General features: G+C 37.0%; 1 protein-coding gene across 4 annotated transcripts; it reads right to left on the reverse strand.

Moving 5' to 3' along the window:
• Nucleotides 1-421: 421 nt before the first annotated feature.
• On the reverse strand, nt 422-76,484 carry LOC131076946 (uncharacterized). Of its 4 annotated transcripts, none has more exons than XM_058014309.2 (21): nt 76,004-76,484; nt 54,914-55,046; nt 54,203-54,339; nt 53,775-53,820; nt 5,935-6,147; nt 5,292-5,798; nt 5,063-5,197; nt 4,692-4,907; nt 4,519-4,608; nt 4,135-4,382; nt 3,954-4,042; nt 3,105-3,151; nt 2,882-2,912; nt 2,638-2,760; nt 2,310-2,530; nt 2,118-2,210; nt 1,889-2,001; nt 1,656-1,791; nt 1,437-1,541; nt 851-1,325; nt 422-761 (listed from the first exon to the last, which is right to left on the reverse strand). In XM_058014309.2, exons 1-20 carry the CDS (start codon nt 76,276-76,278, stop codon nt 1,125-1,127), a joined length of 3,159 nt encoding a protein of 1,052 aa, XP_057870292.2. In that variant the 5' UTR covers nt 76,279-76,484; the 3' UTR covers nt 422-761; nt 851-1,124. The 4 variants fall into 4 exon arrangements, with proteins under 4 accessions (XP_057870292.2, XP_057870299.2, XP_057870286.2 ...); XM_058014316.2 differs by having other exon boundaries at nt 2,118-2,213; nt 3,111-3,151; nt 76,004-76,483; XM_058014303.2 differs by having other exon boundaries at nt 2,118-2,213; nt 76,004-76,483.
• Between the last annotated feature and the right edge of the window lie 67,695 nt (nt 76,485-144,179).

Below are 144,179 nucleotides of genomic sequence, written 5' to 3' on the forward strand. Positions count from 1 at the left end.
GATAATCAAACTTTTTATCTTGTTCCGTACAGCTAAGGTAACAGTATTTTAAAGTAGTTAATGTGTTTGCATCCTATAGCCCGTACCAAACCCTACAACTTGTGCTTGTATGCTTTGTAGATACCACATTGTTTGTGTTAAAATGTATGCTTGTGTGTGCTTTATGCACGGATCGCATTATCTATGTTTTTAATATTCTATCCAATTATCAAGTCACTGCTTTGTGGCACTTCTTGGAGCTAACTACAAATCAAAAAACTCGCAAGGGTACAATTATTTTTTTAATAAACAAATATGACTATTGCAAGCACCTTTAATAACTAAGAAGCATGTCAATAAGAATGAGCAGATCCATAAACCTATACATAGCTGCCTGTTGATAATGGAACTGATCTACAATTGATGATTCTTCGGGATAGAATTCGATATAAATGGATAAATTAATATAAATCACTTGTATATACATGACCACAGCTTGGAGCAGCCAAAACATCACTACAATGGCTCCCAAACAATAAGGTTGATAAAAGAAATATATCCTCGTCAAATTTACAAACATTTCAATCAAAATGATTTTGAATAAAGAATGACATCTCAACTCAATAAAATCAAAGCACGAAGGTCAATCAAAGAAAAAGTATTGTCAAAACTTGTAGAAATATCAAACTGGACAAATGAATTTGAATAAAGAATAACTTCTCAACTCAATAAAATTGGTAACCTTCCTAGCGGCGACTTAAAAACCGCAAGATTCAAATAACCTGCATATGTGAAAATCTATACATCAGTAGGGAAAATTCAACTTTAGGGAATATCAATTGAAGACAGTGGAAGGCATAGAATGTCATACCTTAGCAGTGCTGCCATGCTGAAGCATGCTTCTTGATTCTAACAGCTAGAATGGATCGATAACAGGTGAACCAAAGACAGATAATTGAAACCTCGAGGTAACACACACACTTTACATAGAAAATGTCGATAAATCCCTCAAAGAATGCAAATATAATCTCTCTAATAAACAACAAAACCTTCCAGCATTTTCAGACAAAATTGCGCATTCACCTCACCTTACAATTTATAAGGTTGAAAAGAAGATACTACCGAAAATAGTCCATTCACAAAAATTAGCTTCGAGCTATCAATGAAGCTAGTGCATTAGAATGCTGAGGAGAAAGACTGTTTAAGATAGGTTGCATTTGATCCCCATATTGCGACAGCAGATGGGAAAAGCCCATGCTAATCCCTGCTTTCACTTCTGAACTTTCAACAGGAGATGCAACTACTTGAGCAAAGATTTGCACCACCTGAGGTATCAGAGAAAGAATCTGCATAAAATGAATAGAATAATGTCAAAAGCGCATATATATATGTTTATGTATATATGAACACTTCAGAGAGAAACATATTTTATGAACACTAGCTTGTGAAGGCTTTACCTCAGGCTTGGAAGACATTATTAAGTTGCATAGGCAACTATAAACAGCTAATGATTCTTCCAGATCGTCTTTCAATGGCAGTGCTTTCAGAAAAACTGGTAATACCTGCGAGGAAATAAGTATAAACTTTTCAAGATAAAAAGTTTCTCAATATCAAATTTAGTTTTCATAACCGACTCAAATTTTAGAAGTAATGCTTTACATATAACATATCAAAACCTGGTTTAAGGGAACTGCATGTGGCTGCGCCATTATCATTCGTGCAACTGCACCAGCTGCATTGTCTCTAACAGCATCATCAGTTTCTAAATCTCCAAACAAAGGATGCAGAGCGCAAAGAACATCGTTGTAGTATCTGAAGTCAATTAAGAAAAACCTTACATAAGTAAAATTTCTATTTGACTTTGGAAAGAACAAGAATACTCCATTATTTAACTCCAAGGACTAAATACTTTAGGGCTGCCTCTCCACCATTTTTACACAGTTCACCAGCACAAAAGGCTGCATTTCGCCGATTTGCAGCTTCAGTTGATGCTATTTCTTTAATCACCAATGGCATCACATTCTGAGTAATAAAACATTTCCCATCAAAATTAGTCAAGCCAATGAAGAAATGAACTAGCACTGACACAATAACCACTGCAAAAAGCATCATTGAAACTTGCATCTCTAAAATCTCACATCCATATAATGGGCAATTGGAGAACCCATCTCTTGGGCTACTTCTGCAAGGCAAGCAACAACCATGGTCCTATCTTCAGGTGGCCGAGATGCCTTCTGTATATCCAGGCAACTGTCAATAAGAATTGTTTCCTTTCTGAAGATATTACAATTCAGGAGGCACAACTTCTAAAAAAGCAAAATAATACCCACCGCAAACTTCATCAGAGGTTCAAAAAAACTACCAAAAATGGCCTCAAATCGAGAACCCATGCACTTTGCAAATGCTGGGAGAAGATCTGTAACTGCATCCATCAAAACTTCATCATGCTCACAGTCATCATCATCCAGGTCACTATCTGTCTCATCAGTTTGCTGGCAACAAGCTTCTTGACGCAGTAATTCCAAGGTTGATTGAGATAATGATACCATATCTGACATCAAATGGAGAATTCAAGAAAATTAACGGAGAAAATTTAAGGTACTGACATTATATAAACAATTGAAATATGACAAATATGGATGTACATAGTTAACTTACAGGGTTCAATTGCATTGTAACCAAAAGACTTCATGATCTCTGCTGTGCACATACATGCTTGGGAAACTACCTCCTTATCATCATCCTCCTGCATAGCCCTAACATAGAGATTCATCACTGTATCTGCAAACAACATCAAAATTGACTAATAAGAACAGGAATGGCACACATCCTTGTATGGATACTCGTAGGATGATGTTTAACTAAACTCTACATTTAGAGGCAAGACAGGACTTTAGCATACCAAGAACGTGCTTTGTTTCGGGGGACAATTGCTGCAACCATCCACAAAAACAAGAATTAACTTGACTTTATCATTTTGAAAACAAGAACTAGTTTCCAAAGTAGAATGAAAAAACTATATGAAATAATAGAAATAAGGGTTTAACAATTTTTGAAAGGAACAACTCAAAATGTTTCTAAACGAATGATCAAACTTTAAACTAGATAAAAGGTTATAAGCTTACTCTTACATTTGAACTTGGAAAAGTTTCCTGGGTGGCTGTTAATAAATCTGCATTATAGTTCAAAGAAAAACACAAAATACCCACTTTGTAAGTTAATTTCTGATTGATGCATCATAATCTTTTAGACCCTCTATTCAAACTTCGATGTAATAGATACACAAAGATTTCTTTGAAAATTACATATGCATGAAATTGAACTAGAAATTATCAGAACCACAATCTGATATACTGGATCTAATCATTAAAATTTCAAAGTGCAAGATGTTACAAGCGAGCTAAAATAAATAAAAAATACTCTCTTGTGGAGATCAGCAAGCCATATTTTTATCTCCTGGTTTTGGCAATACAATGTATGTAATATGTGAGCATATCAGTGTTCCGCCAAGGTTCCTGACGTGGGGACGAGGGGATGGGGGGACCAGGGGCCTAAGTTTCGGGACGGTGGGTGAGCAGAAGGATGGTGGCGCAAACACCAGTGTCCTACAATTAGATGCTTTTTTTGTGGCTCGAGTGACTGGCCCATGTTATACTTAACAAAAATAAATGTTAAATATCACACCAATAATATGACCAATCGGCAATCAATCAATCTTAGCACCATGATAGCAAAAGTGATACAAGAAAAATACTTTATGGACTAAGCAAGCCCTGCAAAGTGTATGTAGTTTGAATTAGGTTTAGCTTTATGTTAGATATTTTGTGCCTATATGTATAAATATTTGCTTGCTCTTATATTGCTCACATTCATGTTTCCTTTCACATATGAGTTATGCTTGGTGGCACAACAATGCCAAAAAATTGGCTCAAATACTATCCCAGTCATAAAACATTAAAATAATCAATACTCACGCTGGAGGCCAATAATAGCCTGAAGACGAACATCTTCATGGAAATACCCAACATGCTTTGTTAAAATCTCAAGTGCCTCCTCAAAGTAGCTTGAAGACCATCAAGGAACAGCATAACAATAAAATTCTTGCAAAGAATGTCAATCAAATAGTGAAAAATCAATTAATTAATGCAAGGATACGGTGTAAAAGCACTCTTTGTGTGAAGTGCAAACAAACCAATAGCTTGAGTGGCAGCTGCTTTCTCATCCAATACTCCCGTTCTAACACTGATGTTGCGGACTCTCCTATCATCTTGGGCTTCTTCATCAGAAGATACACCACCAAATACTTTTGCAGCTCCATCATCATCAGAATCATCAATATCCACTGCCGATCCATCATCAAGGTTGCATGAAGCAAATGCCAAGGGAACCACTTGATGGAGGTACTGTGAGGTGATTATCCAAAATTCTACTTCAGATGGTTTAACAAAGACCAATCTAAGAAACTTGTGTAAATATACTCCAAGAGTTCTTCTAAACATAGACACCTAACCTATACTTTTAAAATGACATACCAACTACCTGTATAAATCCGTCATCCAGGACCTCTGCAATATTACTGAAGAAACCATGAGTGTACTCCCGAAGCTCACTGAAATCCAGAGCAAAACCCTGAGAGAACATCATAAATAAAAGTAATGAGCCATGTGTTAAAAAATTGCATAGAATTCCAGATTATGAGTTGTGAAACTTACAGCAATAGCAGCTTCGATAAAAGGAGCTAAGATTGGCTCCATTCTTGGCCGCCCAACAGCCATTGCAATTATTCCTACAAGTTCAGTAGCTCTTGCACGTGCACGGAGATCTTCATCTTTAGTAAATACCATGAAAATCTTCATCAATTCCAGAACACTCTCAGCATACGGAATGAAGGCTAATTCTGCAGCAGCAGCAGCTGAACCAATTGCAGACTGCAAAAAAAAACACATCACTCAATATTATTTACATATTGATTTCAAGAGCATACTTGTTTGTTTACCTCCAATAAAATGCAGTTACCAATTTAAAACCACCAAAATATTTAATTAAAACATAAGGTTCATAAAACACAAAAATCACTGCATACCATGCATGTCTCTTGCAAATCACGGCGATTGCTATGCAACCCTTCAAGCAACTTTCCCATGAGAGGATCAAGATAGGGAAGAATCTCTGATCCCATGTTTTCACAAAATGCAGCAAGTGCATAGTATGCTTTTTCCTGTAAAAGGTGGGACAGTTTTATAACATATATCATAACATAAAAAATTATTTCCTTTGTAGGAGACAAAGGAGCATGATGTCCCAATCATTACCTGCACATCGGGTGATATATCCCCTAGAGCATTCAGAATGCAAGGAAGAACAATCTCATAGTGTCCAACAATTTCAGGTTGCAAATGCTCTGCAAACTGTCCCAGTGTAAAGGATGCTGATCCACGCACTATCTGCTCTGGGTCCTTTAGGGCTTGTAAGACAATAGTTAAAATATTTTCCAACTTGTTCTTCATAACCTCAAAACAGCCTTCTGATATGACACCCAAGGACATCACTGAAGCTTCACGGTATCTTGGATCCATATTTTGAGAATTCGATGCAGCAAAGTCAAGAACAGGTGGGAAAATGTGCTTTCTTGGCAGGCTCATGGCCATCGTATCTAGAACTTCTGCAGCAGCTCGATCGGCGGAAAGGTCATCATCATCATCTCTCTTATTACCTTCAGCAAGTAAAGGACACATGGCTGCTAGAATAGGATTAACCAATTTGTGTTTAATAAGCGATTTAGGCTTGTACTTAGCTAGCCATGAGATGATTTGTATTGCCTGATAACAGAAAAAATGTTCCACTAAGCAACCAAATTTTCAAAAGAATACAGACTAAAGATAGGCAGAGACAGGCAATCTGCAGGTTTAATTATTAATATTAAAAGTAATCATTGCTAAGGCTACAAAAGTAAACCTGATGACGAGTATTTGCTTCTAGATCTTTCCTTGAGCACACTTCAAGAGCAAACTGAACAATGGGCAGTATAGATGACCCAAGTACAGGTGCCGGAGATTCTACCAAATCATCAAATATTTCGAAGGCGATAGTAGCTACCTCTTCATCTCCATTAGCTAGACATTGTCGCGATACATTCAATATGTGTGGTACAAGTTCCCGGAACATTAGCTGCATCAAGCATGTAAGCCCTCACATTATCAATTTCAATAAATGCATGCCATAAGATTACAATTACATCAAGAAGATAGCCCCAGTATAAGATTAAATGACAATTTATGCAAATCTAAAACAAGATGTGGCATTTGGAACCACAAAACATATGACAGTGAACCACATCAGCATATATAATAGAAATTTTAAATACAAAACATGAAGCAGTCTTACATTTTACAAATCTAAAACATTAAATAGAAAACAGAAAACAAAGAAATACCATGCAATCAAAGAGGAAGGAAAGAAACTCAATTAATTTTAATGCCCACAGGACCACAAGTGACCAAACAGGTCATGGAACTCATAAAGACAATACACAGAATATTAAATTACTGGGGTTAAAAAACACCCTCTGAGAACAAAAAATGATATGAAACTAGGCACATATAAAACTTTATGTATTACCATAATAGAACCCTAGGTGCTAAGGAAAGAAAAACTATTGTAAAAGGAATTGGTATTAAACTTTATGTATTACCATGATAGAACCCTAGGTGCTGAGGAAAGAAAAACTATTGTAAAAGGAATTGGTATTATATAATCATAAATATTAGTAAAATTTGACAAATCTCATAGCAGTTTAAACTAAGCCCAGGGAAAGAAAATCAGTTAACTGTCAAAACCAAAACCAACAACATAGATCTATGAGCACATAGATGGTATGCTTAGCCAAATGAAGACCACCACTCATGGGAGAGACCGCACTCTAGTGTTCTACCACAAGTACACTGTTGTCCTCATTTTTGTTTTCAAAAATGAAGGACCATTACATGAAATTTTACTCTATGGCACGCTTCCCAAGGCAGAATTTTGCCTAATCCTTGGACTGTCTTAATCCTCAGTCCATCCTCGAACCACGTTTCAAATTTCGTCACATTCTAGGTTCATTTGCTATGTCTTTCCTTCAAATTCGGGTTTTTCTCCCTGACTACAGGGGGGAAATTTTCCTTGAATTGCAAGTTTTAATGATTTCCTTTGTTTTAGTCTTTGTAGGGAAATTTCTGGCTAAATACAAGTGCACTTTATTGAAATAAGAAACTTGTAATTTGCTTTTTATTTCCCCCTTGATGCTTTTTGGCTTTTTAGTCTTTGTAGGGATTTTTTGGACAAGTTACAAGTTAAATTTAAATTACATATTTAAAGGTCACTTGTAATTCTTTTCTAAAACCCCTAATTTAATGTCTTTTGCTTGTAATAGGGATTTTAAACCCCTATTACATGTGTGCAAGTTATTAAAACTTGTTGTAGGGATTTTATTTTCCCTTTACAAGTAATTTGTAACTTGCACATCTCTCTCCAAAACCCGATTTTGCCTAGGAATGAAATAAAGTGACATTTTAAACTTGTTATTTTGCCCAAAAAACCCGATTTTCTCCATAAAGTGCAAATTGAAGGATTTTAAACTTATAATTGCATTTTTAAAACCTGATTTTGCCTTGTTGATGAAAAAGTGCAATTGTAAACTTGCTATTTCATTCAAGAAACCCGATTTTCACAAATGCATGCAATTTTGAGCTTGCTATTCCATCCAAAAAACCCAACCAGCCAAGAGAAATGTTTTTGTTGAAGATTTCAAGCAAATTTTGTGGAGAAATTCAACGAGGCGATTTTGTAGCAAGGAGATTTATGTGAGTTGAAGAACACGTTGTTGTTTATGTGATGATTTACCCTTGTTTCTGCAAAAAAGGTTTACCACGTGATTCCTTGAATCCACATTTTGGGGGATTTTAATTCCATAAACTTGCAATCTCCTAAGGCGTTTTTGCCTTTCATACCTAGGCGTTGAAGTTGGAAGGAGATTTGGTCACTTCTTGTGCCATTTAAGATGCATTTGATGCCACGTTTTCCCATGTGATCCTTCAAAGGCTGCATTTTGGAGGGTTTTGATGCCATGTTTTCATCTCTCCCTTAGGCGTTTTGCTTTGGGACTCTTAGGTGTGATTCCTCTTTGGCATTTTGGCTCTTCAAACTTGCATTTGATGCCACGTTTTGCTGCTTATGGCGTTTTAATAAAAACGTGGCTAGGGTTTCGGATTGCGGTTTATCTCTATTTAAGAGCTATTCTTCTTTCTTCCAAAGATTGATCATCTTTTGGAGAGGCATTTTCAGATTGAAACAAGATATGATTTCTTTTCTTTTCTTGTTTTCTTGTTTTCTTATTTTTCCTTTCTAGTTGAAGATTTGTATATATGTTGTTCTTGCCCCAAAAATCAGTTTTGTGAAAGAGATTTTCCCCTTTGAAAAACAATTTTTGAATTGCATTGATCTTCCCCATTTTCCCTCTTTATTTGTATTCGGGATTTTAAATCCCAATTACAAGTTGGATGAAAATCATTGTTCTTCCCTTACGGTTAAAATTTTTAACCATCTTTTGTTGAAATTTCAAGTTGCAAAGATGAAAAATACCCATCCTTCCAAAATCGGGTTTTTAAAACCGGATTGCATGTTCAAATTTCTTCCCATTTTCATGAAAATGGCATTCCCAAAATCTTCCCATTTTTATCCATCCATAACGCCTATATCCGTACTTTCCGTTCACGTCATTTCCTGCAAAGTCTAATTCTCATTTTTCACTCATTTCTCCATTTACCGTTTTACAAGTATACTTGCATTCGGGTTTTAAAAATCCGATTGCATGTGTGTTTTTCCAAACTTGTATATTTGTAAAATTTTCCCCAAGATCCAATTGCATGTGTGCTTTTCCAAACTTGTATACTAGTAAAATTTTCCCCAAGATCTGAAATTGGTCAAAGTCAAAATTCCTGGCATTTCCCATTTATTTCCCCTCTTTCTCTCACAAAATCGTGAAGTGCAAGGGTTGGAGTTCTTCCCATTTGAAGAAAGAAAAATGTTAGTTGCAGCTGATTATAATGTTTCCTTAACACTTTTAAGTCTTCATCGCAGTATACCAGGTTGTCCTTCAATGTCAGATTTGTCGTCATCTCCAATTCCAAAGAAGATGAAGTATAAATATGATAAATACCAAAATGAGGTTTCACCTTCTCAAGTGTCTTCTCCTTTGGATCGCATAAAAGATACAGAGATAGGGCATGTGGACATGTCTGAATTTGTCAAGAGGGTAGAGGATCCGCAGGATAGCAATATGTAGCGGCTGTTGGACAGCCATATCCATCACGCATCTTCTTTTCCAGTGGCTGCCCTAGAACCTGAATTTGTTCTCGCTTGCGCCCATCACTTTCACAAGGAGACAAGAACCATTAAAAATGATGATGGTGAAGCAATAATCCGCCTTGACGCAGACACAATTGAGAAAGTCTTTAGAATACCACCGGCACCTGTTTATATGGAAATCTCCAAAGATAGTGTAGCTGAGTACTATGTAAAAAGGGAAAAGGAGTGCAAACGTCATATTAACATGTGGATTCATGAGCCACGAGCCGCCTTCTCAAGGTGGGCTAAGTTGTACCGCCGTGATTTTAAATGGGAGATTGGAGACATCATAACTCTCCTCAGCAGGATGATGGGCCTTGAACATTCGAATGTTTTTGAGCCCTGGATGTACCAGTTCGTCATGTTCATAAGGCAGTCCCATCATATATCATGGGGAGAAGTCATCAGTGATACCTTGTGCAATCAACTTGCAGCAGTCCCTTCCACCATGACTTTTTATATGAATTCATACTTAGTGTATTTGGCAGCGTCACTCAGACATTTCCCTGGTCTTTCTACCAAGGGTGACCGCTCGCTTATACTGGTATGGGAATACTATGATCAGCTGCCTTTGAGACCCGGCAGATTGCATTTCAGAAGAGTTCAAAATGCATTCTTTGGTTACTTTATGTGTCAGTTTGACAGAACTCTGAAGAACAGAAGGGTATCAGACGAGGCATGGAAAAGAGTGAATGAGTATGGGTGCTTGTTTCTTCAATTCCCGACCTTTACCTATAGTGGGCAGTCATATATGCTCCCTAGATACCCGACTGATAAGATTATACTTATGGAGTTGGGAAGACAGATCATGGTTGTGCACGCCCATCAGTCTGTCAGACATAAGGTTGGAATGGGGATTTCTACAACAAACCCATTGAAAATTGGCCGGTATTCTCTTGTCACATCCGTCAAAGTCAAGGCTATGGAGACTGAGATGCAGGAAATTAAGCTCAAAAGGTTTAAGTCCAGAGCTGATTTTGATTACCAAGGTATGAAGCAAAAGATCAAAAAATACTTCGTGCACGTGCATCGTATTGCGGATATCTGGGTAGATCTTCGTACAGAAGTGGAAATTTTGAAGATGGATTATTGCAGACTTACTGTTGAGCAAGTTGTTGATTTGAACTTGGTGGATATTCCACAAGGGATGATTGATGATGGGCATGTGCTTGATCAAGAATATATTACACGAAGGATTGAGGAAGCTCCACTTCCTTTAATCCAATGGTCACACAAGGAGTGCATATCCATTCTTGAGAGATTTCAACCTATCTTGGCTAACACCAACGCTTGGTTGAAAAGTAATGGTGTTAGACTCAGCAAAATCAAGGTTGGAAAAGAAGATGATTCTACGGGGCCTCTTGGACGTAAGTCTGAGATTCAAGTTGACAATAAAGAAGGCGCATCAGCTTCTGGCACCAAGTTCAAATTTCGAGTTAGTCGGGCAGTACTGCTTCCTCCTGAGGAGGCGACAGTTCGTGGAAAGGAAAAGTCACAGTTTCATGTTCACGTGATCAATCTTGATAATCCAGAAGAAGGGCAGCAATCTGATGATGCTCCTAAGTCTCCAACTTCGGACTCACCTCATGAGATCCCTTCCTCAGTTTCCATTGAGACGCCCCTTTCTCCTCTTGACTTAATGGTGGAAGAGTCTCCTCAGAATGTCATTCCTATTTTAGCATATGAGCCGCCCCCTGATCATCAACAAGAGAGTGTGCTGGAAGTTCTTGAAGATACTCCTGCATGTATCCAACTGTCAGAGATTGATACCTCCACTTCTGGCTTTGAAGAATTTATGAGGCAATCTTCGTGCCCATTAGTTACTGAGCAAACCGTGATCGCCATCCAAACAGATACTCCTCCTAGGATGACCACAGTCGTTCAAACAGAAACTGCTTCTTCTTTGCTTGCAGCTGTTACTGAAGGAGAATTAATGGCTTTACCTTTGTGGCTTAGTTCTTTTACCCCAAAAAGGAAGAAGCAAGAAATCTCACCTGATGCCTTTGATTATCAGCAACTGAAACAGTCTAGGCCCAAGGAAAGGCTAAGACTATCTTCAGAGTAACTGTTGACAGCAACAAGATGAAGGTAGCTGAAATTGTTGAACCTCTTGCAGATAAGCCATTTGAAGAGATGTCAGCTACTGATTACAAAGTTACAAGGATAGAATTGGGTAAGCAAACGCAGGAGGTGATTAAACATGATGCCTAGTTTCTGTAGCTTCACTAGTACAGCGGTGCGATGAACTTCTAGCTAAGAAAGACAAGCTAGAAGAGGACAACCGACAACTTGTTGCAGTTGTTCGTAAAATCACAAAACATACTGTGAAGTGAGTAATCCTTCAAGTTCTACCGAGGCACGAGAATCAATTCATGGAGTTGAAAGAGCTGCTCAGAAAGTACAAGCATTGAATTCCTTGGTTGATCAGCTTCATGATCTATGTGAACAAGTGTTGAAAGACATTTTTCAGATGATGTCTAAGTTAGAGACTATTGAAGAGAAATTGAGTCATACCTCCGACGCTTTTAAAAAGAATCTAGAAAGTGTTGAAGGTAGTTTGACAATTTGGCGCACCATGCCCCAACAACAGTTGAGTGTTCTACAGGAGCATGCCATTATCCCTTCCAGGGTCATGTACTTGGAATTTGAAGAGCTTATGGAAAATAAGGCCGTTGTTCTTAAATCCCTCATTGAGGAGATTGATGATGCAATGAGATTAGGGGGTGAAGTTTTCCAAGATATTGTGAAAAGGCCTCTTGCAACATAATAAGTCAGGATGGAGAGCTGATACCAGAAGAACAAGTTCTTGCAAATTTACAGATAAGTATTCGTAATGAATGGAGGAGCGAATAATTTTCAACTGCTTCAATTCAAATTTTGATGAAACACCAAATCTTTTTGCATAAAATTCAATTCATCTTGGAGAAGAACAATTTTATGCTCCTTCGATGCCATGATACCATTGTGAAGACCATGGTTGTTGCCAAGAACACCCATGAACCGGATCTTGATGAACTACGAATGATCATCCAAAAGTTTGAAGGATTCATATCTTCACGTGTTGCAACTTAAGTGTTTTGTATTTTTCCAGATTTGTAATCTTTTAGTTGTAGTTTTTCTTTTGACAAGTTTCATGTAAAAGCCTTTTTATAAAATGCAAGATAAGTCATTACTTGCACTTTTGTAATTACATGTAAGGCAATTACAGTTTGAGTTCAGTTAGGACTGTAGTTGGAATAAGTCATAGTTGGTTATTGAATAAGTATTGGTGGTTGAAAGAATTTCTCAAGTTAGTTGGGATCCTCCCACCTTTTTTTCAAGACTCCTCTTCTATAAATACTTGAGGGGTCTATTGTAATTTTTATCTTTTGGAAAGCAAGCAAAAACTCTGTCAAATTTGCAGCAAAGAAGTCTTTGAGCTTTTATGTGTAAATTGAAGAATTGAAAAGAATAGAAGAAAATTGCTCAAGCTTTGAGTCTTTGTGCTACATTCTTGAGTTTGTGTTCCATATTTCCTTTCTTGCAAGTGTTTCTTTGAGAACTTAATCGAATCTAATTTGCAATCTTTGAGCTGCAAGTATTGAAGATTAATTTAGTTAAAGTAGAAGTTCTATTGGGAAAAACTGTAAGACTTTGTTTTTACACTTGTTCGTAACAGAATTTAGAAGTAGATTTTGTGAGAAATAGCTATGAGTCTTTGAGCTTATGCTACTTCCTATTGTTTATGTAGAAAGGATGACATATTTCAATATTTGTGCTGTTATAATTTGTTCTTAATCAAATTAGTATAGAAAAGGGTAGATAGGACTTCACATAATCAAGTCTTTGAACTTAATATTGTTATCCCATCCCGAAGGAAGTGACAGAAGTCTTTGAACTTTCAGGAAACTTCATTTCCTTTCTCTCATTTCATTTTGAAAGTTGTTACTACTGTTTTATATCGAAATCGCTATCACTTTTCTGTGAAGAGAAAAGGATATTGTCTTTCTTGAAAGAAGAAGAAAGATTGTTGTCCCATCCTATTTTATTTTCAAAGTTGTAGTTAGATAGTGGGAGCCTTCCCTTTATGAGGAGAGTTTTACTCACACACTGTAGTTGAAACCACATTTTTGTATATTTCCCCAAGTGTACAAAATTTTCAACCAACACACACTCAACCATCATTATGCATAGGTGGGAGAAGCTCAACACCACTCAATACATGGCTGCATACGCAATTATTCCAGAATGGTATAAAGAGAGGCCTACTAGAGTTGTTTCCATTGATGGTTAGATCAAGAAGGGCTTCATGATGGCCTGAACAAAATATATAGTGCAGAGAAAGTTTCATTGATCAGAACCAATCGAACCAGATTTACTGAATTTGATAGCTAAATGCGTTCAGCAAAGATAGGCAAACACACTTTGGCACATGGCAAGCCAATTAATTATGGAATTGCAACACAACGAATATTTGAGGATTCAATGTCAATTGTCAATGCATAAATGTTAAAGATAAATCAAAATAGTTTATATTTATTGTAGCATTACTTAGAAATAAACTTGGGAAAATACTATGATTAGCCCACAACAATTTTTATATTTTGCTTTTTAAAATCAACATGGGGATTTGGCCGAGTCGTTGCCGAGTCATAGCCGAGTCACTAGTCGAATCGGCCTTAACGAGTCCAAATCTGGGAACTTTGATTTCATGAGCATGAAAATGATACCTGGGATGCCTTGTAAGGCCTGAAAATCAATGAATCCCCATAAATTGCTAGCAATGCAGATTGACATGTTGACAGCTACACTGCATGACCTCTTCAAGTTGAATTTTTTATGTTAATCCATAAGGATTTCTTGTATTGCTTCATCCCTTCTTTGAAGACCTATAGCATTTTGACAAATGAATTCCAGCGATTCAATTTGTTTTACGAGAAACCTTGCATTTGATTTGATTGGATTTTGGCTCTTCTATGTATGAAATATATACCAAACCAAATATTGAAGGAAACAATTCTTGTAGTTCTCAACCTCTATGGAAGCCAGCAAATATTAGAAGTCGTTATTGATATTGGTAGTACTACATGATGAGGAGTCCTTGTTTTATGAGGAGAACACACTTGTTGATATGAGGGCAATGCAATGTTTGGATGATTAGTGTTTGTATCTCAATCTTCTCCTGATGAATTGACCAAAGTTGGGGACACATTTTCATTAAAAAGGAGAAGAGACATAGCTGGAGGAGAGAAGAATGATAATTGGGTTTTATGGACACATATAAGGCAGGTACTACATGGCTACTAGCCCTATAGTTCCCACCCACCCGGGTCGGTTTGCTAGTCATATGACCCAGACTTTTGAGAAATGGAGAGATGTTTTATTAAGGAAATATCGTTTGGTCGCTGAACCAGTCATATGTAGCAATCAAAATGAATAATAGTAGGCCCCAGGTTGATTAATGAAACTATTGCTTCCCACCCTGCATTTCTAGTCGATTCCAGATTCTATACGTAACATGCGTCACTCTAGCAGGCTGCTCGCATGGCAGGCGATAAAAAATCGTAGGGGTGGGTGGAATAATAGAATAGTAGGGCAAATAGTAGGGTCGTGGGCGTGTTACGTATAGAATCGAGTGCGTCACTTTAGCAGGGGGTGGGAGGAGAGATTCTAGTGGAGGTAGATGAATTGTAGGGGCGTAGGTTCAGTCGGTTCAATGCCTACTGTATCGAAATGCATCGGATGGATGCCCGGGCATTGGGAGGGAAGGACGCTTCCAAAGGCGAAAGGCCATGGGGAGATACCGTCTGTGATCCATGGATCTCCGATCGGGAAATTGTGTCCCACTCCCTACCTCTATAGTGGGGGGTGGGGGAGAAGCGACTTAGCGAACTGAAACATCTAAGTAGCTAGAGGAAAGGAAATCAACCGAGACCCCGTTAGTAGCGGTGAGCGAAAGCGGATTGGGCAAATATCCATCAGCGGAGCCCTGCCCCCCAACAATCAATAGGGCGCCATCCCTTTGGTTCATAGGGAATAGATGGCCCTGCAGGGTGGGGGAGAATTATAGCTATGAGGGAACTAATCTTTTTACTTGGTTGGACCATGGAGAAGTGTTGTCACTAGACATAGGTCAAGAGCAAGAGCCAACTCAAAGTATTCTCCAGCTAAATGGGAATAATCTGACCTTGCTATGCCATTTGATTGAAAGGAGCAGTCCTTATAATACTCTTGTAATTTTGTGAAGATATGTGGTTCATGTGTAGACACTTACACTTGCAATAATATAGTTTCCATTTTACAAATATTTTTAGCAATTTCGAGCTCTTCCTTGTCACAGTCTTCACAGTCAAGTAAACTACACAGTGAGGTGACATTGTGAAAATCAGATTCACTAGTAAAATATCTTGTTCATATTAACTGAGAACAAATTACAATATATAGGCATATAAAATACTGCAGATATTTAATATGTCAACTAACCCACCTAACTACCTACACACTACAAAAGGCAATTAAGATATCACCTAGCTAAATACATTATTGACCATTAACAGAGTAAATAAATATTATTCTAACACCCACCCTTAATGGTCAATCTGTCAAAAACACCAAGTTGCCCCCTGAATTTTACAAATTTATCCGGGCTCGGAGACTTGGTGAGAATATCCGTAGTCTGATTCACTATCGGAACATACTGCAACTGAATTGATCTGTCTTCTACCAACTTACGGATGTAGTGACAAAGAAGTTTGACATGCTTGGTACGTTCATGGAAGACTGGATTTTTGGCCATGTGTCCCATGGCCCCACAAGTGAAACAAGCACCACGTGTCTGAAACTGAACACCCTTCATGTGGCCCAGAGTATGCCTGTCCTCCTGTCTTGCTCGATCCACTATATTAATTTACCCCAAGTAATTCTTCAATTAATTATCACGAGATATTAATCATCCCAAATAGTATTTAATTGTTTTTGGTCGAATTAAAATAATGTTACCACATATTTTAGTGAATTCAAATTAACTAATTGAGCAATAGTAATAATGTTTTTAAATTCATCTATAAAATTAACTAAATCCAATACAATAAAAACCTAGTAAATAACCTCATTTTAATGTCGAATTAAATTTCCTAAACATTAAATATTAAATATTAAATATTTAATATTCGACAATAAACTATCTCCTTAACTTATATTTAATCATTATACTATTTTAAAATTTCCATTAGAAAACATCTTTAATAAATTTACCCATCATGAGTATAATATTACTATATAAATAAATAATTATTCACAACTCCAACTAAATCCCTTAATAGTCAACTAACCTAAATAATAACATAAAACAAATGGGGTATCCCCATTTCAAATTTAAAAAGAACTTTCTTTCCCCCCCCCTTTATAATTTTATCTCTTTTATTATTTTTTTATTTTTTTTTTCAACCCTAACTAGGGTTTATTTGAAAACCTAATACTCTCTTCTTTTCTTTTCTTTTTCATTTTATTTTACCCTAACCTGAAATTGGGTTAGGGTTTTATTGGCCATTACTTAACATTATTTTTTGTTATGTGTGTGTGTGTGCAGGTGAGCATGGCGGCGGAGGAGACCATGCCATGGCGAAGGAGGCATAGAGGGCCGAAGTGCGAGAGAGGGGTTGTGGCGGTGTTTGGTTGGGCGGCACATGACGGTTTGCGGGGGGGGGTGGTCCGTCGTGGCAGCCACCACCCACAGTAATAGAATGCGATATAGAATGTCTTGGATATTGTTATCAATCTGCAATATAGAATGCCTTGAATATTATCAATCTGCAATATCAAATGAATATATAATGTCGAATTATATCTTGTGAATGTATGAGTAGCTGGGATTATCTCTGCTAAAGAATACAAGTCATTTATCAATTTCGATGATTGCATAGTTCCATCGAATGAGGCTATATATGAATTGTAGAACCGATCCATGATCGGTTGTATCTCTTCAATATCAAACGGTATGTCTTAATGGTTACTAACCCACCCGAATCATATGAATCTAATTAGTTAGTAAGTACTAACTAACTATTAGTATGTTAACAATACAAACATGGATCGAACTATAATTCAATCGCATCTCCAGCACTTAACATTTGATATTGATTCATATATGTCTCAAATTCTGTCATGTCCCCCTAATATATGAATAATGAAAGTATAGAATATATTAATTAGTTTATATAAATTCCCCCATTCATTTATATAAATAATTAATATTTTCATGTATTTGCTTAGAACCGTAATTAACTCTAACTATTACGAGATTCTCAACTAATTGATGACAATAAAAGGAGGGGTGACACTCGAAGAGAAACATGGAGTTTTTTTCAAACAAATCGTGGAAGAATTTAGAGGAAGTCTGCGGGTGTTAATATACATTCCGGAATTATTTAAGCCTTTCGTCAGTCCCTTAGACTAGCCTATTGGTCTAACAGAAGCGAAGGAACCATAGGTAGTCCATCATAAAGTTCTTATGAAGCCTGTCGTGAACGAACCTTTGCAAATTCAAAACGCACAGTGCAGCGGAACGCATACGAGTGAAATCACAGAGAACGGTGCCTTTCATATTTTCACACGAAACTGCTGGAGCACAGGAACTCATCACATCATCGGTCTTCTCCATTCCAAACACAAGTCTCACGAAGCATAGCAGAAACTCATTGAATCAAGCATAGCCGATGCTAAGCATTTCCGCTCTTGTAAACAACCCGATATCGGGTGTACTTCTGTTGTCCCTTGCAAACGCGTCGGCAGACGTGTCATATCCAGTATATTGGTGTAGCAGAGGTAACCCACCAAGAAGCAACAAAACCGAGAGCATCGTAAACACAGAAGGAATTTTACGGAGTCTGTATAAGTAACACATAATTCAGGAGATCTGATTTTCGTTATGCTCATAGGGGATCCATACTGCGTTGGTCAACAACACAAGCATGGCATCAAAGTACAAAGCAGTTGACAGGTGCACTATGTATACATTTGTCTTTTTTATTAATGAATAGCCAGTTCTACCAATTACTGAAGCAATAGCAAGTATGAATGTCTAGCTCTGTCAATTATTGAAGTAATCTCTGCTTGAATACTATTCATTGTTCTACCATGTCTCACTGGCTATAATGGAAAAGACGTTGCTAATTAAAAGGATTAATATCTAAAAAAATAATTAAGGAATTTTACAAATTCATCTTAGATGTGAAGATATTAATCCAAGTCTTACATCGGTATGGTTTGTGCTTCAGTTTGTATATATATATATATGTGTGTGTGTGTGTGTGTGAATATATGCAAGGCATATGTTCACATATATATATACAAATAGATCTCAGTAATCTAGCCATAGCTACAATATCTTCAACACTCCTTAGCTAGGGAAGATTAACTAAGTATGAACAAGTTTAGATATCACACTACTCGTGATATCAAGGAGTATATTAAATATCAAGTCAACATGATATTTAAATATCCAAGTTATGGTATGTGTACTGACATCATGATGTCTACCATAACTCATCATGGCATATCCATGGATATTAAGTCTGCATAATATCCACCATGATTCATCCATTAGGAATATTGATACATACTCGATATCAAGTCAACATGATATCTATCAATAATTCCAAAGGATGATAATTATCAAGACATTTCCATAAATATCAAGTCAGCATGATATTCGTCGTGATAGTAAGCATTGTGAAGTCATCACCTTACAATACTAAATACAAGTGTTCATTATTAGAAAGATCATCGCCTTCCCATAATGTACACAGGAGGGCAGGCCCATTAAAGTCATAGAGTCAACACATATGACAACAAAGAGTTTACACATTAAACAACTATATATATAAGTACAAATAAAACAATTTTGAGACTGTCTCAATTACATTTCAACCATACCAAGTTTCTTCCTAAAGTGCTCCACTTTAGCTCTTGAAAGAGGCTTGGTGAGAATGAATGTTGTTTGATCGCTTGTACTAACATATTCCAATTGAATAGCATGTCTCTCCACCATGTCTCTTACATAGTGATAGGGGATATCAATATGCTTGGATTGATCATGGAATACTAGATTTTCAGAAAGCTTTATACAACTTTGATAGTCACACAGAAGAGTGGTAGGATTTAGAGGCTTTCCAAATAGTCCCACAATCAACTTCCTAAGCCACACCGCTTCTCAGGCTCCCATAGAGGCTGCTATATATTCTGCTTCGGTAGAGCTTTGAGCTACAGAAGACTGTTTCTTGCTTGTCCAAGAGATCATGGCAGATCCTAGACTGAAATAGTATTCAGAAGTACTCTTACGGTCACCCACACTTCCAGCCCAATCTAAATCTGTGTATCCATGTAAATCGAAATCACCTTTCTCATATTTAAGGCCATATCCAATAGTGCCTTGTAGATATCTCATGATATGTCTTGCTGCCACAAGATGTATTTCTCAAGGTTCACACATAAACTGACTGAAAGCATTAACTGCATAGCATATGTCAGCTCTAGTGTTAACCAAATACATAAGTGATCCAATGATCTGTCTATAATGAGTAGGTTCCACACATTTGGACTTTGTTGTAGCTTCCTTCAACTTGTGCAAGTTTGTTTCCATGTGTAGACATCGGTCTACAATTCATCATTCCAAATCTCCTCAATATATCAATGGTGTATTTTCCTTGATTCAAGAAAATACCATCAAGTTTCTGCCATACCTCCAAACCTAGGAAGCAGTGTAAGAGTCCCAAATCCTTCATATCGAATTCTGCAGCTAGATCCCTTTTACACTGGATAATGAGATGGTCCTTACCTGTGATTAGGAGATCATCTACATAAAGTATTAAGATCAACAAGTCACCATTAATAACCTTAAAATAGAGATTTGGATCTGCAACATTCTTTGAAAATTCTAAGTTCATGAGATAGTTGTCAATTCTTTCATACCAGGCTCGAGGTGCCTGTTTTAGCCCATAAAGAGCTTTCTTCAGTCTGCACACGTGTTGTGGCATCATGAACTATAAAGCCTTCAAGTTGTTCCAAGTAAACCTCTTCTTCAATAATTCCATTTAGGAAAGCAGTTTTAACATCCATTTGATGAACCTTCCACCCTTTGGATGCTGCAATGGCTAACACTGTTCTAACCGAGGTCAGTGCAAAAGTTTCTTCATAGTCAATACCTTCTTTCTGTGAGAAACCTCTAGCAACAAACCATGCCTTGTGTTTTTCTATACTACCATCTGCAGCATGTTTAATCTTGAACAACCACTTGGAGGACACAACTGATTTTGCTTCAGGTCTGGGCACTATGTCCCAAACATCATTTTTCAAGATGGATAGGTACTCTTCCGTCATGGCATCTTTTCATGCTTGACTCTTGAGGGCTTCACTAACACTTCCAGGTTCTGAGTCCAGGATTCCATTCATCAGTGCATCATAAGTTAGTTTCTGAGGCCTCTTGCTTTCTCTGAATGTACCAACAGATGTTGCGAAGCTTCCTGCTTCCTCTACTATTTTCCTAGCCCAGAGTGGTTGTTTCTTTTTGTTGATATTTAGATTTTCTTCTTGATACTCCCTCTGAATTTCAGCTTCAGGTGGGTTTTCATAAGAAGTGAATTCAGGAACTTTTGTCTGAACTTCACGGAAGTAACATGTTTCCTCGTTTGAGGGAGGATTTTGTATTTCCAACTCATCATAATTCTTTGCCCTTTTGAAGGCAATATCCTCCTCAAATATTACATCCCGACTTAGCTCTATTTGTCTCTATCCAGGAATGTGGATTTTGTAAGCCTTTGTAGTCTCACTGTATCCCACAAAAATACCTTTCTTTCTGGAAGGCTCCAACTTTGTTCTCTTCTCTTTTGGAACATGAATATATATAGGACAACCAAATATCCTTAAATGACTTATGTCTGGTTTTCAGCCTGAAAATACCTCCTCTGGAGTTCTGTTGTTAAGATAAGAATGTGGACATCTGTTTTGGATATAACTGTTGTTCGAGATGCTTCTGCCCAGAATGAGGTATCTATTTTTCCTCTTAGCTACTCCGTTTTGTTGGGGATTATAAGGTATTGTAAACTCCCTCTTGATCCCTACGGTTGCACAAAACTCTTTAAACAATTCTGAAGTATATTCTCTCCCATTATCTGTTCTCAGAGTCTTGATTTTCTTCCCGGATGAGTTTTTTGTCAAGGCTTTGAATTCTTTGAATCTATTTAGAATTTCTTCAGATTCTTTGCACTTTAAGAAATAGATCCAAGTCTTCCTTGAAAAATCATCCACAAAAATCACATAGTGTAAGGCTCCACCTATGGAGGATTTGGACATAGGTCCACACAAGTCTCAGTGGATTAAGCTCCAATGTAGCTTTGGTTTTGCTTGAGCTATTTTGAAAAGAACCTTTGGTGTTCTTTCCTAGAGCACATCCTTTACAGGTCCCACAGTGCGAGGGGTTTAACTTAGGTAATCATGTTACCATCTTGTCTAAAGAGTTTAGAGCACGAAAATGTAAATGCCCTAATCTTCTATGCCAAATTTCACTCAAGTCTATAGTTTCATGAACAAGGGCTTGTTTAGGTTCAGTGCACAATTTGTAAAGATATCCATGCCTCTTTCCTATAACTTGAGATTTCTTGAACGTAGATATTTTAGGCCATGCCAAGACTTTTCCATCCATGAAGGTGACCCTATAGCCATTATCCTCAAGGGCAAAAATGAATATCAGGTTCCTTTTGATTTCTGGTACATATAGTACATCCTTCAACTGAATAGTTATGCCTGATTCTAACTTGATTGTACAAGTCCCCACTCCTTTCACTGGATATGCGGAATCATCTCCAATGGTAACTTCCTCATCAGTTTCTTCCACCATATCCTCCATGTTTTCTCGATATTTGGTGATATGTCGGGATGATCCACTATCAATCACCCAAGTGCAAGATTTGTTGGAAACTTGATTTGAAAGTGTTGTGTAGAATGTGAGCATTTCAGATTCCTCTTGAGAGTATGTTTTTCCAACCTTGGCATATGTTGCTTGCTTCTTTGTTCGATCTGGACAGTTAGCAGCATAGTGTCCATATTGGTCACATCGAAAGCATTGAATTTGAGAGACATCTTTTCTTGGTTTGCCATTTCCATTAAATTTTCTCTTCCTCTTGAAATTCTTCTTCTTTCCCTCCTTCTTAGAGTTGGAATTAGTGTTAAGAACATGAATGTCCTCATCTAAACCCTTTTGTTTGCTCCCTTTGGTGAGTAGTCTAGTTTCTTCTAGAAGACAATCAGATCTTAGTCTGTCCAAGTTAGGAAGTTCGGGTCTTGCACTTATGCCTTGCACAAAAGGTTCCCATGAGTTAGGTAATCCACTTAAGGCAGTGTAGGTTAATTCCTTTTCATCAATTTTACATCCAACTAAAGATAGTTGATCTTGAAGTGCTGTTATCCTCATGAAGTAAGCATTTATAGTTTCATCTTTATTCATGCTTATGTTGTTTATTTGCCTCTTGAGTGCGAGTGTCCAGGACGGTACTATTGATTTCAAATGCATTTTCAAGTGATTTCATCATGAGATGTGTAGTTTCTTGTCTTGCTAGGATTGGAACAATGTGATCTCGAACACCATCTATGATCAATCTCATGGCCTTCTCATTGTTTTCAATCCAATGAGATTTTTCCGGTTCATCTTTAGGTTCGGTGATTTTATCGTATACATATGAGTATACTTTGTTCTCCTTTAGCAACATAGTGATTCTTAGCTTCCATGATGAAAAGTTATTTGCTCCATCTAATCGATCCTCGAAACTGATCGTGCTTGCCATGTTTGATGAAGGAATTTGATTAGTCTTCAAATTACGTGATCTTTAGTTACTCAAGTTCAATCTAGGATCAGATTATATCCTGGCTCTGATACCATGTTAATGCAAATTGAACTTATTATAGATATAGATAGATGTGAACTAAATCAAATTCAGTCTTCTAATTGCAAGTAAGTATCTTTAATTTCAGTTCTTTAACTTCTTTAGACTCAAGTAGAGAAAGACAAATCACAGGTATGTAAAGATGTCTTTAGAATCTAATATCAAAGAATGCAGTAGATGATTTGCAACTAGTATAGAATCAATTACTTATATGTACTTTGACTGATAGGAAGCAGTGCCTGATATATAATATTGCTCAAGTCCACCATGATCACCGATAGACCTCGCCCAGGTAACTATACAGTAATGTCTGATATGATGATTAATTCACTAATAGTGAATGCCCAGCACTTGAAAATATATATTCAATCTGCAGTATAAACTGCCCTTAATATGATGTCGATCTGCGATATAGAATGCCTTGGATATTGTTATCAATCTGCAATATCAAATGAATATATAATGTCGAACTATATCTTGTAAATATGAGTCGTTGGGATTATCTCTACTGAAGAATACAAGTCATTTATCAATTTCGATGATTGCATTCTTCCATCGAATGAGGCTATATATGAATTGTAGAACCGATCCATGATATGTTGTCTCTTCAATATCAAACGGTACGTCTTAAGGGTTAGTTAGTAATTACTAACTAACCTGAATCATATGAATCTGATTAGTTAGTAAGTACTAACTAACTATTAGTATGTTAACAATACAAACATGGATCAAACTATAATTCAATCGCATCTTCAGCACTTAACATTTAATTTGATTCATATATGTCTCAAGTTCATCTTAGATGTGAAGATATTAATCCAAGTCTTACATTGGAATGGTTTGTGCTTCAGTTTGTGTGTGTGTATATATATATATATATATATTGTGTGTGTGTGAATATATGCAAGGCATGTGTTCACATATATATATACAAATATATCTCAGTAATCTGACCATAGCTACAATATCTTCAACAATATATATATATAGTCAAAAGGGATATGAGCATTTTTTAATATATTTAGACATGTATATTTTATATATGTTTATATATATATATATACAAATATATTTATTCAGATTTAAATAATCTGATCTTTTTAATCGGAATATTAAATGTTACAAATATATTTGAATATATGCAAGGCATGTGTTCACATATATATATACAAATATATCTCAGTAATCTGACCATAGCTACAATATCTTCAACAATATATATATATATATATAGTCAAAAGGGATATGAGCATTTTTTAATATATTTAAACATGTATATTTTATATATGTTTATATATATATATACAAATATATTTATTCAGATTTAAATAATCTGATCTTTTTAATCAGAATATTAAATGTTACAAATATATTTGTTCAGATTTATATAATCTTATCTTTTTTATCAGAATATTAAATGTATGTAAATTCTGATTTAAATGTATATGATCTATTTAATTTTTTTTCTTACAATAGCAGAATTAGTTAGATGCAAAATAATAGGTATCTAAGATATATAACATACATGTATATATATATACTTAAATCTGCACTATTATTCTCTTTTACACTAACTCAGAGCAGGTATGACAAATAAAGAATGGCTCTCTACTGTCTTTTCTACTAAAATAAAAAATGCATAGTCTAAATAATCCCTCTAAAATGTGCATTTCCAGATTTAATAAATGTAGAGTTTGATAGGAAAGCAAAGATGAACTTTCATTTCCAGAATCTAAAATTTAACAGAAATAATTTATTTAACAGCTACAACTATATTCTTTCACATTTCTTTTTTATCAATAAAACAGCAAAATGAAAATTTAAAAGAAGATTTAAACTAACACTTAAAAAGTATTTTTCCTACATTTCTTTTTAAAAACTATAGACAGCAATAACATTTCTTTTTTATTTATATCTGCATTTCTAACACTTATTTTTGCAAAGTGATGAGAATAACAAAATGAAACAGCTTATAATTTTATCTACTTTCTTTTCCATTTCCAACATGCATATATTTTATTAACTAATAAAACAGAAAACAGATTTCTTTCCAACTTTTTCAAACAATATGCAATATAAGAAATAACTGAAATGTGTTTCATTTCTCTTTATTTCTTTGAATGAACTACTCAAGTAAAAATACATTTGTATCTTCATTATTTCCTTTACACAAACTAAGAAGATTACAAACTCAAACCTTTTCATTTCTATCAAATGAGGGCTTGTCAAATACATTTCTTTTCTTGAACTCAATATAATAAAATAGGAACTTGCAAGTAGACTTCACTCCATTCTTTATCCCAAGTAAACCTGCAATAACATTTGTAGGTTGTGACCATGGAGGCTCGCCTCCCAACCTAGGCTTACATGAAGCCACCCCCAAGCTAGGAGAACCAAGGCTAAGCGGGATACAAACATGCAAACACAACACAAGAAAGACTCACAACATTTGAACTTCCAACCCAAGGTTAAACGAAGTCACCAAGTGACTATTTCTTTGTGGGGTGAAGGTGGACCAAACACCTAGAGGAAAATCTGCAATATGGAGAACACAATGCCTTTACAAGGCTGTCAAAACAAAACCACCACAAGTCACATACTTGTCCCAGAATACCCTTATGTCCCCCATGGCATACAAGCCCAAAATCTCCCCTTATGACTCCCTTTGCATAAACAACATAAAAATACAATGAAGCAAAGGTCACATAACCCTTGTGTATCACTCTCTTCCAAGAAGAGAGTCTCTACACTCTTAGGCTATCAAGCAGCCCTTCTCCCCCAACGCTACTCAACCCTCCCAAGGGTGAGTATGGCCTTGAAACACCAAAAAACATGTATCATGCAATATGCAAGAAAAGACACAAGGAAGGACTCAAAAACAGACTTCCCAAGTCTACAAAGAAAACAACCATACAAAAGCACAAACAATCTTTTCACGTTAACAATACAAGCATATGTAAGAAAGCATTTCCACCAACCTTAAATCTGCAAAAAAAAGAAATGAGGAGAAGTTGAAGAAGAGCTGCCTAATCCACTAATATCTTTCCTCCTCCATTCTTAGAAGATCCAACTCCAAAAACTTAAAAAAACTTCAATAAAAATTCTCTGTCTCCAAAAATGGAGAGTGGATGATCAAAATGTCATGTCCCCTCCTTGATCGCTATATGTATCCTAAAAGAAGCAATTATTATTAAAAATTAATATAATAATTAAACAACAAATGATTATTTGAGATTTATTTATTTATTTATTAAATATTATTATTTAATTAATATTTTTCTAATAATAATCTTAAAGTTTTATATTATTATTTGATTAATATTTAATGGTTCTGGAGAATTTCCTTTGTTATCTTTTGGTATTACCGACTATGGGAATTCTACAATAAATGAGTCCTCGCTGTCGGCAAAGTATCGAGCTATGCTAAATACCAAAACTCCTTCCGTATACCACCACCAAAGATTCATCCGATGAAAACCCATCACATAAATGGCTGGAGAAAACCAGCTAAGCATCGATCGTCATACATATGTGAAGGTTCCGGTACTGAATTAGTATCGATAGGGAACAGTGATTATGGATAAATACATTGTAATCGCCAGAAGATCAATTAACGTGGCATGGAGGAAGGTTAATAATAATCCTAGCAACTCGTATAAGCTATCTAATCGATAAATAAACTCATCAATTACCAAACATAATATTGTTATGAAGAAACACAATGTTAATGAAGTGCGATTACGGAAGGAACATGCCCATTCCAACCAATGGTTGCAACTGTCCGATAACCACAAGTTATATAATGAGAATCGATTGGGGGAAAAGGAAGGGGGGAAAAACGACGCCCAGATTATAACGGAAGAAGGAATCTGATTCAGGAGATCGATATCAGAATACCATCCACTCTCTGTATACATATTCTACGTATTAAGGATATATTTCAGTCCCAGAACATAGTGTATATATCAGAGAACTAACCCATTCTCTGTATTAGTATTTTGTGTATTTAAGGATATATTTTCAGTCTTAGACATAAGTAGGTACACTAGAAGATTAGCATATTCCTGCATAAATGTTCTGTGTATTGAAGATACAGTGTCAGATTCAGAACAGATCAGATCTGTTATTAAATTACTGGCAATACCATCCTTGTTCTAGGTGGTATGCTCTACATAGAGAGTCAATAGCTTGACTGAATTGCACAGGCAACTGCGTACAACATATTTGGAGAGTCAATAGCCTGACTGAGTAACCAGTTATAATATTAATCACCCCTAATCGACCACATTCAGGTTGACATAATATCGATGGACCAAACATAGCACCATTTCTATAAGTAATAAATATTGATTGCGGATTGTCACTGTGAGTCAATGATTGCATAACCAAACCATCTCTGGGTGGTATAAATCACTTCTCACATTGTTTATATCCTACTGCATATTAGACATCACAATTGCCATATAATTATCATCACAGTATATATCTATACTGAAGGTATATCAAAGATCAAATCTGATATAGAATAATCTCTCGTTGCTTAAAATTATACTCTCATCATGTTAGGAGGAGGTTGAAGTAATCATCCCAGCTTTCCTTCATTTTCAAAAAAGGAGCATCACAGTGCCTACCATAGGCGATTTCTTTTCTTCATAATTTCCAACGGCAATCTTTATATCTGGGGTAGTTCAGAACTGTTAAGTTACTAGCAGTAACATACTTGTTCTCAGTAGTGCCAGTCCCAGCTTGTCTTACATCAATATCCTTCTATTTTTTTTTATGTGCTAAAATTGAGTTTTTGGACAGATTATAAGAGGATCCCAACTGGGGACAACTACACAAAATTCTCCCTCTCAAACCATTTCCTAAGAAGACTCTCCTCACTCTTTCCAATCCTCTTGGAAAGGGTGAGAGATTCTCATAGGTTGGTCTTCCCAACATCTTACAAGCTCTCTAAACAAGGCAACCCAAAAAGGTAAAAGAAAAATGGGGAAGAGCAAATATCACTCAATTGGAAGGTTGTCTAACCTAGGTAAGATCTTCGAAAGTTGAAACTCGGTCATCTTGAAAAACTCAACTTTTGAGATGACTTGACAGTCACCAGGGAGTGGACACATGGCTAAAATTTGTCTTTACCCATAGGTATAACATATGGACCTTTAAAAATGCCCCTAACTTAACCTTAGGACTTAGTTTAACCCTCTAGAAACTCACCCAAAGTTTACATACGGGTCAACCTTGAGTTGACCTTTTTAATGGCTCCCTATCCAAGACTTTCTTGGGACCATACTAGAATATTTTGAAAAATGCATTGGTAAAACAAATTCCCTCCAAGAGACATGTCATTGCCAACTCACTTTACAACACGTGTCAAGTGACACCACACAATTACACAATACTTAAATACACATAGCAATGTCCCTTTTTTGAATTAATAAATTTAACAAATTCAATTTAAACACACATTCAAACATAAACATTTACAAATAAAACACATTACACACGAGGTGTTGTCTCTCCAAATAGACAACCCTTGGCTTCACAAACGCACATAGGTTTACCTTGATTCTCCGAATAGTTTCCATGGTCACATGGATTAGTTTTCCTGCACATGTCACTTTGCACATTAGTAATCTCAATAATCACGTATAATATTAACATATGAAAAGAATACAATTCAGACATTTGCATAAAATTTCAATTATAATAATCAAGTTTCCAATTATCCAATAAAATCCACATTAAATAATCTACTCAATGACATCATCATTATCATCATAAAATTTAATCATTTATAAACCATGCATCCACCACCCCTGGAGGACTGTTGAGTCCGCGTCGGAGGTGTATGGAACCTACAGTTGGGGGCATGGGTAAGTCCAACAGAGTTTTCGCAACGGTTGACAACTGCCAAAGCATCATGCCACAGTTATAGAGGCCACATGAATGATCAGAGGTAGCAGTGTTACTATCTTGTTTGATTTAGGAGCTACAGATTCTTTTATATCTCCATTGGTTGTGGAGCGTTGCGGGCTAGTGACAACTAGGCAAGATGTTAGTTGGGAAGTGGAGTTAGCTTCAGAAGCTAGAGTGTCTGTTGAATCAGTGGTTAGGGATTGTCAGCTTCAAATTGGAAGTACAACCACCATAGTAGACCTTCGAGTCACACCACTAGGATCTTATGGCATTGTTCTTGGCATGGATTGGCTATTCACCCACAGAACCAAGATCGATTGTCGCCAGAAAAAAATCGAGTGTGTGGATGATCATGGTACTTTCAAAGTAATTTCAGGGATTCAGAGACCCGTATCACTTCGTATGATTTCCGCTATGCAAATTAAGCAGAGCATGCGAAAAGGATGTCAATTATTTGTCATCACCATTAGTGATAGAGAAGAAGAGGATGAGAAGGAACCATCACTTAACGATCATCCTATCCTTTAGGGATTTGCAAACGTGTTTCCTTCCGAGCTACCTGGTATGCCACCTCGTAGAGGAGGGATTGATTTTCACATAGATCTTGTACCAGGAGTTAAGCCAGTTTCGAGAGCACCATATAGGATGACCACTAATGAGCTCAAGATGCAGCTAGAGGAACTTTTAGAGAAAGGTCACATTCGTCCTAGCGTCTCCCCTTGGGGCGCACCAGTCAGCTTCGTAAAGGAGGACGGATCCCTTCGGTTATGTATGGATTACCGACAGTTGAACAAAGTGACCATCAAGAACCGATACCCTTTGCCCAGGATCGACGACTTATTTGATCAACTTCAGGGTACCATCAGTTGAGGATAGTAGAGAGCGATATCCACAAGACCGCTTTTCGTACTAGGTATGGCCACTATGAGTTCACTGTGGTTCCATTTGGTCTTACGAATGCTCCAGTTGTATTCATAAGTCTCATGAATGGGGTATTCCGCACTTTCCGCACGAGGAGCATTTGAGACAGGTATTGCAGTGCTTGAGAGATAATCAGTTGTATGGCAGTTTGTCGAAGTGTGCATTCTTTAAATCAGAGATCAAATATCTAGGACATGTCATATCCGGTGATGGGATCTTTGTTGACCCATCAAAGATCAGAGCTATTATGGATTGGTCAGCACCAACTAGTGTGACCGAAGTCAGGAGTTTCATGGGTCTAGCAGGTTATTACAGACACTTCGTTGAGTTCTTCTCTAGGGTTGCACATCCTGTTATATCTCTTCAGCGAAAGGGAAAGAAATTTGAGTGGATAGAAAAGTGTGAGAGGGCCTTTCAGGAACTCAAAAAGGCACTTACTAGTGCACCTATTTTGGTTGTGGCAAATCCCTCAGCCGATTTCATGGTATGTGCAGATGCTTCCTTGGATGGTTTAGGAGCAATCCTTATGCAGGATGGTCGAGTTATAGCATATGAATCTAGGAAACTTAAGACTCACGAGCTTAACTACCCTACTCATGACCTTGAGCTTGCAGCAGTGGTGCACGCACTTGTGAGGTGGAGACACTTTCTTTTGGGTCATCGTTTTAAGCTTCATTCAAATCATCAGAGCTTGCAGTACATATTTACTCAACCTAATCTTAATGCTCGTCAGAGAAAATGGATGGAGTTTTTATGTGAGTATGATTTTGATGTTCACTACATCAAGGGGAAAGAAAACGTAGTTGCAAATGCCTTGAGTAGGAGACATCGTGATATATACTCCATGTCTGTAGACACAGATTGAGAGATCGCATATTGCAGCAGTTGCCTAAGAATGAGTGGTATTTAGAGGTATGCCAGGTGGTGTGATCTCAGGAGACCCTGGAAGGGAAGTATGCAAACTATTCGAGTCCGATTGACTACTACGCCATAGAGGGTACATCTATGTACCTTCTTCCGGAAGGTTGCGTCATTTCATTGTGATGGAGGCTCATAGAGCTCCTTATGCAGCACATCCCAGAGTTAAGAAAATGCATGCAGATTTGAGACAATTATATCATTGGCCAGGTATGCGGCAACTCATTGCTGCACTAGTAGCCTGATGCCTTGAGTGTCAGAGAATCAAGGCAAAGCACCGCCATCCAAGTGGGTTGCTCTAGTCTCATGCGATACCAGAGTGGAAGTGGGATACTATATCGATAGATTTCATCATTGGTCTTCCTATGTCATCACGTCGTCATGATGCCATCATGGTGACAGTTGACAAGTTGACCGAAGTGGCCCACTTCTCACCAATTCGGACTACCTTCACAACACCAGCAGTGGCACAGGTATTCTTGCGGGATATTGTCAGACTTCATGGTGTTCCACGCAAGATTATTTCAGACAGAGATTCCCTCTTAACTTCTTCCTTTTGGAAGGCCTTGCAGGCAGCAATGGGTACCAAGCTCAACTTTAGCACAGCCTATCATCCCGAAACGGATGGACAAATAGAGAGGGTGAACCAGGTGTTAGACGATATGCTCTGTATGTACGTCATAGATCATCAAACCAGATGGGAAGACTACCTTCCTTTGGTATCTTTTGCCTATAATAATGGGCATCACACTTCCTTGGGGATGCCACCTTATCAGGCTTTGTACGGCTGACCTTGTAGGACACCTTTGAGTTGAGACAGCATTGAGGATAGAGTAGCTATTGGTCCTCAGATAATTTGAAATATGGAGCGCCTTAGAAAGACACAGGATAGACAGAATAAGTATGCAAATGCGAAGAGGATAGATCGTAGCTTCATGGTTGGAGACAGAGTCTTCTTGAGAGTGCGACCGCATAAGAATCAAATCCGTTATGGAAAGGGATCTAAGCTCGCACCTCGCTTTGTTGGACCAATTGAGATCCTTGAGAGGATAGGACCAGTTGCATATCGTCTAGCTTTGCCACCTAGTCTGTCACACATCCATGATGTGTTTCATGTGTCAGTACTAAGGAAATATATTTATGATGAGTCTCATATTCTAGATTGGGATGCCTTGCAGGTGGAGTCAGACGAGCAGTTGGCTTTGGAGCCCATTCGCATTTTGGCTCGCCGAACGCTGGCTCTTCGAGGCCGAGAGCTGGACCAGGTTATGACGATGTTACGACATCATGGGAGGACACAGCACGGATGAGATCTCAGTACCCCCATCTTTTTGATGAACTTCAAGAGGAAGTTCATGCCTAGAGGAGGAGGGTGTGAGCCCCTACCCTGAGCCGTCATAGCATTGCATTTATTTTTCATGTTGGACCTACTATTGATACTTTATTTTGATGCATTATAGATATAGATTCTATATGATCTAGTGATTGGATAACATTGAGATGGTGTATGTCATTTATTTCTGATTTGCACTTCTTTATTTATGATATTAGAAATTATGGATGCATGCCTTATGAATGATTGAATTTCATGATGATTAGTATGATGCCATTGAGTAAATTATTTCATGTGGATTTTATTGAATAATTGGTAATTTGATTGTTATGATTAAAATTGTATGCAAAGTGTCTGAATTGTATCTTTTTCATATATTAATACTACAAGTGATTATTTGGGATTACTAACGTGCAAAGGGAGTTGTGCAGGAAAACTAATCCATGTGACCATGGAAACTAATCGGAGAATCAAGCTAAACCTATGTGCGTTTGTGAAGCCAAGAGTTGTCTATTTGAAGAGACAACACCTCGTGTGTAATGTGTTTTATTTGTAAATGTGAATGTTTGAATGTGTGTTTAAATTGAATTTGTTAAATTTATTAATTCCAAAAAAGGACATTGCTATGTGTATTTAAGTATTGTGTATTTTTATGGTGTCACTTGACACTTGTTGTGAAGTGAGTTGGCAGTGACATGTCCCTTAGAGGGAATTTGTATAACCAATGCATTTTTCAAAATATCTTAGTGTGGTTCCAAAAGAGTCTTGGATAGAGAACCTTTAGAATGGTCAACTCAAGTTTGACCCGTAGGTAAACTTTAGGTGAGTTTCTAGAGGGTCAAACTAACTCCTCAGGTTAAGTTAGGGGTATTTTTAAAGGTCCATATGTTATACCTATGGTTAAAGGTCAATTTTAACCATGGGACCATTCAAATGTGACTGTTTACTCACCTCAAAAGTTGAGTTTTCCAAGTTGGATGAAATTCAACTTTTGAGGATTTTTCCTAGGTTAGACAACCTTCCATTTGAGTGATAGTTGCTCTTCCTCACTCTCTCTTACCTTTTTCAGTTGCCATTTTTAGAAAGCCTATAAGAGGTTGGGAAGACCAACCTATGAGATCTCACACCCTTTCCAAGAGGTTGGAAAGCGTGAGAAGAGTCTACTTAGGGAAGGGATTCAAGCTTAGGATTTTGATCACTCACTCTCCATTTTTGGAGACTTAGAATTCTTGTTGGAAGTTTTGGGTTTTTAGTTGCATTTCTAAGTTTTGGGAAGAAAAAGAATATTGGATTGGGCAGCTCTCCTTCAACCTTTCCTCATTCCATTTGCAGGATCAAGGTTGGTAGTATTTCTTTCTTGCATATTGCATTTTATTGTCATTTCGAAGGAAAGATTGTATGTGCATTTTGCTTGTTGTTTATGTAGATTGGGAAGTTCAATTTTGGAGTTCTTCCTTGTGTTCTTTTTATGTGTTGTATGGTTTATGTATTTTGGGTGTTTCAAGGTCATCCTCACTCTTGGGAGGGTAGAGTAGCCTTAAGGGGCTAAGGGTTGTTTGACAGCCTAAGAGTGTAGCGACTCTCTTTTTAGAAGAGAAGGATACACAAGGGTTATGGGACCCTTGTTGCACTATTTTTATGTTTATGCAAAGGGGGTCATAAGGAGAGACATGGGCTTGTATGCCATGGGGGGGCATAAGGTTATTTTGGGACAAGTATGTGACTTGTGGTGGTTTTACTTCGGTAGCCTTGTAAAGGCATTGGTTCCTCCTTATTGCAGATCTCCTTTAGGTACTTGGTCCACCTTCACCCCACAAAAAAATAGTCACTTGGTGACATTGTTTATCCTTGGGCTGGGAGTTCAAGTGTTATTGAGTTTTTTCTTGTTTTGTGGTTGAGATGTTTGTAACCCGTTTAGCCTAGGTTCTCCTAGATCAGGGGTGGCTTCATGTAAGCTTTGGTTGAAAGGTGAGCCTCCATGGTCACAACCTACAAACTTTATTTGTAGGTTTGCTTTGAGAATAAAAGATGGAGTAAACTCAAGCATGTGCAAGTTCCTATTTAATGCTTTGGGCATTCAAAGAAAAATGTATTTTAACAAGTCCTCATTTTTGTAGAAATGAAGAGGCTTGAGTTTGTAACTTTCTGATTGTTGTATAAAGGAATCAAAAAATGTATATTTACTTTGAGTATATTCAAAGCAAAGAAATCAAAGAAGCATTTGAGTTTATTCTTATATAGTTATTTATTACTTTGAAATAGAGTAGGAATGGTAATCTTGTTTTCTGTTTTATTATCTATTGAAAAGAAATGCATGTTCAAATGAAAAATGTTAGATAAACATTTAAGTCAAATCATTTATTTAATCTTATCTTTTTCTGCAATGTGTTATGTTAGTTGTATAGTTGTTAATAGAAAAGAAATGTTTATTTCTGATTATAAATTAAACAAAAATATATATATATACTTCTTAGAGTTAGTCTTAATCTTATTCCATATTTGCATCTTGCTGTTATAATGGATTAATAAGAAATTAGACAGATAAATGTTGGAAAATAAAACATTACTGTTAAATTTATATATCTAGAAATACACATTTAGAGGGAATATTAAATCTATGCATTCTTATTTCAAAAAAAAGAACTACATGTCATTGAACAATCTATTATGTTTATAAAACAACCTGCTCTCAGTTAATGGAATGTTGCACATATATATATATATATATATATATATATTGCCCTTCTTTTAAACTATGTTGCTGTTAAAAAAAATAGATTTATATGCTGAAAGTGAAGCTAAAAAAAAATATATTATTTAACCTGTATATGAAAATACTTTTATTTACTATTCTGGTTCATACAAAATATAAATATATTTACACAGTCTCATATATATATATATATATATATATATATATATATATATATATATATATATATATATATATAATTTTAAATGCTTCAGAAATTAAATATATTAAAAAAAAAATTGCAAAAAAATTATTTTGGCCGATTTTTACTTGGCTTGGACAAACCGCGACCTGCACGGGCGGCGTCTACACAGTGGGCCGCAACCCACATAGGGAGCGGTGGCCACTATGCGGGCTGCGACCCACACAGTGGTCGTGGCCACTATGTGGTCTGCGACCCACGCATAGGGGTGACCCATTGTGTGGCGCCACCATCGGCCACCTCCTTGCATCCCCTCCATGGCAGAGCCTCCCTCTCCGCACCCTCCTCTCCATCGCGTTGTCTTTCGTGGGGTTCTGCCTTGCGACGGCAGCCACTCCCCAACTAACCCAGCTAACTACCTACACACTGCAAAAGGCAAGTAAGATATCACCTAACTAAATACACTATTGACCATTAACAAAGTAAATAGATATTATTCTAACAGATATCAATTTGAAAAGACCCTATAAATCTATTTACAAAATCTACATTTTATTTTCCAATATTAGTTTATATGTTCTGTAGTATCTTTTGAGGGTTGAGTTGTACATATTGGGGGATCTAGTGGTTTGTATGTTGGGGTCTGTCCACTTTGTGAAGAGTATATATGCACAGATTATCCATGTCATGCAGAACCAGAATCCGTGCTTCAAGAAGCAGCATTATAACACACTTGATTACATAAAGGTTCTCCTTGTGGCCGATCAGATTCAAGCAAGGGAACCCTAATGGAAGCCGTTGGATCAATAAGAGAACCTCCTGAAGGAGATTTCCCAGATGTAAGTGAATTTATTAGGCCCTTCTGGCAAGGGATTCACACGAAGGTTGAAAACATTGCCCGGCACAATAACTCTACGCAAGGAAGAAATAATTGGGAGCAGCATGTGGAAAATAGCAGCTGGGTGGAGGAAAGAAACATGGATTATTGATGGGTCGGCCCATGCATAAATATCTGTGCAATTTAATATTTAAATTGCTTTCCTAATTGTCCAATGAAGTCCCGAAAATATCATAATTTTGGCACAATCTAACCTCCAAGCTTGCCCTTTGAATGCATTTGACATCAATGGCAACAATTTCCTACAATCTCCCCCTTTGTCAATGATGGCAACCCTACAAAGAAATAATTTTGGATGCAACAGAACATACTTCTCCCTTTGACTGAATCCTCACCCTTGCTCTACTCCTCCCCCTTTGACATCAAAGTAAAGGTTATCTAGGGCCAAAAGATGATGAAATGAATAGTTGTGCTAAATACATGCTCCTTTTGAAGAACTTAGCGAGTGGATGAGAGTGATATCACTCCCAATTTCTTCCTTAGATACTCTAAGTATCTTTTGGAAAAGGCTCTGTAAAGATGTCCGCAATCTAAACCTTAATATCCTTCAAAGTATTGTATTGTCACAAAATATGGAAATGGGATACTTATACTAAACCTTAACATCCTTCAAAGTATGTAACATCCATAGAACCTGTGTGCAAAAAGTTGCTGCTGCAATAAATTCCACCTTTGTTGTAGATAATGAAACTGATGCTTGTTTCTTACTAAACCAGGAGACAAGATTATCTCTTAGAAAGAATCCACTACCACTTGTACTCTTTCTATCATCAAAACTATTGGCCTATTTGCATATGTATATGTTGTTAAGGTGAAATCTTCATCTTGTGGATACCATAAGACAAAATTCAATGTGCCTTTCAAATATTTGAATATCCTTTTTACTGTTTGCACATGAGTTTCTCTAGGTGCAGCCTGAAACCTTGCTACCATAACAACTGCCTCCATAATGTCAGGCCTTGAAGTTGTCACATGCAACAGGCCCCAATCATCAAACTATAGAGTATCTAATTTGCCTTGGGTGATTCATCATCCTTACTTGAATTAGATCTTGTTACCATGGGAGTGCTGACGTGATTACAGTCCTCTATTCTGAAAACATTTCCTTAATACTCTTGGTTTGTGAAATAAAAATACCTTTATCTGATTGAGAAATCTGTAGTCCAAGGAAGAAGAATAACTCACTGAGCATAGACATTTTTAATTCTTTTTGCATCTCCTTAGAAAAGTCTTGACACATATTGTCACTACTTCCCTTGCATATAATACCATCCATGTACACAACTATCAACTGATCTTCACCAATAGTTTTTACATAAAGGTTGCTATATGCATCTCCTTTCTTGAATCCTTGTTGTTGTAGGTATTTATCCAACCTTGCATACCGTGCTCTGGGAGCTTGTTTTAGTCCATAGAGCACTTTCATAAATTTGCACAAATAATCCTTGTTTTCTGACAACAAGAACCCTTCTGGTTGTTCCATGTAAACCTCTTCCTCTTAATTGCCATAGGGAAAGTGACCTTCACATTCATTTGGTAGACTTTGAAATTCTTGTAGCTAGCAAGGGCTAAAAACATTTGTATTGTCTTCCATACAAACAATAGGGGCAAAACTTTCTTCAAAATTAATTCCTTCAACTTAAGCATACCCCTTACAAAATAGTCTTGCCTTGTGTCTCACAATTTGTCCATCCTTTTAGCTTGTTCCTGAAAACCCACTTGGGTCTTAGGACAAGTTCCCAAATTTCATTCTTCTCAATTTGTTCCAATTCTGCTTACATAACCTTTATCGAATGCTTGTTCTCGCTTCTATAAAGTCCTTTGGTTCTATTTGAAGAGAAAGCACAAATATGCATGTTCTAACGTGGTAGTAAATCTTTTCCTTGTCTAAATCTCTGTATCTTTGTCCCCAATGATCATCTTGGGTGGTGCTCTTGATGGTGTCTTTGGGTTCCCTTGCTCAACTATCATTTTGAAGAACATCTTCATTGTATCTTCCTTCATATACTTTCATATTTGCACTTTCAATGACCTTGTCCAGCCTCTTATTGTAGCATTTGTACATTTTAGTTCTTGTGGAGTAGCCTAGGAATATTCCTTCATTCGCTCTAGAATCACACTTTTCTAGATCTCTTCATTTCTCCTTGTGTAACATGTGCTTCCAAACACTTTGAAATACTTCGTTGTTGTAGGCTTTCCTTTCCATTAATCATATGGCATTTTGCTATCGTTTACTCTAATTTGTGCACAATTCAAGATATTGTCATATGAACCGCGTCTCTCCAAAAGATGCCAAGTAACTTTGACACATTTAACATGGCTCTAGCCATTTCTTGGATTGTTCTATTCTTTCTATGCACAACTCCATTTTGTTGCAAAGTTCTTGCTGCTGAGAATTTGTCTTCTTATCCCATGCTTCTCATAGACTTCTTCCTTTCCATAACTCATATGGTATTTTGCTATCATTTACTCTAATTTGTGCACGATTCAATATATTGTCATATGAAGCGCATCTCTCCAAAAGGTGTCATATAACTTTGACTCATTTAACATGGCTCTTGCCATTTCTTGGATTGTTATATTCGTTCTATGCACAACTCCATTTTGTTGCAAAGTTCTTGCTGCTGAGAACTGTCTTCTTATCCCATGCTTCTCACATAAGTCTTCAAATTCATTGGAAGTGAATTCTTCTCTATCTGATCTAAGACATTTATTCTTCAAGCCAAATACATTCTCCACTAAGGCTTTAAATGCCTTAAACTTGTCGAGAGCTTCAAATTTTTCCTTTGAAAATGTTACCCAAGTCATTCTAGAGTAATCATCAATTAATAACATAAAATACCTTTCTCCTTGCATGTTATATGCCTCTACTATCGATTTCCAATATGAAATCTGAGAGTGTGCCCTTGATCAAACTTGGTAGATTTTGCTTCAACCTTTTAACATATAGGACATCCTCCGTTTTTGTTTATCCATTATCCAAACTAAGAGTCCCTTTCCTTTTATATTTGCCTTGGTATTGTCTCCAAATTTCATTGTCACTTCATTCACTTGTTCAAGACTAAGAAATTTACTTTTGTCACCTGTCATGTGCCTTGAACAGCCATTATCAAAATACCATTTATCTCCTTTGTTTCTTGTGTGTAGAGTTGTTTGAACAAACATGGATTCTTCTTTCTTTTCTTGCTCCTACTTCTTCTTCCAAACCTTAGTTGATTCATCCTTCTTTTTGTTATAAACATCCTCCTTGTTTTGACTTGGAGGATCAGCAAAATAGTTCCACAAAAACATACTGTGTGCCCAAAAGTGTTGCACTTGTAGCAAATGAATCATATTTCCTTTTGGTAAAACCAACATTATCCCTTGTACAAATTCTAGAATCTATTGCTTTCTGACCAAAATGATTGCATGAAAAACAATAGCCATGAAAGGAATGATGGAACCTGGTTGTCCTTGTTTGCCTTTGGAGTTGGATTGTTCTTTTGTGGGACTTTGTTCTCCTTGTTGCCTTCCCTTTTGGTGCAACACTTGAGAACCTTTATGTAGCTTTTTGGCTTTACTTCACTTGTCTGTTGTGGTAGATCTATAGCATTAGAACTTTAGCCTCCTTAGTCTTCTTTTGGTTTTCACCAAAACCAAGAGCAGTTCTAACAAATGGTGACCTTTGTGAATTGATGATATCATCCATATTTCGGTTCTTTTTCATCTTCAAGCTTTGATTCACTTGTTCAATAGATCTCTCCATCTCCTTTCTTAAAAAAAAGTATTTCAAGATCTAATTTTTCACAATCGGATTTCTTTGCCTTAAGTTGATCTCTTATAGCTTCCTCAATTCGGTTTGCCTCTTCTAGTTGCACTTTCAGATCTGCAATCATCTTACCTGATTTTTCAAAACTTTGTTTTAGTTTTTCATTAGCTTCACTATCCTCTCAAATTCACACCTTTTGTTTTGAAATTCTTTTCTTAAGCTTCTTGTTTTCTATGTAAGCATTATGTAGTTCTTCCTCAAGATCTTCTTCTTCATCTTCATCGCACACCTCTTTTTCTTCTCTCTCCATCTTTATCATCCTTGACTTCCATTGCCATGAAGAGTATTTCTCTCCATCACTACTTAGACTTTCTTCACTGCTTCCCTCTAATGAGCTATTGTCTTTTCTTGAATAAAGACTATTTTTATGTTTGCAAGAATCCTCCTTTTCAGGCCCGTTAATGGGCTCCCCATGGTTGATCCTAAAGAAAATCAGAAAAATAACATTAAATGGAAACCCCCAGACAAGGATTGGATTAAGGTGAATTTCGATAGAGCGACTACAGGTAATCCGGTCAAATCAGGTGCAAGATGTGTGGCAAGAAATCATGAAGGCACTATCCTGGTAAAGTGTGGACAGGGACTAGGAATAACAACTAATAACTTAGCAGAAGCTAATGCTGTCCTGATAGCAGTTCAGATGGCAAAAAGGCTTGGGGTGAGGAATCTGCAATTGGAAGGTGATCCAAATATCATCACACAGGCGATTTCAAAAGGGGAGGCTGCCCATTGGAAAATTGACAAGATTATTCAGATCATTTCCAAGCTCTTAAGAGAATTTCCAAAATTCACAATATCCCATACGCTAAGAGAGGGAAATCAAGAGGCCAATACCCAAGCAAAGGAGGCAGTGGATTATTGGCAAGGAGATATTAAGTGGGATGAGGCAGGGATGAAGGCAGCAAATTAATGCTAAGCCAAGGGGACATTACCAAATCATTAAGGACAGCAAGGCAAAGTATGAAGGAATGAATTGTGCTCAGCGAGGGAGCCGAAGAAAGTACATAGGATTGGCGGATGAGTGAGGTGAAAGAATGTGCAATGATGAGCTTGTACCAACAACGGAAAAGAATGGTGGCCGATAGCGGTTGATGATCCTAGTAGATATGACAACACATCAAACTAGCTTGCAAATCTAAAAATTTCCATCTAGGAGAGAATCAGTAAGTTTTAGTATGTTGCCAATATTTATGAGGTTTTGCCAAACTGGACGAGGCATTTAGGATATAGGGCAAACGAATATGCATTATAAACCACAAGACACGACCTGGAATGTCCATTCCTTAACGTCTCGGTGAAGCCAAAGGCGAAGTGAGTGAGCAGAGTTAAATGGAAGCGAACTTCTTGTTGCAGACTAGTACACAACAGGTGGCGTTTTGGGGGCGCATCACCAATGACGGGCTGGCCAACATTTTTGTTTTTAAGGAGAGAACATTCATCACAAGAGTTAAGATTGTGCTCTGGAAGGAGTACCTGAGGGGTGATTTTAGGTATCGCACCAACGCAGACATTGCTTCAATGTTCATGGCATGGTGCTTGGAATTTGGAGACTAGAAACTCAGTGATGGAGATAATGCATAGAAGTGTGAGGAAGGAATGGCTGGAAGGAACGGATAGTTTGTTGGCTATGGTGCGTTAGAAGGAAGGGTTTGCATGCTCTAGATGGGCATGGCTACATGTGAGAAAATTCCCCCCCCCCCCCCCTCTCAAGCAATTCCTCTTGTGGAGTGCGAACTATAACAAGGAGGTGAGGAGAGCATCGGCCCAAATCAGGATGCAGGGAGTGAAACAATGCATTGCCTTGGTGATGGCTTGGGAGAACCGTCTGGAGCAAGCCAAGTGGGGGCCTTATGAAAATTATCAAACTTTGAAGGCCACGAATGTTGATGTTATTGTAGCTTTGGTCAGTATCCTTCTCAGGCCGACTTGAAGAAAATAAAATGAGTATATATTAAACATACTCATAGAGCGGACCATGATATATATTAAATATAAAATGTGATTAATAATTGTTTAAACAATGTGAGCCAACCCTCATGTAAGAGATGTGTCTCCTCATCCAAGGCGGATATATATGAAGTGTTATCACATTTACTTGATTATCAATCAATTGGGAAAATATATGTAGTGTGCTCGTGGGTGACGATAAGAGTTTATCGTCTATAGTAGGAAGGCAACAAATCTGATGGTTTGCCTGTGGTTAATCGAGCTCTACCATTTAACATGGTATCAGAGCGAAGGTTTTGATCCTGACTTATACAACAGTATCAAATTTGAGAATTCATTGTAAGTGCAAATTTGATCCTTCCATTGATCAAATTTAAAGCGACATTGCTCTCAGATTAGCAAGTTGATCAATTCCAATATCAAGCTTGGGCGATTCACTAAGGCAGTGATTTTGTGTTATCTTCATGGGCTGGTGATTTGATATCAACATTGGACAGCAACTTCATCTCTGCGAGTACAACGAACCATATCACTTTCATTATTAGTGATTTTGCATTAATGATCTGGTTAGTTGGTTTGAATTCATTGAGGTTGATTCATATGTGGAGCAATTACTGAGTGAAGCGATCTCCCAAGAGTGAACTACGATACAATTTTACATACTGGATATTTGATTTAAGCAATCTCAAGAGACAGTGATTGATTCGATTTTGATACCAATACTTCACTGTGTATTCACCTTCACATACAACAAATTTGACAAAGGAAATAAGGTGACAGTTAGTGATCAGTACGTGACAGCAATTTATACATCATATCTGTGTGATTTTGATAGCAAACTCATCTTTTGTCGGCCAAAAAGTGCTTTCATCATCAGCGATTGTGTTTTACCAGCAGTTTGAGTTGATAGAATATCCATCAACTATTATGAATGGTGAGATTTTCATCACAGCGACTTAACAGTAAAGACCCCTAGATTTGACATGCGATTGTTCAAACCAAGTTCGGAAATGTATATATATACATGGCGATTTTGACAGCAGATGTGGCCAGACAGGCTATGGTAATATGCATTCAGCTCTATCTTTGGCGACAGGCTGAGACGTGTTTATGAAGGCATGGTTCTTGTCTGCTAATCAAATCACATTACATACTGATTCTTTCACTGTCGTGGATTCCTGAGGCTAATATTAGCCTATTGATGCTACGATTGAGAAGTTGGCAATTGCATATGAGAAGCAAACTGTCTCCACCCCAGATGTGATTCCTATTTCAGATGATGAAGATGACTATGTTATTGATTGTGATGTGATTATCGGCCTGGGCTGAAAGCTTGGCCTGATCGCTCCATTCATGTCCCTCCTATAGTGGAAGTAGATAAAGGTTCTGAGATCCATCATAAAGAGATAAGTATTCCATGTTTGATGAATTTTTTTATGTAGTAATTAATTCATGCTATAACATTGGGATGGTGAATCTAGGTTGCTTCTAGCATTGTTATTTCCCTCCGGGTTAGATTAGTTTTATGAACTATTTGTAATCTCTCTTTGAAATGCTTTCAGGACGGACCAAGAAGCATAAGAGATTGCATTCAAGGAAGGAAGAACTTGATAATTGCTGCCATGAGACTGAGTTGGTGGTTGAAGATGTTTCTTCCAAGAGGAGGAATTAACATTCAGAGGGAGTATGACAGACTATTAGAGGCAACCTTGGACAAGGAGGTTGGAGCCTCAAAGGGAGTCACATCATTATGAAGGTTTGTGTCAATGCATTCTTCTCTATAAGGGAGAAGTTTGAGGTGCAAGCCCTTGTTAATGCATTCTTCTCTGTGAGGGAGAAGTTTGAGGTGCAAGCCCTTGTTAATGCATTCTTCTCTGTGAGAGAAGTTTGAGGTGAAAGCCCTCGTTCCACCATCTAGGAGTAGCCATGGTGGATGTCATGTGAGAGACTCCATGACTTAGTACTTGTGTTTATTCACGCTCTGGGAGTAGCCATGGTGAACGTCATGATAAGATGACGACATCATGTTGAGTGACTTTGTGATGAGCACTTGTGTTCTTCTGCATCTCCATTCATGGGAGTAGCCATGATGGACCCACCCTCTGGGAGTAGCCATGGTGGTTGTGTTCATTTGCATTTCCAATCATGGGAGTAGCCATGATAGACCCACCCTCTGGGAGTAGCCATGGTGGTTGTGTTCATTTGCATTTCCAATCATGGGAGTAGCCATGGTGGTTGTGTTCATTTGCATTTCCAATCATGGGAGTAGCCATGATGGATCCACCCTTTGGAGTAGCCATGGTGGATGTCACTACGTGACTAAGATATCGAGAAGGATTCCTCCCTAGCTAAGAGGGAGTTTTGATGTTATTGTAGCTTCGATCCGTATCCTTCTCAGGCCGAGAAGAAAATAAAATGAGTATATAATAAATATACTCATAGAGCCGACCATGATATATATTAAATATAAAAAGTGATTAATATTTGTTTAAACAATGTGAGCCGACCCTCATGTAAGAGACGTGTCTCCTCATCCAAGGCCGATATATATGAAGTGTTATCACATTTACTTGATTATCAATCAATTGGGAAAATATATGTAGTGTGCTCGGGGGTGACAATAAGAGTTTATCGTCTATGGTTGGGAAGGCAACAAATCTGATGATTTGCCTGTGGTTAATCGAGCTCTACCATTTAACAACGAAAGCTCCTCCAAGGCGAAATTGCAAGCGACCTGCTGAAAAGAAGAGGTCAAGGACAGTTCAGGTTTTGTTGCAAGGGGAGTCGTCTGGTGGCAATGTTGATCCGAAGATTGTGAACCAAAACGCAGCGACGATGGTGGTGGAGAACGATAGAGGCAAGGTGGTGGTGGAGAAAGGATAGGAAGTGGCGAAATCTGCCACCAAGCTTTTTGAGCTTTTTTGCTTGTCAAGATGCAAAAGATGTAATCGGGGAAGGGGGGGACTGTTCATCTTTTTTACTTTTGTAAGGGGTTAATATGAACTGGCCCGAGCATAGACGAGGGCACAATGCATAAAATGTAAATCTTTTTTCGAAATCAATATAATACCAGAATTACCGATCAAAAAAAAAAGAATCCTCCTTTTCATATTGACCTTGCTTGTGACTCTTCTTTTGATGATGTTTTCATTCTTATCATATGGACGCTAGAAGCAAAATGTCCAATTCTACCACAATTAAAGCATTTAAATGGCAACTTGCCTTGAAATTTTATGGATTCTTTCTTTAGCTTTCTCATGAAGTGAGCTTCCTCTTCATTTGTTTCATTGCAGGAACTATCACTTGGTTCACATATCGTATTTTTTCCCTTCCTCGATGCTTTGAAGATGGCCTCCCTATTTGATGGTTTGTCTTCAATCCTCATTTCATAAGCGGTAAGAATTTCACGCAGTTCGTCCTTCGTCAATTTGTCTAAATCATTTTTTCAATTGTCGAAACTTTTGAATCCAATCTTAAGGACCTTATTACCTTTTGAACAATAACGGCTTCATCAACTTCTTCACCAAGAACTCTTATTGTGTTTACAATCACATCAACACAAAGCAAATAAGAGGCTTTCAAATGTCTTCGATGGATTTGAATCTTTGCCTTTTTCACTTTAACATCTCCTTCATAGATATTCTTCAACTATCCAACATGTCCTTAGCTGATTTGCAATGCATAGCCTTCACAAACTCTAATTCAAATAATCCACACAAATTTGCATGCTTCGCTTTTGTATTGTTCTCACTTTCTTTCTTCCTATCTTGATCCATTGGGGGACTTGACAGGGGTGTGCAGCCATTCACAACCAATTGCCAAATTCCTAGGGCATTCAAGTAGGTTTCCAAAGCATAATTTGTCCCATCAAAGAATGGTGGCCTTGCTTGATGAGAATCAATATCCTTCTTGCCCCAGCCCCATAAGTGCTCTTGTAGATCTACCTTCAAGCGGTTAGGCTATATCCAAAGGAACTAGCATTGATACCAATTCAAGAGTAAACGATTAAACTGAAAAGGGGATGAATCAATCTAATAACAAACTTTTAACTTTCAAAATAATTAATCACAATGGCAATACTTCAAAACTTAATCAGCCACAAATGCAAAATCTACAAAGTAGGAACACAAGAACACAAGATTTGTGTGGAAACCCTTGTGAAATAAAATCACGACAAAATATTGCTCTTATATTAGAAACTTCTAACAATCTTTGTAGACATGAATCCCCTTCAGCTGATTCATAGGCACCAAACCACAGAAGACACCAATCCCCACAATTGAGCACCAACTCAACAAGAGACACCAATCTCTTGAAAATGAGGCACCAACCTCCAAAAATAAAGTGACAAGTGCTTCTTCTTGAATCAGATCTAATCCTCCTCCACAAATCTGCTTATGATCTTCAAAAATCTTTTCTCATCAGTCTGCAACAGTACACCTTGAAATCTGCTTCTATATGCTCTCCTTAGATCTGCTTCTGATGCAGGAGCATCCGCCTCTATTGGCGATCATGTATCGCCCAAAAACAAAAATTAGTTTTCTTTCTTCAAATTTTGGTTTGTTTTGGTTTTTGCTTGGCGTCTCTCCATATTGTCAGCTCTGGATCTATGACAGAAGAAGACAACTCTCAGGAGAATGAGACCAGAAATTCAAACTGCAACTAGCACTATGACTTTGTTGTGATCATAGCACGGAACTGTTATTAGAGTGGTCAGCCCCTGATTCTTGATGAAATGCAGTATGATAACATGGAGTTAAAGCTCCGATGCTATGGATCAAAGTCAGTTGTAAAATATCCTTGACGCAGCCTAAAGCAGCAGTCTACTTATGCTGATGCCAACGTTGATTATTCTCAGACTTTGCCATTTGCTAGCATACGGGCATCTCTGCTGGACATTGGCATAGTAGCCCTTAGTTGTTCCACCTGTCTGTATACTGAGTGTAATCTTTCAAGATGCAGTACATATGCAATTGACTCTTCAATCATCTATGTTTGCATCAAAGTCGCTCACAGCAGCAAATGGAACTCTTGAAATAGTACTGAGTTCCTCAATTGTATATCCTATTACTCTGCAAGGCCTCTGGATGAATGACCTGGTGACACTGAAGGGTTCATATCTGGCTGCAGAGAAGAGGTATTTGCATTTGACAAGGCAGATGAGTTGGTGCATCCCAGACACAAAAGAGAATGCCATGTCTGTGAACGTTTCTTGTGTTCCATGCAAGTGTTGAAGCATGGTCTGTCTCAAAGAAATGTTAACTCATGAACTGCAATGATTATAGAATACCCACATTGGTTTTGGACACTTTCGAGTAAAAGAGATCAGCAGGCAATTATCCAAATTCCGCAACCTTCACCAACATTGGCCTAATTTAAGTTTTTAAACATAGTGCAATATCATTGAAATGGATAGGGAAACATAGACAGGCACATAAACCGTTTGACAGAATGTCTCAAAGAAATGAATCTTAAGTGCGGTCAAAACAGCCTTAAACGTTTTCAAGTTATTGGCAGGTGTAAATCTTGAAGTATCATCGACTTGCTTTATAAATCCAAATGGGAACGGCATGTATTGAAAGAAGACAAACGGACAGGCATCGGCCAAGAAAGAAAGCAAGCGGCTAAGAATGTAAAAAGACATTGGTGGAAACATTGCAGATATAAAAATATAAGTTTGTAAATGGGAAGAGTGGTGAAGGGAGGCATTGCAGATGTGGCTGCAAAGAGGCATCACAAGTGGTGGCGTGGCCTGATAGTAGAGAAGGCTGCATGGCAAATGCATCAGCCCAAGGTTGGTGTGTGGCTATGTAAGCATCAGCCTATAGAGGAGAGACGGGGTGCTCTGTGTGAGAAAGAACAGAGGCGCCCAAGTGGGAAAAGTGTGCAGCGAATTGGGGACCGATGAGCCAAGAGAACAGAGGCGCCCAAGTGGGAAAAGTGTACAGCGAATTGGGGACCGATGAGCCAAGAGAATTGGCACTAATTGAAGGCAACACAAAAATGTGTGTGTAGGAGAAATCAGAAGAGAAAAACAATGTGTTTACAGAGGGAGAGGCCAACAGAAGGCCAATGTCTGTATCTTTGTTTTTGCAGTATTTATGGAAATAAAATTATAATTATTATTGCGAACTAGCATTAATTTGTCAACACAGAGCCTTTGTTTTATGTGGTGTGTTCTTGAGTTTCTGGGTTACAGGGAAGAGAGGATTTAATTCCTTCATTTCTGCCCTTAAATCTGATATAGATCTCCTCTTGATTCTAACTAAATCTACTCTTGATTCTGATTTACATCTGCTCTTGATCTGATTTTGATCTGCTCTTGCACTTTGCTATAAAATGGGAAGATATTCGTTGAATTGCTTGATTAAATGCACCCCAAAGGATCTTCTATTTATACTTGATTTGCACCTCTTCAAAACAGGTCAGCCAAGGGCAGCATATTTATTTTTTATTTAATTTTATTTGTTTCCCAAAGTGGGTGCCCAAACCAAGAGGGTTTGGCCACACCAAATAAAACTAAAGAAAACACATACACACACACACTGAGAGGGGGGGTGAATCAGCATAAGTTCAACTTTCTTAATTTTTAATTTTATAAATGTCAAAGCAATGAACAAAGCATTCACACAATTAAGATCTAACACAAGAAGACAAGATGCACAGACAATTTCACATGGAAATCCTTGTGGGAGAAAACCACGACAAAATATTGCTTTTTATATATAACTTTTTACAACTTCATAGGCTCCAACCCACGGGAGACCCAATGCCCTCCACTGAGCCCCAACTCAGCAAGAGACTCCAATCTCTTGAATAAGAGGCTCCAACCTCGGATCTCACCAAGTAGAAGGCTCCAACATTCATGATGTAGGATGATAATGACGTTGATGGACCTGCCCTAGATCCTTTGAAGAGCTTCAACAATCTGCCCACTCCTTTCATGAGAATCTGCTCCAAAGTCCTCACTCAGATCTGAAAAGTAATCTTCTATATTGTGCATATAAATCTAATACCCTCCTTCACAATGAATCTGCACCAGGTCTGCTGTTATCTTCACAAATCATTCTAACACAACTTGCATAAATTCGCCCTCTAGATGAGGTTGAATTAACTTCATAAGTCTGATAGTATGCAGGTCTGATTTTCCTTCACAGAACTGCTCTTTATGTCTGCTCCAAACCTGCTCTTTATGCCCACTCTTGATCAAATAGATATGCAATGAATGGGTTCTTTAATGATCTCAAAACAACTTATATTTATATCCTCCAATGTGCCCTTTCATGCCAAGAGTTATGCCTCTTCAAAGAGGTCGGGTAGCAATAAGGTAAAGTGTGTGTTTTTTTAACTATTTAAAAACTCCTCCCAAAGATAGGCACACCTTCCAAGCAAGTCGGCCAGCACTAATAAAACTTGCTCTTATTTATTTATTATTTTTCCCAAGGCTCGTCACTTCATTCTCCTAGGTCGGCCAATTTGGAGGCGGCATTATATATTCCTTTGGAAAGAGTCATCATAATTCAAGAATGTCGGCCTTCAAAGGAATAAATGTATAACTCATATACTTGTGTCACAAAAGATATCATTGACAAGTTGGCCTTCAAAATAGCAATTACCATTTTAATTTTCTTTTATTACTTCTTGAAGTCGGCTACTTCCAAGGCTTTGACATAAATGGCAACTAGTTCAACAAAAACATATTTTGCAAAAATTAAAACATGGACAGGAGATGCCAAAGCCTAAGGGTCAACCCTTAGCAATAACTAATTTTATTTAATTTTGCGTCTAATTCCTCCAAACATGGGTCAGCCCATGCATAAATATCTGTGCAATTAATAATTAAACTGTCTGCTAATTGTCCAACAAAATCCCGAAAATGATGTCATAATGTTGGCACAATCTAACCTCCAAGCTTGCTCTTCAAATGCCTTTGACATCAATGACAATAATTTCCAACACTTGCACCATATCTCCTTTGGTTGTCTATACATTTATTATATCAACTTTGCACCCAAGGCCACATTCTATTGTTTAATATTTTTGATACCGGCAGCCCCAACAGTTATTTTCTTCATGGCAGCATCCCAATGTATAAGTGAGATTCTCTTGCTCTTGTTTGAGCCTTCCCACCAAATATTTATTCATTGTCCCCACCATTTTGGTCTGTGCTTTTCCAATTAGTTGCATATATGACATGATGTAAATGGTGATTGCAAATACGAGAGCTTCAATCATTCTTATTCGTCCTGCCAATGTGAGCCACCTCCCTTTCCAAGTAATTGCCTTGTTCCTGCAAGTTTCCATCGTATGGTTCCAAAGGTTCGTTCTGACCGCACCTTTGAAAACTAGAGCACCAAGGTATTTGAAAGGGACTCTATCGATCAAGAACCTCCATATTTCCACTATTTTCTTGGATAGATTTCTTTGTATGAAAAAGGTAGATTTTGGACTTCTCTTTGATGATGATTTGCCCTATGATCTCGATGTATTTCTCCAATATTTCTTTGATGGTTTCTGCCTCCTTCAGGGATGCTTCACCAAAAAGAGTTGTCGTCCGCAAACTACTGATCAGTTAATGGATCAACATTCTAAGCCACCATTATTCCCCTCAAAAATCTATTTACCATTTCCCTTTCTATCAATCCTCCAAAAGCTTCCACCACAACAAGAAACAAAAGGGGGAAAGGGGGTCCCATTGCCGCAAGCCATTTGTACTCTCTAACAAAGCTAGGGTCCCAACACTAAGATATTCTCTAACGACTCTGTAACCTTTAAACTGTCTGCTACTCCATCAAGAGCCAGCAACTTGCTGAAGAAATTGATGGCCTCGTCCTATATTTTTGTTATCGAGTTTGTCCATTGCCCATCTGAATGTTTTATTGCCTCTATTTCGTTTTAGAATCTTCCGAGTTTTGTTGAGTCGAGAAAGAACTTGGTATTTACATCACCATCCATTAGCCACAATTATTGTGATTTAGCTCCCCAATATTCTTCCTCTCTTGCCAATATATTTGCTTGCTCTGCTATTAATTCTTCTTTTTTCACAGCCTTCCTTAAGCATGCCAATTATGATTATTTTGTCGTTATGATCTTTAATCTCTTGCTCGATTCTATCTTTTTCTTAAAATATATTCTTGAAGGAAAGTGTGTTCCATTCCTTTAATTTTGTAATGTCCCCAATTTTTAAGGTGACATTTAATTAAAATGATTTTTATTAAGTTATCAAAATATAAATAAAATATTCATACGATGACTTAATATTAATTAATTCAATTAAATAACAATAAAATAAAAAAATATTATTATAAGGCCACTTTATTTAATTAAGTTCTCTAATAGGCCTGATATTCTAGATGTTTCCTGGAGGGCTTTATAAGGAGGTCCTAGGGTTATAGCAAGGGATGCTTATGGATTTGATAAACGATTTATGATTTCTGGAGACAAAAAACTTCAGGAGTTTGACAGAAGGGATGGACGGAACCCTAGTTATTCAAAAAGGGTGGATTCGTGACAAAGTCTACATTTGAGCCAAATTTGTGAAGTCTCCTTTGGAGACAAATTTGCAGATAAGTTCTATCATCAGATTAATATAAGAGATAGTAACCATGTGGAGGGTTTATATTCTGAGTTGGGATAATAGGAATATTTTATTCTCTGTGTTGTAATTCATATTCAGTGACCTTTGGAGGTTTATGATTTTGCTGTGATAATAAAGAAAATCGATATCATTCTTTTTGGTGAATTCTACATACATATTTCATATTGAGGATGGATGTTATGAAATCGTGGCTCAGGTCTATTGTTTATTATCTGCGGAATAATTGAATCCAATAATGTTGTGTGGCGGTGGGCTGATTAACCCGATTCCTCATTTGGCATTCTTTTAATATCTGTGTGAGAATATAAGAGCACATACTATATCATCGGTATTCTAAAGTTTAAAATGAATATTTCACATAAGTTTGCCATTGGGATAATAGCTGGTTCGGCTGTATTACTCTCAAAAAGGTTAATATATGTGATAAGGGTTCAACCTGCCGTGGGAAAATAATCTTCTGAAGTTATTGATGAGCCGAGGAATCATTTAGCACTTTATCAAAGATTTCAATCTTTCACGATTGATATCTTCAATACTTGGCTAGCTGAACTGTGGTATTTCATATTGGCATAAAATTTCAAGGCACGGAGGCTTATATTGGTAAATCAATCTTATATTTTTTCCCCAATATGATTTGCTATTTCAATACTGAGGCCCATGAGTTGACTTTATCTTGATTTTAAATTTAGCCACAAACATTAAATAACAGAAACTGTAAATTAGAGGACCAACTTCGTACCTTGCACATGATACAGTTTATTTCTGCATTGATTAAGTTGATTAAGACTTTTTTAGACAGCCCAAGCCACCAACCGCTCCTGTAGCATCCATGGAATAGTCTCCATCCAAAAATTTGGAACTTAAGAGTGATGAGTATCATTTGTTCCAAGTTCAACCAACATGTTCTCCATTCGGCATTTGGTCAAATGTCATTTATTAGGGACATTTAAGCCCCTAACGTTCCATGTGGTAATCTCCATTGCTCTCTAAGGGAAGGGTTCCCCCTCCCTTAGATCTCAGTATGTATTCTTTGATACTTGACAGGCAATTTTCTTGGGCAAATTCATATCTCTTCTGTTTGTTTGTTTTTCCTTACTTCTTTTATTTTCCAGTATCGCCATTCAGCACTTTGGAGGCTGACTAAGAGATGCATCTAGGGTCAAATAATTCCCAATTCATTGTAATTTAATTCATCTTCCTCCAACCACTATTCCTTATCTGATTTTGTTTCCTTGTTGGGATTTCTCTATTGCTTTTCACCATTCACCATTTTTTATCATCTATTATTTTCTGGGGTTCAAGGTCTTTCAAGAATCCTACATTTGGGTTGGCCACTACAACAATCCCAGTGGTAGCCATGATTGAGGATACAACAAATGTACTTTGAAAATTCATCCCAACATTAGGGCAATTGTATGAATCCAATCCTTGGGTGTTGGATTTTTCTTCGTGCCCTAATCTTGCTTCTTGTTGAGCCTCTTGTGATATCTGATTTCCAACGCATTCAATCCTTGGATGTTGGATTTTTATTCTTGCCCTAATGTTGGTTCTTGTTGCATTTGTGATAGCTGATTTCCAACGCATCCACCCTTCTCGGGTTTAACATACATACATATATACATGTGTGTGTATCATGTGTTTGACTATCATGTGAAATCTCAAATCAATTCTAATGTTATTTAATAAGGCCATACATACATACCTACATGCATAAATATATACATACATACATACATGTGTGTGTGTATCGTGTGTAAGACTCTCATCTAATGTTGTTTAATAAGGTCCTAAAGTTTCCACTATTTTTTGATAGCCATCCCCTAAAAATGGCCTCCAAAAAAATCATCCCATAAACATGTTCCCCCATCCCTTGAATTCCCTATCCTGGAGACTTGGTTTAACATAGTAAAATTTCCATGTGAATGACGAGAGACATAAACAGTTAGTGCAGATAATGATTTTAGTATGAACACCACAGATAAGAGTACATCATGCAAACATAGTAGTAGACAAGGCAAATGGCAGATACATAATTTTGGTGAAGCAACATATTCAAGTTTGCTGAATGACCAAGAACCATATGATTGATATGGATAGAACTAACAAGTGTGCATGTAAAAAAGATGAGTTGTTTTTATTGCAATACTACAAGCATGTCAGTATATATAAATATAAATCCTTTAAACAAAATTACAAAGTTCGCTCATCATTCAATTACTATTTCGTTAAACAAATTTAGGTTAAATAAGAAAAACCTCCACTTACAACTTCATTCTCAGTTTGGATGTACTCCACAAAAGATCCAACTGCCCTGAAACAGAAAACAATTATGTTCAGACTTCTTAAATTTCAATCCAAAATCAGGTAAGTTGATGTCTAACATGAACTTAGATTGTTCACACTAGATTAACAATGTATTAAGATATACAATTCCAAAAATAAGAATCCTTGAGCCTCAGGTTTCCACAGGGCAATCCATTAAGATAAGCATTATTTAGTACCATCTAGAAAGCCACAAAACAATTGATGACTGACATAATCTTAGCTTGACAGAAATCTTTAAATGACTATACTCTACATTCCATAGCATAGGAGAATTCCATAAATATAAACATTACTTAGTACCATCTAAAGGCCATGAAATGGTCTACAATGCAAGTTGCAATAACTGAACTACAAAAAATGGTACTCACTTTAAAGCAGCAATTCTAACACGATTGCTGCTTTCATCTTGTAAAGATTTTACAAATACTGATTGTAGTGTAGAAAAATGTGGTCGCAAAACATCTCCAATTGTCTCCGTTAAAGAGCTGAAGAGAATCAATGCAACCTGATAAAAAAAGGCAAATTGAGGATTTAATTATCATACGTAAATGCAGACATAATAATAGAAACTAAAAGTGCAGTCACTTTCCAGTATCTTCAACAACATAAGAGCCTGGCTAATGATGCAGTTGACAATTGAATTGTGCAAACCAGATATAGCTTGCCACATATTCAGATAAGTATGTATTTTCTAAGCATTTATTTGATTTAGAGACATCAATTTGTCCATTTCTTTTTACACTGTTGGTCATCCAGGCCCCTCCTTTTCCATTTAGCTTCTAAATGATAAATCTATAAAACAGATAATTGAACACTGAATGTACCATTGTGTTCGAAATACCCAAAACTGGAATAGATTAGATGTTATATTGTGCTAGATCAAACATATTTTTATTTATGGTAAATGAGAAACATGCAGTTAACAATTAGTTTTTTCACAGTTTTGGATAAGACAGACAATATTATTAGATGGGTTCTCATTTACCATCCAAAAAACATAAACAAATGCTAAAAGTTAAATTGTTGAGCAAGAGAAAGCAAGGGAAATAGATAACAAACATCACAGGCACTGAGCTTACTTCTCGGTGATCTTCCTGAACACTTTGACTGCACTGAAATAAGAAGGGCAGCAAATCTGGCCACTCCCCTGCTGGAACAGCATACTTTGCTACCACACTTACAACATTTGCACTTGCTCGCCTAACTGGTGGGCTGCAAAAATATTCAAAAAAATAAAATGTTCAAAATTATACAACAGTTAAAAATACTCAGTTAACAGTCATATAACTGACATATGCTAAACAGCAAATAATCATCCTATTCTTGTAACAAAGTTAATAGAATATAGTTTTTATTTATGCCACCTTCCTCAAAAATAAAAAAAGGCCCTTTTAACAATGTAGAAAGAGGCCTAAAATTGTTGTTGTGTAGCTAGGTCGGATCCCTTCTAGGGCCGACCTAGTGCACAAAATGCCAAGAGGCCTGTCGGCCTTGGCATTTGGATATCTCAGTTGTATGTGTCTAATTTGGGGCAGGCCCTATTTGGGCAAACCACTTATGTGTAACTTGTGATTAAGTTAAAAGTAACTTGCAACTAAGGGAGACTCATGTAACTTGTAAAAAATAGGACTGACCCTATCCTTAGCGCCAAAGGTATATGGCCAACTTGAGGTCTATTAGGAGGTATTGATTCATATATATGCAACGTCATGATTGCATCAATAGATATGAATTCAATAACATGAAGGTCCTATTTGGGCAAACCACTTATGTGTAACTTGTGATTAAGTTAAAAGTAACTTGCAACTAAGGGAGACTCATGTAACTTGTAAAAAATAGGACTGACCCTATCCTTAGCGCCAAAGGTATATGGCCAACTTGAGGTCTATTAGGAGGTATTGATTCATATATATGCAACGTCATGATTGCATCAATAGATATGAATTCAATAACATGAAGGTCATGTAGTGTGCTCGAAGGTGACGATAAGCTCTTATCGTCTATGGTTGAGAAGGCGACAGATCTGATGTTTGCCTATGGTTAACGAGCACTACCATAAAATCTAAAAAGGTATCAGAGCCAGGTCCAGGCTAGGAGCCCCAAGCACACGAGAGGTGTGGCTTAAGGGGGGGTGTTGGTGTTGGAAATAAGCCACACCCGGACCGACGATGGACTGGTCCAAGAGGGGCCAGTAGCTCAGTGGTAGAGCACTCCAGCAGCGTATGGAAGGTCCTAGGTTCGAGTCCTAGCTGGTCCATGTCTCAACAAAAATATACTCTATACAACGGCCATGTACATTTGGAACTAAAATCCATAGAGTTATATAGGCAGAGATGGAGAAGAGCCAGTTTTGTAATTTCTTTCACAGTAATCCAATCAAAATTTATTTCGCTTTGTTTATTGGGATCTTTGTGAAGAGTGAAATGACATCAAAATAATAACATTTCCATGGCTATCCATTATTTGTTCCTTTATAAAACTAACACGACAGAAATTTAGCGAAGTAAAAGCAACTGTTTTCTACTAAAGGTCTAAGTTTTTCAGCAAGAAAAGAAAATAATTGATATGATATGTAAGGGAGTTTATGGTATCAACATTCAGTCTCGCTGGAGCACCTTCATTACATATTTTTAGTTAAACAATGAACCTGAGTGTTATTTCCCTAATTACGCAAGAATCATTTCTTAATTGCTTCAACTAGAGATGTGTTCTTGATTGCCTTATTTTTCACTGCTTGTATAATCTTATTTAAGCAGTTTTGATCATCTTTCACTGTTACCTAATGTTAGAATTTTTCATAAACAACATAGTCTACTTAGAACCTAATACAAATGAGCTAATTACAAAACCAAGAAAAAAGAAAAATGATATTCAATATTCAATATTATGGAGCAAATTGCAAAAAGCAATGTACAAATATATAGGCCTCTTCGATCAATGAATCAAGGAGATGACATGTGATAGAGGTAAGAATTTAACTCCCAATCAAAGGGGACCTAACTATTACGAAAATTAGAACACAAAAATGATTACCAAGAAATTCGATATTAAACAAAGGCACGAAAGTCTCCTTAAATATGATTACAAATGTATTATCAAAAAAGGATAGGAGTGACAACTATTAGAATATTTAATTATATTTTAGTCACCTATATTTAGTTCCTTGTTTAATGGTCATCTAGCTTTTTAGTTAATTAGCTTTTAAGCTTTATTTAGCATTTAGCTTTTTCTTTTTAGTTAATTAGCTTTTAAGCTTTATTTAGTGTTTAGCTTTTTAGTAGTTCACTTTAAACGACTTGTTCTTAATTTAGAACGTCGTCTTGTAATCTCTATATATACGCTCGTATATTGTTGAATACATTATCCGATTATTGAATCATTCATTCAATTTATTTTTCATGGTATCAGAGCGGGTCGATGGGATTCTTTAAAGTTTGGCGAATTTTTTAATAAAAATTCATGGCCTTCTTTCTGGAATATTTTCCAGATTTTTTTTAATTGTTTTTTTATTAAAAAAACAATTTTGCGTTTTTGAAGGCTTTTTGAGGGTTTTTGGTTCGTGGGCGAATTTCTTTGTGCTGGGCAGCAGTTCATGTTTTTTTTAGGGTTCTGGAGATTTTTCAACCCTGCAACCTGGAGTTTTTTTTTTTGCAGATTGAAAATTTTTCTAAAGTTTCTGCAATTTTCGACTAGGGTTTTGACCCTTCAGTTCAAGTCGAAATATTATTTTGCTTGCAGATTCTTGGTGGGTTTTTCGAGACCTCAACTGGGTCGTTGTCAGATTTTTTTGGGTGCATCATTTTTCGTGCCTCAATTTTTGAGCCGTCAGATCTGCATTCTGTTTTCAGATTCTTGGTGGGTTTTTCGAGAGCTTTTCTGGGTTGGTCTCATATTTTTCTAGGTGCCTCGTTTTCCGCACCTCGAATTTTGTGCCAGCAAATTTGCCTTGGAATTTAAAAACAGTTCACAATTTCTGCTATTTCTGTGGATGTTGGGATTTTTGCTGTTTTTTTTTGGGCACCATTTATGCTGTTTTAAGTTTGCAAGAAAATTTTAATTTCTGGGTTTCTTCCAAACCTCGAAATTTGCACCTTGGAATTTGTGCCAGAATTCTCCTCCAGGGTTTCAAATTTTTTGTGCAGCTGTTTCTATTCTGATTTTTGAATCAGATTCTTCTGTCTCATGCTTTCACTAGGTTGACCTCGTTCAACCTCCATTTTTGTGATGGCATTTTTGACTAACATCATGTTGGAACACAGACAAAAGTTCAACAACTGTCACAACACCTGGAAACAGTGCATGTTCACGATATCTGAATATCGTTGCCTTGATCAGATTGATTTTGGCCAAACCTCGTCTTACAGGTCCCATGGTTTTCACGATTTTTTCCTGAAAAATTGTCTGTCGGTTTTCTGATTTTTTCCACAAAAAATCATGGGAGGGTTTTCACGATTTTTTCCTCAAAAATTGTTCACAGGGTTTATAATTTTCCCTTAAAAATTATCTCATTTGTAATCTGCGATATTCGCGTAAGATTTTAATTATCTAGGTTTTAACGTTTTTTTCCACAAAAACGATGATTTGTAACCTCAGATTTCTTGGTTTTTCGATTTTCTCCTCAAAATCGTAAATTCTCTTTTCGAGGGTTCCTATTTCAGGGTTTGACAGTTTTTTCCTCAAAATCATGCTTTGTTGCAGTTAGTTTGGGTCGCACCTGCCAAGGCGAACATCTGCAACCGTGGTATCTTGCAGTCAGTTTTGGAGCTGATACTCTGCTGCAAAAGGGTTTGCCAATTTTCCTCAAAATCATTGTTTCAGTTTTCAGTTTGGTTACCCAACGTTAGGTTGGATGGATTATGGTATTATTGGTCATTAACGCTTTTCAATTCCAAGGAGGGTCTCCACTGTAGCAGAGTGTTCTTTTCATTTGTAATCAAAAAACCTGCAGTGTCTTCTATAGGGTAGTTAGTAGATAGAATGACCATTAAGGGAGGGTATTAGAATATATAATTATATTTTAGTCACCTATATTTAGTTCCTTGTTTAATGGTCATTTAGCTTTTTAGCTAATTAGCTTTTATGCTTTATTTAGCATTTAGCTTTTTCTTTTTAGTTAATTAGCTTTTAAGCTTTATTTAGCGTTTAGCTTTTTAGTAGTTCACTTTAAACGACTTGTTCTTAATTTAGAACGTCGTCTTGTAATCTCTATATATACGCTCGTATATTGTTGAATGCATTATCCGATTATTGAATTATTCATTCAATTTATTTTTCAACAACTAAGCGGATAAGACTTCCAACTAATAAAGCAAAAAGAATAAATAACATTCCTGAAGTCTATCCTAAGAGCTAATTGACCATTATAAATAAAACATTACCTTAATACCCTCCCTTAATGGTCAATATAAATTTTACAAATTTGTTAGGATTCAAAGACTTGGTAAGATTGTCTACAGTTTGATCCTCAAAAGGACAATATCGCAACATAACCAATCTATCTTCTACAAGTTGTCTGATGAAATGCCAATAAAGTTCCATGTGTTTAATACACTCTGGTCTAGATTTTTAGCAAGTTTTAGCAGTCCTTAGTTGTCACAAAACAAGGGTGAAGGCCTTGCTTGAGGCATCTTCATGTCTGAAAGCATTCTTTAAAGCCATATTGCCTCGCATGTTGTTTTTACTGTTCCTTGATATTTTGCTTCTGCCAAGGATTTTCTACCTATTGTTTCTTGGTGGTCCATGTGATTGCACCTGTGGCAAGGCTGAAAACACAACTAGAAGTGGATTTTCTATCATCTACAGAACCTGTCAATCTAAATCTACAAACCCAACCAGCCTAGCATCTTTGCTTCACCTTCTACTATACAAAATAGCAAAGTCAAGTGTCACTTTCACATAACTCACAACATAGCGCAAATTAGGTCTAGTGGCTATAAGACAAATTAAGCTCCCCACTAGTTGCCTATATGTTGACTCATTAACGATCTTAGAGTTGGTTTTGGCACAAAGTTTCAGCCCTTTTCTCCATAGGTGTTGACAAAATTTTGCAATATAATTTTGAATTTGTCAAGCAAACTAGTTGCATATTTAGATCGTGAAATAAAAATAATGCAACCTGTTTGACAAGCACCTATACCTAGGCAGTAATGTAAGAAGTCTAGATTGTCCATGTCAAAAGTTGTACTCATATCTGATTTGATCTTTTCAATTGTATGTGTCTCATTACCTTTAATAAAGATGACATTTGCATAAATTACCTGAAGAATAATATCATTACTAGTACTTTTGACGTACAAATTTGGATCCAACGGACCCTGCTAGAATCTTTGTTCAACAAAATACCTGTCAATTTCGATGTACCATGCCCTAGTTGCCTACTTTAGGCCATACAATGCTTTCTTTGTTTGCATACAAGATGCTCATTCCCTGCAAACTAAAACACTATAGTTGAGGCATGTACACTTCTTCCTCTCTCAGTGGATGGAAGGGCGGACCACTTTCCATCCTCTCGCAATACAAGGGCGACCAACCTTGAGAATGCAATTTGTAAACATTTCAATGGAATCCTAATGAGACTATTATAGATACCTACTTTGAAAAGGCAATGACTTATTTGAATTTCAATATGAATGGTGTTTACTAATGATTAGTATGATACATGATATTATGGCTAATGATTCAATGTCAATTTCCAATGCCTAATATTGTGTGCAGCACCTAGACCAGGTTTTCTCTTATAAAAGGCATTTCAATTGGTAAATTAGTATTCTTAAATGTTCTTCATTTCTTATTCTAATTGAAATTGTGGTTTTAGGGCAAACAATAGTAATATCCCTATAAGGGACATTACAATTGGTATCAGAGCCAAATCTTGCCAGACTGTGAGATCAGTGTTAAAGTTATGGGTGTATTAGTTTAGAATAGGGCAATTATCCCAACAATAATTGAAGATTGGAATTATTAGGGAATATATTATTTTCAAAGCTGAATATACAGTAGTGAGTGCTCCATTGCCAATCGCCATGTGTTACTGCGTCATTTATTCCTCATGACAAGAGTGAGTCATCCTATAAAAATTCCATTCAGAGTCCTTGTCCTTCTTGTAACACCTCGGTTCAAGCCCTTAGTACGTTTGTAAATCGTCTTTCAATCAAAAATGTCGAGTTTTAGTAATTGGTTGAACTCTGTGAACACGTTGAACCATCTTGAACCGGGTTCAACAAGTTCATTTAGGTTCCACGGGTTACTAGGTGTTCAGGAAGGTTTTCATACTAACATTTTCTTTAAGTGTCTTGCAACGGCTCTTTTAAAGGTTTCTTGTTCGATAATGTATTACATCATTTTTCTCCGGGCGTTGAACTCATTGAACCAAGTTCAAGAGGTTCAAACGTGTTCAACATGTTCAACATAGCACAAATGGTCAGCAGCTTGGCATAATTAATATTCTCGGCAAAGATTTTCCCTGAGCGCTTCGTACACCTTGAACTACTTGAACTCTAATGAAGTCTATTCAGCATGTTCATATGTGTACGAAGTTGGTGGGCCCCGCGGGTTAAACGATTTGATGGTGCATTCATTGCCAAATATGAGGAAGGTGAACCATGTCTTAAGTGACGTCAATCCTTGGCTTTTCGAAGTAAGTAATCATTTCAGGAACTGGCAGTTACTTCAGAAACGCCGCCATGCATTCAATGCATGCATGCGATGTCCAATCCACAAACTTAACACACTCAGACTGACAAATTGGAATTATTGCATTTAATGGATCCGTATCATTACCCTCACTATAAGGTATGAAAGATTATTAGTGCTCTACATCTTGTTCCTCGCTGCTGCGGTTTTGTTTTTCCTGGATAGGAGTCTTGTTTGCTGCTAGTTGTCGTCTGGTTGTTCAACTGTGAAGGTGAGTCCTTTTCTTGCTCTCTCCAGTAGTTTTTACTTGCAATTTTTGTCTCATAGAAAGGTTTGCTACAACCAATTAAGGCTTATTGCTTTGAATTATGAAGTCCACACTGCATTTGTTTGGGATTGTTTTTAGCCTTGCATGCACTGAACCCATAGTTAGCGATACTGATCTTAAAGGGGAAAATCTTGAGGTTTTAAAAGAGAGGGTGTTCAAGGGAATTGACAAATCTTTTGATGTGGAGATTTTGAGTAGCGGTCTCATAGAAGCGGCAGCTTTTCCCCCAGCCATTCCCTGCCCAAAATTGATTCGAGAATGTATTGCTAGATACGACCCAGTCTCTGAGACCCTTAGGAGAGACAATGGTGAAACCCTTCTTGCCATAAATCGTTAAGTAAGATTACCAGTTCTCCAACTTTTCCCCTGCTCAGTCAATTACCGAGTTCAACGTGGACAGAACCAGACACCGTAACAACGTAGCAAAATTCTGGTTGAAGGTTCCTCAAAGAGGTGGTTCCAGATTACCCAAGGATCCTAATAAGAATCACATGTTGCCGCACATTCACGATGTTATGCTTTTGTTGCACCGGGCCAGAGGTTCTGCTGCAGCTTACAGCTTCGATGACTGGATTTATTGCTACGTGCAGCTGGTTTTAGAAGGGAAGCAGTATCTTGATTGGGCTGAATTGATTGCTGATTCAATGAGGAAACAACTGAGTATGGCTAAACAGTTCAAACAGAACTTCTTTATGTCTTCATACCTCTTGTATTGTTTGGCGTGTGTTAAGGAGTTAGTTGGAATACCAAAACAGCCCACTAAGGAGGATGTTCCCATATATGAGTTCTATCCCATGCTGCAAAAGGATAAGGCCTTGCACGATTTCAAAAGGGTGCACAATGCTTTTCTAGGTGACTTGTGCCATGAATTGAAGAATATGAAAGCCAAAAGAATCTCCGAGGATGCGCAGACATTGATAAAGAGGTTTGGCAGTTTCTATATCCAGTTTCCACACTTCTGTTACATAAGGATAGGCGGCTTTGAAGAGGAGGCCTTCAAGCTCCCTCATTTTTGTTCAGATTGCTTTGTTCTGGCGAAGATATGTAGGCAGCTGACCTCTATAATCAAAAAGGCACAACCCAGGGATAAATGGGAGGGTCATTTCCCCATCCAATTGGGCGTGTTGTCCTGCAGTTCGATGTCCGACGCTTTGAGCATTGGAGCAGATCTCAGGAATTTCAATTTTTCCCTGTATCCTGAAAGGAAAGGTTTTGATAATAAGGGTTTTTCCCGAAGTCTTGGTCTAATGCCATACCTCCCAATGCCGCAATTAGAAGACTTCTGGGAAGATTGTAGCGATGAGCTCGAGGTTTTTAAAAAGGGAAATATGAGGATGGTGTTAGAACAAGTCGTTTCATTACAGGTAAAGCTGGACATTAAAGGGCTCGAAGAGGATTATCTAGAGCTATTCGAACCAGGATACTTAGCCCGTGCAGAAATTGAAATGCCTCCAATCAACTGGGACAAGGAGGAGAAAGATGATATACAGTTAAGGACCAAAGGAGTTTTGGAGAGGACCGCGGCGCGAGTTGCCAAGAAGAAAGCAGCGAAATTAGGCGTTAAGTCTAGTTCAGCGAGAAGTAATGAGGTCTCTCTACATTCACCAAAGCGTCTTTCTAACAATGCTTCTATGCCTGTTCATGCAGGTAAAGATAAAAAGCCGCCCCAACTTAGACGTAGGTCTAATTCAGCTTTGGATTTATGTACTCCTCAACATACCCTGGTCCCGAAGTGCTACTCAAAGAAAGATGGATCAAGCAAAGGATACAGGGCTGAAAGATACGATTCTTGATGCCCAAATATTTGAAGTTGAAGACCTGGATAGCGATGTTGCTAATGCCCTGGATTCTCATACGGTGACTGTGGCTATGACACCACCTTCTAAAGCGATCGAAGGAACAACTAGTTCCAGTGCAACTCCTAAGTGGTTGACCACTTCGGTGAACAGAAAGCGGAATTTTCTTCCCGTAACTATTCCAATTCAGGAAATGGTCGTTAAGTACACAGAGAAGAGCCCCAAGCCGAAAAGGTTCAAAACCGCCGCCCGCCTGAACAATGATGAAGGAACTAGAAAATGAGTAGTTGAAATCGCCTCATACAAACCCAAGGACGAAAACAAGGAAGCTAGCCGCGATGATTTTGAGATCACGAAGGTGGAGCTGGGAAATACGAGTAGGGACTCAGACAATCATTTCTTCCAAGTATCGGCAAAGAAAATGCTCGCCAGATCGGAGAAGGATGGGTGGGAAAAGAGAGAGCTAAACCAACACATAAATGTTCTTGCCCAGTTCATCGACAGCATTGGTTGCTTTGGGGCACTCCCTATATCTCATGCTACAGAGAACTTTGACCCAACTTCACCAAAGAATAAAAAGTTAATGAGCCAAGTTCAACTGGCCAAGAGTATTGCAGAAGCCGTACAGAAATGGATTGAGGGAATAGTCAAGGACGGGGAGAAGTATATCACCGACTCCCGGAAGTTATGTGATGAAATACAGAGTCTTATCGCCGAAGTTCAAAATCAACTTGTGTCGTGGGAGAAAGAGGAACACAAATGGCAGAACATCTTGCCTTTGTTCGCCAAAATAGAAGAATATGGGGTTACCAGGTTTCTGACGGAACACTCAATCAAACTGGTAGCGGATGAATGTCAGCTCTTTGTGCTGAAGAAAACCATAATGTGGCGGGTGCTTACCTTCAAGTCTGTAATCTCCGACGCTAAGACCTCTGTTTATGAACTCCAGGATCTCCAGTGCAGCATAGTTAATGATAACAAGGTGGTTAACCCTGACCATGATTGGCAATTGGGAATTTGCGGGTTGAACACACAGGATGCAATCAGGGCTTTCCGGATAAACATGGAGAAAATCAAAGCCAAGGGTAATTTCACTCCGGAAGATATAACAAGGGTGGCTAGGATTGAGTCCATGACCTTCATTGGAAATGATCAGTTGCCGAAACATGCCAAAAAGATGGTGAAGCACCGGTGGGATAAGGAGGCGGCGAAGGCAAAGCTCAATGCGATGAAGGTTCCGAACCAATCTATTATTCAAGAACTCACAACCGCCCACGACGCCCGCGAAAGCGGAGAGGATGATGATGATGGGAAAGCGACATAATGCATTGATCCAGGCCCGGTTTCCTTTGTTTTTGTAATTTCTCATGTTTATGCAAAGACTTCGGAACATCTGTCCCAAAAATACATCTTGTTGGTTTCATAACTGTTTTGGGGGAGGTCGAGTTTTCAGGGAGACCTCCCCTGTTCTAAAAACTATAAATTAAGGAAAGATAGATAGAATAGGGGTTAGATTGGGCGACAAATTTTGGTTAGTTTTTGTTTTTCCTCTGTCTTGTAAAGTTTCTGTTTTGTAGAAGGAAGAATCAGACTTTTAAATCTGGAATGGAAAAGGATTTATAGATGTATTATCGTGCCTTTGTCGCATAAGAATATATATTTACAAAGATCGTACTGTTTTTGGGGAGAAGGAAAATCTGTGGGTTTTGAATCTGTGTAGACACATATCTTTGCATATGCTTATCTAATCAAATAACAGTAATGACCTTTCTATTGCAGAAAATTATTATTTTTCTAATACTCCTTCCTTTGAGTGTTTGTTTTCTTTTAGAAAAGATTCGTCTTTGAGAACAGATTCGGTTTCTCTTATCTGTTCGTTCCTTATTGGAATTGTGGAAATGGTGTTCTGAACTTTGATACGGTTACTTTCATCTCCTGTATTGAAAAGATTGGAAAGATTGTTTTTCTCATAAATATGTGTGAAATATTGGCCTCTCATCCAAGAATGAAGTAGGCAGCCTTACATGCTTTCGGGTTAAAAGCTACTACTCAAATAAAATTAATTAAATTATTCCTTGAATAACTGAAATAGGGAGTTGTACCTATGGAAAATTCAGAGGGAAGTGGTTTATACAACACTTACCCAACTATTTAGTGGAACACTTGTCTTTAAAAGAAGGCGACCGAATTTAAAATTGATCATTTTAAGAAAGGACAAATCTGTTCACTAACACCATGCAGTAGCCAAACATTATAAAAATAAGTAGTTCCTTTGTCTTATATCGGAGATTGCTCAGATTAATTCATTTTCCAAAATCAGAACAACTGTTGGAATTGTTTGCCGGCATTTTGACCCACATTGACATTTTGACACGACAATTAATATACAGCATATGTACCTTCTGATCAAAATAATGTGAATTACAATAACTACATTTGGCAAAGTTTGAATAATGCTACATGTGGACACAAACATATAGAAATGGCCAAGTTGCCTTGAATTTGTGAAAGGTGAACAAGTGACGACGTTAGCTATTGATCTGTACTTTTTAATTTTGGACTGGTGAGTCCAACATCCTACTTGCCTATCCAACACCCTACGTGCCTATAAACCTGAGGGTAAAACTTAGCAGGGAGTTCTTGACAATAGTTAGATGCCAGGCTAATTTGGTGGCCCACAGTTTAGACCTAGTTGCAAGATCGATCACCTCAGGCGTATAAACCTCTTAAGCCCAACAGTACATCTTTGAACAAATGAACTATGCCACATGGTCTACCAGCTTCACGCTTAAATTTTTTAGAAACTAATTGAGTTGCTCCTGTTGTTCATTTCACGTCGATTTGCGATTTGTCTCACAGTTGTATCTGCAAGGGTTTGTGACGAATTTGTAAAGCATTTGCAGAAAATATTAGGGATTCTTTTTGCTAATCAAGACCTTGACTTATATTCTTACCAGTGTCATTCATTGGGTTAAGGATTCTCAAGGTTTATTCATATTCTGCAAACAATGATTCATATTCCTACCCAGGCATAGTGGCAATACACAAAAAAAACCTAGTCTTTAGTAGAGACTTAAACTCCAAAAAGCTCTTCTATTGTGAGCATCATGAATCTCACTATCACATTAAAGCATTACATAAAGGATCTTGCCATTTAAGTTTGACCCATAGAAACATCAGCTGACTGGTCTCTCAAGTAAAATACAAGTGGAATAGATCAAAATAAGCTATATTACGAATATATGGAATCTAGATGGTTAAAAATTTCAAGTTAATTGATTTCACAATAAATATAGATTATCATGTGCCTAATTAAGAAGCATTAGTCACCAAACATCACTACGAAGAAACAAAACCTATCAACTCGTAGGGACACGACCTACCATCATGTTCTTGACTCATAATATCCTATCATTCTAACCAAAAAAATTTGCAGAATCAACAATAAGCCTTATATAAGCCTTATTAAACAGTCCTCAGAGATCACCACAAACAACAAGAAGATTCACAGTATTCCATAACAGCAACCCTCAAATCTGGGTTCAAATTCATCCCCATTCCAGGAATTTACTTTTAACAATAAATAATCAAACTAAAGTAAGAGGTCTTTACAAAGGTCTAGGAGTTCATAAAAAATCCAAATGAACACCCTAGATTCCTAATGGCAATATTAAACTCGAAATCACAACTAGTAGGGTTCAGTTAAGTCACAGAGATTCTATAACAAATGTCCAAATATATCCAGCAATGACTTCAATACAGAGCAGTAACCAAGAGCATAGTGATATTCACTTACATACAGGATTAAAGGATGAACCTTCCAGAGAACCCATCCACCATCATCATGTACCAAAGAGTGATAAGTTTTATACATATCAATTGAGTAACACCAAAATTAAGAAATAAATATGGCACACAACCATACACTATACATTTCTGGACTGGTCAGAGTTACTATAACCAAAAAGCTTTGAGCCAATGAAGGCACAAGTCAATACTAAATTGTTGATCCTCACAATATGATGACTCGATGCATTCCCCACTACAATAAGGCAAGGATATAACTTATGCCTTGGGAAATGGCCTTGATACAATATTTTTCTTCTTATTATGGTATTCATTGGAAGGAACCTTGAATAATCATCCCACAAAATTCACACCAGTGCACATAAGTTCATACAAAAGAAGTAAATTAGTTATTGGATTCCTACCGCTTATCCATGAGTGATTGTGTTGCAGAATAAAGATCTTTTATTGGAAAAGAGGGAATTATTTTTTACGCTGGCAGCTAGTATCCTCTACAATGCATCACCATAATGTTCCTACGTTTAGCATCTTGTGTGAGGGGGAAGGAAAACAAGCATCAATAGAAAGTAGCACAATTCAGGTCATAGATACGGATCACACTTCTAATTCTCATCTTAATATTGGGAAAGTTACTCTTCTTGCCATGCCTCAAGGAAATATATCAAAGCAAGTTCCTTGTAGATGCAGAGGGAGAAAATGAGTTTTTGATTGATAATCTGTCATTTGGTTTCAAACTTTCAAACTATGCTATTGCAAGATATGCTTATTTCTTCTCTCGGAGGATAAGAAAAAACTTATCTTGTTAAGGACCTTGTGAATTTCCAACTCTTGTTGACATTGTTGAGAGTCATTGGGATACCCCACTATGTAAAGGCAAAAACATATCTTAATTTAAATTTGCAGCTTGAAATAATATCAGAAATGCAATGGAAGTTGAATTGTGAGATAGATCTTCATAAAACAAAGGTAGAAGTTGCAAAGTCCCAAGCCATCTCATATTGGGAATCATCTTGAACACTCTCTCCATGATCCTTGCTTTAGGACAAGCAATCTTGGGAAGGGTAGACTGTCATTCCCCTGCCATATATAAATAAAACTCGTGTTCAAATTAAAAGGAAAAAAATACATTATTTCACCAGAGTTGCTGGAAACTCCTTTGTCCCTCCCCGGGAACGCGTTTCCCCGTATCCGTTCCCGTTTTTGAAACGGATACGTATCCGATACAGCCCAGATACACGTCGAATTTTGTACCCACGCATGCCCAAAAATCCTAGATTTCCAACCATACTAAATACTAATGTGATTTGATTTTTTTTTAAAAATTGACGTAAATCTTCCTAAATTTAATTTTTAATAACTTCATTAACGCATTTTTTTTTTTAAAATGGTATTAACAAAACCTACACCAAATGAGAAAGAGAAATGAAATGTTTTTCTATTTCATTGACCCATTTTTTCGGTTATCTTCCAATGCAACTCTTCTATTTTGCATATTGTAAAATGTTAAATCAACTTATCATTATTTATGTAGAAATTATGTGTCTATATTGCTTTTGAAGTAATGAAAATCTCTTCAATAACTTAGAAAATTGTGTTAAATATATGTGTATGTGTTTTTTATGAATGACGTGTCCAGCCGTATCCATATTGGGGGTCTTAAAAAATAGCCGTATCCGTATCCATGTCCATGCAACTTTGTATTTCACTAAAAAGGGCTGACCAAAGTTAAGTCCCTATTACGGGCAGGCATTTAAAATTAGCAATTGGATGAGGGAGGCCAACCAAACCAAAGAAGATTTAAATAATAAAGAGGGGAAGTGATTCTTCAAAGGGGAGCCAACTAACATAGGATTACTTGGCAGTGATTCCCTAATTAAGGGCCATAACAACAAGTTATCAACAGCAGCAAATTATTCAAGGGACGCCTCCTTTGCCAAGGATGAAATGATAACTAAGGTTGTGCCATTTCATCCCACCATGGAGGATATAAAAAGGAGGAAATCTCAAGTGAGAAAGGAATCCATGAAGGATCAAAATGGAATGATCAATAAAAATAAGCAGAAGCAGAATTGAACTCAGAGCTGAACTGATATTAGCAGCAGTGATAATTAAGGAATAAAGTTGATAGATAAGTAGAAATATAGATCTATGCATCTGTGTTTATGCAATAGAGATTACTTGGAGAAATTATTGAGTAATCTTAATACTCTGTCTAATATAAACATGCAATGGAAGATTTGTATGATAGTCGCATCCGAATTTAGAGAAACGCGTTGCAAAACAGGAAGGTCGATCAACCTTTCGAGTTCACAAGAGAGGAAAACCTGATAAACCTGCCATCAAGTACGCCACCAATAGGGGGTTAAGCCTTGTGGGCTGGGAGGTGTATGTGTGCTCCCAGGCTTGGTGAAAAGAAGGTAGTCTTCATACTCTTATCAAGCATGCCACCCATCAGGGGTTAAGCCTCATGGGCTGGGAGGCTGATTAGTACTCCTAGGCTTAATCAGGGAGGATAGCCAGCTTCGAAGGTGAAGTAAGGGATTGAAGGGCGGACCACTTTCCATGCTCTCGCAATACAAGGGCGACCAACGATAAACCTGCCATCAAGTACGCCACCAATAGGGGGTTAAGCCTTGTGGGCTGGGAGGTGTATGTATGCTCCCAGGCTTGGTGGAGGGAGGTAGTCTTCATACTCTTATCAAGCATGCCACCCATCAGGGGTTAAGCCTCATGGGCTGGGAGGCTGATTAGTACTCCTAGGCTTGATCAGGGAGGATAGCCAGCTTCCAAGGTGAAGTAAGGGATTGAAGGGCAGACCACTTTCCATGCTCTCACAATACAAGGGCGACCAACCTTGAGAATGATACGTGTGAACGTTTCAATGGATTCCTAATGAGACTATTATAGGAACCTAATTTGAAAAGGCAATGACTTATTTGAATTTCAATATGAATGATGTTTATGGATACCATGGTGTTTACTAATAATTAGCATGATATCTGATATTATGGCTTATGATTCAATGTCAGTTTCCAGTGACTAATATTGTATGCAAGACCTAGACCAGGTTTTCTCTAACAGAAGGCATTCCAATTGATAACTTTGTATTCTTAAATGTTCTTAATTTCTTATTCTAATGTAAATTGTGATTTTAGGGCAAAATATAGTAATATCTCCATATGGGACATTACACCTTCAAAAAAACCCATAGTTTCCCTAGATTGAGAGCCCTTTCCGTTTCTCAATGTGTATCAAAAACCAATGCACTCCCTAAGCCTTCACCTGCTTCACATTCAACTTCCGCTTACCTTGGTTGTAATATCACATTATAAAAACCACAAAGAAACCACGAATGCTGAAGAGAAAATATCGAAAAGAGAAAAACTTTATTGTTAAACAAATAAAGACAGCAAAGATTTCTTTATATGAACACAACCACATAAACCCAAAAATTAAACCTTAAAATAACTTAAGTGTACCTTAAGTTAAAATATTGCATTACCAAAGTTGTTTTATTATAAAAATTGCATAAAGTAACTATGACTATCTAAACCTACTAAATGGCCATTATTATTATATGACACTAACATAACATATAGCCCTAACATCCTCTTCTTTCTCAGGTCAACGCAACAGATCAGGGAGAATAACTTAATCAGCTTACTCACAAGCTCTAATAGAAGCTAACAGACAGATGCTTGTAGCTGCTCATGCTTGCTATTGTACCGCATTGTTGGCTATAGATAGGATAAATATTGCTACAATTCTGGAATTTCTTATCCTCAAAAAAACCTTGACAATAACCAGGCCAGGTCCCATGAAGCCATACTGGGTAAAACGTGACAAAAAAAGAGATTTATAATTCCAATTGTTCTCCAGATCATAAGCTTTCTATCCATCCATATGATTCAGTGATGTATGTGATAAATGTTACTTTCAGTTAAATTAAAATATGAAGTGATTAACATGCAAATGCATCTTTTCAAGAACCCACTGGAACTTTTAACTTATTTGATCTCATTTTTATTTGAAATTGGCAAACTCATAACATGGCTTGCTCTTAAAATGTAACAAAGGGATGATTCTTAATACAGTTGGGGGAAATAAATAAGCTTTGATAGCTCGAAGTTAGAATAAAACAACATCTTGCTCTCAATCATTTTGTATGGGGCTTTGGGGACAATGATACATTATGATTAATACTTGGGTCATTAGGGAATTTTTAAATTGTACTTATGATTTAGGTGTAAATATGTCATGAGTGGATCTCATTTTTATTAATTTACAGTTAAAACAATATAAAGGCTGGAATGATACTTTTCATGTAGGATTGATGTTTGCATGCCATATTTTACTGAGAGATGATCTTGGTTTGGCTAGATATATTCCCTGTCAGTTCCTCACTGGACCTTGGGTTGTAGCTTCATTTTACAGATTAATAATAGAAATGCATGTTCTTTCTGTTGAAATGTGATAGCTAGATCGGATTATGTTGATTAAATTTTAATGTTGCCTAAGTGGCAATTAAAATTTGATGTATATTGTAATAACAACAATATCATGAGCAATTACTTGTAAAGTATTGGGCTGGGTCCAATTAGAGAAAATAATGTAACTTGTAGTTCAATTATAATCCCAAATTTGGGCGCCAATGTAAAGGAATAAAATATGAAATCAAGTCGGCCAAATAGGTCAGCTGACTTGGTAAAGAAGATGATTGAATCTTGTATATAACAAGATTCAATCTTGTCATCCAAGACAATTCACCATCATCGAATTATTGCTCTGCAATCAGTCATCTTCTACTAGCGAATTTGATCTTCTAATTAGTGTGAATCTGCCTTGTGTTTTAAGCGAACTATTGGGCAATCTGACCTTCACTTCAGATCCGAATCTGAAGCATCATTAGGGATTACCTGGAGCGAATTCATTGGTAATTCATCTAGGCGATTTGTGTTGTCTTGCTGGGCGATCTAGAACAGCGAATTCTCCTTCATTGTAGCGCCGAATCTCTGCAAGTTCAATCAGCAATTAAGCCTGCACTCCTGTGATTTGAATTGGGCAAAGTTCTGCCCTAGCTTGGTGATTGAATCAGATAAGTAATCTGATCTGAACTGTAATTGTAATTTGCTCATGAATTAAAGATTTGATCTGGATCTTTGATGCTGGGTTTTTCCTCCAAGAGGGAGGTTTTCCCAGGGTATTCTTGGTGTCTTGTCTCTTTCGTGTGATTGCTTTGTGTTATTTCTGAGTTATATCTAAATCTGATCATTAAAATTAACATTCATAGCAGTGCATATTCTATATTTTCCTTGATGTTCACCCTTCTCTGCTTTTTGTTTTTCTTGTTGGTAACAATTGTTTCTTGCGAGATTGAGATTGTCAGGTCTCTCATTGCCGCTCTTCTGTGGTACAATCTCGGTGTTGGACTGGCATGCATACATTGTCAGTTCTATTGCACCTTGTGATGAATCCAGTATATTTAGCAACATAGTCATAGCTGCTTGTGATCTGGAGTTTATTCTTGAGGTCCTAACAGCAGCTTCTTCTCCTTCTTTCTGTTTAATTTGCTTCATAAAACCTTACATAGCACACTAGGTTAACTAGTCAGGACCCTCACAAGAAATGGCATCACTTTATGAGTTGTGCCCAGGTATATTGCAACTCTCATTTGCTCTAAATTATGCCTTTGGGTCATGTGATTCAGACTTCAACATCTCAAAGTGCAATTCACCTCAAAGATGGCCTATGGCTATTCATGCCTTCATAACAGTCTCCAAAGGACCACACCTCCTTGAAAAAGAAGCATCACTAATCTTACTGTGCAACAAGAGAATTTGAAGTGTGTAATAAACGAATTTTTTGAGACAAACAGTAGCTTTAATGGTAGGCATTCTTGTAAGCTCAATACAGCAAGTTAAACCTGTTATGTTGACTCTATTTACATTTCACATTACTTTCATAAATTGCCAGTGATAAACTTCGATTCCTTGCATTCAATGCTACCTACAAGGACTCAACGGCAGGGCTAAACTTAATTGTTCTCAAGATCAAACTACTTGTTCATGTAGTCCCAGAGTGGGTAAGTTCAGCAGCTAGCCAGTCCAAGCAACCTCTCACACAGAAAGAGTTTATTTTCAAATTATTGTAACAGCAGGCTCAAAAAGATTAATAATATTTAATTCAGATACACCAACTTACAAAGATAGTTCCAATCTCAACACAGTATAAGCTCCAGATTAAGAAAACATTATTGCAAAACCAAAAAGTTCCACAGTTGATTTTGACCAAAATATTCAACAGGTGTTCAACCCTAAAGATACATGCAACAGAATTCATATAACTATAGACAACATTTCTGACAAAATTCATGCTACTGTAACTCTAGACTACAAACCACACAATGGATATATGTTTACCCAGACTAAAGACATCAAGCTTTACAAACTTTAGACATAAGCCACAACCACTTTGCAAATGACTGCCAATGGGCTATGATGATCCCTGACTCCTCTCTTCATTCAGATTTTAGTTTTTACTGAAATTTTTACGAATAAAACACACAAAGTGCACTTTTTCCCTGCACTACTGTTCTCTTGGCAACCCCCACCATCTCTGATCCAAAAAACCCAAAATTTATCCTCTAATCTACCCTGCCAATCTGCCTCTTCCACAGCTATCACCTATGACTATATATATTTTAAACAATAAAACTCAATCACTAAAACAAGAACACCAAAACAGACCATCATGACTCCATCATTTTGAACATTTAAATACACTGTTTTAACCGATTACCGGACCTCATCAAGGGACAACCATCACCATTTCACAATCAATAAATTATAAGCAACTCCTTCATTCATTTTTAATTTTTGCTATTCAACAATTACAAAATTAGTGCCTACAATTTATTGCTTGATGCCCCCATAATAGTCACGATTCCCTGTTACTTGATTTCTATTTCAATGCCTGCCCCCCCGGGCTGCTCCTGCATCACTTGTTCTGATCATTCTCCAAAATTACCCATCTAAAAAGTCGGAAGATAACACAAGGGAATGAAAAAAATATCATCTCACCTTCAACAGCTTGGGCTGCCTTACTAGTTTCTTGTCATTATGCTGCAGAGTCACCTTTATAACCTTTTGTCCTCTTCACTTCATCCTTTTTAGTTGCTCTAGATATATCCAGAATATAATTGCAGATAAGATTGGGTACAGCCTGTGAAACACCTGATTCTGGATCAGTGGCACCTTCTTGCTCTCTTACAGCACTTGATTGTGAATTTTAGGACTCCACTAGAAAGCCTAAACTCCCGAGATTTCTAAGGATCATTTTTATCAGCAGAATCCACTTTAAGGAAGGTATCCACAAAGCGTTTTGCATTTGTTCCATTCATTTCATATTTCCAAGGAATAGGCTTTCAAAAATCTGAGTTTTGTGGATATAGTTTGCATTATAGAGTTTTGGAAATATGAAATTGCATCTCATATCATGATTATTTGAGATTCCTAACTGAAAACCTAAAAAACCTCTCTCGCTATCTCTTGTGTTTTGCAAATCAAAAAGAAAAGAAGTGTCTATGTGAGTGAGCATTCTGGATAAACTAGGGTTTACTTTTATTGTTTCTTTCAGCAGGTATTCCCACCCCAATTAAATATTGCAGAAGGCCAACTTTGATTGATGCTTTCCAACTATGTGAGCCCATGGAACTTTCATACAATAAAACAATAACCCTATCTTCTAGAAACAAATCCTAGCTTCGGTATCGTCTGTTCCTATTCTTAAGTCAACCTTAGGTTGCCTACTGTTGAATTCAAATATTTTTATTATTGTGGGATTTTCACCAAGTGGCAATATTTTTCATACTTGAGTTATCACCCTACTGACTATTTTCCATAAGCAGTCATCTCTCAATGACCTTTTAACTAATGATGTACAATAGTGAATAATCACAAAGCAGGGGGACTACCAAAGCACACAAGCACCTACAAACATTTGTAGCTATGGGGAAGAACCGCAACTTTTAGAAAAGCCTTTAGCTTTTGTTAGTGTTGCCAAAAATCACATCCATCACATTAATACGTCACCCTACCAGTAAATTCATGCTTGAACCTTTTTGATTGTTGCTTTATCGTTGTCCCATTCTCTAGCATTGGGCCTTGCTGAAGAACTCAACAGTGCAGAGCAATGTCAACAGTTGTTAAAGTTTTAAACATTGAGTAGAAAGGGGCCATGAGCACTTGAGAACACTGAGCACAACTAGGAAAATCCAATTTGGAAAAGATTACTAACCCCAAAAGAATATTTAGAGTAATTGACTAATAGGAACCTGAACAGCCAAAACTTTTAGCGGGAGACATGTTTCGTAAAACACTAGCCGCCTGCTAAAATAAGAGATGAATTTAAGAAAAGCCACAAAACTTACAATTTCCGGAAACCGAAAAACTTATTAAAACTACAAGGAAATAAAAAGCCCTGGATAGTAATTTTGTAATAGACATGTATACAGCACTGAAGCAGTAGCATGGAACCAAAAATGCAAATCGAAACGAAGGATCTGATTAATAAAAATATTTAACAACTAGTGGTAGTTAAAATCTGACCTGTGTTCGCCGGTAATGCTTTCGATCAAGGCGGACTTGACGGAATCTCTGAGCTGCGGAGAAAGCTTCATCCAGTGGCCGGTGATCTTTTTGCGGAGAAGAACAGCTGCCAGCTGCCTGACATTAGCAGCCTTGGCGGTGCGAATGTGCTGAAGAAGAGCCGGCACAACCTGAGGATCTTTCGCTAGGCGTTTTATCTGCTCCTCCGCCTGCCTCCGTGCATCGTTATCAGGCATCAAGAACTGTATCAACAGAAGCTCCAGGGACTGTGACATTTTTTTCTTTTTTAGGTTCCTCCTCCTCGTCGCCACGTCCCGAGATCGAAACCCCTCCTCCCCAATATGTCTTGGACTGAAATGCTTCTCTATTACAGATATCTTGTGACTGAAGGTTTTAGGGTGGACAGGAGAGTCTGAGATTTAAGGTCATTTCATACAGACAGCCGCTTTTGCTTACCACAGTCTAATTATTCACCGCCTCTCTTTTGTCTCCGTGTTTTCCTATAAAACAATAATTATTATAATTTATTTTATTTTATTTTTAATTATATTATTTGACGTTTTTAATCACGGTTTGAAACCCTAACGGGCAATTCTCGAGAATAGAGGTGTAAGGAAAAAATGGGCGAAGTAAAAAAAAGTTAATAATAGAAAATTTATATTAAAATGTGTAGTGAATTAATAATAGAAAATTTGTTAAAATGTGTAGAGTGAATTTGTCATTATTTAAAAATTCATCTTTTATTTTAAGGATTATTAGTTCTTTTCAAGGCATGAAATTAATGCATTTTTTTAATTAATTTGATCAATCAATGCAAAGAATTAAAAATTTTGAAAAAAAAACTATAATGTTATTTTTATGTGAGCAAACTTCTAGAATCGATTTTGTGAGTTTTTTTGGATCAACATTTAGCATCACACTTTGTGATCCATCATCAAGATGAATGAGAGCACAAGAAGCAAAAGATTGGGAGAGTGCAGACTATAATGTTAGTTTAATTTTTATTTAATGAATTTTATTTTTACTTTTCAATTAATCATAAAGTTTCAATTTTTTTATAGGAATTCAATTAAGAATCAATTATCATTACAATTGAAAAATAGATTTACTTATTATTGTAAATTGTAAAGTATAATTACAAGGTATTAACTAATCCATGAGTAAATTATATATATACAAAATGGTAAAGTGTAAAGTATAATTACAAAGTATTAACTAATTCATGTAATAAATTATCAATCAATTTTTGTGTCATTTGAGAAATATTTGTATGTACAATAAGTTGGCTTTATTAAATCAACATTTGTTATGTAGAGTATAACTATTAGATAAAAATTTCTGGACAATGATTGTGATCTCTTGCAACATCTTGGACAAACCTTTTCAATTATTTTCTAACACCTCCAATGGGAAATTGAATATTGGAAACTCAATTGATGAGATCTTAATGAAATTGGTATCCCAAAAAATTATCTATAAGGTTTGTCATTAAAAAAATGAGGCTAGAGTAAAGCAATCAAATAACAACATCCTACAAAAGTAAAGATTAGTTAAAATAGCTAACATATTGGTATTCATATATTTATTCCTTTACAAAAAATCTGTCTGTTAATCTATATTAATACATCAATTTCTTAGTAATTTTCATAACTTTTTCTTATTATAATTTTAACATTGTTTAATACTAATTTTTTTTCTTAGATATATTATTATAAATTAATATAAATTTTATTTTATAGATATCTTCAAATTGTTAATTTATTATTTGTCAAATAGCATTCATAATGATTATTCAAACATTTAGTGATGATGATGAATTTTAAATTTTTCTCTCTCACACACACACACTTTTCCTCTATTTTCTCTCTCACACACACACTACATGTTTCTAATGCGTAAAGTTCCTACCAATAGCATGGTTAGTTTGGAGTAGATAAAAGTGGAGAGAGAGAGAGAGAGAGAGAGAGAGAGAGAGAGAGAGAGAGAGAGAGAGAGAGAGAGAGAGAGAGAGAGAGAGAGAGAGAGAGAGAGAGAGATATAGAGAGAGAGAGGGAGAGGAAGAGGGAAATATATAAATAGAAGACGGTATAGAGAGATAGAGAGGATAGATAGATAGATAGATAGATAGATAGATAGATAGATAGATAGATAGATAGATAGATGGATAGATAGATAGATAGATAGAGTGAGAGAGAGGTAGAGAGACATAATGTGATATAAATTGAAAGGGAGAGCGAAAAAACCCAAGTCCTAATCATATATATCTTCACACCTCTCATAATAATTATATAATATATTATATTTATATTTATTAATTTTTATTATAAATATAATATATAATTATAATATGTTTTTAAAACAAATTTACATTGTATTAAATATAAGATATAATAATAATATATGTTATATTATATAAAATATTATTTGTGTTCATAGAATTCTTAATGAAAACTTTGATATCTGAACATCCACATAGTTTTTTTTGTGTTTGTATCAACTAAAGAAAGAAATTTAATGACGTATTAGGTTCTTATTCAAATTACATTTTTTATTATCATTGAAAATTCATTAGATTAATTTCATTTTAGCAATAGTTATTTATGATAAACCTAGACGATCCGGTTAATACTGAGAGGGGGGTGAATCAGTATTAACAAAAACTGAAACTTTCAACACCAAAGCAGACTTGTCTCAGATCTAAAAACATTCAACACTTAAACCAAATCTTCATAATAGATTTCCTTATCAAATCTAGATAACCATTTCCTCTTATGCAAACTTATTAATCGGATCAGCCATCAATTCAATATCAGATCAACAAACACAGTTACCAACTTATTAATTGGTCAGAATGCTTCATCAATCATATAATCATCAATACCGGTAACCACTTTAAGATCTCTAATAAACAAACATAAACTGTCTTTATCGGTTATCAGAAATAAAACATGAACATCACAAGAAAAGCATACCACACATGAACACCATGTTTTTCATGTGGAAACCCAAATAGGGAAAAACCACAATGGGAATTGGTACCCACAAATATTTTGCACTCTTTCGGAATGCGCCCTGTCAGGAGCAAAGCCCGGTTAGAAGCTTACAATGATGCCCTGTTAGGAGCAGACCCTGTTAGGTGTCACCCGGTTAAGGGATTTACCTCAGCCCTGTTAAAAGCTTTGATCTATTAGGATCAACCTCGCAAGAGGATTTAGAACTCAGATATTGAATCACCCTGTTAGGGGATTTTACAATGTGAGGTACATTAGGACCTACCCGGTTAAGGGATTTCAGCTGTTGTAATTGTTAGAGAACAATAGTGAATGATTTGTGTATAACACTCTACTGCTTGCTTGATCAGATCCAATTAAGTTCTAAGTTTGCATCTCTCTTGCAGATCTTCTCCCACACACTAATTCGACTTCTCACACTTTTCAAAATCACCGACACTACAAAACATCAACCTTGCCAACATAAATAACTTTTACAACTAGGTCGACATCAAAACCTTAAGACTTACTACATAGATCATCACGAATCTTTACAACTCATTATAGATAATCATAGGGATCATTACAATCAATTACAAATCAATATCGGTCGTTGAATGATCATAAATCGTCACAGCAAGTCGATCTGGTACAAAGTCAAACCCTTGGCATATTCCGCTAAGCACTTTGCACATTCCCAAGAAATTCATTCTCCAAATGTGTCAAAACATCTTTCAAACTCATCACATGATTTGTGTCGCGTTATCATCAACATGTGAACTTGATGTAGACCACTACCAAACCAAAAATCATTATCGGTTAAGAGAATTCTTTATCAGTCCTTAAACCCTTCTTAAACCCTGGCAAAACTTCATTAGAAATTCAAAATATGCCTTCCAATTACCATCATAGGATGTTGTTCCGGTTACATACTCAAATCCATCATAAAATCTTATGTATCAAACCACAAGTCACCAAACATCGCCAATCACCCGATTCCATCAAAACTTATTTGCTTTACCGGTTAAGGTCCTAATTCGCAGTCTTGCCGGTAAACTCTGTCAAACTCTTACTCCAATAGACCAAATCACTTAGACAACAAGTCAATCACCAAAAACCAACTGTAAACATCATTAAAAATCATTTGAACCTGGTTGCCATCAATGACAATATAAATAACTGATCATGTCATCTTTCTCTACCGATACAATCATCCACCATCATCTCATCTTCATCAATTATACCAAACATGACAATAATTTCTACCATAATTTATGATTTCATTAGATCAATTTATGTTCAAGCAACAATTAGAAGGAAAAATCAAAGTCAATGGAGCATAACAGAGCGAGAGTAGGGTTTTGGAATGGTCATGGCAGCCATGGTCAACAGACAAATGTTGGTTCAAGAATGCAACACTATCAACTTAGTGCCTGGCGACCAACATGATGGACTTGGGAGGGTCGAAACCAGGGAAATACCACCCAAAAATCTAAGGGTTCTCCTTTTATTGATGGTTACTAGTATGACCGAACCACTGATCATCAGGAGAGGAAGGGCTTTGGATACACTAGCTTATGGGCTCATCGCAAGTGAGACTGGAAAAGGGTGGAAAGGAAAATATGGATGCCCAAAGACAAGGCAGACAAGTTGAACATGAGAAAGGTGAGCAACCAACATCTCACAAATAAACCTATTTTTATGGTCATTGATCATGTGGGGTGGAATGATGTTGTAAGCTGACTTAAAGAGAAAGGTTTTTCTTAGATGGGTGGGGGAATGGCCAGCCTTGGGAAGAATCAAATAGCGGTGCTCCCAAAACTAGAAGTGCAAGGTTGAGATTAAATCCCTTCCTAATGCTTTTTACCTAGTAATATGTGAAACGATGAGAGAAAAGGAGCAAATCATGCAAAATGGTCTTTACATGATGGGAAGTGTTGGTTTCTTTATCAAGGATTGCGAACCAAACTTCAACCCTTTGGAGGTGAATGTTGAGGAGGTTCCCATGTGAATTAGGTTATACAATCTCCCATTTGAGTTTTGGGATTTGGATACTCTCCAAACTATAGGCAACAAATTGGGGAAATTTATTCGAGCGGGTGAAGGTGTTGAGAGCAAGGATTCAGTATGTACTCGAGGATTTGTGTGAGCAGACATGGCGGACCCGCTTCCCAAATAAATTAACCTATGCACTAATGTTGGGGTCTGGAAGCATGTTATTGAGGTTGAAGAACATATTGACAAATGAAATATATGTAAGGCCTTTGGGCATACAGATCTAGAGTGTCACAAGGATGGGAAGGGTAAACTGGGAGTCTCTGAAGCTTATTTAAATAAGGTTATTGAGATGGCGACTAAGAATGGAGAGGATCTTAGGGTGGTGGAGGAGGTTTTCAAAGAGGTAAATTTTGTATCTCGGGACAATGAGAAAGAACAATCTACTAACTACCAAGGTGAGCGATGGTTGACTTTTATCGTCTTTCCGACATAGGAGACCCAGAGATGTCCCCTAGAGCAAGACCCTGCTCTTGATCTGACTCGAGATCCTTTGAATAATGTTGAACAAGGGTTGTCCCTTTCGAGGGATGAGCTTAGTGATGAATGGGAAATGGCACATGGTTCAAAGATGGCAACAATAGTGGAAAATATGGAGGTAACAAGGAATGAAGTTTTGCAGGAGCACACAAGGACATGGATGTAATGCTTTCCCTAGCAAGATCGTCACCTATTTAGGTGACTACCATGAGTAATTCTCATGCTGATGGCTTATTGTCAAACTATAGAGGACACTTTTTAGATGAAATCAGAAATCGGTTTACTTTTGATTCGCCTCCTATGGAAGAGGAGGAGGACATGGGTAGAGTCCTTTTTCGAGGAACTAGCGACAGATTTTAGGGATGTGGGGAAAACATTAGTTTTAGAGGTAGTGAGCAATTGGTGCAGGGTTTGGTTAATATGGAATAGACGACTAGAGGGGATTAATCATTGCATATCTGAAGTAAGGAAGGTGGGAGTGAGGCTCTTGCCAGTGATACAGAGCAAAAGGAATTTTCTTTGTCAGATGGGGAATATAGCATTCATCTGGATGAAGAGGACATCTTGGAAAAGAGAACTATGAGTCAAACCTATTTCGAGATACATAAGCCTTTGATAGGTGAGAAGAGAATAAGGGGTAAAGTCTTTAATAGGGTCAAACTTCAAATGGTAGGTAGCGTCAGAGGCCAAAGAAAGCTATGTTTCAGAAAGGGCATTTCCCTTCTTGAGGAGCAATGAAGGTCATTTCCTAGAATGTCAAAGGTTGCAATGCCTTTGACAAACAGTGCCTGATCAAATAATGTCTTGATCATAAGCGTCCAGATTTAATATTGATTTAGGAAACAAAAATGCAAAAAGCAGAATTTGAGATCTTGATTAGGAAGTGGAGGAAATGGAATGGTTTTTGTATTGATTCGACCAGGGATTCTAGTGTTTTGGATTGCTTATGGAATCCAATCAATGCAAGGTTTGCAAAGCTGGGGGTGATACCGACTGGAAACTCCTCAAGTATGGAATCCAATCAATGCAAGGTTTGCGGAGCTGGGGGTGATACCGACTGGCAACTCCTCAAGTATCAAGGGGTTGATAATGGGATGGAGTTTTTGTGTGGTCCAATTAGTACAAGACTCAAAAAATATCTTTGGAACACCTTGTCCTCTGAAATATAGAAGATTGGCTCATCTCTTATTGTGGTGGGGGGGGATTTCAATGCTACAACATGTGCTTCTAATAAGGTATTGAAACAGATTCAGGTTGATTTCCATAATTTTGTTTTCTATAATAATATGGTGGAGGTTGCCCCTGGAAAAGGTTGTTTCACTTGGAAAAATAGAAGATTTGGCTTCTCCAATGTTGTTGAGAGATTGGACCATTCCTTCATGGTAAGTGAATGGCAACATTGCCCCTTCATTTTCGAATCTTTTATTTTGTCCTACTCAGGATCAGATTGTTTTCCAATCTCTCTACACATTTAGAATGGTTGTGTTCCTATTCATTCCCTTTCAAGTTTGAAATGACATGATTGTGGGACCCGAATCTTTTGAATATGATTATCGAATGATGGGAAAATGCACCAACTGTGATGGGTACAAAAGCCTTTGATTTTTTCAGGAAACTGCAATTTGTAAAAGAAAATCTAAAGAGATGGAATAGGTCTCATTTCAAGAATATATTCTTTGAGAAAAAAGAGGATTGAGGTTGACCTAGATAGCTTGCACTCCTTGGTGATTAAACAGGGTATGAGTGATGTGGACTTTTTACAAGAGAAAAGACTCCTAAAGGAGTATAATGAGATCTTGGCCAAGGAAGAGCAATTTTGGAAACAAAAATCTAGAGAGGTTTGGCTTAAGGTTGGAGATCACAATACAAAATTCTTTCATGCTTTGGTGAAGATGAGGAGATTTAGAAATAAAATTCTAGAGATCAAAGACAAGAATGGTAACCAATTGAGTAAAAGGGAAGAGATCAATGACGAAGTGGTTAGTTATTTCACATCCCTACTCTCTACTGACAACCGTGGCAATTTGAGTGTTGAGGTAGTTGAAGAGATCATCTTGAAAAACATTTCACAAAAACATAATCATTGGTTGTTGAGACCAATTACTATGGAGGAATTAAAAAAGGATCTTTTTGGGTTGGGACGTGATAAAGCTCCTCGTCCTCACAGATTTCCAACTGTTTTCCATCAAAAGGTATGGGATGTTATCAAAAGTGACTTATTGGAGGTGGTGGGGGAATCTAGGGCAAAATATTACATGTGCAAGGATTTAAACAACACTTTCATTGCTTTGATCCCAAAAAGGGAAGAAGCCTCAACTTTCAATGATTTTCGGCCAATTTCTCTATGCAATGTCTCTTATAAAATTATTGCCAAAATAATTGCCAATAGATTGAAATCTCTTTTGCCCTCGGTGATTTTGGAGGAGCATAGTGGCTTTGTTTTGGGTAGATCAATCTTGGAAGGGATTGTTATTGTGCATGAAGCAATCCATACAATAAGGAGAGCTAAAACGGATAGAATGATGGTGAAATTGGATATTAGGATAGTGTATGATCATGTAGATTGGAATTTTCTCAAGCAAATTCTAAAATGTTTTGGGTTTGATGAGGCTTGGATAGCATGGATAAGGAGTTGCATTTGTATTGCTAGGTTCTCGGTTTTGGTTAATGGGAGTCTCAGGGCTTTTTCACTTCTTCGAGAGGCTTAAGGCAAGGGGACCCCCTCTCACCTTCCTTGTTCATAATGATGGCAGAAGTTTTAGGAAGATTGATTGAAAAGAGGAGAATGGAAGGTCGTTGGAAGGGGATTTGTATAGCACAAGGTACAAAGGTATTTACACATCAACAATTCGCACATGATACATTACTCATGGGTGATGCAAGAGCATCCCTGGTTCATAGCAATCTTGCATCAACCAAAAACATTTTCCTTTTTATTTGCAGTTTTAGTTTTCCTTTTTGTGTATTCCGATTTTGGCTCACCGGATCCTATGGAGTTGGATTATTCTTGAAGACTTGATCATCTTTCTTGCTTCCAAACCACATCGCATTTGGATCATTTTCTGGCAAGATATTGCTATCGGTTTTCTTGACTATTTCCTGTTACCGATTGCCTGGACCTATTTTGGTGATCTACCGGAACCCCTTCCGAAGCTCGTGGAGCCTTGGGCGTTGATTCTGATGTTCCTTGGCATATGACTGACCTTTTCTCGCGATCTACGTTTCATCCTTTGGATTTTCTGGAGGAATCTCTTGGCGAAGATCGACCTTTTTATTTTACACGTCAGGTCTTGTTCTTCGGGTTTTGATCCCTTTTAGGTCGACTGGATCCTTTGGATCGATATATATGATTGTAATTACGCATTAGAATATAATCAAGGAGAGAATCAAGTATCTAGACTGTGAGTAGAAGATAGATCTCACGATTCAAGGTCCTAGTTGTGACCTATTCTGTATGTTCTACTAGGCCTGTGAGTCGATATGTTGTAACCCGGTTGTTACCGATTGGATGTAATCAATTTTCATGCAATAAAACAATCTGTTATGCATTGCCTCCATCATAGCTTTGTGTTTCCATTGTGATTACTCTTGTTGACTGGTCCAGACTAATCTCTTTGAGGTCCCTCCTCACCGGTGACTGCTCCAAGTGGTACCAGAGCAAGTTTCGTTTCAAAGGTTGCATGTCCTCAAATTTTGTTGTAGGGTGGTGGATTGCGGATCCAACCTGCAGCTGCAAGGGATAGCGTGAATGATGGCGCAAAGAGGAGGTAGGAATGGTGGAGCACGTGGGAATGCAAACCCTGTTGTGATGGAGATGTTGCAAGGTATAGCAACCCGGTTGGAAGCCATGGAGACAGCCCAAGTAAGAGACCAACATATTGAAGATGTAAATGAAGATGAAGGAGAAGAAGCCCCGACAAAACAAGCAAACCTATCGGTGGTTGATCCGGATGAGGAAAGGTTTTTGAGGGTTTTGAGTAGGGTGAATACTAAACCTCATTTTACCCCACCAGAATATGATGGGAAGTTAGATTTGGATGAATTGATGGATTGGATCTCGGAAATGGAGAAGTATTTTGATTTTGAAAACACTGCAGAAGAGACGAAGGTGAAATATGCCTGTACCCGGTTGAAAGGTCATGCATCTCTTTGGTGGGAGAATTTGCAAGTTGATAGACAGAGAAGAGGTAAAGAGAAGATTAAAACATGGGATCAGATGATTGCTAAGTTGAAATCGAAGTTTGTGTTGGCGAATCATCAAGTGGATATGTTCCGGAAGTTGCAGAATTTGAGACAGAAGGAATCTAGTGTGAAGGAGTACACTGAAGCATTCTACATGTTGAATATCAGATCCCGACATATTGATGATGAATTTGAACAAGTTGAAAGATATTTGAATGGATTGCAGATGTCTATACAAGATGAACTTAGTTTGATCAAATTGGAGAGTGTTGAAGAGGCTTACCAGTATGCCCTAAAGGTAGGCGAGAATTTAAACAAAAGACATGAGCAGAGGCAAAGAGGCAGAGGTGGAAGGTTTATCGGAGGAAGATTTCAAGGAGGAAGAGGATATATCAAAGGAAGAGGAACCCGTATAGATCAGAGAAAGGACAAGGAAGTAAACAAACAAGGTAATTCATACTAGAAGGATGATAGGAATTTCCACCGGAGGAGAGAACCAGATGGTTACCCAGAATGAGAATTTTGGAAGACAAGACAAGAGGACATTTAAAGGAACCTGCTTTAAGTGTGGAGGAGAAAGACATTGTGCATTAAAGTATAAGAAGACATAAACTACCGGAAGAGCAACAATGATGGAAGAAAAACCCACCAGATCAAACAATAAACCGGAAGATGGAGAATTGTTGGTGATGAGGAGAGCTTTATGTTATATCGGAGGAGATGAAGAGCCCTTGCAAAGGAAGAATATGTTCAAGACCAGATGTAAGGTATCTGGTAAGTGTTGTAAAGTTATTATTGATAGTGGTAGTTCAGATAATCTTGTTTTAGAAGAAATGGTGAATAAGTTAAAATTGGAGAGATTGAAACACCCTAAGCCTTATCAGATAGCATGGATTCAGGATGAACATAAGTTGTTAGTAAGTGAATAATGTTTGGTAAAATTGAAATTTGGGAATTATCATGATGAAGTCTTGTGTGATATTATGCCTATGGATATTTGTTAGCTTTTGTTGGGTAGACCTTGGCAGTTTGATAGACATGCAGTATATGATGGGAGGAAGAATACATACACTATTATGGCCAATGGGATGAAGCAAACCTTGTTACCCTTGGAGGAACCTTTGAAGAATGAAGTTTGCATGAATGCTAGAATCTGTTTGGTGGATGGAAGGAAATTTATGAATGGACTGAGACATGAGAATGTGTGTTTTGCCTTATTTCCTAAGAAGACTGAGAAACCGAAACCGAAAGGAGAACACCCGAAAGAGATAAAAGATTTACTGACAAAATATGAAGACATCATTTCAAATAATGTACCTAATGGATTATCACCCATGAGCAGTATTAGTCATTGCATGGACTTGGTTCCCGAAGCTAGTTTGCCTAACAAAGCTGCACATCTGTTGACATCGACAAAGAATGAAGAACTAAATGGACAAGTGCAGGAGCTGTTGAAGAAAGGTTTGATCAGGGAGAGTCTGAGCCCTTATGCGGTACCAATAATATTAGCACCTAAAAAGAATGGAGAATGGAGAATGTGTACTGATTCCAGAGCAATAAACAAGATCCCAGTGAAATATCGGTTTCCTTTGCCTAGGATGGATGACATAATAAACTATTTGGGTGGAGAAAAATGCTTCACAAAGATGGATTTGAAGAGCGGATATCATCAGAGAAGGTGATGAGAGGAAGACAACATTTCAGACAAATGAAGGACTATAAGAATGGTTGGTGATGCCTTTTGGATTGACTAATGCACCAAGTACTTTCATGAGGTTTATGAATGAGGTATTGAATAAATTATTGGGTAAGTTTGTTATTGTGTATTTGGATGACATTCTAATTTTTAGTAGGACAAAAGAGGAGCATTTTTTGCAGTTGAGACAAGTTTTGTAGAGATTGAGAGAAGAGAAGATGTTGATCAATATTAAGAAGTGTACTTTCATGAAGGATGAGTTAGTCTATTTGGGATTTATGATATTTGAGGATAGTTTGAAGATGGACCTTGAGAAAGTGATAGAAATTATTGAATGACCTACACCGAAAAGCATTGGAGAGGTAAGATCATTTCATGGATTGGCTAGTTTTTACCAGAAGTTTATCAGAAATTTCAGTTCAATTTGTAACCCTGTGACTAAGAACATGAGAGGAGATCATAAGGAATACCCTGAGAAAGTGAAAGCAATTGTTGAATGGCCTACACTAGAAAGAATTAGAGAGGTAAGATCATTTCATGGATTGGCTAGTTTTTACTAGAAGTTTATCAGAAATTTCTATAATAACCCACCTTAATTAATCCAACAAAATTGACCATTCTTTTTTTTTGTTGTTTAATTTAATCATTGTGTTTGATTCAATTGCATACTCTGGGCATCCATCCATTTGGATTAGGAATTCATCCATCCGGGATGAGCATCTAACCATACGGGTTAGGCATCGGTCCATACGGGTCATCTATCCAATACGGGATAGGCATCTACCCATACGGGGTAGGCATCTACCCATATGGGGTAGGCATCTATCCAATCGAGATAGGAGGTGCTCTGGCCAGAGACTTAGACTCATCGGGACCATTCGGGTCCTGAGCCACTCACTAAGTACTACACTCTTCTAATAGAAGTGCACTGAGGTCGCCGTCCTTAGGAGTAATTAAATAACATAATACAAGCTTGAATTCCGCCTCAGAATTTGGCTTAAAGCCTCGAGAAGTCAAGCGAATCCATACGGGATTCTTTCCGAGTATGCATTGAATTACTTTTTCCTTTTTATTATACTTATCTTTCAAATTAGGATTCTATTCAATCCTTCTATACCAAGCCTAGACCCCACCCACGAACACTTGAGTACTAGGGACAACTCCGTCCCAAGACTGCCTACATACCCGTTTCGGCACGGGATCAAGGCGTAAAATATGTAGTTCTATTTTCTACTCTATGGTTTGATGTAAACTGATTAGTGGGTACGCAACCCTTTCTAGGGTCAATGTCCCAGACAGTTTCTCTGCGCTTGCTACCCACGGTGGTAGTGCTTAAGCAAAGGCTCAAGATGGCCTATTGCTTGTGGCCTAAAACAACTAGATCCTAATTCTTATCATAAGCGTCATCCTTGGCCAATTGTCAATCGACAACAATTCTTTGAGATTAATCAATTCCATAAGAGCATTTCACTCATCATCCCTATAGGAGTTTACTATGGTTTAACTCAGCGGATGAAAGATCATTTTAGAATTATCTTATTAAATTATCGATCCAAGGGGGATTACCCGCCCCTTGGATTTTAACTTCCAAGTGTCCCTTATTACTCCCCGATGATTTATAGGGACGATGCCACATACGTTGTTGATGCAAATTTATTAGGCGTTAAGTGCAGTAGTTCAGCATGACGACATTACCCGTAAGCGTGACCCAGAGGCACTGTATATACCGAACGCTGCTAGGTTTTGGTTTCCATCTTCCTTTATTTAAATTTCTAACTTATGATAACATCACGCTTGGAAAATAATTATGAATTGAACGCGTATAATTAGACATTGCAAAGCTCAATTAATTGAAATAACTACTTGAAGAATCACGTAAAAAAATAAAATCCTAACTAGATTATTTAATATTCAAAACTTGAAATATAACTTGCATAATAATGGCGATTATGAAACTCACATATTAGTAATTAAATGTGTAACTTGCATGAAGACGAAGATAATGTAACTTGTCATTAATAATTGCAAATAAGGTATGAGTAATTCGCATGAAGCAAGGATAGTGAAGTTACATGCAAGGTTAAACAATGTGTTGATTTCTACCAAGAGGATAATCACTTATAAAGTCACTAGTCCCAAATATAGCAATTTGCTTAGACATTTGGTTCGAATCATATTGATATGAATTAATTGCTAAATGCCAACTAAGTGCCCCAATGGATCTTAAATAGATTGAATAATTCTAATTATAAAATTTGATATAATATAATTTACAATTATAGAATTTACTAAAGATAAATTAATTGTAAATTTACTAGACATAACTTAACTATGAATTTACTACACAATGGTCTCAATTACTCATAATTTTTTCTAATTTAAATTTACTAACTTAAATTTTATACTAAGGAAAGTAATAGCAATTCCTAAATTGCAATTTATTATATATATATATAAAAAACTAATTAATAAACAATTTATTTTTTTATTTTTTTTATTTTCAAAAAAAACTAAAAATAACAACAAAGGCGAATTTTGTTTAATGGAAGTGGGGAGTGGGGACCCACGGGTCCCGTCACCCTTGTGGTACTGCAGGTGCAGGCCCCCAGAGGTGAGGGGACACCGTGGGCCCCTCCACTCCCCCTGCGGCCACTGCCGTGACAGTGACCGCAGAGGTAGTGGAGGGTACCACTACCCCCCCCCCCCCCGGCGGTTACCTTAGCCGCCTTTCCCTGCACGAAGCCCAATACTCATTCAGAATAAATTCCATTTATAATAAAAAAAACTTTGAAACATTTACTATATTCATTATTGTTTGAATTAAATTTACCAGATTATTTAATGGTATTAAAGAAGTTATAATAACAATAAGAACAAGAGTTTATTCACAGTAATGAAATGACGTAGGGAGATTTGCTTCAGCAAATAAAATAGAAAATCAGATTATCACAGAGGCAGGAAAATGTTTAAATTGATTCCACAGGAATGAAAATAGAGAGATTTGCTTCAGCAAATAAAACAGATAATTAGATTATCACAGAGGCAGTAAAATGTTTTAAATAGTAATCAGAAAATTAATATTCACAAGGAGAGAGCTTTCTGAGAGAAAAAGAATAATATTTCCCACAGTGAATAATGAACACAGCGAGGTTTATATTTTATTATCAGACTTTTCTGTTCACAGAGAAGTAAAATTTAATTAAAGGATGAGATTTTACTTTCAGATTTCCATTCGAAGAGTGAGAGAAAAGAATTCAAGAGAAGAATAAATATTAAGATTCATATCATTTAATCACATAGGGAAGATTTTTTTTAATCTCAAAAAAAGAAAATAAGGGAAATATGATTTTTTGATAGATCTAAAATCTTTGGAAAAGCAAAAAGCAAGATCATGTGCATATTTCCTAAGGGAAATAAAATAAATAATAAAACTATCTTTTACATGCATTATGTGAAAGTATTTTATCAATATTTATTCCTAAATAAGAAGAAAAGATTTACAATAAGGGGAGATCTAGAAACTATATTTTGGATAATACCATTTCTCATATGTGAATGTGAAATAACAAGAAGAGAACCTGGCTTATCGAAGCTTGATGTTGAATCCTCTAGCTATCCTTTTGATCCTTCCTTGCAACTTGAGAGAAATCTTTCAAACAACAACTTAAAAATCCTGCAACGAAAAATGAGACTACCAAAGAAGATCCTACTACTAAAAACTTGGGAAATTTTTTTCAAAACATAATCAACTCCCTTCTTTGAAACTTACATACAATTTTATAAGAAAAATCCCTCAATTCCACTACCTAGAGAATTTAATTAAAAAAAGAGATTATTGGACTCATGCAAATTGATTAAAAACTTAGTGGGGGAGTTACATGCAAGGTGGTGGAGATTCCTCTAGAAGCTTCTAAATGCTCCTACAACATGTGCCATAATTGGGAGTGGGATAAATAAAAATAAAAATAATGCCTTTTGAATTATATTCTCCAAGTGTGTGTGTGTGTGTGTTCATTTTTATTATTTTATAACATTTATTCAATCATTTTTAATAGCTTAACCAAAAAACATAATAGAATTGCATCAAATCAAAAAGTGATAAAGGAGGGTTGTGACAATTTCAATTCAGTTTGTAACCCTATGACTAAGACCATGAGAGGAGATCAGAAGGAATTCAAGTGGACCACCAGAGCAAACAAAATTTTTGAACTGTTGAAGTAGAAAGTGACTGAGCAGCCTGTGTTAGCTTTATCGGATTTCAATAAAGTATTTTAAGTGGATTGTGATGCAAGTGGAACAACAATAGGAGCAGTCTTGAGTCAGGAAGGGAGAGTAGTAGCTTATTTCAATGAGAAATTGAATGATGTCTAGAGGCGATATTCAGTGTATGATCAGGAGTTTTATGCCATACTTCAAGCCTTGAAGAAGTGGAGACATTACTTGTTGCCTAAGGAGTTTGTATTGTATACAAAACATCAAGCTTTGCAGTATTTGAACAGTCAAAGTAAGTTGAATCAGAGACATATGAGATGGGTAGAATTTTTGCAGAGTTACACCTTTGCGTTGAAGCATATAAGTGGGAAATCTAACAAAGTTGTTGATGCATTGAGTAGGAGAAGGAATTTGCTGACAGAGATGAGAGTGACAGTATTAGGATTTGAAGATTTGAAGACCTTGTATGATGATGACTTGGATTTTGCAGAACCTTGGAAAGCACGTAGAGAACCGGTTATGGTAGATAGAAGCAAGTGGTTGGATTATTTCATTTAGGATGAGATGTTATTCAAAGGAGTTCAGTTGTGCATACCTAAGAGTTCTATGAAGGAGAATCTGGTAAAGGAGAAACACAATGGAGGACTAGCTGGACATTTTGGCATTGACAAAATAGTAGCATTGGTGAGTGAGCAGTACTTCTGGCCCTAGATTCATAAGGATGTTAAGAGATATGTGCAGAGTTGTAGAGTTTTTCAAGTTGCAAAGGGTAGTAGTCAGAATGTGGGATTGTATAAACCTTTAACAATACCGGCAAGACCTTGGGAGGATATAAGCATGGATTTTGTACTTGGATTGCCTAAGACACTGAGAGGAAATGATTCTATATTTGTGGTAGTGGATAGATTATCGAAGATGGCTCATTTCATACCTTGTAAGAAGACATCAGATGCATTACATGTAGCAGACCTATTTTTCAAGGAAGTGGCAAGGTTGCATGGATTACCTAAGAGCATAGTTTCAGACAGAGACACTCAGTTTGTTGGCTATTTTTGGAGAACACTTTGGAAGAAGATGAAGACAGATTTGAAGTTCAGTTCTACTTTTCATCTATAGACTGATGGACAGACAAAATTTGTTAACCAGAGTTTAGGAAACTTGTTGAGATGTTTAGTGAGAGATAAAACCGAAAGTTTGGATTTGATCCTTGCACAAGTAGAGTTTGCCTACAACAATTCAGTGAATAGAAGTACCAAAAAAACACCTTTTGAGATTGTTACCGGAGTGCATCCTAGAGGTATATCAGAATTGAGAGACATTAGAAGTGAAGACCGAAGAAGTTCAGAAACAGAAGACTTTGCAGATCACATGGCAGCATTGCATATTCAGGTTAAGTAGCATTTGGAAGACATGAACAACAAATATAAGGAGAAGGCAGATGAGAAGAGGAGACATAAGGAATTTGAAGTTGGCGATGAAGTGATGGTATATCTAAGAAAAGAGAGATTCCCAGTTGGAACTTATAATAAGTTGCAGATGAAGAAGTTTGGACCTTGTAGGATTTTGAGGAAGTTCAGTTCTAGAAATTCATACAAAGTGGAGTTATCGGATAGTCTGAGTATTTCACCAGTGGTTAACATTGCAGATATTCATGAGTATCATGAACCGAAATTCAGTGAGGAGAATGTTGCAAATTTGGAGAAGCAGTTGCCCCGGAAGGAACCAGATCAGATTGAAGAGATTTTGGATAGTAGGATTGGGCATAGTACCCAGAGCAGTCAATATAAGGAATATCTTGTGAAGTGGAAGGGTAGACCAGTTGAAGATTCATCTTGGATTTCTCAGGCAGAGGTAGACTGCCTTGGTTTCCCTCTAACCCTGACAAAGTGAGGCTCACTTTTTTTCAATAATCTTGGATGTTTGATGCAGGAGCATCCCCGGTTCATAGCAATCTTGCATCAACCAAAAACATTTTCCTTCATGTTTTGCTTTATGTTTGCATTTTTAGTTTCCTTTCTATGTATCCTGGTTTTGGCTCACCGGATCCTGTGGAGTTGGATTCTACTTGAAGACTTGATCATCTTTCTTGCTTCCAGACTGCATCGCATTTGGATCATTTTTCGACAAGATATTGTTATCGATTTCCTTGACCGTTTCCTGTTACCGGTTGCCTGGACATATTCTGGTGATCTACCAGAACCCCTTCTAAAGCTCGTGAAGCCTTGGGTGTTGATTTTGATTTTCCTTGGCGTGTGGCTAACCTTTTCCCGCGATCTACATTTCATCCTTTGGATTTTCTGGAGGAATCTCTTGGCAGAGGTCAACCTTGTTATTTTACACGTTAGGTCTTGTTCTTCGGGTTTTGATCCCTTATGGGCCGACTGGATCCTTTGGATCAATATATATGATTGTAATTGTGCATTAGAATGTAATCAAGGAGAGAATAAAGTAGCTAAACTATGCATAGAAGATAGATCTCACAATTCAAGGTCCCGGTTGTGACCTGTTTTGTATGTTCTACTAGGCCTATGAGCTGATATGTTGTAACACGGTTATTACCAATTGGATGTAATCAATTTTTATGCAATAAATAATATGTTCTGCATTGTTGCATCATATCTTTGTGTTTCCATTGTGATTACTCTTGCTGAACGATCCAGACTGATCTCTTTGAGGTCCCTGCTCACTAGTGACTGCTTCAATGGGTGAGGCTTCTCTAAGGGAAGCAATGTGTATGCGGGAAAATTTAGATAAGTATTGTGATCTTTTTGGACAAATGGTCAATTGACATAAATCAAAGGCTTTTTTCTTTAATACGCCACCGAATAAACAAAGAGAAATTTATAGAATACTGAGAATCAAACAAGGTAGATTACCAGGAAAATTCTTGGGACTGCCACTTTTTGTAGGAGTGAATAGAGTGGAGTTATGGAACAAATTGGTGGATGCCTATAGTGGGAAGTTGGAGAGATGGAAGAGTGGATGGTTTACGTCGGCGGACAAATTGTTAATCCTCAAAACTGTTATCTCTGCCATGTCGATTTATTCAATGATGTGCATGAGGATGTCAGTGAAGATAATCAAAATAATTGGACAGAAAATATGAAAATCCTTCTGGAATGGGGGCCAGGAGCAGGATAAGGTTCCCTTGCTTGCTTGGGATAAGGTATGCTAACCAAAGAATGTGAGTGGGGCTGGTTTGAGAAAGTGTAATATAATGAATGATGCAATGGGACCAAAATTTGTGTGGACTCTATATAGGAAGTCCACCAAAAGTGGGCAAAGATCCTTCGACACAAGTACCTATATTTTGTGGAGGAAAATTGGATTTTCACGCTCCCCAACCCTCCAAGTGGTTCCACTTCGTGGAATTTTTTATTAGATTGTAGGCATGTCATTCTAGAGCACATGTCTTGGAAACTAGGGGATGGTCTGAGTGCAAATTTCTGGCATGATTCTTGGGAAAGTTACCCGATGCTTAGTGAAGTTGAGCGCAAAGAGAATTTTTAGCATATTACTGAAGCAACATGGGGAGAGAAAGTAAGCGACTAAATCATCAAAGATGTAGTCGAAGGGGTAACACAGTGGAAATGGAAAGATTGGAATGACCTTAGTCTCTCAAGGGAGGACAATTTGGCTTTGAAATCAATCATAAATAGTAGACAATTTGTGTTGTCAGGGGCAAGAGATGAATTGATTTGGTGTAGGTCAAAAAGAGGAGAATATGATGTTAAAATTGGATATAAGTTGGTTGAAGGAGCGATTGTTGATAGAGAAGGTGTGGGACATTTGTGTTGGAATAAGTTTTGTCTCCCAAAGGCGGGGACCTTTTCATGGCTTGCCACTAGGAATAGAATATTGACATGTGAGGTATGGATTCAATGGTCCATTTGAGTGTGTTTTATGTAGGGAACAAAAAGAGATGGTGGATCACTTGCTACTACATTGTAAGTTTGCATATCATTGTTGGACCTATGTTCTGGGTAAGTTGGAGTATGCTTGTGTTCTTCCCAAAACTTTAAAAGAAATGTATCAAGGGTGGAGAATTCCTGCAGTTTGATCGACTTTTGATTGCACATGGCAGATATGCCCATCGACAGTGGTGTGGGAACTATGGAAGGAGTAGACTATAAGAATTTTTCAGGGTAAAGAGGACTCTAAAACTAGAATATGCAATAGGATTGAAATTTCTATTACAGAGTTTGTCAATGCAATAGTTGCAAGCCAAAATGCATAAAAGAGAAGGTTTGGCCTTTCAGACTGCTTACTTCAGAGATAGTGGCCTAATTTGAAGATCTTTCCTACTAATGGGTAGTCTAGGGTTGATCATAGGGTGAACAAGAAGGATGTGGAGTGGACTAAACCTAAATCGAGGTGGGTGAAGGTAAATTTTGATGGAGCATCAAAAGGAAACCCCAGACCCTCTAGTGCTAGCTGTGTAGCTCGAGACTCAACGGTAAACATACTTGCAATTGATTCAAAGCATTTGGGGATGGGAACCAACAATGAGGCAGAGATACAAGCGACTATGGTGGCAGTGGATTTGGAAAAAAGACTTAGAACCAATCAATTACACTTGGAAGGGGAATCACAGATAGTAATCAATGTTATTGCAAATGGACGAGCAAAAGTGTGAAAATTGGATAAATTTGTTCGTATTATCATAACAAAACTGAAAGGTTTCAATAACTTCAAATTATCACATGTGTATCGGGAGGGAAATCAGATAGCCAATTCCTTGTCCAAGTTGGCAATGGAAGTGGCAGGATGAAGAAGGATGAAGTGTGAGTTGGATTTGTATGAATTGGTGTAACGCCCCCGCTACGAGGCCTAGAGGACTAAATCAAATAAATCAATGAAAATGCGAACATTTTTTTTTATAAGATTAACCATACAAGTGCATTGAGTTACATGACACAACAAGATAAATAATAAAATGAACATATAACAACTATCATTAGTCTTCAAGACCCCACAACGTCATTACTCAAGCATATACCAAAATAACCCAACATACCTAACCATAAAAATTACCATTTAAATAAATATAACATCTTTTACTACATAAGTTCATGATACACATTAAATTGCCATAAAAAGGGTACATATAATCATCAATTACATTGCAATATTATCCACAAGGACATAATCTCCAAAAGTACATTGATGAAAAGAATACATGAATCTAGATCCATCTAGAAAGTCTTCAATCTTCTTTAGAGCCATCACGAAGATGAAGAAATATGAGCAAGACCCAATGGGTGCAAGAGCACTCCACCCAACCATGTGGTACCATTAGGTTCACCCCCCGTGCAAGGAGATAACAGCTAGACCCACAAGACGGAAGCAAGAAAACAAGAATACATTCAAGACTCACATGAGACTCACAAGACTACTACCACAAAATAACCAAAAGAAATCCAATCAATTCCAGGGGCGCAAAGCAACCCCAAGGAAAGAAACATAACAATGAGAGACTACTAGGTATGCAATAGGGAAGAGTGTCATCACTAGGTTGTCATGGGTTACCCTGGTGAGTCTTCACTAGGTCCCGACCCCCATCCTGGGTTACCCTGGTGACCTCTAGCGACCCCCGACCCCCATTCAAACACTAGTGGACCACACCGACCTTTCGAAGGGACAAGATTGGTGGATGTCATTCCAGGCCTTCTCTACTTACCCCAGACCTAAACAAGCATCCGAGTGTAAGAGAGGCAACATTTACTCTGTTTAATGTGATTTAGCTACCCTTCCAAGTTCTTTAGTTTTAAATTACCACATGATTACAAAACCCTCATTGAGTTACCCTGGCGACCTCTTTGGGTCCTGACCCCCAATGAGAGCCACTCCCCCTTGACTTGCACCTAGGAATCCAAAATACAACACAAGACCTATGACACCCAAAAACACAAGATGACAAGGTCCCTGCCATAGCAAGACTTGGCTCACTTGCTAGAAACAGGGTTACAATCGAGAAGTAACAAATGCGGGCTAGGAATAAACATCTAGCATTAACAAACATTCAGAGACTCAAATCAAAATACATCAAGAGACTAAGAATATCCACACACAAAACAAAGACCCAAGCACCCCCCTTAGCCTCTGGAACCAAAATACATTTAAACAACATTCTCATATTTCCAAATCAAAGAAAAGTCTCAAAAGCAATACAAGGGACACATCATGCCATACACATGAGGACTAAATCACAATTTTGTATTTTTAGCAAATTATAACTTTTCACATCACGTCATTTAATTTTAGTTAAGATTAAATTAATCACCCAATTTGAAAACAAACTATAACCCACTTTGGTACTTCATAACTCACGCAATAACATATATTCCGCCATTTTAAAATTTATAAAGAACTATAATCCATTAATTAAATATGGGGTTTGCAAGAAATCATATACACAAGAAATCATATATATATATATATATATATATACACACATTACCAAATAAAACGTAGTTGAAGAAAGAGTCAACACAATGTATAGACTAGTACAGGGGTTGACACCACAATAATGTTATTCGAAAAACAAATGTATTATATATAAATCGGTTAATAAGGGATTGCATATTGATAGTAATTGGTTGATAAAAGAATGCATATCAATAATAAATTGACTGCTACTGGGCACAAAACGCATAACAACTATAGGGAAATTGGGAAAAGAATCATTTTGGGAGAGAAGTCTTGGTCGATACAAACGGACCCAGGGATGAGTATGCCCTGGCACAACTAGGGAAAGTTGCGCAATCGAAAAAGCAACACAATACTCGGGTCCATATAGGGTTGACGCCACATTAAGGTTATTCATAAGCCAACACAGATAAAGGCATGTATACCGACTATATATTTGGTTAATAAGTGAACCAAAAGTAGACATATTTTTTAAGAAACAACACGCATAACATGAATGGGTAATATATACCCAAAATAATAATCAGTTAATAATGAAAGCATACCGATTAATAAGCATCGATTGATAAATCAAAGCATACCTATTCTATCAATAGGTTGATAAACAAATGAGTGCAACATTAAATAATGAAAGCATACTAATTTTAAAAATCGATTAACCAAACGAAACATACCGATTATATGGATCAGTTACTATAGTAAGCCAAAACAAGCCTAAAACTTATGAGTAGTGAAATGCAATGGAAGAATGAATGAATATATATATCATTTATGATAATCGGTAAACAAAGTATTTAAAAGGCCAAACAAAAATAAAAGAAATTGTGGTTATTAGACAGTGCAACGCTATATGAATGTTGCACATAAGCTAGCATGAAAGAATAAGTGTGTATTGATTGTTAATGCTGCCCAGGGCAAGCATAAAGGAAAGGATGAATGTCGATTTAAAAAAATTTATGGTTAGTAATCCAATACATACCGATTGTTACAATTGGTTAAATACAACGAACAATACAATTAATACAATATTCCAATCAGATGTATACTGATTATAGAATTCGGTAATTAAAAGAATGTATATTGATTCTATCAATCAGTTAAATAGAATGAGAAAATAGGGTAAATACCATTGCATGTGAAAAGGAACATATGCTTAGCATGCGAAAACTAGAACCAGACTACTATCGAACAATACATTTATTAAACAAATATATTTTCAACCCAGCTGAGGCAAGGAATTGGGGAAAAACATAGAGAGAAGTAATGAATTCTTAAAAAAAAACATAATCCTATTGAAGACATAATCATATAAATCTACAGAAAGTAAACAAATTCAAAGAACAATTCCAACATGGAATCCTACGCTCGATGGAGGAAATTTTCAGCATTGCAAAACAATCCACGATTATTTCCAAAACACCAGATTCGAGAGTTCTTCAATTCCTTTTGACCAAACACTAGATTCAAAACCCAAACCCCAAAAATCCACCATTCATTTTCAAAACTCCCACCAAATTTTTTCAGAAAATTTTCACAACCACTACTGCCAATTTTCATAGTCGATAATACATACATACATACATATGCATGTATGTATGTATGTATGTATGTATGTATCTATATATATGTATATATATATGTACACACACACATGTGTGTGTGTGTGTGTGTGTAAATATATACATACATACATACATACATACATATATATATATATATATGTATGTATGTATGTATGTATGTATGTATATACATACATACATACATACATACATACATACATATATATATATATATATATGTATGTATGTATATATATGTATGTATGTATATGTATGTATGTATGTATATGTATGTATGTATATACACATATATACATACACATATACATATACATATATACATATGTATGTGTGTGTGTGTGTGTGTCCACCCTTGACTTGACTTGTTTTGATAGACTTATCTCGACTATTTATGATGATTTGGATGATGATTATTCATGTGTTTTAGTTACGCATTGTGATGATAGGCATTATTGGGCATAAGTTATTTTGGATGATTTATACAATGTTGATACTATCATTATTGATCATGTGATTTGATGGACACTGTATGCTTACTATGTGATAGATTATCGAAAGATTATATTGATCATGGATTTGATGTTGATTATGATTACGCTAACCCTATTTCATGATTACATTTGATGAGATACTTATGAGATGTGTTTGAATGTCTTCATGATAGAGATGATTCCACATCACTCATTGCGAGCAGGATGTGTCATCGCGACTCTTTATCACTTGCCTGTTATGATATATAAGTATATGTTGTATTATTGTTTTGTGGTTGCAGGACCTTGCAGGTACCAGACATCGACTCCACCTGGCTTCACAGGTTTGAGTGTGTCTTTACCCTAATGGCTTATGTGGTCCGGAGATGACATGAGTTCTCTACACATACTCTAGGTCTAAGTTGTTCACTTTGAATAGTCAACGTCTTGGCGTAATTCGCCATGTCAGTTAGTGAGTTGTGGCTTTGTGAGTATGCTAGTTATTGTTGATTTATTTAATTAATTGATGTGTGATTTTATATGGTTCTTGATTGATTAATTTAATGGTTGGTTTAATATAGTTTTATTTGAGTATTTAATTATGTGTGATTTAATGTTCTTTTATTTATTATTGAGTTATTGGCATTTTGATTATTTGGAATTTATTATTTATTTACTTATTTATTTATCGTTCATTTGGAATTTTTTTATTTATTTTTCAATAAAAGTGGATTATTCCACTAAACTTTTTTATTAATATTTTTTTATTTTTTACACAGGATTGAAAGAGCATACCGGAGGAAAGAACCCTGGGAAGAAAACGTCCGGTCACAGCTCATAAAATAAACCTATAGTATCTAACGGATCAGTTTATACACCCCGCCCAAAACCACATACAAAATGCGGTCACAACACATATAATATCAGTTTTGCATAGAGCCCATATGACAATTTGCCAAAAAAACCCATCGGATAATTTTCAAATGTAGACTCCACAACTACTATCAATGGAAGAAGACAAAATTTTCCAAAGCCCTATGCCAAATCCTATGAGCCAAAAACCTTCCTGCCAAAAAAGAAAGTATCAAAAAACCTTTGGAAAAACACTATTGCATCAAATACCATGAGCTCGAACTCTCCTCTAGACAACGAACATGAATAATTGAAATGAAAGGGGAAAGCGGGAATAATTATCATCATAAAATTTTACATCAACATTACTCAAGAAAATCATATAACTATTGCTGCAAACCTTCCCATGCCCTAGAAGGAATTTCCTCAAAACCCACCTCTCGCTGATTAGCATTGCTATCAATGGCTAAATTTGCCAAATAATCCGCAATCTTATTAACTTCTCTGTAACAATGGGATACCAAGAAAGATTCAAACAATTCTAATTTTTGTAAAATGGGATCAAGTATATACTGCAAATTCCAACAATTCGATTTTTTTTTCATAACACGTTGAATAATCACCATAGAATCACCTTCAATTATTAAGTCCTTAATTCCCAAAGAGATTGCCATATCCAATCCAAAAGACAAAGCATGAAATTCCGCATAATTGTTAGTTTTAAAACCAATAGCATGACACTTAGCTCGAATAAAATTTGCATTGTGATCATAAATTACCATGCCTACCCCAGCCGACCCAGGGTTACCACGAGAGGCCCCATCAAAATTCAGTTTAAAGTGCCCCTACGGAGGAGGTTTCCATCTAGCAGAGCATCTCTTACCTATTGCATCATTCTTTTTTTTAAATTGAACCATGAGAGGGTAAAAGTGACAGCATCTTCCAAACTCTAGTAACTCTACTATCCCAGTGCGAAAAATAAGTAAGATTTTCCAAATTCTCATAAATAAACGACAAAGCAACCTCAGAGATTGAAGACTCAATTTTTAATAGAACCTCAGACACGGGAGACCTTGTTTTTTTAAATATCCTGTTGTTTCTCTCTAGCCAAACATTCCAAATCACAATAGATGGAGATATGATCCAAAGGCATGCATAAAAAGATGAGGCAAACATAAAGGGCCAAGATCTAAAATGGGAAATGAGATCCTTACCAATAACAAAGGATATATTTAACTTCTCAAACAACCACTACCAACATTCATAAGCATAATCACAATGTAGGAACATGTGTGAAGAAGATTCCAAATTTTTGTTACAAAGGACACAAGGGAAAACAACAGTAATACCAAGCCTGTCTAGTCTCATACCTATAAGGACTCTGTCCTAAACTGCCAACCAAGCAAAGGCTCCAGCTTTAGGAAGACAAGCCGAATGCCAAAACAACTTATAAGGCCAAGATGATAAATCTTTAGTAACCATAAGAGAGTTGTAACCATCTTTAACAGTGTACTTACCAGAAATATTCTTTGTCCAAATAAGTTCATCCTCAGAATCAGAAAGAAATACATTTCTATCCCCCAAAATGTTCTCAAAATCTAATTTCATGCTTTGATCAACATCTAAGAAATCAATCGACTTCCATCTAGCTAGCTTAAGGGGTCCACTAGTCACAATTTCAAAATAATCTGCTACAAAAACACCCCAAAGGGAGGAAAGAATAGTGATCAGAGGAGTCCAATCCCTAATATTCACCAAAGGTGTGTGTCCATTTCATACTTCATCCCAGGATCTAACCTTTCTACCATTATGAACAATCCATGAGAGATGAGGCAAAATAACTGATCTACATTTACAAAGGAAATTCCAAATAGCAGAACCCAAAGGCAAATTTGAGACTTTAAAAATGTACTCTCTCGGTCCATTATTTAAATATTTGGCAAACATAATCTGTACCCATAAGGAGCTAGACTTGTCATATAATTTCCAAACCAACTTAGCACCTAAGGCTAAATTCTGATTCTCCAGACTCCGAATTCTTGTTCCCCCAAGTTCCTTAGGCAAACATACCCTATCCCATGCAACTAAAGGGAGTTTCTTCTTGCCATCTTTATTATTGTTCCAAAGAAAATCTCTAAGAGTATCCTATAAACTAACAATAGTTTCTTTTGGAGACTTCAAAACAAACATGAGATATATGGGAACAACATTCAAAATAGACTTGATGAGAACAATTTTACCCGCCAAAGTTAACCATCTATGATTCCATGAGAGAATTATTTTAGAAATGACCGAAATAATCTTATCCCAAAAACCAATCTTATCTTGTTTAACAAAGAAAGGAATCCCAAGGTAAGTACATTGAAGATTTCCAATCTCAAATCCCCAAAAGGATTGCAACCTATGCTGAACCAGTTGTGATGTATTAAGGAAAAAAATCTTTGATTTATCACCATTCACTTTCTGACCAGAAAATGATGCATAATTTTGTATTATTCCTTTAATCACTTTTGCCTCAACTAACGAAGCATGTCCAAATAACAGAGTATCATCTGCAAAGAGACAATGAGAAATACTTTGGGGAATATTCTGAATCCTTATACCTTTCCAAAGCCCCCACACTTTAGCAGCCCTAATAGCCCAACTAAAGGTTTCAGCTAAGAGAATAAACAAAAAGGGAGAAAGGGGATCTCCCTGTCTCAAACCCCACCACAAGGAGAACCATTAATTAAAACCGAGAATCTTGCAGAAGAAATACATGCACGAATCCATTTGACCCAGGCCTTTGAAAAACCTAACTTCTCAAGAACGGCACATAAAGCCCCCCACTCTACTCTATCATAAGCCTTCATCATGTCTAGTTTAAGTATCATGGCTAGGGTTCTTTGGGTGGAAATAGAATGAAGCACCTAATGTGCTACAATTGCACCCTCTGTCGTCTCCCTTCCAAGAACAAAACCACCTTGCTCCAATGAAATGATCCTAGGTAGAATTTTTGCCAACCTAGAGGAAATTGCCTTCGTAAATATCTTATACAAAGTGTTACATAAAGCAATGGGGAGGAAGTCAGCAAAAGTCTTAGTATCCTCTTTTTTAGGAATAATTGCAATCATTGTAGTATTAAGTTCTTTTAAAATAGACCTATTTCTCCTAGCTTCCTCGAGAGCCAATAAAACATCATTTCCCACAAAATCCCAACATTTCTGAAAAAATAAAGGAGTAAAACCATCTGATCCTGGACCTTTATCCGAATTCATGGCAAAGACAACACTCTTAACTTATTCTAAGGAAAAGGGAGACACCAGCATCTTATTGTCTTCCAAAGATACTAAAGGAGGAATACTATATATAATATCATTGCTGAGATTTCCATTTTCCGAAGATAATAATGACTTAAAAAACCTATCTGCCTCTGAAGCAATGTCCTCTGGCTCTGTCAATAAATTCCCATTCTGACACTGAATACAAGATATCCTATTCTTACATCTTTTAATCTTAGTTGAAGAATGAAAAAAATTTGTGTTCCTGTCACCATCTGAAAGCTACAACTCTCTAGATTTTTGTCTCCAATAGATTTCCTCTCTAGCTAACACCTCCTCAAGTTGTAATTTTAGTGACTTCAATTCATCAAAAACTTGTGGCACCATACCATGTTGAAGCACATGAGTATTAAGACACTCAATCATATCTTGAATCTTTTGTTTCTCCTGAAAAATGTTCTTAAAATGCGAGATATTCCATTCCCTAATATTCAATTTCAAATAACTTAACTTCTTAGCAATTTGAAACATGCGGGACCCAGAACAAAAAGGAGTAGAATTCCACCATTTCATAAGCAGAGGCAAAAAGGAAGAATCCCTAAACCACATGGGCTCAAATTTAAATGGAGACTTAAAAGAAGCCCTATTCTCAATAACTGAAAGGGAAATTGGAAAATGATCAGAACCCAAGACCGGTAGAATAGAGGAAAAGAATTCAAAATCTGAATCAATCCAATTCTCAGATAACAAAAACCGATCTAATCTCTCATCAATCTGAGAAAAATCCCTTCTCATGTTTGTCCATGTGAAAACCCCATTCTGAGACTTACAATAAAAAAGGCTCATATCAGAAATGAAATCCCCAAAGTCATCCATAATCCTTTTATTAGGGAAAACACCTCCTCTTTTCTCATCTAAATAAGTGATAGCATTAAAATCACCCCCGAAGATAATAAAGGAACCATGTTTTAAGGGAGACGAAATCCTCTTTAATTCACTCCATAACTTACTCTTCCCTTGAATTCTTGACGGAGCATAAATGTTAAAAAGCCAAAATTTAATCTTCGAAATCTTGCTTATAACTAAAGCCAACATCCAATTTGTAGCAGATGCCACTAACTGTACCTCAATATTATAATCATTCCAAAGCAGTGCGAAACCTCTTGAAGCACGACAAGCTGAAGAAGAAAGAAAATTCCACCTTCTCCAAGATGAAAAAACCAAATCAGCAGACTCCTTTGACAACTTTGTTTCTTGCAACATAAAAAAATCATACTTAATTAAGTCCATCTGGGACTTAATTAAGCGTCTCTTGTTAGGGGCATTTAAGCCCCTATCATTCCAAGAAATAATTCTCATTGTCCTCGAGGGGAGGCCGAAGCTCCCCTCTTCCCATTAATCGGAGAATTTTTGCTTTCCCCAAAGCAACCTTGCAAATTACATTTCACAACCCTTGATCTCGTCACAGGAGGACTAGTCACAAATCTTTTACTCCTCTTTTTTTTTTACACTTACAAGAGTTAGGCATGTTTTCTTAGGCCTACCAAGAGAGACCGAATGCCTCCCTTGCCCACCAGCAGGAGAAAGGGACAAAGTCTTTTGAATTCCAACATCAATTTCCATTTGAGTCTTAAGATTATTTGGAGGCCTACCTCTCCTAGGAGAAACCACCTATGGTGAAAAAACCGGAGTTGTTTGGACAATTGGTAAACTCTTGCATGACTTTGGAGAAGCCAGGATAAATGGATTATCTTCAAAACCCAACTCTGTTGTAGCCAAAACCACAAAAGGATTAGCAGATGCAGAAATTGGAAGGGTCGAGTTTATACCCCCCAAATCATTCTCAATTGAACAAACAACTCTATCAGTAATACCCTCATCCATTTGATGTGCATGATTGTTAAAAATATCATTTACTTGCTGAACCAAATTCTCATCTGGCATAATAACAGGGACAACCTTTGACAGATTACTATTCCCTAAGGAAGATTCATTAGCCATATTAATTTCAACATTCAGAGGGGAATTATTAGACACCAAATTATTAATTTCCTAAACTAAAGAAGCATCATTAGGAAAACCTATGGCAGGCACCTGTTTAATAATTTCCATATCAACCATTGCATTTTTATCTAAATTCACATTCTTTGAAGAATCCAAAACCTCCTGTTGAGTGCATGAAGACAAATTGTCATCCTTACCCTCTGTGTGATTATTTGGCATCTTAGGGCAATCTATCATCAATGGATGATCTACTCCATTCATCGGGGGATTACCATCCACTATACCCCCGTTATTAGAAAATGTCTTAAGTAAAGATCGAACCCGAAGTGTGATCATTTGGTTTCCTAGAACTACGACACAATGGATTATTTTCAAGATTAATGTGACTCGTTTCTACCAATTTATGCGAAGAGACATTTCCACATCCTTCAACCGAAGGTCCTGCCGACAAACTATCTTTATTAAGGGATTTAGGGACAGAGCCAACAACCTGCTAGTTTTTCTTAAAATCCATAAGTAACAGAGCATCCAAAAGCAAATGAGACTTAAGAAGCTCCGTATCTAATTTCTCAATTGACTGGTGCCAAATACCATCATGAGACTTGATATTACAAGTACGGGGGCAAACATTGTTAGGGTTAATAAGAACACAAATTTTTACCAGAACCTCCCCCTCCACAAAGTCCATTTTAGATGTTAAAAAAGTTCCAATAGTATTTCCAATTTTCTCAAGAACATCTGGATCCATAAATTCAAAAGGAATTTTAGGTAAACCAAACCAAAAAGGAATAAGTTTCGAACTAGACCAAGAAGGAACAAAAAAAGGTTTCCAAGCCGCAATTGAAATTAAATGTTTTCCAAACCAATGATGTGAAGTTCTTAATACCTCATCTCTGAAAGAAGGAGAATCAAAGACAATAATAAAAGCATTCGCAGACAATAATTGAAAATAATGCATATCCCCCCATCTTTTTTGCAATTTATGATAAAGCTTTAACAAGCTAATTTGATCACACCAAATTTCCCCAGAAATAGCATTCGTATGCAAACAATTCGCTTTCTTATCGACATAGGAACCTAAAAGATCGATACAAGGGATAGGAGCCCAAACCTGTGATGAAGAAACCCCCGACAGAATAGGATCATAAGGTATCTTACTTACCTTTTCCAGACTAGCTTCCTTGAGGTTCACATTTACCTTATTTCCCACTTGCTGTGAAGAAACAGAAACCCTAGCCGCAGTCTCCTTATTTGCCAATCCAACAACCCTAGCAAACGTTCGCTGATTACCCAGATCCAAAGACCATTTCCTCGAAAAGCCGTTGAATTGCTTCTCATAATTCCCTTGATTCGCACCATTATTAAAACACCATGGAGTGAATCTCCTTCCATTGTTATTCTGCCTCCATGCCACAGTGCGTCTGTTCCCAAAGAAGCCTTGAAAGTATTTTGAAGCTGGCTGAAAAACCTTGTTATTTCTGCTCCGGTTTACCTATATCGCCATGTCTTTCCATCTGCTGTTCGTGTAGACCCACTGTGGAACATGAGGCGGGTCTTCCTAGCCCACATCCGCCCATGAACCCAAATGTCCTCTACCAACCACGTCCGATCACTGTATTAAATTTCTACTGAACCTGAGAGAGAACGATTGAATAAAAAAGCTACACTCCTGATCTTCCTCTGGATTCAAAACACTGTCTGCAGCTATTTATGGAGTCCGCACATTGTTTGGAAGAACAACTAATTCTCATTTTGCAAGCTTAGCGTCTTCAAAACAATGACAATGTGTCGTGATCTCATTTGGAATTTATTGTTTATATTATATTTATTATTATTTATTAATGTTTTGAGCTTTAATATTGAATAATATTTTAGCAAGGATATTTAATTATTTTATAGTCTTGGGTTATTTATTAATTATCCATTTAGTTTAGTTTATTATAGCCTATAATTTGATTATTTATATAGCTTGCTTAATAATAATTTGGGGTGTATAAAATACTTTAGCTTATTAAAATAATATGCCCCCGCTCATATAATTATAATATGTTTATATTTCTTTCTACCTACCTTTTAATCCCATTGGTGGAATTCGAATGGGAAATAATATTTTAAACTATGTTGGGTAGGTCAAATATATTCCAAAATGGAATATTTTGATTGGTCAAGAATGTGGCTAGGGTTTTTTGTTTTTTCACAGCTTTTTATTTTCAAGCCTCTACTGTTCAGGGGTTGCTCTTTTTGGCCTTCTCTGTAAAAATTTGGTTTTGGCATTTTGGATTTGGGGATTTTGTTGCTGGAGCTTGTTGGAGTGCGTGGGCTCTTCTTTAGCTTCCTTCCATCACACAGGGTGTAGGTTAGAGCCTCTTTTCTCTTTTTTTTTTTCTTTTTTTTTGGTTTTCTAGGTTTCATGGCTATATGCTCCATGTCTGCAATTGTTTGGGAAGCCCGGGGAATGAAATCTATTCCCATTTCATATAGTTTTATATATTTTATGGGAGAAAATGTATATGTATTACATATATTCTTGTTGTAGTGAATATATTTATTTGTGCATATATTGAGTTGTTGGTTGTATGCATTTTTAGTTGCCTATAGAATGTTGTTCATGACAATGGCCTCATCTCTGTACATTTATTGTTTGAGGCTAAGTAGCTATTTTTATTTTATTCATACCATTGGAATCATTTTGGGATAAACTATATTGGGTGTTTGTATTCGTAGTTTTGTTGAAGAGAGATTAATTTCTTGTGAAATCTAACTCTTCACTTAGCCCTTTTCATTTTGTTTGTTCCTGAGTGTTGTTAGGACTGGGCAACCCTGTCAATACCTATTTTGTGCATTTACTTCAAGTGTTGGATTTATTTTCTTATCCGCAAAGTCTTCTGTGTCGCAACTTGTATTTTATGTTTGCGTTGTATTTATTGTTCGTAAGTACAGATCTGCAACTTTATGTTTAACGTTTCTCAAATATTATCAACTGGGTTTTTACAAAATTTATTGGGTTTATTTACCTTGAAGTCTTATAAATTATATATAAAAATTGTGAAATTTTCGATTTGGGTTTTTAAGTTATGACTAAAACACTATGACTATGTATTTGGAGTTTTCCAGTATTTTACTTATTTTAATTTGTTTCTCTCAGTCATTTGCTTGTACCAGAGGTTCTAATATATTGTTACTTAATGTTTTAAATGATTTTATTTCTCAAATTTGTTGTTGAGATGATTGTTTGAAGTTTGAGTATTTTCCTATTGTTATGTTGCCTCTCATGTGAAGTGGCCATGAGAGAGGGTTGCTATTTGCATTCATGTTATAGTCAGCAAGTGTAGGTCCTTGTTGTGATTTTACTATTGTTTTAATAGAAGCCTCATTGATGATTGATAGTTTATCTTGCTTTGATTTGTTTTCTAAGAGGTCATATTGTTATCCTTCCTTCCTTGAGTAAGCTTGATTTTGTGTCATGTAATCATGTGCTTCAGATTGTGTATGTTTGATCAGTTTGATGTATGTTTGTTCCAGATTATAATTACTTTCTTGTTGGACCTCTTGGGCATAGCTTAGTTTTTTTTAATCCATGTTAGGGGGAGTGGGTTTCCTTGTGATGATCGGGATCACAAGAGTTGGGCGGTTAAGTTGATATGCCTTTCGTCTAGATCACCAGGGCACATGGGAGTTTTCCTTTGCTTTAACAAGTGATAACATTAAAAATGAACTTGGGATGGGTAGTTATACTAATAATCAAGATAAAAATTGATATGAGCCTCATGAATTGATCCTAGGGAGGATGTTTTAGGATAAGCATGAGAAGGCCATTGCGATGGCAAGTTGATCTCCCTTAGACTCTCATAGGTTGAGATGGCTCCACATGTTCATTGGGTCTGGGACCTCTGTTTATGTTTATGGATGGCATGTGATGACACTCCTTCCCTACATGAGATCCTTGTTTATGTCTTGTGTATCTTGTCTTGTTGTTAATGCCTCTGGGAGTTTCTTGCTTATGGAAGTTGAGTTGGTCCATGTGTGTGAGGCCTTGTTGTAATCTTGTCCCTTGGTTAAGTGTCAACCTAGATGTAGAGTGTGTGTTGGGACCTTGTGTCATCTCCTAACACTGGGGGTGGTTCCTTTGGTTCCACATGGTTCGGGAGGTTGGTGCTTTTTAGCCATTGGGATGTTCTCTTGGTTTCTTCATGCGTGGATGTGGATTCTTCTTCATGATGATTATGGACGTACCTTGTAGCATATTTATGTAATGAATATGATGGAGTTCATGTAATGTAATATTCTTGTATGTAGTAGTTGGAAATTAGGATTATGCCATAAATTGTTATAAGACACTAGAGATGTAATTGTAATATAGTAAGGATGTGATCTCATGTACCTTGAAATAGAAATGGAGTTGCATTATGGTTTAATTGCATTATTCTTTGGAATGTTTAGGATGCATAATAAAATGTAAAGGAAAATATTAGAATTCATGCGTTATGTATTAGGGTTAATGTCAAATGAAATTATCACGTTAGGAAAGTGGATGCATGCATAGTCTGGGTAATTGATAAAATGGATAATTAACCTTAAGGAAATGATCTAACCCGTAGTAGATGATTTGGAATGAGACTTTGACTCTAGTAAGAGAATAATCATGGATGTGTCTTATTGCATCATGTAGTTGGTTTAGAAAAGGAAATTGTTGCTATTGGATTCGTGGATTTGCTTTCAGTGCTATGTGTAAGCTATGATGTAATGAAGGAATTATAAATGTGAATGGATCATGTTGCTAATAGGTAAATCATGATAGAGGAGACATATGCGTTGTTGTGAGAATTTGTAATGTAAAATAAAATTGTGATTAAAAAGGTATTGAGGCTTTAGAATGAAGTTAATAGGAAATGGTTGTTTTGCATAGTAATGGAATGTATAGTAAATAAATTTTATATGATGTATGCCATGTACTTATATTGAATGTAATAGATTCGTATTGTTAAATGTTTGTAAGTTAAAAAAAAAAAGAACTTTATGATTGAAGGTTAGTGTGATGTTGTGCTTCCTCATGCTTAAGTAAAGAAATAAGAGAATTAGTTTATCATGTTGGTTAAAGAATGAATTACAGTTCATACATTATGAGTAGATAATCATTATAGATGGAATGAGATCATGTTAGTATTAGATGCGATTGAAGTATGTTTAGATAGATTAGTAAAGATGGATTATACCCTTGCATTAGGATTGCATTATCATGGAAAAGGATAAAGAGCATGTAGATAGGGAATGATGGGTTAAAACACATTTGGTTTTGGTGCATAAAATGAATGTAGTATTAAGGGGTTGTCTTGCATTTTTTAAAGAAGAAATGTAATATGCTAGTAGAATGATAGAACGTTATGCATATCATGATGGATAGATAATCTAGTAGGTTGCATGTCTCATGATTTGGAAATTAAATATGATGCATTAATTCAAGATGGAATATGTTTATTATGTGTGTAGGATGTCACTATGGTAGTTAACTAAGTAATGGTGTTGAAGTACCCTAGGGAAATATTAATGATGTTATGTTATTTCCGCTTGCGTTAATTAATGAAATGTGTAATGATGTATGTTTATAATGGGTAAATGGTTAATGAATGTAGTTAGATGGATATGTTATGTGTTACATTAGTTGTTATTAGCTACTAAATAATTTTTTTTAATCTCCATTAGCATGTTAAATGTTTAGTTTATCTAGGGTATTTTGGCGGGCATTACATTTAACATACCCACCAAAGGTGGATAATTTGTTTTTGCTTAACACTAGGTGTTAATTACATTACGAAAAACAATCCTAGTAAACATAACCATCAATTATGTAGAGGATATCACTTGTACATGAGGTAAACCTATGTATGATTCCATAAGTTGTTCTATGCTTTTCCCGGGGTAATTGGTGTCACTACGCGCCTCCACGAAAAACCTGCTAACCAAGATTTGATGCATTGAATGACATTATACGCCAAGGTATAGGGTATGTTCTAGGATGTTCAAGAGAGTTAATCATTATTAATATAAGAGCATAGGTTGCTGCCCTATACTAAATTATGGTTAAATTTAGGCCAAAAGTTGTCTTAATGACAATATAAATGGTCAAGAAGCTTACTAGGGCTTCCTTAACAAGTGGTTGATCTTTAAACGCTGTTTAGTTAAGTTATTATAAAGGGGCAAATTGTTGCCCTCGTGGTTTTGATTTCATTCATCCATGTTTAAAGGTTGTCTTATAGGTTTAAAGTGTTTTCTTTTATTACATGCATAGGTAGATTTCAGGTAAAGGTAAAATTTTAAGTTTAAGTATTGATCAAATGCTGGTTTTAATTTCACTATATGCTGCCATGAAATACATGTCGTAGTAAATAATCCATAAGGTATAAGCAAACGAAGATATACCAAACATATTTTACATCTCTAAGTTCTCATAGTTTTCTTCTTACACCACAAGGAAGTGATTGTACATCAATTACATCCCAAACTCTCACTGGTAAAGATCTATATTGAAATCTACTTATATATCAAGAATACAAGTACTTCAACTATTGCATGGCTTCATCAAATTACAATAGCATTTTTCGCTAACTGACTCTCAATGAGTTATAATGTTAAACAACATAAAAGAGTACATCATGAGTGTATACAATAACGACCAAGAGGTCAATGAACTATAACATATCTAACTGAATAATGTACAACATATAAGTCTGCAAGAATGATCAAGACCAACAGCTCCATGAATCCAGAAGATAGACTGAACTCCAACCATGAACAAGAAGAATAATTAGCATCAAGAATGGAAAACCCAATGGTGACAAAGCTCCAACCACCCGACCAAACGTGGAACCAAAAAGATTCCACCCCCCGAGCTAGGAGATGTCGTTGGGTCCCCCTCATAAGCACTAGACCAGAATGACAGTCTACTATAACAATACCACGTACAAGTGGAACATTCAACATATAACATGAAATCAACACACAAGGATTACCGAAGGATCCAAACACAAATAACCACAATGATGCAACATATGAGACTCATGCAGGAGCAGTGTCATCGCATGCCAAAAGAAAACAAGTAATAAGAGGCATCCAACCTAGGCATGTGGAGCCATCTTAGCCTCTAAGAGTTTTCAAGGGAGATTCAACTTACCGTCTCCACGGTCTTCTCATGCTAGCTACGTGCATATGCTCATGGGCTACATCATGAGGCATCGAGAGTTCTTTTCTTATCTTTTTAGTTCCTAACTGCCATTTTCACATTCATTTATTTAGTTATCACTTAATTATACATAAGAAAACTCTCATGCATCCAAGGGCCTGGATTCTATGCATCCTTACAAGGATCCTCATGAAAGCTAACTCTTGCAACCATTGGCACACAGGAGAGACCACTCCTCTACATGGACTCAATCACACAGGAGGTTCAACAATCACCAAAACCACAAACAAATGCAACAAAATCAAACCCACGTGACTACAGTAAAACATAGTAAAACAACATGAACCTCCTGGACAGTCAAAAGCAATCTACCTTGTGGCATGGGTCCTCATGAGGGAGTATCTAAATGCCAAAACTCATAATCCAACATGTACATTACTTGTCCAGTTCAGATGACAACAATTCAATGTTAAATGGATCCCCGGTTGTCAAAACACAAATTACAACTTGACTTAGCATAAACGAACAAAAAGGGGGCAGCAAGGAACATGTTGCTGCCCTATACAAGATAGAAGGCAAAATGACTCAACAAGAGACATACACACATATACTGTGTTTCACTATGCACTTGTGCAAAAATAAGGAAGTGCACATACAATTTCAGCAGACGAACTTAAAGGAAGGAGCCATATATCACATGCTAAAATCACACAATTTATAGCTGTAAGTTCTTTAATATTGGCTTGCAAGTTTTTGTTTTGTCTCATTTGTCTATCTTCCTCATTTATTTTTAATGTATCAAATTCTGTATTCTATTATCTAAAGTTCATAATATCTCTTTAATATGGCAGTTGGATTAACTTTCTTAATCTAATATGCTTCCTTTATATATGCACGCATAAGTATATATATATATATATATATATATATCTTATCATTTGTCATGTTATACATGTCACATTAAATATGGGATTGATTGATGCTACTTTAAACATTTATAATATAGTGTCTTGAAGTTACAGAGAATCATGTTGAAGGTTGCAAGTGTTTTGAATGGATGAAAGATTGTTTCAGAAAAAACTAGTCTTGGTGCGGGGGCCATATCTCATGAACCAACCGTTGGATCCTGCTGAATTTGGGATATGTTAGAGATAACCAAGTTTCCCAGGATCTCCCTATAGAGATTGAGTCAATTTGATATGGTTAAAAAATTATGGATGACTGTGTACGGATCTATCGAAGAGGCCAACAACTTCTTGTTTTGACAGAAGGTATTACTAACTTTGTTAATGGTAAAGATTGGTATTTGGTTTATTATTATTTTTTAAATGTTGTGATATTTTATTTTCCCAAATATGGAAATTTCATTCAAAGAATGAAAGGAAAAATAAAAATTTAGAAGAACAGATAGGAATACGGGTATGCACATAGGAATCTAAATCACCCAATGTTTTTTCCAGAACTAGGGCACAATCTTTTCCCCAAATTCATAAACAAAAAACTCAACTTTTACAAAATTCAACTCACAAGCACAAATGCAAATTTTAGAGAATTTTCCCATTTGAGCAACCAAGAAAACATGCCCAGAACAAAATTAAAATACCCCCAATTTCCAGATTTCCTATCAATTAACTATTTCTCAAAACAAATTTATCAGCATAGATACACATAAATTTGCATATAATTTATATATGCTTTGATACCAACGTGTAGCACCGACAATAAACCCTAGGGAAACTTACTGCAAGATACCTTAAAAGTGGAATAATTTTTTTTTGTCTCCAAGTGTGGTTTACGTTATCAAACAATGCATTAACATGAGAATATTCATTTAATGTCTATCTCTAGTTAATTACTTATTTAAGATTTGTCAAGTCATTCTATTAACACAAACGGATTAGGATCCCAATAATCTATCGTTTCCCTAGGGCATTGGCTTTACTATGAGCCATAATGATACAAGCCTACTCAAATACACTGAACAAAGTTACCATAAAGTAATGAAATATCAAGTACCTCTACACACTAAGGTGAATAATCTCATCCTATCCATGGATAGTTGTGTGCAAGTGTACTATCCAAAGTGACAATCCATACATGAACAAGATAACATATGACTGTTGCCCTCTAACATCTGATGCTAACAACTGAACATGATCTTTAAACACCATTAATTCAATTCAAGGTACCTATGTCACTGCTACTCTTACTAACCACTAATGGATTACCAAGATTGATTCTACTTATACATGCACAATGAACTCTACATGATCACGATTGCCTAGTTGTATGACAATAAAACATCCATCCCCTACATATGCATGATCATGAGAAAATGCATGGGCTAGTTCTTAAACATAATTTCATGTTGGGTGCAAGAATGAACACAACAAAACCACAAGTACCCCTCCATGATCTAGCTCACCTTGCAAACACACTAAGTCCCTATGCTATGCACCAATCACACAGATCTATGGGATATTATATAAAAAGGGCAACTATTACACTGTTGTTCACATTTAATTGCAACCCTATCAAGACAATCTACTTGATGCAAACACTTTCATACATACACAAGAGAATCATCTAGCACTATTTTTTTTTTGCACCAGTTGCACTTTAAGGGTTTAAGCTCACACAAGGCTCTAAGCACGACAAGTCGTAGACATAATCTGGTTTCCAACCTTAGCATGGTTTCGGTTTGTTTAAGCACATTCACGTCATTGAAATCCTAGGTTTGCAAGTTGTTATTTTTTTTAAATCATTTAGCATGGTTTGAGAAGCTTTGATGTCATGCCCACTCTTGAGCAGACTCTCAATTTTGTTATGTTTGGACTTGATCGATTACTCATTTTGTTGTGATGGATGGATTACCATGCTTACATGTATATGTTGATATGGATTCATGTTCTCTAGATGTTATTTTATTATAGACATTACACGATGGATGATATATGATCATTTTATGTTGTGTTCACCTAATAGATTAGTAGATGTAATGATTTCTTTTATGTACTTGTTAACTTACTGATCATGTTTTATTATTGCATTGGATACTAACCCCATAGAAGTAGATTCTTCTATGCAATCTATGCTTTCTGATTATCTGCTTGTGTGACTGTTTGTGGGGAGGATTGATGACTTATCACTCCTTCACGAGCGCCCTACGTCATTGTGGTATTCCCTCCCCATATGCTTGTTGTACTTGATTTATATATATGTTATATGCACATGTATGATGCTTTGGTTGTAGGTAAAGGCATTCAATTCCTCCCGGGTAACCGGGTGCAAGCTCCCCTGGCTTGACAGGTGTGAGTGTGCCTCTCCCCAATGGCGAATTATGGATGGAGATGTCACTAGTTCCCCTTCATACCTCAAGGTCTGCGTGATAGCTCTTGTTCATGTGCGTCGTCCTTGTGTTGTCACTCTTGCATGACTGTCTTGGTGAGTTCAACATTTGGTTCTGTTGTACTTGTTGATCTTTTTATTTTCGTTAAATGTCCATGTTTTGAGTCAAGAAAGAGAACACCTAATCAAATAATGATGAAATTATTGATATTAAATTAAGTGAAAGTAATATTAAATTAAGTGTTGAGTTTTAAATGGTGATTAAATAATATTAATAATAATGGTAATATTCCAAATATTATTATTATTATTATTATTATTATTGAGTAAGCTATTAAGATGGAGAGTTGAATTTTAAATTAATATAAAACAAAGGTAATAAAGCAATGTAAATAAAATGCAATATGCATTTTGGGAGGAAAATAAATTCAACTTCCGTGAATGAAATTGGCACAAAAATCCCAACTATGGGGAAGAAATAATAATAATAATAATAATAAAAAATTAATCCTCACATTTCATTGGATGAAAAGGAGGCTAGGGCATGAGAATGCGTAGAGTTTTTTTTTTTTTTGATCCTCCTTGGGCATTCTTTGGGAAATTGCATTTGGAATTTTGGTTCAGAAATCTTGGCTGGGTGGATTTTGGCTTGGCAAATTAAAATTTTTGGAGGAGGATTGTGGCTGGAGGAAGAGCAGGAAGGAGATTTCCCAACTCCAAACTCAATCCCGCTTAGCCATCACTCAAGGAAAGGTTGGAATTTGTTTCTCTTTCTCTTTCCTTGTTGAATGCTATGAAAAAAGATTGTGCAAATTGTTTGTAAAGAAATTTGTTTTGGGAAATAGTTAATTGATAGGAAATCTAGAAATTGGGGGTATTTTAATTTTGTTCTGGGCATGTTTTCTTGGTTGCTCAAATGGGAAAATTCTCTGAAATTTGCATATGTGCGTGTGTGTTGAATTTTGTAAAAAGTTGAGTTTTTTGTTTATGAATTTGGGGAAAAAGTTTGTGCCCTAGTTCTGAAAAAAAATAAAAAATTGGGCGATTTAGATTCATATGTGTAAACCCATATTCCTATCTGTTCTTGTAAATTTTTATTTTTCCTTTCATTCTTTGAATGAAATTTTTAGATTTGGGAAAATAAAATGGATATATGCAAATTCATATATATCTCTGCTGAGAAAAAATATTCTCAGCAGAGATACACATAAATTTGCATATAATTTATATATGCTTTGTATACTGTGAAATTATTTTTGGTGATTTTGATTTATGTTGTGAACAACATTTAAAAAAATATATTCAACCAAATACCAATCTGTTAGAGTTATCTTTTATTAGCTAATAATTATTTATTTAATTATTAGTCTATTATACTCTATGCTTAAGCTAAACTTAGGAATCTTATAATTCTTTAGGGTTTCGAGTGTCCTCTTATAAGGATTCTCTCTTTGTATTTTCATAACAACTGTAATTATTGAATTGCATTCTTGTTGCACAATCAATATGACTCCTCTTTTCTGGATCTCTGAATTCTGGCCTCCACAACTTTTTTGCTTCTCTCCTTTTGTGACAGGGTTGCATGCAGGTGATCTTTGGGAGCTGTAGAGTTGATTTTTCTTCAACTCCAATACAATCTTTACCATAACAAAGTTAGTAATACATTTTGTCATAACAAGAAGTTGCTGGCCTCTTCGATAGAATACATACATAGTCATCCATAATTTTATAACCAGATCAAATTTACTCAATTGCTCCGGTGAGATCTTGGAAAACTTGGTTATCTCTTACATATCCCAAATTCAACAGGATCCAACGGTTGGTTCATGCAATATGACCCCCTGTATATGTATATATATATGCGTGTGTGTGTGTGTGTGTACATCTATATACATATATAGTATAATGTATATATGTATATATACTCTATGCTTAGGCTAAATTTAGGCATTTAATAATATTGTAGGTATTTAATAATTATTCTAATTATTAAATACTCATTATCCCTTTAGGGTGGCACACTTTTAGGGTTGCTAATATCCTTTTATAAGGATTGTATTGTACTTTTTAATTAATTGATTCCCTCTCTGAATGATAATCTTCTTCTTCAGAGCCATTATTGTTTTTTTGGCTCCATTCTTCTCTTGTGATAGGTATTTTTCTTGCAGGTGTTCTTGGGATCTCTGAAGTTGCATTTTCTCAACTTCTTCATGGTATCAGAGCCTACATCTGCTACTACTTGTTCTTGAATTTTTCAAAAGATTTTTGGAGGTCAGGGTTTCAGTTTTTTTAGAGCTTTTTTATTGGATATGGTGTAGCTATTTTTTATTTTTTAAATCATTTTGGGGTCAAATGGACCTCACCGTTGAACTCAAAACGCCCAAAACCCCCCATTTCCATATAAAATTTGTCAAAATTTGACAAATTCAGGTTCTAGATTTTTTTTGGCACAAATTTCAAGAAATTCGTCAGAAAAATAATTTTAAAAAATATTTTAAGATTTTGGGCCAAAAAAAGACCTCACCATTGGCTTCCGAAGGGCATTTCCAGTCATTTTGATATATAATTTGACATATTTCGATGACAAGGGCATCTGGGTCGTGATTTTTTCATTGGCATGCTTTATGAAGCACAAAAATCCTTACGGCTTGTTGCCCCCATATTTGGCATACCTAAAATTTTAATTTCAAATTGATCTCAATGTCGATTGAAGATCCAATAGGTGTTTACGTGTAAACAGTGAACACACAATCCAAGGTCGTTGCCAGTTAAAATATGAAAAATGCATGTGTTTTAAAAATTACCAAGAATTGAGGGAAATCATTTGATAGACATGTAATTAGCATCATTTTGTGTCATGTGGACAATTTTCGCTTGAACCCAGTTCGTAATTTGTCATATACTAAACCTTCAAATTTTGGTGTTTGTCGCCCAAAAAAGATTAAAATATCTCATCCTAGGATTCGTCATGAGGTGTAAATAATTGTGTGGGCCCATTTCCTTACTATTGACGTGTGTTTCAAATTTCAGGACCTAACTCCCTACCGTTTGAAAGTTATGTCATTTTTCTCGAGCATGAGCATTAAATTTAAAATATTTAAATTATTTTTCAAAAATAAATTTAATATTTAAAATTATTTTAATATTCTGGTCATTTGTGGGAAAAAGTTGTCTAAAAACTTCAGTTGCATTCCTCCTTTATTCTCCTCCGTGATCAATGGTTTCCAAGGTCAAAATCATAGTCTTTGAAGAAGAAGGTTAGAAATGCTCACTTTTTTAGCATTCTTAACCTTTTGCCAAGAAGGTTAGAAATGCTCACTTTTTGAGCATTCCTGACCCATATTTCTAACCTCTCACAAAAAAAAAAGAGAGGTTAAGAATGCTCAAAAAGTGAGCATTTCTAACCTCATTTCTTAACCTCACGGGCCCCACTTTGTCAAGAAGGTTAGAAATGCTCACTTTTTGGGCATTCTTAACCTCTTATAAATTTCATCAAAAGGAAAGAATAAAAAAAAAGAAAGAAGCTTCGAATACTAGGTTATGGATGTTCATCAAATGTATTGGAGAGAGGAAATGGTTTCATCAGAGGTTGAAGTTGCAGTTGCTAAGGAAATACACATGCCAACGTGGAGTCAAGATTCCATCACGCATTGCATTGGTAGACTCTCTAACTCATGCCAACATCCTCCCTACCCGTGCTGAAATGGAAGCTTTGGAATAAGTATCGACATCCACCAAAGTGTTATGAGAATGTTTTTGGCCGCTATGTTTGCAGAATGAATAAGAATAAATAACGCATTGACATGCTGATAAAACACAGATAAGGAAGCATATATATGCCGTGAAATGCAAACATGTATGTAGAATGTGGAAGGCATAGATAGGCTGCAAACTATCTGACAAAATGCCTTAAAGAAACATTGTTTCAGTAGATATACACCGCGGTTAAAATATATGTGCATTGAAGAGTATAATCACAGCAAGGGAATCGTTTGACATAATGCTTCAAAAAGAATGTCACCTTATGGAATGTAATTGGCAGGCGTTCGACCAAATTTCATAAACCTTTACAAGCATCCTTTCAGTCCGTGTCAAAATGGAAGATCACTATCATGCAAATGATGGTTAAAATGTATGCAATACTGGGAGTTTAGACACGACACTGCACCGTCTTTGCTCGATAATCAAAGTCAAGCCTTTGAATTTACCATGACTTTCAGCAAATCGCAGAAGGATGGAGGAATTCTAGCAGATGTTGTAGTTGCATTTGTTTTGGTAAACATGCAGGCATCGTGGAGCATAGATAGCTTGTGAAATGTTTGACTGAATGCCTTAAAATAATATGGTCTCATTTAATGCAATGATCGCAGGATATGCACCAAAGTATCACAGGCATTCATCAAGCCGCAAAGAATAGAGGAAGGAAGTCGCAACTACTCTAGTAGATATGATTGCAAATCATGGAGCATAATCGCTAAAGCAAATTGTTTGATAAAATGCATTGAAGAAGGTATAAAGCTGCATATAATAATCCTAACATTGCAGTCTTCTTGCTCACGAGCCAATGTGGGAATGTTACTTCGGTGGTTTGATCTTTGTTCTCGATGTAAGGAGAAGACCAACTGAATTGGTTGACAACGCCCAGTCATCCTCGAGCGATACGACCCGAAATATAGTTCACCTTTAGTCATTCCGGTTCTTGTCATTTCTTACCAGTATTGATGGTTATCCAAGGATCCATGGGTCATCAACAGGTACCCGGTCTACTATAGTTCCATATCATAGTCTGAATGCTTAGGAATAAGAAGAATCCATCTGATGCATTCAGTTAGATTGTTGGTCTGATGCATGGTCTTCATTCAGGTCATGAGCCCGATCGAATAGTAAATCAATTACTCTGGCTTCGTTATTACGTTCAGGCGGTCGAGTACTTATCCCATAGTAGGGAGGGGGCCCTCTCCTTAAAACCCTTATTCTTCGGTGAAGCATTCAAACATTTGCCAGTTGTGTAGCTGTTTTGACAGAATAACATGGTGCAGATTGTGGGAAGCATAGGCAATGCACGTGGACAGTTAAACATAATGCTTCACAGAGATGTCATCTCAAAGATTGTGAAACTTCCAAGCAAATTCAGTTCACGGGTATAAAGCCAAATTCCGCAACCCTTTATTAGCATCTTTCTGGCCCGTGTCAAAATGTGAGTTTTTGAGCAGTGAAGAGATATCCATCAAAGCATGATTAAAGACAGATCTCTATCGGATATTATAGTTAGAAATGCTCAAGTTGATATGCACAACAAGTGAACCATTTGACAGGATGCGAAAGATGAAATATGGAAACATAGACCAAGCACACGAATTGTTTGTTAAAGTGCCTCGAAGAGATTCCATCCCAGGAATATAATGAAATGATGGCAGCGATACACACATGCACTTATTGAAAAAGTGATAGAAACTTCAAAGTGAATGCAATTGGCAGGTATAGAGTCAAATTATTTGCTGCCACCCTCCATGCCTATGCAAAATGAAAACTTTGAAATAGAGTTTGTAAATTCATCACAACACTAAATAAATGAGGATTGTTGTCAGATATAAAGCCATGGTCGTCATACATGAAGAATGTGAAGCATAAGACAAGACGTGCTATTCATTTTACATAATGCCTCGAATTCATCTCATGGCTTGCGGTGATTTCAAACAAATGTAATGGCATGGCATGGCTCACATTGATCGCAAGGAATAGACAAATATATTTGTTGGGAATATCTAAGTGCAGAGCTTGTGGAACCATAGTCAAAGAACTTCAAGGGTCTGACATATTGCAACACTAATTTCACGAACCTCAACCAACATTCTCCAACCGCAGTGGAATGACACACAAAAGCTAGGAGACCACGGAAATAATGTCATGAACATGATAATGTCCTCATCATATAAGCCTTCTTATTGTTCAAAGAAATATTATGTTCATGATGCATAAGGATGTTCGAGAACTTGTAGACATGAATTCAAATGGTGAGATGATGATTACGATATCAAATGAAGCAAATGAAGATGGAGGCCACCTCGACAAAATCAACAAACAAATTATTTCTTCAATGTTATGGGTTTGATATTATTTTTGTAAAAAGTGACTTATGTCGCTTATTGTAACCCAAGGTTAGAAAGTTGACTTCTTCTGCGCATAAAAGTGTAGGTTACTAACTCATTGAAATTCACACAGAAAAGAGTTAGTTATTAACCCAAGATTAAAGTTAGTTATTAAGGTGGTTATTCTGGGAAGCCTATAAATAAAAGGCTATTTGTAATGTAAAGGGGGGCACTTTTTACAGAGGGGAAAACTCTGTTGGAATTCCAGGAGAAAATTGTAATGACATTTTGATTTGCACTATGTATAGAAAGGATTTTGGACTTGTATATTTCCAAAAGGATAATGAAGAATATGTCTTAGTTCGTGTGTTCTAAATGTATTCATGTGTTATCATTGTTGATTTCTCTTATGTCAAATTGGTAGTCTTTTTATGCATATGTGATCTGTACAATTGATGTGATGATACGCAAGCAACCTTTAGTATCTCAGTTTGAATGTGTTGAAGTATCTTATCTCTTTGTATGTTGAGATTTGTCGTTCTTCTTTATCGTCACCTCATGGCTACATATTACCTTATAAACTCCCCTTGTAATTTGTTGCTAATGTTGAGAAATCTAAGTTGATGGTCATATGTCTATTGTTGGGATTTATATCTTTATTTCTTTTTAGTTTTATGTTTTCTCCTTTATGTACTTTCAGGTTAAAAGTACACGAAAATCTTAAATACCCCTATCATACGAGGGAGCTGCCCCTCTCAAACGCAGATGAAGATCGTGTTTCACAGAATGATCTCTCCAACTGTTGGATTGTTTGTCACTGCTCATCGAGCAAACAGGGTCAGTTTCAGATAAATGACCACAGTGACAAATATGTTCACCAACACGGCTGTACCTGCAAATGCGTTAGAAATTTTTTGTCAAAAAAATAAATAAATCTTTTTATGCCCTAAAAGAGGGTTTTTTTCTTTTCTTTTGGCCATAATTTGGTCATACGTAGCCATTTTTTGACAAACCTTATATCGTCAGAAAGCTCTTTCCAAGATCTATCCAGATCTGAAGGTTTGAATTTTTTATTTTGCTTTTTTTTCATGGTGTTTTTTGTTTTCAAAGCTAGAAGTTCCTTTTTGCACTCTGGGAAACATAACTTGAGCATCTGAACTCCATTTTTTTAAAACTTTATATAGTTGGAAAGCTTGTTCTGTGCACTTTCCAATCATATGATTTTTCTTTCCAGATTTTGCTCTAGGTACATTTTATTAAGTTTTTTTCTTTTCAACACTCTAGTGAATATCTTAAATGTTTCAGGTCTTGAGATCTCTTTCTTTGAGTAGGATGTCTCATCTTTGCATGTTCTTTCTGTATTTCCAGCCTTATGTCTCTTCTGATCTTTATATATATCATTTTGTAAGCATTTCCTTTTATGAAAACGTATTGAGATAAAGTGCCACTATGCATCGTATACTTGGCATCTTGCACATCTAATGCCTTATTGTACATGCACTAAATTATAAAGTGTCATGGGGGGGTTGATGTTTGCCTTTGTTTGTCATCTACCTTTGTCACGTGAGTGTTCCTTCCATGACATTAGCCTCATGATATGTGTCAAGTGAGTGTTCCTTCCACGACACTATGTACTTTCTCTGCACCTTTGATGTTCCTGATTCTTTGTCATACAGTTCTTGTTGGCCATCCTTTTTAGTGAACACGTCCCTCACCCTTGTCCGCATTATGGGGGGTTTTCTCCTATTGTTCTAATGATTCCTTGGTTTGTTGGATTAGCTCTTTAGGCTTTGGTGTTTTATGCCATTTGTATCTTCGAGTTCAGTTGTTTGCCTTTGTTTGCCATTTGATTCGAGTAGTGTTATTTGAGGGCACTCATGCAGATTACAGTCTTCTCTTCCTAATCGTCTTCTATTTTAGTGGAGGTTCTTTAGATCGACATTTATTCTTCGACAGTGTTTGCAGGTTCTTCATGCTTCAGTGATTCTTTTTCTCTTCTTTTGTTCCTATCTTTTGGAACATTCTTGTTTGGAGGCTTCTTCAGTCCTTCTCTTGCTTTTTCCATCTCTTTTTGGAGTAGAGTTTTTTCCTACATGGTTTTCTCCATTTCTTCGGTTCATAGATATTTGGTTGTGATTGGGTACCTCATCAGACCTTGTTGTCGGGACCCATTTTTTTGCCTTCTCATGTAGTTGGATTTTTTTTGTTTCATGCATTTAGATTTTTAGCTACTCCCCAAGTTCATCTTAAGGGGGGGTGTTAGAGTTATCTTGTATTAGCTAATGATTATTTATTTAATTATTAGTCTATTATACTCTACGCTTAAGCTAAATTTAGACATTTAATATTGTAGGTATTTAATAATTATTAAATACTCATTATCACTTTAGGGTTTCTTTAGGGTTGCTAATATCCTTTTATAAGGATTGCATTGTACTTTTTTATCAATTGATTCCCTCTATGAATGATAATATTTTTCTTCAAAGCCACTATTGTTTTTTGCCTCCATTCTTCTCTTGTTACAGGTATTTTGCTTACATGTATTCTTGGGATCTCTGAAGTTGTATTTTCTCAACTTCTTCATATATACATATACATATACATATACATATACACACACATGTATATATACATATACACCCATACACACACACACACACACACATATATATTGTATATGGTGAAAATGGATAACAATAATAATCAATATTGAAAGACTAAAATGGATTCAACCACTAAACCCTAGCCTAACAATGAACAAAGATCCACCATAACATATGAAGATTACCTAAGACAATGCAAATAACTCAAAATCACAAAGATTATACCATCACATGTCCAATAGGGTTTTGATCTCCATTCTTCCTATCTCCATTGATCTTGTTTGATATGCTTGCTCTCAGATTTTTGTATGCACAAGAGCTCAATAAAGAACGGAATGTGGTTGCAAGTGTAGCAAGTTGCATGAAAGATCATTAGCCTGAGTCATTAGGGTTTGACAATGAAGAAAACATCTCCTTAAATAGAAGACACAATAAGAAATGGAGGGTTAAGATTGAGAGGTGTAAAAAGAGAGGTCGGCTAGGATTAGAGGGTAGGTATAAGAAATACCAAAATAATGAAAGGGGTAGGTAGTGTAGGAATTAAGAGATGAATGACATGTGTCATGTGCAGAAAAAGATAATGAATTAATTAAATAAATAAAGATCTATTTAATTAATAGAAGAAGTAGGACAATTAAATAAATAAAATATTTATTTAATTTAGGAAAGGGATAATTTAAATAAATAAATGTATTTATTTAAATGAGAAATAAGGCTAGAAGAGGATAAATGAATTAATTAAATAAATAAAGATTTATTTAATTAATAGAAGAATTAGGCTTAGATAATTAAATAAATAAAATATTTATTTAATTAGACATGACAATTTTAGGTGTCTACATTTTGCCCCTCTTTGAGACAATGCGGCTTGTCGCGTTGTTTCAAAGAAGATAAGATGAACTGATACAGAGTTGCCCCAGGATGGGAATTATATGCCCCCTCGAGAGATTGGATGAAAATGTCTGAAAAGATTGCAGACAATCTCTCGATAAGAAAGACGGGATAGAATGGACTGATTGGATAAAGTGACAAAGTCACAGGATGAAGAATACTGACTCGGGAAAATGCAGGCGAGGGCTAGGGTAGGCTTATAAGATAGACCACGGGCAAAAGACATCCTCATTGTCATCCACACCCTTAGAAGATCACAGTGCAGAGCGAGAAAAGAGCAGCAGCAGTCAGCAGCGATGGCATTCATTCATAGATTCGACCGTGTCCGCCGATTCCAGCGACCAGCCGATGCAGGAGAGCCGGTAAGTACCCGAAAACCTCCTCGTACTTTCACGCATTTTGAGTTTTGTCATAAATGCATGTTTAGGAGCAATAAATGCGCTAGGAATAGGATAGTATAAAAGTGCAAAAACGCGCAACCGCGTCTGTGTCAGCGCCAGGCGCGTCTGTGTCCAACAGGCGCATCTGTGTCGGGTCCAGGCACGTCTGTGCCTGGAACCGCGTTTGTGTTGAATGTGGACGCGTTTGTGAAATGTAGCAGCGTCTGTGCTTTTTAGTAGCGTTTATGTCATGCAGGGACGTCTGTGTTCCCGGGTCGCGTTTGTGTCTGGCATAGGCACGTTTGTGTTCAGAAAACGCGTCTGTGTTTCAGAAGCGCGTTTATGCAGTCTATAAGCGCGTTTAGGAGTTAAAAGCGCGTTTGTGTTGTAAAAGTGCGTTTGTGTGTTTAAATGCATAGTTTTAGTCTTTTAGGTCGAATCGGCAGTTCTGTGATGAACATACGCTGTCGATTGGATAAGCTGCTGAGAGGATACACTCAAGCAGGTCCTCTAGGAAGATTAGGATAGATCAAGGCACTTTGTGATGAACAGGGAGCACCAGGATAGGCAGCACTTTGTGATGAACAGGGAGTGCGAATGTGAGTGACACTTTGTGATGAACAGGGAATGTCACACACGTAGTACTTTGTGATGAACAGTGAGCACTACTAGGATAAATAGCAACACTTTGTGATGAACAGTGAGTGTCACTAGGGTAGATAGCCATATGCATTTAGGTAGCAAGTAGCATTTTGTGATAAACAGTGAATGCCACGATAACTGACAAGATTGATTGTGTGACTGCAGGAGTATTTGCCGATGCTAGAGTCACGGGAGAGATTCCCGTCGACTCAGAGACTGCGACCAGAGTTGTCGATTCAGGACATGATTTCCATTGAGGAGATGGGTCTCACACATATGCTCTATGTGCCCGAGTTTCGGGCAAACATGGGGTTGCTGACTGCGTTGGCCGAGAGATGGCACTCGGAGACATGCACGTTTCACCTGCCGATGGGTGAGATGACAGTGACATTAGAGGATGTATACAGGATTCTGCGTGTTCCTATTGATGGAGAGTTGATACCCTATGACCGTGACGGTGACAGGGAGGCATTGAGACAGGTTTTTCAGGATCCTGAGTTGGAGATGCGAGCAGGTCATGTAGCCTGGGATACCATGACTGCCACAGGTTTAGCATTGCCGGCAGTTGTTGGGGGAGTCATCAGTGGATATTTGTGTCCAGACAGGGCCACACGAGGATTAGCAGTGGGCTGGGGAGGGGCATTGGAGACGCTGATGGCAGAGCACACCAGGTATGCATGGGGGCCATGTGTCCTAGCACATTTGTATTATGAGCTGCATCAGTTTGTGTACCACGGGTCAGTGGGTTTAGGCTGCGGCGTGACTCTCTTGCAGGTGTGGGCTTATGAGCACCTTCCCATCACACGGCCCATTCATTTTAGAGGCAGAGGATAGGGACAGAGTTTTGTGCACCTGTATGACATGATCACATCCCAACCTCGGATTGGGAGATTGGAGCATTGGAGGCGAGTCATTGATGACATAGACATGGTCATCTGGAGGCCGTACCTGGGGTGCGAGGAGTGGGAGGACGACGCGCTGGAGCTACCCTATGTGTTCAGGAGCAGGTATCTGATTGGGCGGACGCCCTATATTCTGGAGAGGCAGCTTGTTGATAGGGTGTGCAGGCAGTTTGGGCGGATCCAGCGGATGCCACGAGGCTCGGGCATGTATGCCCGTACGGTCAGAGATCAGGTGCAGTTTGGCCCACTGCTATCATATGATCAGGCAGTGATGCAACTAGCGGAGATGATGCCGATGCCATGGGACATGTGGCCAGAGGTAGATGATGCAGGGATGGACGCCGAGTACTCTGCGTATTGGGCAGAGCATCCATTTCCCAGATTGACAGATCCGGCAGAGCCACTGGATGGAGAGGGTGGAGGAGATGATGATGATGGAGGAGGGGATGGAGGTAGGGGCCGGCGGAGGCGGAGGGGAGTGGTGGGAGAGAGGCGGGTAGCACCTCGGAGGGAGGGAGGACAGGAGAGAGCAGCTCCAGTGGTGAGAGGATGGGGTGGACTGCCCCTACAGGTGCCAGCAGCACAGGGTCCTAGACAGGGACCGAGACAGGTACAGGCAGAGGGACAGAGACAGGTACAGCCACAGGTACCTATACAGGCACAGGGACAGGTGCAGGCAGAGGCACAGGGACAGGCACCTGTAGGGGAGGAGCCACAGGCAGAGGCTGAGAGCGGAGACTCTGAGGAGGATGAGGTGTTGAGGCTGCGGGAGATCTGCCAGGGCCAGGCAGATGAGATTGAGGATCTGGTGCGGGAGAGAGACCATCTCAGGATCAGGGTCCGAGACACAGAGCGGGAGAGGGATCAGGCCATCCAGAGATACACAGAGGCCGAGACAGCTCTGAGGGCAGGGAGGCGGGCAGCAGAGGATGCAGGGGCAGGCTACGCATATGTTTTGCGAGCCGGAGAGGAGATCGCCTACTGGAGGGATCTATACTATGCAGCCGTGCCAGCAGATCAGCGGGCTAGGAGCTTCCATAGATCGTCGTGCACAGCGACGGCTACGGGAGGGAGTCGCAGGAGACAGGCATCCAGCGGTGGAGTCATGGGGCCTCCACTACCACCAGAGAGACAGGGGGATCCTGGGGCGGAGGCGTCATCGGCTTCTGTGAATGTAAGGGAATGTGGAATGGAAAGGTATCCCACCATGGCTTGAAACTGGTCCACGTTCAGATCAGTAGGAACGGTAGTGTCTCTCAAGATTTTGTCAAGGATAGCTTTATGAGCGGGGGATATGCGTAAGAGCTCAAGAATAGAGATGAGCACGGGTGTCTTCCCTAACTGTTCTACAAGGTCGTACTCAGGCTTGGTTGATGAAGGATTGGTATTCTTAGTGGAGGAACCTGGCAACGTGATTTTACCTCGACGAGTTGTAACATGACATTCAGAGGTATGCTCAGAAGAAGATCCCACACCTTTTAGGACAATCTTGGGTCTCTGAGAAGGATTCTCAAGATTTTTGTTCTTGATAGTAATAGTAGAGATATGATTGTCCATTGAGATGTGATTGATAGTAGAATCATAATTGTAAGGTGCTCTAGTGTAGTTGGCTTGATCATCTGTGACTTTGCCTTTTCCTTTGTCATGTTTTGGGAATGGTTCCTTATACACCTCATGCTCTTGATTAGATGAATGTCCCTCAATCTCAATATCACCTCTATCAATGAGATCTTGCACAATATTCTTCAGTCGATGACAATTTCCTGTCTTATGACCCTTGCTCTTATGAAATTCACAATACTCATCATCATTCCACCAATTCGGCTTAACCTTTGGTTCATATGGAGGAAAATTTGGAACTGTGATTACCTTGTTTGCCACAAGCTTCTTGAAAACTGACTCAAGTGGTTCTCCCAATGGAGTGTACTTCCTTCGTGATCTGGAAGTTGTTTGAGTATTTACTTGATTGTTTGTAGAACTTGATCCTGAAAAGATGAATTTGGGTCGCACCGTGTTGGCATCAACAACACCATCATTGACTGTGTTCTTGTTTTTATTCCAAAATCTTGGCTTGTCTTTTCCTTTAAAGTCATCTTTGTTTTCCTTGAATATCTTAATGACTCCTTGTTCAATTAAGACCTTTTCTATTGCTAAGCCTTTTTCGATAACGTCCTTGAAGGTAGACAAACAAGCTTTCCTTAAGTCATAACCAATCTCTTTGTTAACATTTTGGGTGAACATCTCTACCATTTGTTTTTGTGGAATCTCACAAGAGCATCTGCTAGCTAGATTTCTCCATCTTTGTAAAAATGTTGCGAAAGATTCTCCTTCCTTTTGTTTAGTATTGCATAGAGTAGTGACTGAGATATCTGTTTCTATATTGTAGGAGAAATGTTGAATGAATGCCTCTGCTAAGTCGCCCCATGACTTAATACCAAGAGGTAATTGAGAAAACCATTCCATAGCTTGATCGCCTAAGCTCTGCGGGAATAATCTCATCAAATATGTCTCTTCTGCTGCTACCTCAATGCAAGCTGTGAAGAATTGTCTTATATGTGCCTTGGGATCCCCTTTTCCTCTATACTTATCAAATTTAGGCATCACAAAGTGTGTAGGAAAAGGAGGCATTGGAATGCTCTTATCAAATGGATAAGGACATATGTCTCTCATTGTGTATGTTGGCTTTGGTGCATTTATGTCCTCCATTTTCTTTTGTAAGTCTTTGATTTGTTGCTCCAAATTGCTCTTAGGTGGAGATCGACTTCTTGGACCATATCCTATGTTTGAGGTACCCATTGGAGGAGGTGCATGTTGCATATATGGATGATATTGATCATACACATGTTCATATGGAGGAGGTCTGTAATGATGTTGCATATATGGACCACTTGGTATAGATTCATGTTGAGGAACACCATATCTATTTTGTGCATGTATACCATACTCTACAGGTATGTCATGTTCTATTGTATTGCCCCCAAATTTGACATGAGGTTTCCTTGTGTCCAAATTTTGAGCATGCCTAGGAATATCCCATTGCTTTGGTGGTTGATCCTTAGCATTGATATGTGATTGAGCATATTTTTCTCCATAAGACTTCCATAATGGTCTGCGAAGGTGAGTATCATATCTTTGACCATGTGTATGTGGGACCTCTGGTTTTTGAAGCAAAGCTGATGGTGATTCAGGTACCATGTGTGGTCCTCTATTTCCTCCACTATTAGGTCTCCTTTGATCCATATTGGAGTGAGGTTGTTGCAAAGGTCTATGTTCCATTATTTGAGACATGTCAAAATCATGAGGTATCTTGGCTCCACTTTGTGCCATCATTTGTAAGAAGTATTGTCTATCCCTCCTCATTATTTCCTCAACCAATCGATTGAAATGGGGATTCATAATGGATTCTTCCACATCTGTTGAATGTACTGAAAAGTTGTCCACATTGTCATTGTGTGTAGCATTGTTGTTTGTAGTGTCTGCATTTTCCACATTTGGAATGTTTCTATAGACATCCATGTCCGGCAATGTAGTGTGATCAGTATTGAAAAATAAATCATTGTCATACTCATAAGAACTCATGTTTGCAGACTCTTGAGCCTCTTTAGTTTTTCTCCTAGATTTTTGAAGATGGGTTTCAACCATGAACTAGGTATTTGACCAAGATGTGAGAGACTAGATGAAAATGACAAGAGTATGGAAGACCAAGAGTTGTATGGAATGTAAATGAATCTGAAGTTTACTTGCAATGTCCAAAGTGTAAGACCAAGTATGTAAGTAGTAGAGTAGGTGTGACTTCCAAAGAGAGGATAGTTTCTCTTGATGAGGTAAGCTGACCTTGACTCTAAGTAACACCAAATGAGACCCAAAGGTAAGAAACCTTGATGAGGGACCACTTAGCAAAGTGTAGTAGTATGTAGTGTGTTGACAAAGTATGATGAGGACAAGCAAGTGACCTTTTGACTCAAGTTTAGACAAGTATGAATGTAAAATGAGGTATGAAGCAATGATGGACTGTGTAAGACCCAAGGACAGGTTGAATGCTAGATGAAATCTGAAGAGACAACCTAGGAAGCTCAAGTATGCCGAAACTGATTTTCTTTGTTTGCTTAACTGTTAAACTTTTCAAATCCTGACACAGACGCCTCTGTATACTTCATAGACGTGGTTTTAAGACACATACGCTATTCTGTTTGACGCAGACGTGATTCTGAGATTTTCCTGTTGATGTTTGCTGGGACTGTAACAGTTTTTTGCAATTGTGGACACAGACGCGCCTGTATACTTCACAGACGCGATTTCCAGACACAGACGTGTCTCTGTTCGACACAGACGCTGATAAAAACACAGACGCTATTCTGTACTTCACAGACGCGTTTATCCGACACAGACGCGATTTTAACAGACACAGACGCGTTTCTGTAACCTTAGTGCAATCTTTCCTATCTGTGAATTTGTTTTGCTGTGACCAAATCTGATTTTTCGACTGTTTTTCGTGACAAGAGGACACAGTGTTGATGACCCAATGTTTGCAGACTGTTTAGACTCCAAAAAGTGTGTTGTTTGATGTAAAAAGTTTTTGCATACACTTGAAGACACAAAAGACACAATGTTTTGCTGTTTTGTTTTGAGTGTTTGAATGTTTATCATAAGTCAAGCACAATTCTTATGGCTGGCCAGGACAATAGTTGTTGATCCCACATGGGGTTTTACCCCCGAGGCTACGCTATTCAGAGCGGATACTTAGATGCTTGACCTCACTGGCTCCACCCTCGGCGCTCACTTCTCGGGTCAGCCAAGCATCAGTCCCCATGAAAACTCCCCATGGCGAACTTTGTATCTCTACTAAGAACCGTATGTGTGTGGGCCGCTACCAGAGGTCCGACCTCCTGCCTCAACAACTAGAAGGATTTGGGCATCTAAAACAAAGAGGTGCTAGTAAGGGCATCCGCTCGTGTGGCCATACATGCGGCACTTTCAGCTCTGTAAATACAGAAGGCTCCCAGCCGGTAGGGGTTACGCCCTACAAATGATCAAATAAATTTGATCAAACGGGTTTATGGGGAGACATAGTGTCGGTATGAACTAATCAGCACACGTTATTCATAGTTTTCACCATGAATACATTTGATTATAGTGGTTTGGATGAGGTGGGTTTTCCTCGCTACCACTTGGGTCGTTCTCTTCTCACTAGTAGTCCTAATGACCACACGGGAAGACAGGCCCTCTAAAGAGTAAACAAAAAGAGCCTATTGCTCAAGACACAAAAGACAATGATTCAATTTTAGTGCACCAATTGAAGTGTTTGCTAAGCTATGAAAACAAGGCACACAATAAAATTACAAAACCCTAGCTAAGGCCCTGCAACAAAATTGTTAGTAGTTTGGGTTGTTTCAAATGATAACCCCTTCCTGCAAGCACACAAGTTAGGTAAATTTTAGAAAACCCAAAAAGACTTTGTGAAAAGGGGCCTTCAACAAAACGTATTTGCCTCCAAAGCAAGCTGCACAAACCAGGTTAGCTAGATCTGCAAAGGTTAGCCGAAAATAAACCAAATCTGAAACCCTAAGTACAAAATCCGAAAACCCGAATTGAAAAACTTGAAAAATTTGCAAAACAGAATGCACAGACGCTGTTATACCAGACACAGACACGTCTGTCCGACACAGACGCGGTTCTGTGATTCACAGACGCGGCCACAGAACACAGACGCTTCTTTCGGCTACAGACGTGATAAGATGATGCACAGACGCGATTCGGAATCACAGACGCGACTTTCGGAAACCTGCAAAAATAGAAAATGACAGAAACACAGACGCGATCCAAGATATCGCAGACGCCTCTGAAATACAAAAACGCGATCCGAACACTCGCAGACGCGGAAAAAACCTAAAATATCGTCGAAATCGTCCGATCTGCAACTTCAAAAATGCGAAATCTGCAACAAAAATGTTAAATGCAAAGGGACAAGAGTCCCACCGGGCGTGCCAAAATGTATATGGTGAAAATGGATAACAATAATAATCAATATTGAAAGACTAAAATGGATTCAACCACTAAACCCTAGCCTAGCAATGAACAAAGATCCACCATAACATATGAAGATTACCTAAGACAATGCAAATAACTCAAAATCACAAAGATTATACCATCACATGTCCAATAGGGTTTTGATCTCCATTCTTCCTATCTCCATTGATCTTGTTTGATATGCTTGCTCTCAGATTTTTGTATGCACAAGAGCTCAATAAAGAACGGAATGTGGTTGCAAGTGTAGCAAGTTGCATGAAAGATCATTAGCCTGAGTCATTAGGGTTTGACAATGAAGAAAGCATCTCCTTAAATAGAAGACACAATAAGAAATGGAGGGTTAAGATTGAGAGGTGTAAAAAGAGAGGTCGGCTAGGATTAGAGGGTAGGTATAAGAAATACCAAAATAATGAAAGGGGTAGGTAGTGTAGGAATTAAGAGATGAATGACATGTGTCATGTGCAGAAAAAGATAATGAATTAATTAAATAAATAAAGATCTATTTAATTAATAGAAGAAGTAGGACAATTAAATAAATAAAATATTTATTTAATTTAGGAAAGGGATAATTTAAATAAATAAATGTATTTATTTAAATGAGAAATAAGGCTAGAAGAGGATAAATGAATTAATTAAGTAAATAAAGATTTATTTAATTAATAGAAGAATTAGGCTTAGATAATTAAATAAATAAAATATTTATTTAATTAGACATGACAATTTTAGGTGTCTACATATATATACACATATATATACATCTATATATACATACACACATATACATACATATACATATATATGTGTGTGTGTGTGTGTAGATATACACATGTATATATACATATGTGTATATGCATATACATATATGTATACACATACATATGTATATCTATGTATATGTATATATACATATGTGTATATATGTATATATACATATACACATATTTGTATATGTGTAGGTATATATATACAAATATGTGTATATGTATATATACATACATATACATATACATATGTATATATGTGTGTGTGTAGTGTCATAAAATTGTGACCCTAGCAATTTTATTAGGGTTCTCACGCACGCGAGTTCAAATCCTCTAGCCTGATCGGAGATTGCTCAGCTTTCAGAAACAACTTCTTCCTTGGCCTCTGCATCACCCCATTTGCACTCTGCCCTGGAGAAAGCGACGTGGCACCACTGTCCCCCTTTGGACAGGGGCGTGGCGTCGTTGTCCTCACAAGACATGGGCGTGGTGCCCCTGTCCCTACCCTATTCTGGGGCAGGACCCTTCTTAGGGTTGCATTGTTGGTTGTGCATTGGGTGGGAAAGTCCCTCGATGTCAATCGTGATGAAATTCAAATCCACTAACATTTATTTAAGGGGGCATTTGTTCTCGCATCTCCATAAGTTGGATAGGTCGAATTTGGAGAATTTCAAGTGATCAAACATTCAAGAGCATTCAAGCATTCTTTTCCATCATTGAGCATTCTCAAGTCTCTCTTCAAGGCTAGATGTTGCATTCAAGTCAAGGATTCAACCATTGAAGAGGAGATTTATTCCAACATTCAATTCCACACAAGAATTTCTATCAACATTGCTATCACAACCTCCCTTGAGGTGATTTATAATTCAGTCTTTCATTTACATCTACTTGCAAGTACTTTCTTTCATTACTTGGTTAATTCCAAAATTGGGGTTTGACCTAAAGGCAAACCCCTAATCCTAACCCATTTTCCTCTCTTTTTTGTGTGTAGGTTGCAGGTGCATAGTTGTACTTTCGGATTCGAGCTACATTTGCAAAGGTAGAAAAACCCTTTTCGTTTTGTGGATTTTTTGGAGGACCATGTACATTCCTGCGATGGTCCGGGCAACTTTTCCTCAAATTCACAGAGCGACTTCGTCTCGACATATTACTGCCAGATCCAGGTTCATAGCTTCATCCCATATTCTGATCTCAAGTTATAATCAATTCTTTGTCACTTTTGCACTACATAATTTAATCAATTTCCTTTCCATTTCAAACAAGGAAGAGGGGATCAACGTAACATTCCCAATTCATTCATAATTCAATCTACCATCTTCATGTGGAGAGATTGAATCTAGTGAATTATCCTCTCCTCTTCCTAATGTAACATGGTGAAAAGTGTTTGAAGTGTAATCAATAGCGAAACTCTCATCTCTCTTTGAGGGAAAGGGTAGTTTCCTTCTTGATCTATCATTCACCATTTTCCACCCATTACATTTTGGTGAACCCGATGTCTTGCATGCTTTCTTTGGAACAAAATTGCATATTTTTCATTTACAAGTTTCAAATTTCTGCAAACTTAGTGGTTAAATCATTTAAACCCTGGTTTTTAATTAAAATTGAACTTGTGATTTATAAAAATTGCTTGTGGTTATCTTAGATCTGAAAATATTGTCAAATTCAATTTCCTCATTGTCTTGTTCAATTTGCAATTAAAATTTTCAAAATTAAGAGGTTACTTGTCAAAACCCTAATTTTCAAAAATCATGTTGAACTTGTGCAAAAATTGGATTTTCATTTAATTTTTAGATTTATGATTGTTCTTAGATTTGTTTGTAATCCTACAATTCAAAATTTCAATTTCCCGCCTTTTTCCCAAAATTCAAATTTCAAAATTAAGTGGTTAGGTCATCAAACCCTAATTGTTAAAATTAATTGGATTTTGTGTGAATTTCAAATCAATTTCATTTACATTCAAATTTCTAAACATTTCCCAAAGTGTCCATATCCATTAGGTTTGACCCTTTTCAAAATTGCAATTCAATTCCTCTTCTTCAAAACCCTAACAGGGTCCTATTTTCACATTTCGCCCATCTAGAGATCATAAAATTAGCCAATTTTTTGGGGTTAGCTTTAAAATCATCGTAATATCTATCCCTGAAAATTTCAAAAAAAGTTGGTCGGACCATGTGCGTTCCTGCCACGGTCCTTACTTTTTTTCGGGAGATTGTTATGACTGTATTTAATAGCCTAAATCCAAAAGATTGGCTGATTTTATCGATTTTTTATCCCTCTAGAATCGGAAATACCTTCAAAATTCAACATTTCAAATTTCAAGAATTTTTTTAAAATTGAGAGGTTAATTATAGTCTGCCCTGATTTTAAAAATTATGATTTTAAAGTTAGGTGGCATTCCCTTGACCCTAATTTTAAAATTTCAATTTCCTTTCATTTTTAAAATTTTGTCATCCCCTTCTTCCAACAAAGTTCAAATTGTGTAATCATTATTTTCTTAAATTTTGCATTACTCAATTTTGTAAGTCTGGTTCCACAATTCAAAATTCAAATTTTCCCTCTAGTGCATGAGCTTTACCACTATTAGTCCTATCTATCCTATCCTCGTTAGACAAAGCATTAGAATTAAGGCTTCCCAAGGTTTAATTACTGAGGAGATGGAGCCTAATTTGGGTGACTTCTTTAATGGGGATCATGCTAATGCTTCCCATCCTAATCATGTGCCTATTCACCCCATTGATGGATCTCATGATGATGAAGAAGCTTTAATTAGGGTTTCTTTAGATCAAATTTCCACATTGGACAATCAATTTGATAGCTTCCAAGAATACCCTAATAGTGAAGCTCTTCCATTAATTGAAGGTCTTAAATGCATGCTTCAAAGTGATAAGAATGGAATTGATATATTGCGTGGCATTGCACATATTATTGATTCTATTGTCATGCCTATCAAGAGTTGTGTCGAAACCCTAAGTTACTCACAACCTTCAACACAAGTCAATCCTTCAATTCCTTTAACTACTCCTATGACTAGTATTCCTACTTTCACATCCAACATCATGGCTACTTCAACTCAAAATGTCATCCCTACAACAATTGGTCATGGGGGCAATCCCTCTTCTTCATTTAATCCTCCATCGTTACCTATGTCTTCCATGAATATTCTTATTATTCCTCAACTAATCTAATAGGGAGATTGCTAGGTAAGTGCTCAAAAAGACAATTTTGGTCAAAAAGGTACAATAGGAAACAAAAAAGTCTTGTTTATATTTGCTCCTTATATTTGCAATATCAAGATTAGTTACAATTGACAGACCTCTCTTCAAGACTTCACCATCAACCTCCCTTCTTGGTGAAAGCTCACACCCTTGCTCAAACTTACTCCAGTTCCTTACTTCACCCATCTACACATTTCTCAATTCCCTGTTCTTTTGACATTCAACTTACTATTTTTAGTGTGCATTAGGCAATTGCAACATGGTCATGTAGAAGCAACAAGGTTTACTCAAAATTTGACAACCAAAACTTAGTTTAAGGCTCATAGCCTTTAGCTTACTCAACTCACCAACCAAGGGTCAAAACCTCCAAATGAGACTATACACTATCCAAGGTCCAAAATGTAACTTGTTTCACTATTTTATAATGATCACACAAGGTTTCATAAGTTCCAAACTCTTCTATGCAATCGGGTTCATACTTTTTGATTAAAACAGTCAAAAAGGGCTACTAGCCTGTGAAGGCCTAATTGGCCTAGTTTTGCTCACCCTGCCCAATGATGGGCTTCCTGACCATGGGAGATCATTTGGTCAGTGAGGAATAACTCATAGCAAAGAGATTTTTGTGGTTTTAGGCTCAGAGAAGTAGTTTACTGTCTAACCTCATTTTTAGGCATGAAAGTAGGGTTTTGGAAGGTTTTGGAGTATAAACATTGTGGTTGCATCCTTGTTCACCAATACAAGTGCCTAGATCTTCATAGAACCTCTATCATAACTAAAACATGCATCCCCTGCCTCTATCACACAAACATTATGCCAAACACTTGGCAACAAACTGAGAAAGGAGTGAAATGCCACTGTCACAGTCAAAAACACTGTCCTTTACCAGTCAACTGTTGCTACAACTTTTGGCCTGCTTAACAAGGAGTTTTAACTGGAAATCTACCTTAATAAGGTCTGAAAAAACATCAATTAAGTTTCCTATTACATTGCCTTCATAGTTACAAGGCTTGGATAATTCTCTTGAAGCATTCCTTGAGCTATTTGATAAAAACAAATCACAAAAACAATGAACTTGCTGCCAAATACAAAAACTGATAAAACTTGCAAATTATGAACTTTTTAAATATTAAAGTTGAATCAAGCTAGCTTATAACACTTCTCAGACCCCTTGCTTGGCAACTTTAATACTTCAATGCATTTTGATTACAAGAATTTGAGTTTTCAAGAAGGATATTAGTCAAGTTCCAAAACTTGTCTAATCTTCACTCAAATTTGTCCTCCAAGCATAATTCTAACTCAAAAAGAAACATATATAAAATGTACAATAAACCAACTTGACCCAATCCATTTGGTGGGATCCTAGGCTTGGATTATTCAAGTTGTTGCATTTTGAAACCTCAAACCCTTGACAGGGCAATGAGCACACAGAATGAAAGGATTTTTTAAAATCACCAACTTGCAAAAAGGAAAACCAGTGCAATGATCAATTGAATAGCATTGGGAAACCAATATGTACACTACCCAAAAGGTACAGTACGGACTACTGCTCTAAAGGAGAGAAAAACACATTAAAAGTCAGAATTTTGCACTTCTTTATTGAGAAAAACTTTGTTTCCACATTTGCCAACCCTATACAAGGAAGAGGGTGGTTTATTTAAAGGTTTTTTTAGTTATTTAAGATGTCCTATAGGGACATATTGCTATAGCATTGTTTTTCACATTTTTGACTTAAAAAATGACAACTTTTCAACAAGGTGAGCAACTTTTGTTGCACAAAATGACATCTTCGACAACCAAACCTCTTCAAATCACCTAAACACCTAAGACATGCTTAAAAACACTTAGTAAACATGTTTCAATGCTTTGGAAAGCATTTTGAGACCTTTTTTTGGCAATTTTACACATTTTTGCCAAAATTGTCAACTCAAGTCCTAAAAGGCAAAACTTGACCTCTTGAGCACAAAATGAGATCAAAACCACTAGAAAAGACACACAACAACATAAAACAACATTAAAAACCTAGCACAAGACATTACAAACATGAAAGCATGAAATACTCAAAAAGGAGAGTTTTTACTCAAGTAGGTGCTCCTGCACCATACTCCCCCAAAGACAAAGAAGTCATGTGACTCCTTGAGGCAGCAAAGAAGAATGGATTCCAAATTTTTGAAAGTTAGTTTCAGGTATCCATGTGGCCTCTGAGATAGGCTTATCCTTCCATTTGACTAGGTGCTCCATATAGGTGTGATTCCTTGTCTTCTTGAGAATCTTGGAGTCTAGAACCTGTTCTGCTTCAGGAATAGAAAGAGAAGGGAGAGAAAGATCAAAAAGGGATTGTGCAACATCTGAAACTCTTTGAATCTCCTCAGGTGGCTTCCCCTTGAAAGCAATCAAATCTGCAACATTAAAAATGGGAGACAAAGAAAAATCAGTAGGCAAATCAACTTTGTAAGCATTAGACCCATACTTAGCCAAGATTTTGCAAGGGCCTATCCTCCTCATCTGAAGTTTACTTGGAACTCCTTTTTGTAGCCTTGCCTTGTTCAAATGAACCATCACATAATCTCCTACAGAAAACTGAACATCTCTCTTTGTATCATCCACTCTTGCCTTGACTTTTTGGGAGGTATCTTGAAGAGCCTTTCTCACTTGTTCATGAATCTCCTTCATGGATTGAGCCATGTCATCTATTGTTCCACTCTTAGGCTGCAAGTTAGTGATATCCCTCAACTCCATTATACCCCTTGGATGCATACCATAAACAACTTCAAAAGGGCTTTTACTTGTAGACCGATTGACAATATCATTGTAGGCATATTCTGCTTAATGAATGAGCTGATACCAACTCTGTCCATATTCCTTTGTCAAACACCTAAGCAAGTTTCCAACAGACCTGTTCACAACTTCAGTTTGGCCATCAGTTTGTGGATGATAAGCTGAACCAAAAGAGAGATTCGTACCCAGTCTCTTCCACAATGTTTTCCAGAAATGACCAAGAAATTTCACATCTCTATCTGAAACAATGCTAGTAGGCAAACCATGTATTCTAACAACTTCTTTGAAAAACAAGTAAGCAATATGACTTGCATCATGTGTTGTCTTACAAGGAATAAAATGAGCCATTTTGCTAAATCTGTCCACTACTACAAATATGCTATCAAATCATGCTTGAGTTCTAGGTAATCCTACCACAAAATCCATACTAATGCAATCCCAAGGCCTATGTGGAATGGGAAGAGGTTGATATAAACTAGCATTGGAGGAATTACCTTTTGCTTTCTGACATACCCAACACTGCTCAACATACCTCCGGATGTCTCTCTGCATCTTAGGCCAATAATAGAACCTTTGAACCAACTCTAAGGTCTTGTTGAGACCGAAATGCCCACTTAAGCACCCATTGTGCTTCTCCTGAATGAGGTTCTCTCTCATAGAACCTTTTGGAACACATAACTATCCACCCTTGAATAACAAACTATCCTGCAAAGTGAAATTAGCATATGTACCATGGAAATTATTCTCAAAATCTTGACAAACTTTATAAGCTTCAACAAAATCATCATCAGTAGGATACATATCTTTAAAACTATCAATACCAATGCTTTGTACTCAAATCTCATGAACAGTTAACAACCTCCTACTCAAATCATCTGCTACTTTATTCAACTGACCATTCTTATGCTTAAGAGTAAAAGTGTAAGCTTGCAAGTACTCTGCCCATTTAACATGCCTATGATTCAGTTTATCCTGTGAGTTCAAGAAACTTAATGCCTGATTATCTGTGTATACAACAAATTCTTTAGGAAGAAGATAATGTCTCCATTTCCTAAGTGCCTGTACTAATGCATAGAGTTCTAAATCATAGGAAGAGTACTTTTTCTTGGGATCATTCAACTTCTCACTAAAGAATGCAACTGGTCTATTGTCTTGACTTAAAATAGCTCCTACAACAATATTGCTAGCATCACATTCAATAGTAAAAAGTTTATCAAAACTAGGTAAAATGAACACTGGTTGAGAAGCTACTTTAATTTTCAATAATTCAAACCTTTTATTGGCTTCATCCATCCACTAAAACTTTACCTTTACACCCCCTTTGATGGTGTCTAACATAGGGTTACAAATCTCACTGAATCTCCTGATGAATTTCCTGTAAAATTGTGCTAAACCATGGAAACTTTTGACATCGGGCTGTCTTAGGAGTTGCCCAACTGGTTATTGCTGCAACTTTAGATTGATCCATTTTTAGATTGCCTCCTGATACAACAAAACCAAGATAGACCAATTCTTGCTTCATAAAATCACATTTTTCTAGATTAATGGTTAGCTGTTCATCAGATAACTTGCTCAAAACAATAGCTAAATGATTCAGATGCTCTTCCTTAGTTTTACAGAAGATAAGAATATCATCTAAATACACAACAACAAACTTGCCAATGAAATCATGTAAAACTTCATTCATGAGTCTCATGAATGTGCTGGGAGCATTAGAGAGTCCAAATGGCATGACAAGCCACTCATAGAGACCCTCATTTATTTTGAAAGATGTCTTCCATTCATCACCCTCTTTGATTCTTATCTGATGGTAACCACTCTTCAAGTCAATCTTACTGAAATACTATGCACCCCCCAAACAATCCATCAAATCCTCTATCCTGGGTATGGGAAATCCGTATCTGATGGTGATCTTGTTTATAGCTCTAGAATCTGTGCAAAGTCTCCATGTTCCACCCTTCTTAGGTGCCAACACTGTAGGTACTGCACAAGGACTAATGCTTTTCCTAATCAACCCTTGGTCTAAGAGTTCTTGTATTTGTCTTGCTACTTCTTCATTTTGTTCAGGGGTCATCTTATAGGCTACCTTATTGGGTAAGGAGGCTCCTGGTATGAAATCAATCTGATGGCTAATGGCTCTAGGAGGTGGTAAGGCTGCAGGTGTACCATCACTGATTATTGCTTTGAAGTTATCAAGGATTTATTGCACCTCATATGGTATCTCAACTTTCTTTTCTACCTTTTCTTCCTTGGGTTTCACTATGAGTGCAAATCCCACTCCTTCACCTTCTTCTAGTGTTTTTATGAATTCTTTCTCATTCACTAACAAGATGTTAGGCACTTTGTTGCTGCTCTCTCCTTCTTCATTGAGGGATTGAATCTGATAGATTACTTCATCTTTCTAAAATGAGTAGGATTTTCTTTCCCCATCATGTTGTGCTTTCCTGTCAAACTTCCATGGTCTACCCAACAGTAGATGGCAAGCATCCATAGGAAGGATGTCACATAGAATCCTATCTGTTTATTTACCTATGTGGAAATCTACCCAAGCTTGCTCATTTACTAACACATGTTGTCCCTTATTTAACCATGTGACCTTGTATGGCTCCTTGTGTTGTATCCTAGGTAGTTTCAATTTACTTGCTGCTTCCTCTGGTATGATGTTATCTGTGGATCCTGAATCTATGATCACCTTACACACCTTTCCCATGATTTTACACTTAATCCTGAACAATTCTCTTCTCTGTGAGACCTCTTTACTGTGTGGCTTCTTCATTAACACTCTCTTGATCATTAAACTCTCACCATCTTCTGAAGCTAGGTTCAATGCTAACGTTTTGGTATTACCTCCATCTTCCTGAACATAATTTACCCTCTTCTCACCACCATAGGATGAACTAGGCTTCTTTGGGCATCTATAGGTAGGGTGGCCCAACTTTTGATAGTTATAGCACTTCATGGTTGAGAAGTAGGACCCTCTCCCTGGTCCATTAGATCTACCCCTACTCGGGTTGCTTGATCCCCTACCCCTATAGTTGGGTTTGCTCTGAGAATCCCCACTTTGTTCTATAAGTTTAGACTCTCCTTGGGATCATTGATCTATGCTCCTTCCCCCAAAACTACCTCTATGGCCTCTACCATCTCTTCCCCTAC

This window comes from Cryptomeria japonica, chromosome 10, assembly GCF_030272615.1.
Source record: "Cryptomeria japonica chromosome 10, Sugi_1.0, whole genome shotgun sequence".
NCBI lineage: Eukaryota > Viridiplantae > Streptophyta > Pinopsida > Cupressales > Cupressaceae > Cryptomeria > Cryptomeria japonica.

Excerpts from the sequence above, each read along its gene's own strand:
- LOC131076946 (XM_058014303.2), bottom strand. The coding sequence starts at position 76,278 with ATGTCACAGTCCCTGGAGCTTCTGTTGATACAGTTCTTGATGCCTGAT. Across the intron at positions 2,214-2,309 it reads AACCTCTGATGAAGTTTGCG|AAGGCATCTCGGCCACCTGA; the intron begins GTGGGTATTATT and ends CTGGATATACAG. Across the intron at positions 1,326-1,436 it reads TAATGTCTTCCAAGCCTGAG|ATTCTTTCTCTGATACCTCA; the intron begins GTAAAGCCTTCA and ends CATTTTATGCAG.